At 42.1% G+C, this 124,443-nt stretch overlaps 2 protein-coding genes and 1 long non-coding RNA gene across 11 annotated transcripts; 1 reads left to right on the top strand and 2 right to left on the bottom strand.

Moving 5' to 3' along the window:
• Positions 1-3,205: 3,205 nt before the first annotated feature.
• On the bottom strand, positions 3,206-35,919 carry LINS1 (lines homolog 1). 6 transcript variants are annotated; one of them, XM_005221758.5, is made up of 7 exons: positions 35,491-35,919; positions 9,575-10,074; positions 9,368-9,457; positions 8,390-8,531; positions 7,130-7,720; positions 5,980-6,151; positions 3,206-4,201 (listed from the first exon to the last, which is right to left on the bottom strand). In XM_005221758.5, exons 2-7 carry the CDS (start codon positions 9,971-9,973, stop codon positions 3,319-3,321), a joined length of 2,277 nt encoding a protein of 758 aa, XP_005221815.1. In that variant the 5' UTR covers positions 9,974-10,074; positions 35,491-35,919; the 3' UTR covers positions 3,206-3,318. The 6 variants fall into 6 exon arrangements, with proteins under 6 accessions (XP_005221815.1, XP_005221820.1, XP_005221816.1 ...); XM_005221763.5 differs by having other exon boundaries at positions 3,206-3,898; XM_005221759.5 differs by having other exon boundaries at positions 35,512-35,919.
• A 453-nt stretch (positions 35,920-36,372) lies between these two features.
• ASB7 (ankyrin repeat and SOCS box containing 7) lies at positions 36,373-92,039 on the top strand. 4 transcript variants are annotated; one of them, XM_005221719.5, is made up of 7 exons: positions 36,373-36,784; positions 36,938-37,029; positions 44,620-44,743; positions 46,660-46,928; positions 74,073-74,678; positions 88,213-88,312; positions 88,662-88,748. In XM_005221719.5, exons 4-6 carry the CDS (start codon positions 46,718-46,720, stop codon positions 88,269-88,271), a joined length of 876 nt encoding a protein of 291 aa, XP_005221776.1. In that variant the 5' UTR covers positions 36,373-36,784; positions 36,938-37,029; positions 44,620-44,743; positions 46,660-46,717; the 3' UTR covers positions 88,272-88,312; positions 88,662-88,748. The 4 variants fall into 4 exon arrangements, with proteins under 4 accessions (XP_005221776.1, XP_005221775.1, NP_001179080.1 ...); XM_005221718.5 differs by lacking the exon at positions 88,213-88,312 and having other exon boundaries at positions 36,373-36,731; positions 88,662-92,039; NM_001192151.1 differs by lacking the exon at positions 88,213-88,312 and having other exon boundaries at positions 36,407-36,784; positions 88,662-88,965.
• Positions 92,040-92,383: 344 nt separating this feature from the next.
• Positions 92,384-94,603, bottom strand: LOC112443223 (uncharacterized). Its single transcript, XR_003031542.2, has 2 exons — positions 94,197-94,603; positions 92,384-93,962 (listed from the first exon to the last, which is right to left on the bottom strand). It is a non-coding gene; the product is annotated as an uncharacterized lncRNA (long non-coding RNA).
• Between the last annotated feature and the right edge of the window lie 29,840 nt (positions 94,604-124,443).

Below are 124,443 nucleotides of genomic sequence, written 5' to 3'. Positions count from 1 at the left end.
CACGACTGAAGCGACTTAGCAGCAGCAGCATGTGTGTATTTTGCTGTCTCTATTTTAAGTTAAAACAATAGATTCATAATTTGATTTGTAAATTTAGATTAAATAAATTGTGCTCACTTGAATGCGCGTATGTATTTACTTGGAGAAGAGGTGGAGTTACAGACTAGGAACTCATTGTGTATCACTAGCTTTGTGTTTTCCCTTATAGACTAGCTCAGGACAGCTCTGGATACTCTGAACAGCCAGGAAAGTTATCACACTGCTAGTGCCAGTCATCCTCACTAATACTAGGGCTTCAGTGAGGGCAGGACAAACTGACTTACACCTAAAGGTTAGTTATACATGTAGCATCTCTGAAATCCCAACACTCAGCATACACATGAGATTGCCTTTTTCTCATTTTACATATAACAAGGGGTTGACGGTTCCTTATTAATCTTATAGAGAAACACAGGTAAAAAACACATCTATATAAGCATGGCTTTAGTGCATTTAGCATTTATGTACCCCTAAAAACAAAAGAATCAGGTTTCTTTAAAAAAAGTAATTTTAATTAAAAAAAAGTATTCAGTTAAAAAGTAAAACAAGATATACAATGAGAAGTCAAGCTTTCTATAGACACAGAAAGGCATATATAAATATGTTAAGTGTGTGCATTACTCCTTCCCTGCCTTCTCTCCTTAAACAAATGGGACTCTGGTATATTTACTTTTGTTTTTTATTGTAGGTGCTTCATTTAACATGAATATAGCCCATTCTTTCCATAAGTATATATATAACTTAACATATATACTATGAGTATATATATTTTGACATTTAACCAGGTATTTCTAGTCTTTTGCTTTTATAAGCAGAAGATACATTTTTTCACATAGAAGAAGCCGTCCCAATGTATACCCCCAACTTTGTTACCAAACTTTTTGACCTCTGCATTTCTCTTTGGTTAATATTAGCATCTCATTTTTATAATGATTAGCCATCCTCTATTTAGTTCCACTGATTTTCCTTTTTCTACTTCAATGAGTACTAATCTGTTTTATTAACACAGCCTTTAAAATATATTTTAGGCATTCCTGGTGGCTTAGATGGTGGTGAAACTGCTTGCAATAGACCCTGGATCTATCCCTGGGTTGGGAAGACACCCTGGAGGAGGAAATGGCAAACCACTGCAGTATTCTTGCCTGGAGAATCCCATGGAGAGATGAGCCTGGCAGGCTACAGCCCATGGGGTTGCAAAGAGTCAGATATGACTGAGTGACTAACACTAAAATATATTTTAATGTTTGGTAGGTTCAGTCTCCTTATATTTATCTATAAAAGGGTCATTTAAAAATGTTTTAAGGATAACATTTTAGACTGCCTTAATGACAGACTCACCAGCAGAATACAGTTACACTCTCAGTATACAAATCCCTCACAGGCAGACCTTGGAGATACTCTGGACTCAGTTCCAAATTATCACAGTAAATCAAGTATCACAGTAAGGGGAATCACACGGACTTTTTGGCTTCTCAGTGCATATAAACTAGTTAAGTTTACAGTATACTGTAGTCTAGTAAGTGTGCAATGGCATTATGCCTACATACTATAATAAAGAAATATTTATTGCTAAAAAAATACTAACCATCATCTGAGCCTTCAGCAATGCTGAAAATGTTAAAGCCACTGCTTTATCAACTAAGCTTATAAAATATTTTTAAATCCTTTGTTGTCATTTCAACAATCCTAAGAGAATCTTCAATGGGAGCAGATTTTATCTTAAGAAACCACTTTCTTTGCTCATCCATAAGCAGCAACTCCTTATCTGTTAGAAGTTTTATATTTGTAACAAATATAATAATGAGAAAGTGTGAAATATTGCAATTACCAATATATTGCAATTACCAAAATGTTACAAAGTGAGCAAATATTTTTGGAAAAATGGCACCAAAAGACTTGGATGACACAGGGTTGCCACAAACCTTGAACCTGTAAAAAATGCAGCATCTGCAAAATACAAAGTGAAGCACAATAAAATGAGGCATGCTTGTAATGACATGAAAACTTGAATTTACTGCTTCCTCTCTAAAAGACAGAATTATTCATATCACAACTATTTTAAACAGGAAAAAATTTATTTTTAAAGTATCTTTAAAAAATCTTAAGAATATACTTGTGTTCTCATAGATTACATATATATATATATATATACACACACATGAAGCTAATCACTTCTCTTTAAACAACCACTAAGATTTAAGTTTTTTACATATCACATTACATGTAAACACCTCAAAGGGAAATAATAAATGTACTGGCTTAGTGTCCCTCCCCAAATTTCAGGCCTACCCAGACCTGTGAATGTAACCTTATTTGCAGATAGGGTCCCTGCTGATATAATTAAGCTAAGATGAGCTCATACTGGGGCTTCCCTGGTGGCTCAGCGATAAACACTCCACCTGGCAATGCAGGAGGCTAAGTTGTGACCCCTGGGTTGGGAAGATACCCTGGAGGAGGAAATGGCAACCCACTCCAGGATTCTTGCCTGGAGAACCCCCACGGACAGAGGAGCCTGGCGGGCTACAGTCCATGGAGTCACAAAGAATGGGATATGACTTAGTGACTAAACAACAGACAACAAGAGGTCATACTGGATGAGACTGGGCCCTAATCCAGTGACTGGTATACTTAAAAAGAGGGAAACTGGATACCCATAGACATATAGGGATGGAGAAGGAAATGGCAATCCACTCCAGTGTTCTTGCCTGGAGAATCCCAGGGACTGGGGAGCCTGGTGGGCTGCGTCTATGGGGTTGCACAGAGCTGGACACGACTGAAGCGACTTAGCAGCAGCAGCAGCACCAGCAGACACACAGGGAAAACGTCATGTGATAACAGAGGAGACTGAAGTGAAGGAATACCCAGGATTGACAGCAATGGCCAGAAAGATTCTCCCCTAGAGCCTTAAGAGAAAGTGCAGTCCTGTGGACACCTTGATTTTGAACTTCTAGCCTCCAAAACTGAGAAAGAATAAATCTCTGTTCTTTTAAGCCACCAAGTTTGTCAGAATTTGTTACAGTATCAGTAAGAAATTAATACAGTAACTATCCCAAATTTGAGCAAGTTTGAACCACCATAGATTTCAAATGTTGTACAACTGTATCAAGTGACTTGTTATCTGATATATCTTTTTCAGTCACTAGGCTGCTCCCAAAAGGCAAAAAAGCATGGTTTAGAAAACTCTTTTGAGGTTTATTTATTATTTTTAATACTGTTATCTCATTAAGGCACAACTATATTAAGGGGAAAAACAGTTCCTGGAAATAAAATGTCACTGTTTTACGAAGGGGTCATACTTTTATTATATATTGTCTCAATATGTTTTAATAACTTTAAAAGTGCTGTTGGATTATACGGGAACAGATTTTTCTTCTGCAAACGGTAAATGGCACCTTGTAGCTCTTCAAAGCACTTTACTGTTCTGTAAGATATTCCCACTTCAGAAGCAGTGTTATTTGGGGCTATGTCACAATAAACAGAGAACAGGGTATTAGATTCTTCAGTAACCAGAGGCCTTGACTGAGACTCTGGGCTAAGTTCTTTTTTATCCCCACTTGCTCCAAATGTGTCCTGAGTTTTCTTCATTGCTTCTTGGTGTGAAGACGTTAGTCTGCTGTTTACTAAACACAGGCTTGTGGATCCTTCTTCAGAATCATCAGAGCTGTCATAATCTACCAGACTTTGAGAAGCTCCTGGGGTAGAAAGACAATTAGCCTGGAGCTTGGTGTGGGCCTTCTCCAACGTTACACCATGGTTCAGTGGTTCAGAAGAAGCAGCAGAAGCCCAGGAGACCCAAGAATGAGCATCTGTGTGACTACCAACAACAGCCAAAGGACTAGCTTCTGCTGAGTTGCTGTTTCTACCTTGGACAAGTGAGGAGATACAACAAATATGTATGTTATCTTTAGATTCAGTTACATCAAAATAGTTGCAAATGGTTAAAAAATTATCCCAGTCTTTTTGCAATAATTTTAAGTATCTAACAAAGTATTCAAGAAAACAAGTTTCTGATGAAATCAAAAAATCAAGAAGAACGGTAGGATCAAATCCTATATTTTTTAATAAAAATAAAAAAATACAGTGTGGATTATAGCCATTTTCATGTGTGTGATGGTTCCACATTTCTTTTTCTTGGGTCAAGCTTTCAGTAGCTTCACATTCTCTGAAAATAACAGACACTCCAGATTAATGACTCTTTATAAATATAAGTTTTGACAGATATGATTCACATACCATAAATTCTGCCACATTATTTTTTAATCTATGCATTATTTTAAAAAGAAAAAAATTCAAAACAATCTCTACAAACTCTATACAAACCTGATCCAATAAAATAAATGATATCCTTTGACTTTGGTAGTTCTAGTTTTTATCTGTCCAACAAATGCCCTCCATCTTCCTGTCTATTGACATCAGAGTCTCTTATTCCTACAGGTAACTAATTCCACATGGTAAGGTGGGAATTAACCTCCTTCCTTTCCTTCCACACTTGTCTCAGCACGGGTGGGCAGGCGACCCAGGCTAACTAATCAGAGTACCCATGGTCCTAGCCACCATGATTCCAACATGAATCTGTGACCCATGCAGGTTAATCAGACCTCCTCTGGGATTTCTGCTGGCCTATTAAAGATCTTAACTGTAAGGTTGCTGTAAGTCTGGCACTGCTGGTGGCCCTGCCTGAAAATGAATTCAAAGCTATGAGACAGAAACAAAGAGAAATAATCAGTGACATGATTTAAGTCATGCACAGTTGCACCTGATGCCAACTTGATTCCTTGGAATTCCCAGGAAGTAAATTCCTTTTTTGGCTTAGACTAGTTTATATTGATTTCTATCATTTACAACTAATCTTAACCAATTCAGTTACATTAAAAAATATATATATGACATGAGCACAGGCCTCTGTGATCACACAAAATTCAAGAAAATTAGAAATTCACATGCAAAATGAATTTACTTCAGAAGCTTCCTCTTTCCTGAGGCATAAGAAGTCAGCTTTGAATATGACTATATATTCTTCAAGGCATGTGTATTCAGACTGAATTTGTATTTGACCGTTTCTGAGCCTAATTCAAATCACATGCATGCATTCTGTGTTCTTGATTAGAACCTTTTGAAAATTGGCCCCAAACACTTACAGTCTGAAAGCAGTCATTGCCAGAAGTGTCATAACACAAGTAAGAACTGGCAGCACAACACCACACCGACAACCATTAGTAAGAAATCCCTTTCTCTGAAGCCAGGAAAGAAATGGAAATAAAGCAAATACTTTACGGTTTTAATAAAGCAGAAGCAGAAATACTGTAAAAGGTCATCAGTTATTAACTTCATAACCAATTACAGACATTTGCCATAAGAATGACCCAAGTACAGATCTTTTAATAAACAGAAATAGGATCAGTATAAAATGTCATCAGTAACATAACTTCATAATCAATTTCAGATATCTGCCTCAAGATGATATCAGTACCAATTCAACTGTATATTAAAAGTTCCTTTGATTACTTACAAGTTTGAATTCAGCTTTACAAAGGCAAAAATCACCTTACAGAAGTTCAATACAGACAAGTTAGTCTTAAGGGTGAAAAGAGTTTCAAATGTCAGTTAAAATATGACTTAGACAATGGTATTAACTTATTCTTGATCACACAGGTAAAGCAAAGATGGAGACTCAGCCAGAATCCATATTGTCTAATCTCAGTTTAGTTCTAATTCCTAGATCTGTTTAGCCATTCAAGTTTTCATAATGAGAACTCAATTGTAATCTATTTTCATGTAGGGCAGTGTTAAAGAAATTGGAACTTATAAGGAAACCACAAGATTGTTAGGGATTTTTTCCCCTAATGATGGAAAGTAAATTGTATGTCCAATACATTATTAAAAATGTTTTCTGCTTTCCTGGCCATGTTAGTTAGTATAATTACTTTAAAATATACAAACCTGGTCAACTTCAGGTAGATGCCCAGCAATGCTTTGGCAGCCTCCAGCATGTCATCGTCTTGTTCTATGAAGACCCTAGACAACCACTCACAGAGATTGTGTGATTGCAGAGAGGGCTGAAGGTGAGGCTTTAAGAAGGTCAGTAACTCAGACATGAACCTCTGGTAATCAACTTCAAAAAATGAAAAATTTAAAGAGAAAACAACAGTTTATGAATGCATTTATAATAACTTACCTATTCACATATATTTATAACATCTAGAGCACTTTAAAATGCATTATCATAATTCACACATTCAAAAGTTTGAGTTAGGGATTATCTCTACTCTGTAATATTAGGAAATTGAGCTTCAGAGAAAAAAACAAAAAAGACCCACTTGGTAGGATATAGTTAAAATATATAGCCAGATCATCTATTTGCCACAGTGTCAAATAGGTAGTATCTCTGAGAAATAAAAGTTACATGAGTTCTTGCTAAAAACATAAATGAAGAAACAGTAGAACAGAAATTGCTTCACTGGATGCCACAGTGTTTGTACTAGAGGCAACAATACAACCAAACAAAAATAATTTGCCTTCAAAATACCAGCAGAAAAAGTTCTTGTTTGTTTCAAGTTTTTTAAAGCATTAAAAGAAAGTACTACTATTAAGCACAAAAGTCAAAAAGGTTTTGAGGCATTTTAACTGCAATTTAAAACTCTTGATTTATGTAACCAACGCCATCTAGTGTTGTAAATGACAACTGCACAGGATTACACCCTACATTAGTTTAATTCAACTCCTAATTATCAAAACTCTGTATTAGTAGATATACCAATTTTGTGAAGGAAAATATGAATAATATACCACAAATATCTGAACATGAATTGACTAACATTGCTTACTTTGAAGAGACTCAACAATATTTTTCTTTTAACTACAGTTATTAACTATGCTATGCAAATTCAGTTTAGCACACAAAACTGAAACTTTTAAAAAGACAATTCTAGCTTTTTATCTTTATTGGAAGAAAATTTAATAAATTATAACTAGAATAAGATACAACTTAAGTTAGTGAAATTACAATCCTGAGCTTTGATAATTATGAATAATTTTACTTCAGTAAATAATTATCCATTACTTTACATACAAAAGGCATTCAGAAAGTTACCTTTCATTTCATTTGCTGAAGAACAATTTTGAAACTTGATTTCTAAGGATCTTATGATAAGTAAACTCAATGCTCTAAGAATCACATGATCTGGACCAGGGTCATGCTCATATCCAGCTAGGACTTCACCACCTCCAAAGCAGGAACATTTTCCACGGACAGACAATGTCCTCAACAAGCCCAAATCCACAGCTTGCAGAACAGCACTGGCCAAAGCTAACAGGTCCACATCCAAAGGGTTATCTGGTGGCATGAAGGTAGGGACAGATCCCCGACAAAGGTCTTCACCCACTTTGCAGAGAAGGCACTTTTTGATGAAGATGATCAACTTCCTTTTGACAAAAGCCTGAATAGGCCAGGTAATAACATCAAACACACAAGAAGGTTTCAAAAATAAAATCCTCTGGCAAGTGTAATGTAACTTCAGGTAGATTCTGGAGGCTATAAGAAGTTCAAGCAATTCCAGGAAACATATCAAACTGTTTATTAGTTTAGAAGCATCTTGGTGGTTTTCAAAATGCTGAGAAAGTAAGGACTTGTAAAAGGCTTCAAAAAGAGTGTCAAAAGGAGTCAGGAACTGTTTTAGAATTTCTGCAATTATAAAAATAGTAATTATAAGCAACAGGAAAAACAAAGTTTTCTTAAAACACAATTTTACAATTCAATTTTTAAAATCATCATCACTTCGTAAGGCGAAAAAATGGATTGGATTATTTACCTCTAACACAAACAAATGAAGATAAACATGCCAACAGCTAATAATCACGGCTAATATCCATTTTACAAACATCAGCAACATCAGACTATGCAAAGGACATACAAAAATGAAAAGCTTTAATTTGAATTTTTAATAATAGTGAAAAGAAAGTGAAGTCGCGCAGTCTTGTCCGACTCTTTGCGACCCCATGGACTATAGCTTTCCAGGTTCCTCCCCGTCCATGGGATTTTCCAGGTGAGAATACTGGAGTGGGTTGCCATTTCTTTCTCCAGAAGATATTCCTGACCCAGGGATTGAACCCAGGTCTCCCACATTGTAGGCAGATGCTTTATCGTCTAAGCTACCAGGGAAATCCAGTAATAGTGAAGTTTTACATTTTTCCTTTTAAAAAGGTATCCTCAATCAAACACTATGGGGCATGGTTTTTAGTTTTTCATACTTCAAAACAATTAGAGGTTGTAAAATAAGTTTTACTCATAAAAATATAATGCTCCCTGGGAATAAGACAATGACAATTGTTTATTGGGGAACATAGTTCATACCTGTTTTTTGTGAAGATGTATCTTTAAAGATTTCTTTAATTACAAAGGTAAGTATCCAGAGGCAGTACACTACTTTATTACTTTCAGAATATTCAGAAATATTTTTTTGGCAAAAAGAAATCCAGGAATTACTCAATGTTATCTATAAGTGAGAAAAAAATTTTTAAGTAGTAAGTTGTAATACAACATTTTCTTTGCCATTACAAACTATCTATTAAATACACAATTCTACACAACATTGTTTACTTTGTTCCAAAAAAAGAAGTATAATATTTGCTAAAACAAGGACATAAATATCCCAGTATTCCTTAAGTCAAGAAATTTAATACGCCATAGAAATAGAAAACCAAGAAGGAACATGAAATATTAGCGGTGGTTATTATCTCTGGTGGCTGGAATGATATGAAATTTTAATTTTGGTCTTTATACATTTTCTCTTTTTCCAAATTTTCTATTGTACATACCACCTTTTTGTATTCAGGAAAGAATGTTGTTTTAAGAAAGGAACAAGCAATTATAGCTAAAATAAGTCAGGAAATGTTTAGATATATTTATTGACTAATTCAGAGATAAGAGAAAAATGATTAATTTGTTCATATTTTTTCACTATGCTGAGGACCACTCTTAGAATTTATATTAAACCTATGAAAATGGTCTTAGTCTCAAGCAGGGGCTCCTAAGCCTTGTTTTTGGAAGGGAGGAAGGAGGCCCACCTACTCCTTTGAGAATCTGAACAGTTATGGACTCTCTGACTTGCAGTCTATCTTTTGAGTTAAGAATCTTATCTGTAATGATTTATAATGTATTTAAGACTCTAATCCTTGAAATAAGTCACCAACATATTATTTTATTCTTACATTTTTGTGGATTTACACATTATGTGAGCAAATATTTTATTGATAAAAAAACTGAATGCCAGAGATCAATTTTAAAGAAAATATAAAAGTAATAGTAACATAATTTGACTACTTATCTTACCTTTTCCTTCAGTTGGAAATACAGAATTAGTGCAAGACACTTTGCAGCCATGTGAGATAACAATTTTTCCGAGTTTTGGAACATACAGGTCTATAGGAAAACAAATACATTTACCTACTGTTGCTGACTGTTTTAAAACTTTCATTTAAAAAAAATCTAGATCTTAAAAAACACACACACACACACACACAAAGTAAATGGGCTTACCAATTGAGATTCGATGTCAGATGATTTTAAAAGAATTTTAATTATATCTCTGTATTTCTCCTTTGCATGGAATTCAGTTTCCACAGACAATATTCTGGTTATCATCACTTTGATCACTGTTAACTGAAGGAGCATTATTTCTCGGGTACTGCTCATCTGAGAATGTCTCTGCAAACACATAGGTGCTACAGAAAAGGTAGGTAAACTGACAGAGGATGGCTCCTGCTTGTCCTGAACATCAGGGGCGTTTGAGCAGTCTGAGGAGGTGGTTGTAGAACAATCTTGATCTGAAAATGCTGGGTAGAGATAAAAGATGTAATCATGGCTGTCATTTTCAAGTGTGGCTCCAAGAAGTACCTTCTTGTATAATTGTTCTAAAGCTTCAAAGAAAGTTTCCATTTTGATGGCCAAAATCTTTCTTAGAAGAAGGTCAACAACTCCAATTGTAAATGTTAACCTTGGAAATGCGATCAATCTCTAAGACGTTTCTTCAGTAAAACCTAAAATAGGAAAAGTAATTTTAAAAGTGCAAGTGTTATACACATTACAAAGGAAGGGCACCTGTTTTAATTGGAGGATAATTACTTTACAAGGTTGTGTTGGGTTCTGCTGTACAACAATGTGAATCAGCCATAAGTATACAAATATCCCCTCCCTCTTGAACCTCCTAACCCAGCCACCCTTCTAGGCCATGTTACCTAGCAACTTCCTGCTAGCTGGCTATTTTACATTTGGTAATGTAGGTGTTCCAATGCCACTTTCTCAATTCCTCTCACCCTCTCCTTCTAATGGAAAAGCACCTCTTTCTATTTATTTAGTCTCTCAAGTTAAAGGTAATACTGACTGCATAATTTTTAAATATGGAAAATTGGTAATAACATTATTTTTAATGTATAAAAACAAAATGTATGTTTTTCATGTAGATTTAAGACCATAAAATTATTTTTAGTTTTATCATAGCAAAAACTTCAGCTTTCCTCTAACCTTCTTCAATGGGCTATTAGGGTTTCCCAACATTGGCGTGATTAACAGTAAGAACTGGGTAATTTTGCTTTGGTGGGCTGTCTTATGCATTGTAGGAAGTTTAGCAGCATTTCTGGCCTCTACTGATTAGATGTCAGTAGCAGGCCCTGGGGGTTGGGGGGAGGGCAAAATTGTCTAGGTTGAGAACCACTTGGCCCATAACACAAATTCATTAACTTTCACCTTCAACTTACAGATGAAAATCTAACGTCAGAATGCTATGCTAAGTCACTTCAGTCGTGTCTGACTCTGTGCAACCCCACAGACAGCAGCCCACCAGGCTTCCCCGTCCCTGGGATTCTCCAGGCAAGAACACTGGAGTGGGTTGCCATTTCCTTCTCCAATGCACAAAAGTGAAAAGTGAAAGGAAGTCGCTCAGTCGTGTCCGACTCTTAGCGACCTCATGGATTGCAGCCTAACAGGCTCCTCCATCCATGGGATTTTCCAAGCAAGAGTACTGGAGTGGGGTGCCATTGCCTTCTCTGTAGAATGCTATGTGGCCAAATTATTATGGCTATGTGGCCAAATTATTATGGTTATGCTGATTAACTCCCAACTTAAAATTAATAACATTGTTGTTCAATCTCTAAGTCATGTCTGACTCTTTGGGACCCCAGGATTGCAGTATGCCAGCTTCCCTGTCCTTCACCATCTCTCAGAATTTGCTTAAACTCATATTCATTGAATCAATGATGCCATCCAACCATCTCATCCTCAGTCACCCACTTTTCCTCCTGCCTTCAATCTTTCCCAGCATCAGGGTCTTTTCCAATGAGTTGGCTCTTCTCATCAGGTGGCCAAAATACTGGAACTTCAGCATCAGTCCTTCCTATGAATATTCAGGGTTGATTTCCTTTAGGATTAACTGGTCTGATCGCCTTGCTGTCCAAGGCACTCTCAATATTAATTTTCATAACATTAAGTTACAATATTTTAATGCCATCCCAAGAAAAAGACAGGATATTAAGCAAAAGCAATCCAAACATGAGGAAACTAATTTGTATTTGTAGTTGGTTATAAATTTATATATCCTGGATGTCTCAGGCTCCTCTGACCTGATGGAGACCAGAAAGAAAGGAAAAAATGAGACATGGCTTTTAAGGAGAAAAATGGGTAAACTACTGACAGATGACTATTAGAGAAAGCATGTAGTTACTACAGAGCAGGCACGGCTAGGAAAAACTAAAGACCGTGGTGTGACCAAGAGAGATTACTGAATAGCCTTTCAATGGAATAATGGGGCCGCTGGGAATTACCTGATCCGATGGGGCTTGGTCTTTTCACTGCCTTTGAGCTGTTTTGTTGTTGTTGCTTAGTCGCTAAGACATGTCAGACTCTTCTGTGACCCCATGGACTGCAGCCCACCAGGCTCCTCTGTCCATGGGATCTCCAGAGCAAGAATGTTGGAGTGGGTTGCCATTTCCTTTTCCAGGGTCTCTTGCCAGCTCTGGGATCTAATCTGTGTCTCCTGCATTGGCAGGCATATTCTTTACACTATTTTACACCTTGGTAAATTATAGGTAACTAATAGCAATGCAAATAATTCTTGTTTATGGACATGCCCATAATCGTCTGGTGAAAGGGTAACCCTCCCTGTAGTGGGAAAACCCAGTTTTGCTTTCATCTGTAAACTCATTTTAATATTCCTTCTCTATATAAATTCACAGTTCATCAACTTTTAAAATGGTTGTGACATTTGGCTAGTTCTTTAATTAGTTAAAAAAATTCGTTCCACCTTCATTTTATATGGGTCATGATCTTGTCCTTTTAAAATGCATCCTTTAACAAAACCCATGGAATTCTCTCCTTTAGCCTGGCCCACTGACAAACACCCATCTTTCACCCCTTCCCTCCTCACCAGAAGCAGTCTCGGAGGGAGCGCGGTCTCCTTCACTGGGTCCCACTTTGACCACGGGCCGCTGGCCTGCCCCTGGTCTTCCGCCCTCCCTCTGCAGTGGGTTCTTCCCCTTGCTTTATTTCAAAGGACTTCCAACCCCTGGTCACCCTTATAAGGCAAAGCTGCCCTGTTCTAGTCCTTTAGTGCAGAAATATTAAGAATCCTATAGATTTTAATAAAACAAACTTCTATGGTGCATATATCACACAGTTTATAAACATAAGTATGGTAATAGCAGTAACCTTGTTCCATCCGGCAATGTTAAAATTGACCTGAGCCTTGTGCTTCCAGAAAGCAGTCATGGTTAAGAAGCGCTACACCTTCTGTGTTCCAAGGAAGGGCTGACCACTGGTGATAGGACCCACCTCCACCTTTCCTTACTGACCTCCTACTTTTATAAACTCTGTATTTTCTCCTTCTTCGAGAGGTTCCCATTAATAAACATTCTCCCTGTTGCATCCCATGGACAGAGAAGCCTGGTAGGCTGCAGTCCATGGGGTCACACAGAGTCGGACACGACTGAAGCGACTTGGCGGCGGCAGCTGTTGCATCAGCTTGAACAAAATCATCTCATTAATTGTCTGGTATATTTTGTCTGTCACAAAGCAGAAATTAGTTTTCACATTCTCCTTCAAAGATGAATTCCATTGTGCTTATTTTACTTTTTAGTTTAATTACAACATTTCTTCCCAACAAAACTATTGAGATTTTTATATATATTCTGTGATAATATTTCTATACATCTTAAGTTCTTAAATTTTACAAGTGAGAATAAAACTGCTATTTCAACTATTTTCAACCTATAAAAAGGGCCATTGCGAAAGGTTCATTTCAACACACAAAACTAAAATGTGAATGCCAATAAATTTAGGTAAACAAACACACACTTCCAGGGGTTAGGGGTGAGAGAACTGGCTGTTTTCTATCACAGTGGGACCTAGGACCTTGATAGGAGTGGTTATAAGAAATCAGATTGAAAAATTATAAACTTGAAGATACACAGAGTCAAAATATGCTTTACAGGCAGAAGAAATCACAAAAGCATAAACTAGGGGTCACAAATGGCAGGCAGATAACAAATGAGTGAAGAGAGTAGGTGCTAGGCGGCTTCTACTCTCTCATAAACCTTTCCTGATTTTAGTGTCTTTTAAGACATTAATACTGGCCAAACAAAATTGCATTGAAACAAATGTCTATGGTAGCCCATTGAGAATTGAGAATTGTAGCTGTTTTCAAGCAATTATATCACTAACAGCAAGGAAGGACAAATCCTGAAAAAACAAGCTAGGGGATTAAGCAACCACACTTTTTTTTCTGGAATGGCTGTTACAAGATGGGGACATCTCAAGCTGCATTACCATACTGGTCTGGAGAAAGGCATACCCCTCAAACACCAGGCTCTTCAGAGATTCCAATAAAGCAGGTGTCTGATAAAAGACGCTTAGAATGCTGACAGGCTGTGGATCCAGTTATCCTGGATAAATGACAAGAGATCTGCCTAGTCTTGAAAGGACACAAATGTTAGGAGGGACCTAATTAGGACAAGTGAATGAGTAGTGCTTTTTGGAGTTTTCTCCAGAAAACACCTCGTGGCAGAGGAGCGTGAACTCCCATATTAGGGGGCTAAGGGCATGCCCATTACAAGCACAAAATTTGCTTAAAGTCTCTCTTGTACTGTTTAAATACTATAAACTACTTGAATTTTATACTCAAATCTTAATAGTATTATGCTGGTCTTAATATAAAAAAGACAGTCCCCACAATTTTCAAATAAAAAAGATGGTCCCCACCCATCCTCACACAAAATCAATGATTTAGGGATCAGATCAGACCAGATCAGTCACTCAGTTGTGTCCAACTCTTTGCAACCCCATGAATCACAGCACGCCAGCCAGGCCTCCAGTCCATCACCAACTCCCGGAGTTCACTCAGACTCACGTCCATTGAGTCAGTGATGCCATCCAGCCATCTCATCCTCTGTCGTTCCCTTCTCCTTCTGCCCCCAATCCCTCCCAGCATCAGAGTCTTTTCCAATGAGTCAACTCTTTGCATGAGGTGGCCAAAGTACTGGAGCTTCAGCTTCAGCATCATTCCCTCCAAAGAAATCCCAGGGCTGATCTCCTTCAGAATGGACTGGTTGGATCTCCTTGCAGTCCAAGGGACTCTCAAGAGTCTTCTCCAACACCACAGCTCAAAAGCATCAATTCTTCAGTGCTCAGCTTTCTTCACAGTCCAACTCTCACATCCATACATGACCACAGGAAAAACCATAGCCTTGACTAGACAAACTTTTGTTGGCAAAGTAATGTCTCTGCTTTTCAATATGCTATCTAGGTTGGTCATAACTTTCCTTCCAAGGAGTAAGCGTCTTTTAATTTCATGGCTGCAGTCACCATCTGCAGTGATTTTAGAGCCCCCCAAAATAAAGTCTGACACTGTTTCCACTGTTTCCCCATCTATTTCCCATGAAGTGATGGGACCAGATGCCATGATCTTCGTTTTCTGAATGTTGAGCTTTAAGCCAACTTTTTCACTCTCCACTTTCACCTTCATCAAGAGGCTTTTGAGTTCCTCTTCACTTTCTGCCATAAGGGTGGTGTCATCTGCATATCTGAGGTGATTGATATGTCTCCCAGCAATCTTGATTCCAGCTTGTGTTTCTTCCAGTCCAGCGTTTCTCATGATGTACTCTGCATAGAAGTTAAATAAACAGGGTGACAGTATACAGCCTTGACGTACTCCTTTCTCTATTTGGAACCAGTCTGTTGTTCCATGTCCAGTTCTAACTGTTGCTTCCTGACCTGCATACAAATTTCTCAAGAGGCAGATCAGGTGGTCTGGTATTCCCATCTCTTTCAGAATTTCCCACAGTTTATTGTGATCCACACAGTCAAAGGCTTTGGCATAGTCAATAAAGCAGAAATAGATGTTCTTCTGGAACTCTCTTGCTTTTTCCATGATCCAGCAGATGTTGGAAATTTGATCTCTGGTTCCTCTGCCTTTTCTAAAACCAGCTTGAACATCAGGAAGTTCACGGTTCACATATTGCTGAAGCCTGGCTTGGAGAATTTTGAGCATTACTTTGCTAGCGTGTGAGATGAGTGCAATTGTGCAGTAGTTTGAGCATTCTTTGGCATTGCTTCTCTTTGGGATTGGAATGAAAACTGACCTTTTCCAGTCCTGTGGCCACTGCTGTTTTATCCAAATTTGCTGGCATATTGAGTGCAGCACTTTCACAGCATCATCTTTCAGGATTTGGAATAGCTCAACTGGAATTCTATCACCTCCGCTAGCTTTGTTCATAGTGATGCTTTCTAAGGCCCCCTTGACTTCACATCCCAGGATGTCTGGCTCTAGGTGAGTGATCACACCATCGTGATTATCTGGGTCATGAAGATCTTTTTTGTACATTTCTTCTGTGTATTCTTGCCATCTCTTCTTAATATCTTCTGCTTCTGTTAGGTCCATACCATTTCTGTCCTTTATCGAGCCCATCTTTGCATGAAATGTTCCTTTGGTATCTCTGATTTTCTTGAAGAGATCTCTAGTCTTTCCCATTCTGTTGTTTTCCTCTATTTCTTTGCATTGATTGCTGAAGAAGGCTTTCTTATCTCTTCTTACTATTCTTTGGAACTCTGCATTCAGATGTTTATATCTTTCCTTTTCTCCTTTGCTTTTCGCTTCTCTTCTTTTCACAGCTGTTTGTAAGGCCTCCCCAGTCATTTTGCTTTTTTGCATTTCTTTTCCATGGGGATGGTCTTGATCCCTGTCTCCTGTACAATGTCACGAAACTCAATGCATAGTTCATCAAGCACTCTATCTATCAGATCTAGGCCCTTAAATCTATTTCTCACTTCCACTGTATAAGCATAAGGGATTTGATTTAGGTCATACCTGAATGGTCTACTGGTTTTCCCTACTTTCTTCAATTTAAGTCTGAATTTGGCAATAAGGAGTTCATGATCTGAGCCACAGTCAGCTCCTGGTCTTGTTTTTGCTGACTGTATAGAGCTTCTCCATCTTTGGCTGCAAAGAATATAATCAATCTGATTTCGGGGTTGACCATCTGGTGATGTCCATGTATAGAGTCTTCTCTTGTGTTGTTGGAAAAGGGTGTTTGTTATGACCAGTGCATTTTCTTGGCAAAACTCTATTAGTCTTTGCCCTGCTTCATTCTGTATTCCAAGGCCAAATTTTCCTGTTACTCCAGGTGTTTCTTGACTTCCTACTTTTGCATTCCAGTCCCCTAAAATGAAAAGGACATCTTTTTTGGGTGTTAGTTCTAAAAGGTCTTGTAGGTCTTCATAGAACCATTCAACTTCACCTTCTTCAGTGTTACTGGTTGGGGCATAGACTTGGATTACTGTGATATTGAACGGTTTGCCTTGGAAACGAACAGAGATCATTCTATTGTTTTTGAGATTGCATCCAAGTACTGCATTTCAGACTCTTTTCTTGACCATGATGGCTACTCCATTTCTTCTGAGGGATTCCTGCCCGCAGTAGTAGATATAATGGTCATCTGAGTTAAATTCACCCATTCCAGTCCGTTTCCATTCACTGATTCTCAGAATGTCGACATTCACTCTTGCCATCTCGTTTGACCACTTCCAATTTGCCTTGATTCATGGACCTGACATTCCAAGTTCCTATTCAATATTGCTCTTTATAGCATTGGACCTTGCTTCTATCACCAGTCACATCCACAGCTAGGTATTGTTTTTGCTTTGGTTCCATCCCTTCATTCTTTCTGGAGTTATTTCTCCACTGACCTCCAGTAGCATATTGGGCACCTACTGACCTGGGGAGTTTCTCTTTCAGTATCTTACCATTTTGCCTTTTCATACTGTTCATGGGGTTCTCAAGGCAAGTGGTTTGCCATTCCCTTCTCCAGTGGACCACATTCTGTCAGATCTCTCCACCATGACCCGCCCATCTTGGGTTGCCCCACGGGCATGGCTTAGTTTCATTGAGTTAGACAAGGCTGTGGTCCTAGTGTGATTAGATTGACTAGTTTTCTGTGAGTATGGTTTCAGTGTGTCTACCCTCTGATGCCCTCTTGCAACACCTACCGTCTTACTTGGGTTTCTCTTACCTTGGGCGTGGGATATCTCTTCACGGCTGCTCCAGCAAAGTGCAGCCAATGCTCCTTACCTTAGATGAGGGGTATCTCCTCACCGCTGCCCTTCCTGACCTTCAACATGGGATAGCTCCTCTAGGCCCTCCTGTGCCCCCACAGCCACAGCTGTTAGGTCCATACCATTTCTGTCAATAAAGGACAGAAACGGTATGGGCCTAACAGAAGCAAAATATATTAAGAAGAGATGGCAAGAATACACAGAAGAAATGTACAAAAAAGATCTTCATGACCCAGATAATCACGATGGTGTGATCACTCACCTAGAGCCAGACATCCTGGAATGTGAAGTCAAGTGGGCCTTAGAAAGCATCACTACGAACAAAGCTAGCGGAGGTGATGGAATTCCAGTTGAGCTATTCCAAATCCTGAAAGATGATGCTGTGAAAGTGCTGCACTCAATATGCCAGCAAATTTGGATAAAACAGCAGTGGCCACAGGACTGGAAAAGGTCAGTTTTCATTCCAATCCCAAAGAGAGGCAATGCCAAAGAATGCTCAAACTACTGCACAATTGCACTCATCTCACACGCTAGCAAAGTAATGCTCAAAATTCTCCAAGCCAGGCTTCAGCAATATGTGAACCGTGAACTTCCTGATGTTCAAGCTGGTTTTAGAAAAGGCAGAGGAACCAGAGATCAAATTTCCAACATCTGCTGGATCATGGAAAAAGCAAGAGAGTTCCAGAAGAACATCTATTTCTGCTTTATTGACTATGCCAAAGCCTTTGACTGTGTGGATCACAATAAACTGTGGGAAATTCTGAAAGAGATGGGAATACCAGACCACCTGATCTGCCTCTTGAGAAATTTGTATGCAGGTCAGGAAGCAACAGTTAGAACTGGACATGGAACAACAGACTGGTTCCAAATAGAGAAAGGAGTACGTCAAGGCTGTATACTGTCACCCTGTTTATTTAACTTCTATGCAGAGTACATCATGAGAAACGCTGGACTGGAAGAAACACAAGCTGGAATCAAGATTGCTGGGAGACATATCAATCACCTCAGATATGCAGATGACACCACCCTTATGGCAGAAAGTGAAGAGGAACTCAAAAGCCTCTTGATGAAGGTGAAAGTGGAGAGTGAAAAAGTTGGCTTAAAGCTCAACATTCAGAAAACGAAGATCATGGCATCTGGTCCCATCACTTCATGGGAAATAGATGGGGAAACAGTGGAAACAGTGTCAGACTTTATTTTGGGGGGCTCTAAAATCACTGCAGATGGTGACTGCAGCCATGAAATTAAAAGACGCTTACTCCTTGGAAGGAAAGTTATGACCAACCTAGATAGCATATTGAAAAGCAGAGACATTACTTTGCCAACAAAAGTTTGTCTAGTCAAGGCTATGGTTTTTCCTGTGGTCATGTATGGATGTGAGAGTTGGACTGTGAAGAAAGCTGAGCACTGAAGAATTGATGCTTTTGAGCTGTGGTGTTGGAGAAGACTCTTGAGAGTTCCTTGGACTGCAAGGAGATCCAACCAGTCCATTCTGAAGGAGATCAGCCCTGGGATTTCTTTGGAGGGAATGATGCTGAAGCTGAAACTCCAGTACTTTGGCCACCTCATGCGAAGAGTTGACTCATTGGAAAAGACTCTGATGCTAGGAGGGATTGGGGGCAGGAGGAGAAGGGGACGACAGAGGATGAGATGGCTGGATGGCATCACTGACTCGATGGACGTGAGTCTGTGTGAACTCCGGGAGTTGGTGATGGACAGGGAGGCCTGGCGTGCTGCGATTCATGGGGTCGCAAAGAGTTGGACAAGACTGAGTGACTGATCTGATCTGATCTGAATGAGGGATGCTGATAATGAGGGAGACTATGTATGTGTGCAGGCAGAAGATATACGGGAAACCCCTGTACCTTTCTCCCAATCTTGCTGTGAACCTAAAACTGTTCTAAAACATATACAGTCTTTAAAACAAAACAAAAACTAAGTATGCAACTACCATATGATCCAGTAATGACACACTTGGGCACTTATTCCAGGAAAATAAAGACCTATATTCCCACAAATACCTGTATGTGAAAGTTCATAGTAGGTTTATTCACAGCATAAAACTAGAGACAATCCAGATGCCCTTCAATGGATGAACAGTTAACTATGAATGATGAATAGTTAACTATAAATGGATGAATAAATAACTATGGTATATCCATACTACTCAGTAATAAGAAGGAAAGAACTACAGACACATGCAATGATTTGGATGACCCTTAAGGGGATCATGCTGAGGAAAAAGCCCATGTCAAAAGGCTGCATACTGTACGGTTCAATCTTGAAACGCCCAGAAGTAGAGCACTGGAGAGATCAGTGATTGCCAGAGGACAGGAAGGGTCGTTTTCACTTGGTGAGCAGGGCTGTAAAGGCCCTATGACAACAGCTGATGGGGAACATGCTGATCTATCTGTGTGACAAAACTGCACTGAACTAAATATACACACACAGAAATGAACATGGGCAAAAGGAGAGTCCAATTAGGAGCAGTACACTGGTTGTATCAATATCAATCCTGGTTGTGGTACGGTTCCAATTTTGCAAGACACTACCATTGGAGGGTACACAAGATCTCTCATTATTTCTTACAACTTCAAGTGAATTTACAATGAGCTCAGATTAAAACTAAATTAAAAAAAACATAACTTGGGTATAGACATTAGCCTTCTGATCCTTAGCAACAATATGCATAGGACTTCATTAATATCAAGGAATTAATTAATATAAATACTAAAATATAAACATATTAGGGCTTCCCTGGTGGCTCAGATAGTAAAGAATCCGCCTGCAATGCAGGAGACCTGGTTCTGATCCCTGGGAAGATCCCCGGGAGAAGGGAATGGCTACCCACTCCAGTATTCTTGTTTGGTGAATTCCATGGACAGAGGAGACTGGTGTGTTTTAGTCCATGGGTTGCAAAGAGTCAGACAAGACTGAGCAACTAACACTTTGAGCTTTTCAGGTGGCACTAGTGGTGAAGAACCTGCCTGGCAATGCAAGAGATAACCCAATGGTCTGATCACTCACCTAGAGCCAGACATCCTGGAGACTGAAGTCAAGTGGGCCTTAGGAAGCAAAACTATGAACAAAAACAGTGGAGGTGATGGAATTCCAGCTGAGCTATTTCAAATCCTAAAAGATGATGCTGTGAAAGTGCTGCACTCAATATGCCAGCAAATTTGGAAAACTCAGCAGTGGCCACAGGACTGGAAAAGGTCAGTTTTCATTCCAATCCCAAAGAAAGGTAATGACAAAGAATGTTAAAACTATTGCACAATTGCACTCATTTCACATGCTAGTAATGGGAGAAGGCAATGGCACCCCACTCCAGTACTCTTGCCTGGAAAATCCCATGGACAGAGGAGCCTGGTAGGCTGGAGTCCATGGGGTCACTAAGAATCGGACACGACTGAGCGACTTCACTTTCACTTTTCACTTTCATGCATTGGAGAAGGAAATGGAAACCCACTCCAGTGTTCTTGCCTGGAGAATCCCAGGGACGGGGGAGCCTGGTGGGCTGCCATCTATGGGGTCGCACAGAGTCGGACATGACTGAAGTGACTTAGCAGCAGTAAAGTAATGCTCAAATTCTCCAAGCTAGGCTTCAACAGTATGTGAACGGAGAACTTCCAGATGTTCAAGCTGGTTTTAGAAAAGGCAGAGGAACCAGAGATCAAATTGCCAACATCCACTGGATCATAGAAAAAGCAAGAGAATTCCAGAAAAAACATCTGCTTCATTGACTATGCTAAAGCCTTTGTGTGGATCACAACAAACTATGGAAAATTATTAAAGAGATGGGAATACCAGACCACCTTATCTGCCTCCTGAGATATCTGTATGCAGGTCAAGAAGCAATAGTTAGAACTGAACATGGAACAATAGATTGGTTCAAACTTGGGGAAAGAGTACATCAAGACTGTATATTGTCACCCTGCTTATTTAACTTCTATGCAGAGTACATCATGAGAAATGCTGGGCTGGATGAAGCACAAGCTGGAATCAGATTTCTGAAAGAGATATCAATAACATCAGATATGAAGATGACACCACCCTTACAGCAGAAAGCAAAGAACTAAAGAGCCTCTTGATGAAAGTGAAAGAGGAGAGTGAAAAAGCTGGCTTAAAACTCAACATTCAAAAAACTAAGATCATGCATCTGATTCCATCACTTCATGGTAAATAGATGGGGAAACAAGGGAAATGGTGAGGCTTTATTTTCTTGGGCTCCAAAATCACTTCAGATGGTGACTGAAGCCATGAAATTAAAAGATGCTTGCTCCTTGGAAGAAAAGCTATGACAAACTTGGACAGAGTATTAAAAAGCAGAGACATTATTTTCGTAACAAAGGTCTATACAGTCAAAGCTATGGTTTTTCCAGTAGTCATAAATGGATATAAGAGTTGGACCATAAAGAAGCCCGAGCTTTGAAGAACTGATGCTTTTGAACTGTGGTGCTGGAGAACATTCTTGAGAGTCCCTTGGACTGAAAGATCAAAGCAGTCAATCCTACAGGAAATCAATCCTGAATATTCATTGTAAAGACTGATGTTGAAGCTGAAGCTCCAATACTGTGGCCATCTGATACAAAGAGCTGACTCGTTAGAAAAGACCCTGACGCTGATGCTAAGAAAGATTGAAGGCGGGAGGAGACGGGGACAACAGAGGACCAGATGGTTGGATGGCATCACCAACTCGATGGATGTTAGTCTGAGCAAGCTCTGGGAGCTGATGATAGACAGGGAAGCCTAGCGTGCTGCAGTCCATGGGTTCCCAGTCGGATACGACTGAGAGACTGAACAACAACAGTGCAAGAGATGTGAGAGACATGGGTTTGATCGCGAAGAGTCAGAAAGAACTGAAGCAACTTAGCACGCATGCATGTAAACATATTAGAACTCTGATCTTAATTATTTCCAGATTGAAAACTGAGAATGGTTATTTAAAAATATTTTCTTAAAAAATTCCTAAGAAATAGCACCTTTAAGTGCTGTCTATTTACAACATTCTCCCACAGCTTAATTTTAAAATTATCAAAAAAGAAGCTGTTAGTAATTTACACCTTGTCTTTTAATAAAAAAAAGATGACTATTTCTTTTATAAAGTTTTTATATATAACTGCTACATTAAATTCAGAATACAGGAAAATAACTACTTTCATGATCAATATATTAAGTAAAAAAAACTTTTCTATGAGAAGCTAATAGTTTCCTAAGTGACTGGAATCTCTCAATATGGGGCAACAATATGCCCAACGCAACAGTAGGTTCAAATCTGACCAAAGGCTGACAGCTACTTTCTCTCTCTCTCCATTTACAAGGATGCTATGATTCTTAAAGTAGAAGCTGAGGCACTCTAAACAAAGGCTGCTTCTGAGATTCCAGTCCCTTCCCCCCAACTAACACAGCATTTACTTTGTCCAAAAAAATAAAATGGGTCTGGGTCTGGTTAGACTCTACAGAAAGTTGGGAGGGGGAGGAGACCCTGGGTGGCAGTGCCAAGGTTTGGAAAGGCTGAAAAGGTGGTGAAGGACTGAGAAGGCCCAGAAAATGAAAGGACAGAGGTTCCCATCACCCAAGTCCACTGCCAAGGCAATCACCGCTGGTCAACTCCAATTTCAAGAGCACCTCCCTACCCCAGAGGCAGAAGGAGAGGAAGGGTATGTTCCCACACCGTGTCCTGGGCTAGGCACCTTCCCTTTGTGCTACTGGTTCTACCCTTCCCCTTTCTCCACGCCCATACATGCTGCAGAAGGAGACCTGTGGTGGCGGTGGGTGGGGACAGGCTGTTCTTTCCAGGTTCAGGAACTGTTCCTTCTACCTACCTCCAGGCCGAGAGCACATAGTGACCGGGCCCCAGGGCCCATCATTTCCTTAGAACAAGTTTCAGCTGCCCCAGAATCACTTGCAAGGCACATAAGAGCAGACCATGCCTGGGAGTTCTGGGATGGGGCCCCCCAACTTTTATTTCTAACAAGTTTCCAGGTTACTGCTAAAACACTAAGAACACTTAGACCCTGTCTCATGTTTGTAAATTGACCTCCTATTAAATTCTTATTGGCAGAACTCTGATACAGGTCAGGTGATTTTTTTCTTTTTTTTTTTCGCATAAAGCAAAAGCCTGATAATTAACTTATAAAGACTTAAAATATATTATTAAGTGATTAAAAGTGTTTTTCTCCCAAAGCGCTATACTGGTAAGAGCCTGGAACCTGGGGTCTACAGTCACATGTCTCCACCACATCAGGGTTACCACAGGGCAAGTTACTAAGCCTCATTCTCCTTCCATGTTCCAGGACGTGATGACACTGGAAGGGTTAAGTGTGACTGTCTCCACAGTAATCCCCAGTGCACATCTGTCAGTGTTTCCTGTGCTCCAGCCGGAAACAAGACAACACAGAGTGGGACGGACTCCAGGCCCTGTCCGCCGACTCCTTTCTGTTACAGCCTTTTCACTTCTATTTATGGTGTAAAATGGCTAAAAGAGAATGAACATGACGGGAGGAAAAAACAATGCTCCACCCCCATTTTTAAGGCGGTGGCAAGTTAAGGAAGGCACAAATAGAAGTCACTGTTTACCAGATTCTTTTTTTTTTAATCAAGGTATAATTGATATATAACATTATATTAGTTTCGGGTGTACAACATGACACTCTCATCTATATATTGCAAAATGACTACCATGTTATATCCAGTTAACATCCATCACCAAAATTTCAAAAAAGTTTTGTGTGTGGTGAGAACTTTTTAAGATATGCTCTCTTAGCAACTTTCAAAGGCAATAGTACTGACTATTAACCAAGGTGTACATCAGCAGTCCCCAACCGTTTTGGCACCAGGGACTGGTTTCATGGAAGACAATTTTTCCATAGACTGGGGGCTGAGGGGGGATGGTTTTGGAAGGATTCAAGCTCATTTACTGTGCACTTTATTTCTTTTATTATTACATAATATATAATGAAATAATTACACAACCTACCATAATGCAGGATCAGTGGGAGCCCTGAGCTTGGTTTCTTGCAACTGGACAGTCCCATCTGGGGGTGATGGGAGACAGTGATGCCCGAAGTGTGCTGCCTGTGTCTGTCTACTCCATAATCTCGTCGTGGTTGCTGTCATTGCAGAAAACCCCGCTTTACAAAGAGAGGAGACGCTGGAAATGGAGGCAGGCTTTTTAGTGCTTCTGTGGCAATCTCAGGATATTCTGCCTTGAGTTTAATCCAGAACATACGGAGATCTGAAGTTGTCTCAAACATACTTTTAAGGCCACTGTAATTTGTGATCTCAAGCAGTTGATCCTCTACTTTTTCACCTGGCTTATTCACAAATAGGTCATGGGTCTGTTCCTTCCCAGTTCAGAGGTCTTTTGTGGTTGGGAAGTTATGCTGACTCTTTTGAAAGCTGACACAGGTGATCATGCTCCAGCTGGGAGAAAGAAGACCTCGACTCAGTTTCTTTCAAAATCTCTGCTAATGTTTGAAATATGTCAAAAATCCCAACGTTCACTCATCGACCCATAATTCCAGTTTGGCTTTGAATGCAGCCACTTTTTCTGCCAGCTTGAACACACTGGTCCTTTTCCCTATAGTGATAGATTGAGTTCACTGAGAAGGTTGAATGTGTCACACAAGTAAGCAAGGTTTGCAACCCATTCTGTGTCAGTGAAATGTTTTGCCAGTGGTGACTGTTTTTCTAAAAGAAACCTCTGGAGCAGCTCTTGTAACTCAAAAACTCTGGCCAGTGATCCACCTTTAGAAAACTATCTGTGTATAAGAGAAGACATATAAGCTCTGCGTCCACCTCCTCACACAGCTATGTGAACAGAAGTGAGTTAAGGGCATGTACCTTACTGTGGTTAACAATTTTAATCACATCCTACAAAACACTGTTAAGCTCAGGTGGCATTTTTCGGCTAGCCAGCATTTCTCTATGGATGACACCATGTGAAGACTCAACAGTCAGAGGCGACCTCTTTGACCTGATTAGTGAAGCCAAACAGTTGTCCAGTCACGGCAGCCTCTCCATTCGGGCACATACTGACACAAAATGACCAATTCAGTTTCCCGAGAAGTAGTCAATGACTGGAATAGTTCTGCAGCTGTGGTGTTGGCTGGCAACAAAAGCGCACATAACATTGTTATGCACACCCTCCTGAAAATATTGCATGAAGACAAGCTTTGTTGCCTTGTTGTCAACACCGGTAGACTTGTCAACATGGATTACATGCCACAGCGACTCATTAATCCTCCCTAATAATTGTGCCTCAGGATCCTGTGCTGTTTCATCAGTTCATCTAGTTATGGTGTTAGTCAAAAGAGGAACACGTGTCACCTTTTGAACTGAAGCCTCTCCTAAAAGTTCAGGACAGTGTCCTTAAGCAGCGGGCAGGATCAGCTCTTCACCAACAGGAAAGGGCTTCTTAGCTTTAGAGGTGCTGTCAGCCACTAAGAATGACGCTCTCAGTGCAGACACATTTGATGAAGTGGTGGCCTTCAATAATTGCTTCTGTTTTTCGTATTCATGTATTTTTTCTTTTGGAAAACTCCAAAGACATGTCTTTTAATGCACAGTGCTTGGTCTCCAAGTGGCAAAGCATTTTCGAAAGTTTCATGGCTTGGTTGGATAGCCAGTGTCTCCACATATGATACAAAGCGAGCTTGGAGAATATGAAGCACCTGATGCAATGAACCCATAATTTAAGTGGAACTCAGTTTTTCTTTTATATGCAGCTTTCTTTTCACTGACAGTCTTAAGAGTTTTCTGCTGTCTTATCACTGAATCTTGCCCTCTTTTCAAAGAAACTCTCCAGTGATGTTTGGTTTCCACTCATGTTGGCTAGGGTTAGCATGTGGGTTTACCAAAGCTGTGACTAAGACAAGTGTGTAGAGCAGGAAAGAGGGCACAGACAGAAGTGGCAAATAAAATAATGAGCAGGCCATGCGCAGACTAAAATAAGTATCAGATTCTGACTTAAATCCTGCCACCAGATACAGCTGTGCAGTTGAAGTGCATCAGCTCACTTATCACTAGAAAGCCTACCACCAGATGTAGCTTAATTGTCACTTGCCACTCACTGCTGGGTTTTGATGAGTCTGCAAGCAGTTGACTTATTATGGCTCTGTGCAGTCAAACCTCTCTGCTAATGATAATCTGTATTTGCAGCCCCTTCCCAGTTGTAGGCATCACCACCCCAGCTCTACCTCAGATTGTCAGGCTTACGACTCTCGACTCTCCTAAGCAGTGTGCAACCTAGATCCTTTGCATGCGCAATTCACAGTAGGGTTTGCTCTGTGAGAATCTAAAGCCGCAGGTGATCTAACAGGAAGTGGAGATGAGTGGCAATGTGAGAAATGAGGAGTGGCTGCAAATACAGAAGGAAGACAGAGGAAGCTTCCCTGCTCATCTCCTGCAGTGCAGCCTGGTTCCTAACAGACCACGGCCTGATGACAGTAACGGCTCCTGGCCCAGGCGTTGGGGACCTCTGCTGTACATTACAGCTCCACGTCTTATTTATTTTATAACTGACTGTTTGTAACTTCAGATCCCCTTCGTTCATTTGCCCTCCACCTCCACCCACCCCTCCAATCTCTAACAAACACCAATCTGTTTTCTGCATCCATGAGCTTGGTGTTTTTGTTATTTTCTTTATCCATTCATCCATCAACACACACTTAGTTTCTATAAACCGCACAGCAAAGGAATCAAGTAGTAAAATGCAAAGATAACCCACAAAATGGGAGAAAATATTTGAAAGCCACATATCTGACGAGAGGTTGATATCCAAGACATATAACGAATTCACATAAATTCTATAGCAAAGAATCCTCCCAAGTCAAAAAGCTGATTAAAAAATGGGCAGAGGATCTGAACAGACATTTTTCCAAAGACATACACATGGCCAGCTGGTAATACTAAAAGATGCTCAACATCATTAGTCATCAGGGAAATGCAAGTCAAAACCACAATGAGATATTACCTCATACCTATTATATCGGCTGTTTATAAAAAAGACAAGAACTAACAAGTCTCAGTGAGGATGTGGAGAAAATGGAATCCTTGTGCACTGCTGGCAGGAATATAAGTGAGTGCAGTCTCTATAGAAACCAGTACGGAGGGCCTCAAAAAAATTAAAACTAGAACTATTACATGAAACAGCAGTTTCACTTCTGGCTATTTATCCAATGGAAATAAAAACACTAACTTGAAAAGATATATACTCCCCTATGTTCAATGCAACATTATTCACAATAGTCAAGACATGGAAGCAACCTGAGTGTCTATTAAACAGATTAACGGATAAAGAAAATGTGACTTTTCTATAGACCCAGATATTATTATTCAGTCATTAAAAAAAAAAAAAAAGATGAAATCTTGTCACTTGTGACAACGTGGATGGACCTTGAGGGTAGTATGCTAAGTGAAATAAGTCAGATAAAGAGAAATACCATATGATCTCTTTGACATGTAGAATCTAAATAAATAAAGCTTCCCAGTGGTGCTAGTGGTAAAGAATCCTCTTGCCAATGCAGGAAATCAAGAAAAGTGGGTTGGATCCCTGAGCTGGGAATCCCCTGGAGTAGGAAATGGCTACCCACTCTAGTATTCTTGCCTGGAAAATTCCATAGACACAGGAGCCAGGCAGGCTACAGTCCATAGGGTTGCAAAGAGTAGAAAAAGACTGAGCACACACACATATGAAAACAACAACAAATTCATAGACACAGAGAACAGACTGGTGTTTGCCAGTAACAGGGGGTGGCGTGTGGGCAAAACAGGGGAATGCACAGTACAGTGACTGTACATTCATGGGATGTAACGTACAGTACAATGACTATAGTTAACAATACTGTATTGTACTTTGTTCCCATTGCTAAGGGATAATCTTAAAAGTTCTCATCACACACACAAAAAACCTATGTGAGGACATGCATATTAACTAGACTTATTGGGATGATCATTTTACAGTATATACAAATCTTGAATCATTATGTTGCTCACCTGAAACTAATATGGGCTTCCCTACTAGCTCAGGTGGTAAAGAATCAACCTGTAATGCAGGAGACCCAGTTTGATTCCTGGGTCGGGAAGATTCCCGTTACCCACTCCAGTATTCTTGGGCTTCCCTGGTGGTTCAGATGGTAAAGAATCTGCCTGCAATGCAGGAGACCTGAGTTTGATCCCTGGATTGGGAAGATCCCCTGGAGAAGGGCATGGCAACCCACTCCAGTATTCTTGCCTGGAGAATCCCATGGACAGAGGAGCCTGGTGGGCTACAGTCCATCATGGGGTCACAAAGAGTCAGACACAACTGAGTGACTAAGCATAGCTCAGCTTCAAATATGACTTTCTCCAGCAAGGTTAAGTCCTCCTGAGATACCTAGACTCAGTCTTCTAGAATTACTGTCCTCTTACAGAATATGTCACAATTGTACTTTAAATGATCTGTGCAATGATTTCTAAGACTCCTGCTTTAAAGAGGAGTCTAGTTCATCACTTCTTCCCCAGCTCCTAGCACAATGCCAGGTACACAGTAGGCATTAAGTATTTATTGAATGTTTTGATGGCTGAATACTGTTTCAGTCAAGTTCTCAGAGATCTATTAACTTCATTCATTTGGTGTTCATTAGTAATATGTATCTCTGAAATAATCCTAAAATCAGCTACAAAGTTCATTTTAGTACTATTTTGATCTCAAAAAAACTTTCAACTGCTGTGTAACTTTTAACTTCTGAATTTTAAAATACAATAAAACTTTCATGTCAAAAAATAAATGTTATACATAGCAGTACTATCCATAGTAGGGCTTGAGTTCTGAGCTGATTCAATCTTTACTATGTTACCTAACAGTGTGCTCAATGTGCTGGAGCTGCACACATTGAGTCACAATAAGGGGTGAATTAAAACTACCCTGAAGGGAAAAAAAAGTCTGATCAGGGCTATAAGGAAGCTCGAGAGCCAGCAGTTAGCTTCCTTCCTTTCAGCATTTTTTTCTTGGGACTGTAAGGTCAAAGTCTAAAAAGAGGAATTTTTATATCCAGCCCCTTCCTCCTTTCCTGCCAAGTACTGCTGAACAAAGTTATGCTGGAAAGCAGATGACAGACTGTCTGGTGGCCGTATTAACAACATGTAGGTCTCAATTTCCCTGTAGTCACAAAAATGGTATCTGCTGTCATTCACGGCATAACCTGCTCTCTCTCTGTATTATCAACACCGCCTGATTTAAGGGCTGAGAGACAGTCTCCTGGGCAGTGGTTCTAGACTTCAGTCACTGAGTGAACTCACTGGGGCATGAGGAAAAATGCCTGAACCCTGGGCACCAAGTAAGTCAGAGTTGCTGCAGTGGGGCTGGAACATTTTTCCAGTGATCAAGTACTCTTCTATACAGGGTAGAAACTCAATTAAGACTGAGTCAGGGTTTTATGGGGGCTTCCCTAGTACCTCAGCTGGTAAAGAATCTGCCTGCAACGCAGGAGACCCTGGTTTGATCCCTGGGCTGGGAAGATCCCCTGAAGGAAGGCATGGCAACAAACTCCAGTGTTCTTGCCTGGAGAATCCCCATGGACAGAGGGGCCTAGCCTAGCAGGATCAAAGGGTTGCGAAGAGTCGAACACGACTGAGCGACTAAGCACAGCAGGGTTTTATGAACTAAAACATCATAAACGCTGATCTGGAATTACTTCATTTATCTGTTGTAAAATTAGTGTTTCCATTTGTGTGAATTTGATATCACCTAATGCAAAGTAAAGTATGTCTGGTGAAATCTAATCAAGTTTAATTTGCTAAAAATATTATGCAATCTAAACTGCTAAATCAGTGAAAAGTTATAGTTTAAGAATTATCAAATTTGACATCACCAACACAATAAATCAATTTAGAATTATCTAGTAGCACATTCTCTATGCCATGTTCCCTGGTTGTGATATAATTACCTCGGTAATCTCGCAAACTGTTACAACCTGAACAAAGGATTTCAAATGACCAGAGAAAAGGAAAAGCTAGGACACAACTCAGATACCAACTTCTGTTAAGCTAGCAGACCTTCATGTCTTGGTTGAAGCAACATTTAGCAACACACTGAGCTGCATGGGGCTGACGATGCTGTGAGACTGAACATTTCCTCCACAACTTCACAGATTTATTCGTTTATTTTATTCTTTTTGGAATTCAAAACTGCCTGATTCTTTAGTCAGTAAACTTTATAAAACTGAACTTACAATTTACATTCATACTGGTAAAATACCCGTCAACAGTTTTTTTTTTTTTTTTCACACTGGAGTCCCATTGCTAAGAAACCTGAAAATCACTGGCCCAGATAACTCATAAAGCCTCTCTGCAATTCCAGAACCCAAGAGTGCTAGTGGACATCAGGTAGCAATCTGGGTTTCCAAGAAGGAGGCAGCAATTATTTAGGCAAAATGTACCAATAAAGTCTCATAACACAAGTTTTTTTATTTTGGCCATGCCATATGGATCATGGGATTTTAGTTCTCCGACCAGAGAATGTATAGTCCAAACCCCTTGACTGCCATGGAATCCCCCAGGGCACATGTATTGTGGAAAGTGTATGAAATGTCTGAAGACAAAAAAAAAGAGTATGCAAAAATAAAGTTGGTAGTTGTATTGAAGTTTAGGTATTATAAGCTGTTGTCCAAACTTTCTGTGATGTTATTTGTTTTTATAATAAATCAGGAAGAAATCATGAGAGAATTGAAAGATCAGAAGTTGCTAATGTATCATACCACTTAATATGTCTGAATATAACTGGTTTCTAGTTAAAATTCAGTTACGTATTTTAAGGATAAAGAGAAATTAAATTTTTTTTAATTGGAAATTATACATACAAAAATATGTAGTAGCCTTCACAGTAGTTTTTTTAGGAAGAGTAATTCCAAGTAAAGTACCATTGTTCCACACTCCTGTTGAAATTCCTTTGGAAACTGCTTGCAGTCCTGCACATATTCCTTTGAATATACAGTTAGATACTACACTTCCTGGGTGGGTTTGGTTTAAAAAAAAACAGAAGTTTTTAAAAACTTATCCTGTATAATTTTCAGCCTGGCTCTTAGTAGTATAAAACTTCTATTTTTTTCTAATTTAAGCAAATGTTTAGTAAGAATGTTCTTCTAAGAATTTGTATTTTCTAAAAAGCCTTACACAGAACAAGAGAAAGAAGTCTTTAGGGCTACCAATGTGACTATTAACACTGATCCACCCTATTTCAGTGCCTTCTCTATCATACATGATGGTTCTCAATTTATAATACATCTTTTCACTCTCCTACCCCTGCCAAGTCTTTAAGGCTTTTTCCTAAAGGGAGTTTCTGACTACAACATCATCAGAACTGCTGGCCAAAGGGGTATATTCTTTAAAGGAAAAATAGGCACATGTTCACATAGATAATAATTGTGTAGTCCCTCCATTAAAAAATATTTTGCTTTGGGATTTCTCTGGTGGGCCAGGGGTTAAGAGTGTGAGTTCCCACTGAAGGGGGCATAAGTTTGATTGCTGGTCTGGGAACTAAGATCCCACGTGGCGTTCGGTGCCGCTAAAACAATAAATAAATAAATAAATTTGCCTTTTTCTGAACACAGGGAAGCCTGGCATGCTGCATTCACGTGGTTGCAAAGAGTTGGACACGACTTAGCAACTGAACACCACCACCACACACACACAAATTCCTGACAAGTCAGTCTCTCTTGGAGCCCCTTCTCCCTCTCTGGAGATTCCCTCTCAGACATCCTTGCTCAGTTCTTCTCCTGCTACAGTCATTTCTGGGTAGAAACTGGTTCTAGGACCCCTCACAGGTACCAAAATCGGTAGATGCTGAAGTCCCTTATTTGCATATAATCCAGGCACATCCAACATTTGTTGGATCAGAGAGAAAACAAGGGAATTTCAGAAAAACACCTACTTCTGCTTCACTGACTACTCAAAGCCTTTGACTGTGGAAAATTCTTAAAGGGATGCCAATACCAGACCATCTTACCTGTCTCCTGAGAAACTTGTATGCAGGTCAAGAAGCAACAGTTAGAACTGGACATGGAACAACAGTCTGGTTCAATATTGGGGAAAGGAGTATGTCAAGGCTGTATATTGTCACTCTGCTTATTTAACTTATATGCAGAGCACATCATTCAAAATGCCAGGATGGATGAAGCATAGGCTGCAATCAAGATTGCCAAGGGAAATGTCAACAACCTCGAATATGCAGATGACACCACTCTAATGGCAGAAAGAGAAGAGGAATTAAGGAGTCTCTTGATGAGGGTGAAAGAGGAGAGTGAAAAAGCTGGCTTAAAATTCAACACTGAAAAAAGCTAAGATCATGGCATCCGGTCCCATCACTTCATGGCACACAGAAAGGGAAAAAGTGGAAGCAGTGACAAACTTTATTTTCTTGGGATCCAAAATCACTGCAGATGGTAACTGCAGGCATGAATGTAAAAGACACTTGCTCCATGGAAGAAAAGCTATGACAAACCTAGACAGAGTATTAAAATGCAGAGACTTCACTTTGCCAACAAAGGTCCATCTAGTCAAAGCTATGGTTTTTCCAGTAGTCATGTATGGATGTGAGAATTGGACCATAAAGGCTGGGCTTCGAAGAATTGATGCTTTTGAACTGTGGTGCTGGAGAAGACTCTTCAGAGTCCCTTGGACTACAAGGAAATCAAACCAGTTAATCCTAAAGGAAATCAATCCTGAATATTCATTGGAAGGACTGATACTGAAGCTAAAGCTTCAAGACTTTGGCTGCTTGATGCAAAGAGCTGACTCATTTGAAAGGATCCTGATGATGGGAAAGATGGAAGGCAAAAGAAGAGGGAGGCAGAGGATGAGATGGTTAGATAGCATCACTGACCCAATGGACATGTATTTGAGCAAACTCTGGGAAATAGTGAAAGACATGGAAGCCTGGTGCGTTGCAGTCCGTGGGGTCTCAAAGAGTCGGACACAACTTAGCGACTGAAGAACAACAGTAACAACAATGCACATCCTCTCCTATACTTTAAATCACCTCTGGCTTACTTAGAATATATTATACAACATAAATGCTATGTAAATAGTTGCTAAGCTGGTGGCAAGTTCAAGTTTTGCTTTTTGTAACTTCCTGGAACTTTTTTCTTTTTACAAATATTTTTGACTGGAGGTTGGCTGAAACTACAGAAGCAGAACCCATGAATACAACAGAGAGCTGATTGTAGTCTCCTTAATGTTTCACAGTCTCTCAATATCTTGAATTAACATCTCCACACTAACAACTCCAGAATCCACAGTTAGGTTTAGCTCTCTTCTAGGGTCCACTCTCAAATATCTAAATGCCAGTGGAGAACTCCACTTGGAATTTCCACAGCACCTTCAGCAGAAACTCAACTCACTCTATGGTCTCTCAAAGTTGCCATCTCAGTATATGGCACCTGTATCGCCTAGTCACCCAAGCAAGAAACCTGGCTATCTTTCCAGACCCTCTCTCACCTCACTTCTTTCCACCCTTATGGCCACTGTTACAGTACACCACTCCTACCCTGGACAACCACAACATAGTCCTTGCTAAGTAGTTGTTTCCTGACACGCACTTCCTTCTGAAAAACATCTCCACTTTGATTCAGATAAAGTACAAATTCCTTAACATGGCTTAGCATGCCCTTCAAGATCTGACTGTTGGGGTCTTGTTAGGTCTGTGCCCCACAAATTTAGCTCCAGGTTTTCTCTGAGGGCCTCAGAAACTCTGTGCACTTTAAGGACTACTTTTCTTGGCCCATTCTCCCTAAAATCATACTCAGCCTTTCCCCTCCCACTCTCAACCTTCAAGGAGGAAACCTCCAGTCTTGGGGAGCCTACCACATACCCAAGTCAGGATTAAGGGCCTTGGCCAAGTGCTCCCTCAGGCTATATATAGTATTTGTCTCACTGAATTGTCTGCAATAATTTTCTAATTTGGTTTCCCCACACTTGACTATGAGCTTCCCTGGGTAGGCCTGAGCCCAGTTTTCCTACCTAAGCCAATAAACAGCTCATGTAGAAGGCAGAAAAATGAATATTCTTGATAAATGAATGATAATGTACAATAAAATAGCAGGATATCAATTTGAAATGTTTGCAGTGACCCCCATCTGCCACAAAACATATTATTTTATTACATAAAAGTAGTTGATATGTTGAAATACAAACTTTCTTTATACAATTAGATAGGCGTTTCTTGAGGACACTGGTGGTAGCCAAACGTCTGCTGTACTGGGTGACTAAGTTTAAGATAATGTCAACTCTTGCCTGGACTACCACAACAGTCTTTCACATCTGCAGTAACCTCACTCTCAGCTACAGCCTTCTCCACTGAGCAGCCAGTGATCTTTTCAAAACATAAATAGATCTTCCCGACCACCTGCTACAGGGTCCTGCAAGATCTGCAGCCTGTCGTACACCCTCCACTCCCACAACCAACTTCATTATCAATCAGTTTCCCTGCTTGACTAGCTGGCCTTCTTTCTTGCAGTTCCTAGCAACGGCAAAGATTATTCCAGTCAGAGACTTTGGACTTTGATGTCTCTGCCTGCAAAATTCCCCCCCGCCCCCGCCCCCGCCCCTCGCCTCCCCCCCTCCCCCCGCCCCTTGATCTTAGCATGGCTGTGTTCCTCACTCAGATGGCGAGTCAAATATCACTTCCTCAGAGACCCTTACTAGCTAAAAGAGCCATCACGTCCAAGCCAAGCTCGACCCCATCCCTATCTAGTAAATAATTTCGTATCTGTCAGTCTCTTTGCTAAAGCGTAAAGCTCCACGAGGGCAAAGGATTACATATATCTTGTTCGCTTTTGTCTCCCTGACGGCTAGGACACTGACCAGCTTAAAGTAAATACCTGGTAAGTGAAAAAACGCACTTAATAAACACGGCCATCTCCCACATTTTCCACTCTTTTCCCTTTCATTCGCAGGAATTCTCAAGGGCCGCTGTCCTCGCAGGAAAGCCCTTGAAGCGTCACCGCCAAGGCACAGTGTCCTCTTCTGAGTGAGGCGAGGCGCGCCCAGCCGGGAGCTAACGGCGCCTCAGGCCCTGGAGCGCAGCCTAGGAGCCGGCGCTCGCGACTGAAAAGCACCGAGGGCGGCGGGACGAGGAGCGCCTCTCCTCGCTTCCTGGGGACTGACACCTCCTCAGTCCTAAGCCTCGAAACAGCCTCTCATCGGCCGCACAGCCGCTTCCCCCGTCGCCGAGCGTAGCGACCTCTTCCAGTTACCTGCTGGAGACCTGCCTCAAGCCACGCCGCCGCCGCATTGCCGTTCGAGCAAGCGCCGGCCCCTTCCGGGCCACCGTAGTTCACAGAACGTACAGGGCGCTGCCTCCACCCGCTTGCGCAGAGGTCCTGTTCGGCATATAGTGTTTCTTAGCAACCGCGTGGAGTCCCTCCGCCAGGGGCGGAGCGTCGGGAGCCGCGAGGTGCGGGGGGTAGTGGGGGAGTGAATGTGGCCAATCAGAGGCGACTCCTAGCCTCGCTCGGCACGCCTCCTCTAACTGTCGCGAATACGCAGGCCGCTTTACGGCAGGCAAGGGGTGGGGGCCGCTGGGGTAAGGAGGAGAGAAGGAAGCAACCAACCAACCAAGTCCCCCTCACCCCCTACCCCCCCACCCACCTCAGACCTGGTTTACGGCTCCGGGCTCCGGCTCCAGTGCGGCCGCTGATTGGCTGCTGAGGGTTTGGTCCCATCCCAGTGACCCCAAAGTGCTGGAGGGAGGGGGCGGGGGTGGCCCGGTGCAAAGTGCATCCCGAAAGCCCCCTGCCTGGCGCCCCGGCGGCCGGCACTCCGGGCTCCGTGAGAGCCAGGCCCTCGCCGCCCCGAGCCCTCCCGGGCCCCTCAGTGGCCGGGCGCCCCCGGCCAGGAGCGCGGCAGCCCCCTGCCCCGAGCGCTCGGACCGGGGCTGCCCCCCGCCCGCGCCGGGACTTCCTCCCTGCACCCCTGCCCCAGGACGCTCGGCGGCCACTGCCGCCGCCTCCGCCCGGCCGGGCCATCTGGATGCTGGCAGGCTGGGGCCGGGAGGCGCCGCGGAGGAGCAGGGACAGCCGGGTCCGGCCCTGCCCGGGCTGTTTCCTCAATGGAGAAGTTGGTGAGTGTGGAGGCGGCTGGAAGAAGGAAGGGAGGCAGCAGCTGAGGAGACAGGTAAAAGTCGGTTACCCCCGCTGAGGGGAAGGGGCCGGTCCGGGACGGAGGGGAAGCCTGCCGCTTCCTGCCGGCCCGCCCCGCTCTCTGCCCCGGGGCCCCCTCCGCCCCGGCCCCAGGGCTCTGCCCCGCTCACGGGTCTCTGATTTTCAGGTGTGAGCTGGCTGGGGGGCGAGCGACGGCAGGAGAGGGTCTACCCACCCGCCCGAGCAGCCGCGGAGCTCTGACCAGCTTCCACCGTCAAGGTAACGAGCCAGCCCTCCCCTCCCCCATTGTTTATTCCTGGCCCCTACCTCATTAATCGGTGCTTTCTTTTCTGGATAGTTACCTGGCAATGCACCCCTTTCCTGGCTTCTAGCTTTCCAGCAAAAACAAAAACGCTGCCCGTGCCCCAGTCTTTAACATTTTAATAACTTCTCTTTCCCAGGACCTTATTTTCCGCCTTTCCCTCTGAACAGTGTGTTTCCATGTGTTGCATTTGTCTTTTGGTACACTCCACCATTTACCCTGCTCGGAGACTTTGAGACCTTTTTGTAGCTCCCCCAGCCCCTCTTATTCTCATAGGAATTCCCCAATTCCTTATTAGTTGCTTGTTAATTCTGGATGACTCTGCTTTTTAATTAAACCACAATTTTCTGTTTTCCCCTCTTCTTTGCTATCATTCCTCTACCTCCATCAGAATATCTTTTGAGTTACCTCACAAGAGTTCGTGAAGGAAGGTTCAGTAATAGCTTGAAATTTGTGAGTTTCAGAAAATAATGTGATTTTTTTTTTCCTATAGCAAAAAGTGAATCTGTGTACCTTAATAATGTGAATGATATGAAAGCAATACTCTCCTGAAGCACTTATGTATAATTAACTCTGGGCTTTTGTGTGTTTCTGTGTGACAGATGTGTAAAGGCTATGAAACTCTTATAAAAAGATAAATCATATTTGTTATATCTCAGATTTTCTAGTACTTATAAAACTTTATGCAATATTTTGTTAATCATTTGACGCTCAAGAATTTAAAAGCAAAAGAATATTTTGGTGTGTTTAGAACGTAGGGTTTTATTTTGGCACTTTTCATAAGATTTCTCATTTTGAAACCCTTGTAGAGAATTTGTTAGATTGAAATTTAAGCATCTGTATTTTGTTGCCACCTTTTAAAATGCACTAAAGGTAAGTTTAGGGCATTCATGTAAGTCCTAAAGAGGGGATATAAATAGGGAAATCATGTAAGAGTTAATTCAGAAATGAGCCAAGTAATAACTTCTCTAACATCCAATAACAGGAGTATAAAGTCTCTTGTTAATCTCAGAGTTATTTTAATATCACAGATTTTTTAGGGAATTTTACATGCAAGGAAGTGCTTATAATAGCAAAAGTTGTTAGGAAATCTTTGACTTGTTCTCTTCCTCTGGACTTTCTGTCTTCCGGATAAAGAAATGAATCTCTTACCTGATTCTTCTAATTGTCAAGGTGCAGCTAAAGATACTTTTAAAGGGCTTTGAGGGTTTGCGTATTCTTGAGACCTGGAACTGGATACCAAAATGAGAACGTATGCTACTGAATGGGGTTTAGAATCAGTATTGACTAATGACTATTCCACAGTGAACATTTAGGGCACCTTTTGTATGTACACGTAGAGTGCATGTATGGTCAGCCATGTCCGGCTCATTGTGACATGATTGACTGCAGCCCACCAGGCTCCTCTGTCCATGAAATTTTCCATGCAAGAATACTGGAGTGGATTGCCATTTCCTCCTCAAGGGGATCTTCCCCACCCAGGGATCAAGCCCACATTTCTTGTGTGTCCCGTATTGGCAAGCAGATTCTTCACTAACTGGGAACCTGGGAAGTTCCCTCTGTACATGTAGGGTTCACTGCATTTCAGTAAAAGCTAGGTAGAAGGCAATTTTCATTATTTAAATATGTGAATCGCCAGAGAAATGCCTAATGATTACTTTAGACCTTTTAAAAAATTGCTAAAATACTTGAAGCATGTTTTTAGGGTAAAGATGAATTACATGTATTTTCTATTCAGGCCTTCTCAGTTAAATATTTTTCTGCTTTAGATTGAACTCTAGCATGTTTTCATTTCTGAGGGGTTTTATCACCTGTGCTGAGTCAAGTATGTAAGGTAAAGAGAGAACACTACTTTCCTCTCTGTTCTTTCTAATTTCTTAACTATTTCATTGATCCTCTCAGCTTTTAGTGGTTTTTCTAAGATTATGGAGTATATATAAATTGTCAACATCTGTTCCTAATGTTAGCATGATTGAGAGTATTTGGTCTAGATTATGCCAAACATTTAGTGTGAATACTGTATTACCAAAAAAGCCTGTTGACTGATTTATATTCTTCAGTCTGGTAGTTAACTTTGTGTTAATTCTATTGTCAGTCACATGGTTTTGAAAAGAAAAAAGATAAACACCCAGCTTTTTTGGTAACCAAGTAAGATTTATGACCCCATAGGGAGAATCACTGATTTTAATTGAAGTGATGCATTTTGAGTATGCTGTGGCCAGTACTGACTGTCTTCATACCTAAAGTGATGCCATTCACAATTATATTATGACACATACAAATACCGCTTTATTTTGTTCACATTTAACTTTGATAATATAGAAGTACATATGATTCCTAAAAAGTCTGTAAAATCAGGTCATTTCTGTAAGCATATCTAATACCTGACTTTCAGCCTTTTCACTTCATCTTCAACAGAAAGTATGCCCTACGTAGAAGACTTATCTCCTTTCTCATAAACTTAGGTACTGATATGAGGCTGCTAAGATGGTAAGGCCAGACATAGGTTAAAAAGGTAAGGTTGACAAGATTTCATCATTTATAATACTTGTGATTTACACTTTAAATTGAGTTGAAGTAAGTGAACTACAAAATTTCCTCTGTTGCCTTGTCCACATTGCATGAAAATTGTTGGTCTTTCTGTCAGAACTTAGGAAGCTTGTAGAAAAGTTGTACATGATAATAAATATTTGTTATATGGAGGCCCAGTAATTTGGAGGAAATATGAATACCCTCACTTGTTTTAGAACAGAAACACTGTGGTACTCAGCCGAGTGATACTAAAATAACACTTCTACTTCATTTTGGGTTCCAGGCTCTTGGTTATATGAGTCGACCTCATCAACATCCATCTCAGCCATGTTACATGCTTTGGGCATTGTAGTGTTTCTGCATCTATCTTCCCTCTTGGGATTTGTGAGCTATTCATGTTTTTTGGTTTTTTTTTTTTTCCCCTTAGATCTAGTATCCTTGGAGTTACTGATTTTATTTCCTTACAGCCTGTATCTCTGTTTATTCTGCAAAGAAACGCTTATTTCTTTTTTTGAGTAGCAAGCTGTTACCTTGTTTCCAGTTCGTGTGAAATCTGAAAGCACAGTTCTAATTTGTGTCCCTTAATCAAAAAATGTGTGGCCTTTCAGTGAAAGTAATATGCAAAAGCTATTAATGACTAATCATTTATGCCAAAGGAAATTGGGGACATGTGGGCAAATTTGGTGCAAGTTACATAATTTTAGACAGATCTTAAATATATTTTGCTTTATAGCTATTTTATTCTTTATTCTATGAATATAGATTTCTTTTAATTATATGAAGCAAGAAGCTTTGGTTTTAACTTAATGAGGTTAACTTGATATCTGTATGGAAATTAGATGGCATGTAATTCCTAAATTTGTAGTTTCTAATATGGTCAACATTGTGAAAGCTCGGAGGCCTAGATTGTTTTCTTTTTTAAGAAAAGTGTAAAGTAGAAAAGATGAATTTGTAAAATTTAAACACTATTAACATTGGGCAGTAAAATCTTTTATAAAAGTGATATACATTGGGAAGCAGTTCATTTTGATACATAATTCTGAAGTCTTCCTTGTTAGTGTGTTTTTTTTTCCTTTTCTGACTGAAACCTAGAATGGAATTTCTAAAGATTGCATCCTCAGAGTTTTAGTCATTCTGAGTCAACTTGCATTGTACATATGTTTACTTAGAAAATTGACTCCTTCACCATTTTCTTTTATATGTGACTCCATGAGCTATCAGATTTTCAGACTTGCACTTTTTGAGGGGAAATAGATTTTTTTCTGTCTTATCTCTGGACTTCCTCTGTAGTTTTTAATGGTAACTTTACCACTGAATATTACGTTAACTTTCTAAGTTCAGTAGCCTTTTTCCCTTTACTTACACATACATGGATGGTTATACTCTATTAAATGCAAACTTTCATAAAATTACACCACGATGAAATTAAGTTGCTTGATGCTTTGGACTATTAGGATATTTTGGTAATAAGTCTTTGGCCTTCATAATTTAAGAGGACAGGAGTCGTGTGTGCATGGTATGTGTGTGTGTGTGTTTTCACATAAAGACTGAAGCACAAAGTGCTTTTTTTGCTTTAAACCTGTGTTTTTTATTTCTAGAGCTTGGTATGGTCAGAATAAAGAAAAATGATCCTAACCATTCTACAAGTATTTGATTCATTTGAAGTATGCGAAAACTCTGTAAGTTCTCTCCAGGGATAATACCAGTGGCCAAAGACTCATAGTATGCCAGGCACTATAGGGTACTCAGTAGACTTTCGTTTGTCTGATTGGAGTAGATGGTGTGGGATTATCACGAGTTGTTTGTGCATCTTGCATATAGAGAGGAATAATTGAGTCACTTTGACCTTTAACACAAAACCTTTCTTGATATTATTAATAAATTAATGCCATTTAATATTCTCTTCAACCTCCACCTCACTTGCCATCCCCCACCATTTCTGCTGCCTTCGTGGAAGTGGTGATGGATGTATGGAAGGCAATGATGACAAAAACAAGGACTCTTAAAGGCTCAAGACTGTGAAAAGTCATCTTCACTTTTCTTAGGAGGACAGGGGTTACCGAGGAAATACTTAGAAGTAAGGCATCCGGTGGTGTTCATTCTTGAAATGGAGGTGTGGATCACATGGAGAATAATGACATATTCTGTGTGGAAATGCTGCAGGCTCATCATTGAAGACATTAGTTTGCATTTTTTATTTTAGTACAGTTTTATAGATGTGCAGAAAAATGTTGATACAGAATTCCCATGTATTACACACTCACCTTCCCCTAACGTCTTACATTAATAGACACATTTCTCACAATTATTGAAACAGTATTGAATAGTTTTATTAACTAAAATCCATACTCTGTTCTGATTTCTTTAGCTTTTACCTAATAACTGTTCTCTGTTCTAGGATCCCATCCAGGATACCACATTCCATTTTAGTTGTCCTGTCTCTTTAGGTTCCTCTTGACTGTGACAGTTTCTCAGATTTCTTTGTTTCCTTGTGTTTGATGATCTTGACATTTTGAAGAGTTTCAGATATTTTGTAGATAGCCCCTCAGTTGGAATTAGTCTGGTATTTTCCTCATGATTAGACTGCGGCTGTGGGTTTTGGGGAGAAAGAGCACAGGTAAATCGCCATTCTCATCATATCATGCTAACAACATGATTTTGATGGTGCTCTTGATATTGGCCGTAATTATCTAGCTGAGGCACTGTCTTTCAGGTTTCCCACTGAAAAGTTCATCCTCTTTGAAAAGAGGTTCATCCTCTTTGAAAGGAAGTCACACTTAAGGAGAAAGGGGAGTTGTGTTCCACCTCCTTAAGGGTGAAGGGAGGGGGTGAATCTACACACATTATTCGGAATTTTGAACAGGAGATTTATTTCTTCTCTCCCTTTTAAAGTCAATAAGTTGTTCATTATCAATACAGACTTACTGATACTTAGGTGTAGTTTGGGTTAGTATCTAGTAGTACTTTGATTATCTTGTTTGATTTGTTCCACCATGGCTATTGAGAGCTCTTCTAGTTGGCTCCTGTATCTCCTTGACATCTTTGCGTTTTTCTTGGAGTGCTTCCTTCTCTTTTGGCACTGTAAGATGCTCTAGGCTCATCTTCTGTATTTCCTGCCCAGTTCCAGCATCAACCATTTCTGTAAGGATTGTTGTTCTGTTGCTGCTGCTGCTAAGTCGCTTCAGTCGTGTCCGACTCTGTGCGACCCCATAGACAGTAGCCCACCAGGCTCCCCCGTCCCTGGAATTCTCCAGGCAAGAACACTGGAGTGGGCTGCCATTTCCTTCTCCAGTGCATGAAAGTGAAAAGTAAAAGGAAAGTCTCTCAGTCATGTCCGACCCTCAGCAACCCCATGGACTGCAGCCTACCAGGCTCCTCCATCCGTGGGATTCTCCAGGCAAGAGGACTGGAGTGGGGTGCCATCACCTTCTCCTGTTCTGTTGCTAAATTGTGTCTATTTGTGACCCCATGGACTGCAGCACGCCAGGCTCCTCTGTCCTCCGCCGTCTCCCAGAGTATGCTCAGATTCATGGCCACTGAGTCGGTGATGCTGTCTAACCGTCTCATCCTCTGCCACCCTCTTCTCCTTTTACCTTCCATCTTTCCCAGCATTAGGGTCTTTTGCAGTAAGTTGGCTCTTTGCATCAGGTGGCCAAAGTATTAGAACTTCAGCATCAGTCCTTCCAATGAATATTCAGAGTTGATTTCTTTTAGGATTGACTGGTTTGATTTCCTTGCAATCCAAGGGACTCTCAAGAGCCTTCTCTAGCACCCCAGTTCGAAAGCATCAGTTCTTCGGTGCTCAGCCTTCTTTATGGTCCAACTCTCACATCCATACAAGTTGTTGTTCAATCTCTAAGTTGTGTCCGACTCTTTGCGACCCCCTGGACTGCAACATGCCAGGCTTCCCTGTCCTTCACTATCTCCTGGGCTTTGCAGTTTTTATAGCTTGCTGTGTAGGAGTCCTGAACATGCCTAGTTTGTTTATTTAAAAGTGTTAGGCAGTTTTAAGCCAAATATTATTTATTTCCAAGTGCATGTTTGCAGAGTCTTTGGCTTCCTTGAAGAAATTTGACAAGGAAAAATAGATTGTGAAAAGAGATAAGGGTCAAAGTAGTCTGCACTAATTTGGGTTGGTTGAAAATTCTGGTCTGCAGCCGCCGCCACCTGTGACGGCCACTTTTCCCCATAGCTCATCCAGGTGCTGGGCAGTGTGAACTTTCCTTGTTTAAGTGACAGAGGGCTTGGCTCACCCACCCCACTAGAATGGGATGGCAGTTCTCCCAATGAGTAATTCCTGGACGGTTTCTAGTGTAATGTGTGGAAGTCACTTTGCATGTGTTCTTAAGCCTAATGGAATTCATAGATCTAGGATTTAATGGATGTGTAGAAAGATCCCTTTTCTTTTAGTTGTAGAGAATTTTTTCAGGATTCATATGGAGAAGCCAGCAAGACTGTTGTTAATCTTTTGCCTAGTTTGGTGTATGCATAATGGCATAACAGTTTCAGTAACATGATGTCTTTTGCATATACAGAAAAAAAGCATTTAAAGACAACCTCCTTTTAGTTGTCATAGATCCCATTTTGACCCTGGCTACCTACTGTATTGAGTGTACATGTATTTTCATTGTTTAGAAAGAGCAAGAAACTAATGATGTCACTTAAAAAGTAATTCAGTTCTGAAAATATATTCTGAATAGACCCCCCAAAAAATTTGTGTTTGCATCCAAATTCCAAGTATGAGATTTATTATTTTCTTTATTAAAAAAACAAACAAACTACCTTTTTAGAAAAAAAAAAATTCCGCCCGATAAATCATATCCTATACCACGTTGGAGATTAGTGTAGATGTTGAGATAATTTCTTCTAAGAATTGATTTGAGTTCATTCCTTGCTCTGTAAGTTGTTGTAATGTGCTGAAATGCTAGCTCGTCAAAAGGTAGACTATTTAGGTAGCTATGGTTCTTTATTATTTTTAGAAAATTTTCCATGATTATTATTTCATTTGTTTTCAGGTTCAGAAAGAGTTCATTAACACCAGAATCTGGAGACACTCTAAGCCCCCACTCAACAATGCTGTATGTGCACAATGATTATTAGGCAATCCACATATCAGGAAAAGGGGCATTCTTTCATAAGGTAAGTGACTGAGTGACATAGGTTGTCTGTGCTGTTCTAGGGGAAAATCCATTTAGTTTTATTTCTCATTCAGATTATCTAATGTATACTAAACACAACACTTGCTGAAAGAAAATCTGGGTTTGTTTTGATATTGTTTAAATCTTTTTCCTTGTATAGATTGCCTTAAGTGCCAAGGTAATCATCCCAGTTTAAAAAAAAAAAAATCTGTTAAAGGAGACTGTTTTGAGTATATGGTGGTAGTTTCTGTGAATTTCTTCTAATTGTCTTTACCTTCCCTTACAATGCTAAAAATAAGCAAAAACCTAGTCCAGAAGGATTCTTGGTTTTAAAATTTCTAAGGCAAGAGACTTAATTTTAATGTCAGTTGAAAAAATAATTAAGTGGAAAGATAAGGGGAAATCATGTTTCTTAAGAAAACAAATTGTCAGAAAGTTTCTCATTTTCCAGTTTTTCTTGAGGAAACAGTTCTTTGTAGCAGTGGTTTGATATTTTTTAAATTACATTACTTTGTAACGATACTTAGGAGTTTGTATCAATAATAACCATTTTCTGTGTATAAACAAGGGAGGATATTTGATTATACCATTGAGCGGTGATAACATGACCAAAGTTATGACTTAAGTTACCTTAAATTGACCTTTGTACCATCTACAGGGATAAGTCTTCCAAGGTAAATTATTATTGGTAACAAGATTGTCCCGAGATGTCTAACCTACGTATGAGACCAGAATGTCTTTAAGGGACTTTCACATAATTTTTTTTTTTTTTTAGAAATGGAAGCTACTCATTAGGCGGTGAGTCTAATCTAGTCCTTAAAGTTAGCCCAGGTGGAATGGCTTCTTAGAATTATGTTAGTTTAAGTTTCTGTGTATATTTAAAAACTTAGAAATACACTAAAAAAAGTTTTTGTATGCACACATGTAGGATATAACTTTTCATCAATTCAATTTGAACTTTTCCAATTTGCATGAAGGAAAGCTCATTTTGTATTGAGTTTGAGTACGCACCTCTTTTGACCTATTAGAAAGTGTAGAAATTCAATATACTGCTTTTTACTTTTTTCATGTGGTTAATCAGCAGATTGTTTAGACTTCTTTTAAAACATTTTTTATGACATTGCTACTTTGAATATTTGTAGAATAAAACTTCTGGAAAATGGAAATTAGAGAAGTGCCAAAGAAATATGGCAAGGAGTAGTAAATCTTGTTTCCTAAAGTGGAAAGGATAGATAGAGAAACAGAAATGAAAGGAATGTAAATATAATCTGCACATTTTTTTCCCTCTAATTTGCTTAACCCCACCTACTTCCCCTTCCCCTCCCTCCAGCTTTCCACTCTTTCTGGGGCTAAAAGTAAAATATTACTGAAATATTTTTGGGAGACCAGCCTAAAGGTCTTCGCCTTTTAAATGTTAAACTGCTTCTCATAGTTGAAGGTCTTTAGTCTTCCTAGTCTATGAATTGCCATTTGATACTCAGTGTTTACTTATTGATGTGTGATAGATTTCTTGAATAGTTTATAACTTAAATTTTCCATGTGCTTTAGGTAAATGTGAAATCCTAAAACAAGTGCTCATTTGCTTCCTCTGTTGTATCCATCTTCAGCTGCCCAGCATCACCTTCCCTTTTATGTTGTATTCACTGATATTTGCTCTGAGTTTACAAAAGGCTGTAAGAGGAAATTTCCTGTTTCAGCATTTTAGGACTATGCCTTGCTTTCTTTTTGAAATCTTTTATAATCTTAGGGAAATTACTGAAAGTTCTGGTCAAAACAGATACATGTTAATTTGTTATGGTATGAATTGTCATCACTGAGGCTTACATGAGTTAGCAATGGAAAATTCTGGGGTATTTAATGAACACACTGTCAGGTGTCAGGTATTCTAAATTTTATGTATTGTGCCTACCCTTCAAGGCTGATCCCTGTGACCTAATGAATCCTTTGTAAAAAAAAAAAAGTGGACTCAGCTAGGATGTTACACCACCATTGTCGAAGGAACCCTGAACTCCAGGAAGAGTTGCAGATTCAAGCTGCAGTGGCTGCTGGGGATGTTCACACAGTGCGGAAGATGTTAGAGCAAGGCTACTCTCCAAATGGCCGGGATGCTAATGGCTGGACCCTGCTTCATTTCTCAGCAGCAAGAGGAAAGGAAAGATGTGTTCGAGTATTTCTAGAGCATGGAGGTGAGTTTACTGGGAGTAAACCTTTTTTCCCCAAGAAGAAACAAATGAAATTCTGTTTAAAGTAATGTGTGCATGTGCATATAATTTCTAATGCTTCTTTTTTCTAATACTCGACTTCTTCTTCTCTCCTTTGTAAAGATATTATGCTGAGTTTTGTTTAAAACCAGATTGTCTAAAAAATTGGTTTGTTGAATGTGCTTTTTTCCCCCCTTATAACTCTAGTTTCTATATAGCCAGATTTCCCCAGATTATTTCAACTAAAAGCAACCCTTCTTCAGGTTGTCCACTTGCTTTGTTTCAGAAGCAGAAGTGGCTGTGGTCCCAACAACTAAGAATTGCTCAAGTTCCCCCTGTTGAGAATTGCTCAAGCAGATACCATAGGCCCCTATAAATACCATGGCCTTCATGATACCCTATCTTTTGAATTTACCTCTTCTAAAAGCATTTTTGGATGCTTTTATTACTGTTTTAGCTCTTGCCTTTTCTAGAATTGTACATAGTTTCTAGGTATCCTACAAGATTACCTGAGGTCTAATTTTATATGCAGTTGGAAGCTACATTTACCATTTTATGTTTTTGCTTTGAAAAACTGTCCATTCCCATAATTAGTAATAATTGTCTTAAACTCACTTTTTTGCCCATTAGATTTCCACTTAGTTTATTTTCCTAGATTTACACTTGTACAAGTGTACAAGATGAACAAATGTATTTTTTTGTACTCATATTATTTTCATAAATTATGATGTAAAGCAGCTCAGTTGGAACTCAGGATTTATTATGTACTACTCTAGGGCCTGGATTGCCTAACAATCATTTAGTTCCATTTCTGTGTTGTACTTTGACTAGTCAAACTTGGAAACGATTTTGAAGTACGGAAAATGTTAGAAGTCGCACAGCTGTCATTAGGATCTTGTGAATTATGTGAAGATAAGAATATGAAGGCTGTGAGCGTGGACTATCTGCAGGGCACTGCTAAACTGAGACTAGGAATCATCACATGTCTTAGTGGCTCTGAAACAAGAATTATGTCCCCAAAATAGTTGGCCGTTCACAGGACCCCACCGTTCGCTGGCCTGGGCCTCTTTTGTGGCTGTCCTCTGCCCCTCCCTGTGGCCCTTGCTCATGCCTCATTTCACCTTCAAACTTGAAAACCTCAGCACAGAAGGCCGTGAAGGATTACTGTATGAGGAATGCCAGAAGAAAGGTCTGGAAACACTAAGAAGTGGGTGTAGAATCAGAATAGTTAAAATTCTGGTACTGCTTAGTAAAATGAAGGAACCGATCTCAGATTTTTAAATTCTACCTAGTTGTGTTCCTTTCTGCGTCTGTTAGCCTTGCTTTAAAAAACTAATTAAAAAAGAAAGGTCAATTACTCAGGTAATATATGAACTTGTTTCCTTAAAACAAATAAAACACAATTTCAAATAAATTATAAATAAAGCCAAAGTCCCCTTTGGTCAGCTCCCAACCCGTGTCTGCCCACCCCTGCCCAGAAGTAACTCATGGCTCTAAGTTTGGTTTGGTCCTTATTTTTCTAGATCATTTCCTAACATACTTCTAGAAAATACATCTTATTGTGTTGTGTGTGGTTTTAGAATATAAATGATATACTGACTGTATTATAATTCTGCAACTGTTATTTTTTGCTCAGCTATATGTAACTTAAGAATTTTTTAAATGTTAGGTTGGCAGACTTTTTCTGAAAAAGGCCAGATAGTAAATATTTTGGGCTTTTCAAGCCCTCCTTTTTCTCTTGTTAGCTGCTTAACTCTGCCTTTGTGGCATGAAAGCTGTCATATACAGTGTGAAAGTATGAATGTAGCTGTGTGCTGGTTGAACTTTATGTATAAAAACCAGTGGTGTTCTAGATTTGGCCTCTGGGTCCAGTTTGCTGAGCTCTATTTCTCCCCCCAACCCTGCCTCTCTGTTTGTATGTATGTGTGTATATAGATATTTTTTTAACAGCTTTTATTGAGATAGAATTCACAAACCTTACAATTTGCCCTTTTCAAGTGTACAATTGAGTAGATTTTAATGTATTCATAGAGTTGGACATCTTTCACCACGACCAACTTTGAAACATTTCCATTACCCCGAAAAGAAGTCTTGTCCCCAAAAAGAAGTCTTGTACCTATCCCATAGTAATACATACAGGTTTGTGTGTGTGTTTAGTCACTCAGTTACATCCAACTCGTTGTGACACCATGGACTGTAGCCTGCCAGGCTCCTCTCTCTGTCCATGGAAGTCTTCAGGCAAGAATACTGGAGTGGGTTGCCATTTCCTCCTCCAGGGATCTTCCCGGCCCAGGGATCAAACCCACATCTCTTGTTTCTCCTGCATCGTCGGCAGATTCTTTAACACTGTGCCACCTGGAAAGTACATATAGGTTTACTCTGTTATTTTCAACTTCTCAGTTCAGTTCAGTTCAGTCGCTCAGTCGTGTCCAACTCTTCGTGACCCCATGAATCACAGCACGCCAGGCCTCCCTGTCCATCACCAACTCCCGGAGTTCACCTAAACTCATGTGCCTTGAGTCGGTGATGCCATCCAGCCATCTCAACCTCTGTCGTCCCCTTCTCCTCCTGCCCCCAATCTCTCCCAGCATCAGGGTCTTTTCCAGTGAGTCAGCTCTTTGCATGAGGTGGCCAAAGTATTGGAGTTTCAGCCTCAGCATCAGTCCTTCCAATGAACACCCGGGACTGATCTCCTTTAGAATGGGCTGGTTGGATCTCCTTGCACTCCAAGGGACCCTCAAGAGTCTTCTCCAACACCACAGTTCAAAAGCATCAATTCTTCAGTGCTCAGCTTTCTTCACAGTCCAACTCTCACATCCATACATGACCACTGGAAAAACCATAGCCTTGACTAGACAGACCTTTGTTGGCAAAGTAATGTCTCTGCTTTTCAATGTGCTATCTAGGTTGGTCATAACTTTCCTCCCAAGGAGTAAGCGTCTTTTAATTTCATGGCTGCAGTCACCATCTGCAGTGATTTTGGAGTCCCCCAAAATAAAATCTGACACTGTTTCCCCATCTGTTTCCCATGAAGTGATGGGACCAGATGCCATGATCTTCGTTTTCTGAATGTTGAGCTTTAAGCCAACTTTTTCACTCTTCTCTTTCACTTTCATCAAGAGGCTTTTGAGTTCCTCTTCACTTTCTGCCATAAGGGTGGTGTCATCTGCATATCTGAGGTTATTGATATTTCTCCCAACAGTCTTGATTCCAGCTTGTGCTTCTTCCAGCCCAGTGTTTCTCGTGATGTACTCTGCATATAAGTTAAATAAGCAGGGTGACCGTATGCAGCCTTGACGTACTCCTTTTCCCATTTGGAACCAGTCTGTTGTTCCATGTCCAGTTCTAACTGTTGCTTCCTGACCAGCATAGAGGTTTCTCAAGAGGTAGGTCAGGTGGTCTGGTATTCCCATCTCTTTCAGAATTTTCCAGTTTATTGTGGTCCACACAGTCAAAGGCTTTGGCATAGTCAATAGAGCAGAAATAGATGTTTTTCTGGAACTCTCTTGCTTTCTTGATGATTCAACGGATGTTGGCAATTTGATCTCTGGTTCCTCTGCCCTTTCTAAAACCAGCTTGAATGTCTAGAAGTTCACGGTTCATGCATTGCTGAAGCCTGGCTTGGAGAATTTTGAGCATTACTTTACTAGCATGTGAGATGAGTGCAATTGTGTGGTACTTTGAGCATTCTTTGGCATTGCCTTTCTTTGGGATTGGAATGAAAACTGACCTTTTCCAGTCCTGTGGCCACTGCTGAGTTTTCCAAATTTACTGGCATATTGAGTGCAGCACTTTCACAGCATCATCTTTTAGGATTTGAAATAGCTCAACTGGAATTCCATCACCTCCACTAGCTTTGTTCGTAGTGATACTTTCTAAGGCCCACTTGACTTCACGTTCCAGGATGTCTGGCTCTAGGTGAGTAATCACGCCATCGTGATTATCTGGGTCATGAAGCTCTTTTTTCTATAGTTCTTCTGTGTATTCTTGCCATCTCTTCTTAATATCTTCTGCTTCTGTTAGGTCCATACTATTTCTGTCCTTTATCGAGCCCATCTTTGCATGAAATGTTCCCTTGGTATCTCTGATTTTCTTGAAGAGATCTCTAGTCTTCCCCATTCTGTTGTTTTCCTCTATTTCTTTGCATTGATTGCTGAGGAAGGCTTTCTGTTCTCTTCTTGCTGTTCTTTGGAACTCTGCATTCAGATGCTTATATCTTTCCTTTTCTCCTTTGCTTTTCGCTTCTCTTCTTTTCACATCTATTTGTAAGGCCTCCTCGGACAGCCATTTTGCTTTTTTGCATTTCTTTTCCATGGGGATGGTCTTGATCCCTGTTTCCTGTACCATGTCACGAACCTCCGTCCATAGTTCATCAGGCACTCTATCAAATCTAGTCCCTTAAATCTATTTCTCACTTCCACTGTATAATCATAAGGGATTTGATTTAGGTCATACCTGAATGGTCTAGTGGTGTTCCCTACTTTCTTCAATTTAAGTCTGAATTTGGCAGTAAGGAGTTCATGATCTGAGCCACAGTCAGCTCCCGGTCTTGTTTTTGCTGACTGTATAGAGCTGCTCCATCTTTGACTGCAAAGAATATAATCAGTCTGATTTCGGTGTTGACCATCTGGTCATGTCCATGTGTAGAGTCTTCTCTTGTGTTGTTGGAAGAGGGTGCTTGCTATGGCCAGTGTGTTCTCTTGTTAAAACTCTGCCTTTGCCCTGCTTCATTCCATACTGCAAGGCCAAATTTGCCTGTTACTTTGCCTGTTTCTTGACTTCCTACTTTTGCATTCCAGTTACCTATAATGAAAAGGACATCTTTTTTGGGTGTTAGTTCTAAAAGGCCTTGTAGGTCTTCATAGAACCGTTCAACTTCAGCTCCTTCAGTGTTACTGGTTGGGGCATAGACTTGGATTACCGTGATATTGAATGGTTTGCCTTGGAAACAAACTGTCATTCTGTCGTTTTTGAGATTGCATGGAAGTACTGCATTTCGACTCTCTTGTTGACCATGATGGCTACTCCATTTCTTCTGAGGGATTCCTGCCCGCAGTAGTAGATATGATGGTCATCTGAGTTACATTCACCCATTCCAGTCCATTGTAGTTTGCTGATTCCTAGAATATCAACGTTCACTCTTGGCATCCTCTCTTTCAACTGCTAGGTAGTGTTTATTAGTATGGATATACTATCATTTGTTTAAATCAACCTTTTTTATTTTTTGAGAGAGGCTGAAAGTTTCTCGGTAGGACATTTTATTTGTTGAGAAGGTAACACATGCATCCATATACATGGTTAACATCTAAAGGAAAGGTGTAACGAACAGACTGTTGAGAGGGAAACGTCTGCCCCTCAGCCCTGATCTCCCTCTGCTGCCCAGAGGCACGCTTACTGAATTCTTTGGTGTCCCTGAGATAGTCTGTGCATCTGTGTGTGCATATTTTTCCACTGGCCACCTTCTCGCCTGCTTCCCTTTTATTAATCGTTGGTTCTGCATCTTGATTTTTTCATAAAACGTTTCACTAAGTGATTGTTCCCTTGTCACTGATTCCATTGTATGGATGTAATTTCTTTGAACTTATTCCCTATTTTGGACATTCTAATTTTTCATTTTTCTTCTTCTAGGAACAGTATTACAGAGAATGTCCTTGACTAATCTTTTTACATGTGTGAGTTTATCTCTTGGGTAATTCCTAGAAGTACAATCAAAGGAATGTTAGTTAGTTAGTTTGTTTTAATGGATATTGACAAATTGTCCTCCAAGGAAGGTTGTTAATGGCTGTCCCTAGCAGGTGTGAGAGGGCCCAGGCCCCTGCCTTTGCCAGGAGTATGTTGCTAGGTGGTTTGCTCTTCTGTGCAACGTGCTCGCTTCTTCCCCTGCCCCTTGCAAACGTGACATGAGTAGCAAAGCCTTTGCTGGACTGGGCTCTTTGCGGGTCTCTTTCTGACTGCTTGCAGGAGTTGTTTATATATTCTCTGCTGGTAGTTACATGTTGTAACAGTCTTCTCCCAGTTGGTAGCTTTTTCGCTTTCTTGCTATGCTTGTTTTTATTGGGCAGAAGTTTACATTTTAAGTAAATTGTGTTTTCTTTTGGCTTATGAGTTGTGCTTTCTGTGTCTTGTACATCATACCACAGGGTCATTATTTGCCTATATTTTTTTCAAAAAAGTTTCATGATGTTTAGGACCTTAATCTATCCAGAATTGGTTTTGGTGTATCACACGGTTACAATTTCACACGGTTACAATTTCACACATAAAGGAAGCCTCCATCATCGCTTCTTTCTCATTGTTGTGCCCTACCAACATGCACGGTTCCATTAATTCTGTTGTCAGTATGTCCCTAGGTGAGTATGATACTGTTGTAAATTGTTCTCTAGTAAGTTTTAGTATCTGGGAGAGCAGATCTCCTCTCCCTCTTTAGGAATGTCTCGCTACTCTTTGTTATTGTTGTCTCAGTTGCTACATTGTATTTGACTCTTTGTGACCCCCATGGACTACACCCTGCCAGGCTCCTCTGTCCCTGGGATTTCCCAGGCAAGAGTGGGTTTTCATTTCCTTCTGCAGGGGATCTTCCCGACCCAGGGATTGAACCCACATTTCCTGCATTGGCAGGCAGATTCTTTACCACTGAGCCACCTGGGAAGCCCTGTCTAATCTTATCACTTTGCATTTCCATATAAAATTTTAAAACAACAAAATTACATACTTTGCAGAAATCCCTCACTTATTCTTGTATAGCACCTTTTACTTCCTCCTTTTTCACGTTTCCTTAGTAGAATAAGAACTTTATGGAGTAGTTTTTTTTTTTTTTTAATCATAAATGCATTTTTATTTGAAAACAACTTAAATTTTTAGACAAATGATTTTAGTATATAAATTTGATTTTGTTTTTATACAGAATATAAAGATTTCCCTCATTGATCTTCCATGTGAAGGGTATTACAAGCCTGCATGGAGTAGTTTTTAAGAGCACGTTATGTGTCCGTTGGGGAACATAAATAGGAATGGAGCCCTCCTCCTGCTCTCCGCTCGCCTTGGCCCCGTGTGATGTTAGACACGCTCTGTATTTCGTCTTGGCCTGGCTTCTGATCACCAGACCAGTGCTGCCTGTTCAGCGTCTCCACACTCATGGCTCACAGTTCAGCATGAGCTGCTCCTTGACCGTGTTCTTCTGTAGTAAATGGCACCAAAGCTATGCCAGAAACCTAGAAACTATCCTTCTAAATAGTTGTCAGATCATTTCACTTCCTTTCATTGGAGGCACTGTCCTACCTCTGGGTAAGGAAACCTTATTCTCACCAGAACTCTTAAATGTCTCTTTCATCCCTGCTTCCAGTCAGCGCCCTCCCAGCCAGTCTCCAAATGGAGTGACCTCTTAAAAATGACAGTTAAAGTATGTCTTCTTAAAATCCATCAGTGGCCTCCCCCTTCTCTCTGGGCAGTTCTGAGTCCCTAATGTGACCTCGTGGCCCTGCAGCGTCTGCTCGTCTGCAGCGTCTCCTAGTTTGTCTCTGAGCCGCCCCTTCCCCTGGCCCATGCTGCCTCACTCACCTCTCCCCACGCTTCTCAGGGAAACCTTTCCTCACCATCCGGACTTGGTCAGATCTCTCTGTGATATGGTACTGCTAGGCTCTGTACCTTTGTATTGTAGCTCCTGTCACAAGCAATGAAATAATAATTTATTTTATTAATAATATAATAAAATAAATTATTTTTGTAGTATTCTATTTAGTTCTGTTCTAGTTTGAGGCTTCGTGAGGACAGAACCCGTGTCTGTATTGTTCTCAGTGAGAGAGAGAAAGAAGAAATAAGCACCAGTTACCTAAGATAATTGTTCCCCAACTTTACAGAGACAAGGCTGATCCTTTTTTTTTAAATTACTATTAAAAAATACTGATTGAAATGGGCCAGTCTTCTGGTAGGATTAGAAAAGTGCCTGAATTCTTCATATCTGCTCTTTTCCTTAAACCACAGTTTCTTTAAGAGCTTTTAAACTTAGAGTTAGGTTGGCCCCATCCTGTTAATAAGCTTATTTTGTGCTGGACATTAGGATGAAATGAAGTCAAAAATTCAAATGTGGGGCAGGGAGAAATACACAGAAACAAGGGTTCGCTTTCCTCTCTCCCTCCTCCCTTCCCAACCTCTGCACAGAGAGAGAGAATTCGCACAGATAGAGGAGGGGGAGGCGGCCAGTTGGCCACTTGTTCAGGTATTGATTCAGCAGGTATTTATTGAGTGCCTGACATATGCTAGGCTCTGGCCAGGCCCTGAGATGTGGACCTAATCATTATGTTCCACTTCTGATACTCCACAGTCTACTGGGGGGATGGATTTATAGCCAGCATTTGTTGAACATTTAGATTCTGCACAACTGTTCATGAGGTTAAATAAGTAAGAAGTGTTTTTTCCACTGAGAAAACTGAGCCACAGAATGGTAAGTAATGTGTTCACCGTCAATTCACCTCATAAATTGATCTGTATGATCTATAAGAAGACAATGCAGTCCCGAGAGACTGAACTGAGCACTGTTTATAAACCACCACCCACTGTTGTTGGGGTGGAGGTGGCGGGAGGGGCAGGGAAGGCCTGCTGGAGCAAGCGTGGTTTGGTTGCGGTCTTGAAAAGTGAGGCCATGTAGGGTCCTGGAAGGGTGGAGTTGTGGAGTTACTCCAAACTCAGAGGACACTGATGAAGGGTTGAAGGAAAAAGGGAGCATGTTTGGTTTTAGGAGCTGAGATTCAGCGTGATTGGAGCGCATCCAGTCATTTATTCTGGGGACAGTGGTGAGCCGTGTGACAGAGAGGAATGGGTGAAACAGATGTGTGCTGTGGAAAAGCTCACTGGTTGTAGCATTGTGAATTAGTGAAAGGGCGCTGCTGCCTGATCAGGACTGCAGCCTCATCTCCCTGAACCCCACACGTGTTTCCTGAGCACCTGCTTTGTGCCAGGCACTGTTCCGAGGGCTGGGACTACAGTAACAAAGGAAAGTCTCTACTGTCCCAACACTTACGTTTCAGTAACTGACAGTATACAGTATCGAATCGTGAAGAGAAAAGAATCAGAGAAGGGGTAAAGAGGGACAGACTGCTGTTTAAATTAGGTATTCATGGAAGGCCTCTAATGTGACATGTCAGCCGAGGCCTGAAAGAAATGAAGACCAAACCATGTAGGTATCTGGGAGAAAAGTGTTAAGTAAAACTCTAGGTTGGGAACATCTTAGCACTTTCAAGAAGAAGCCAGGAAGATGGTGGCTGGAGCAGAATGATGGGAGAGGGAACCAAACAGGGCTCAAGAGAGTCAGCCAACATGTTCTCTAGCTCCTAGACCTTTAACTTTGCTCTGAATGAGAAGGGAGGGGTGCCATTGACCACTTCTCAACTGAGGAATGATATGAACTTCCTGAAAGACTCACTCTGGCTGCTCTGAGAAAGACAGATTGTAGACGAGCAGGGGAAACATCAGAAAACCTCTCCAGTACTTTAAAATAGTTCAGGTGAGAGAGATCTGTGGCTTGGGCTACATGATAGCAGTGGGTGTATTGAGAAGTGAGTGGTCAGATTCTGGATATATTTTGAAAATGGAGACAACACGATGTGATGATAGATTGACTGTGAGGTGAGAGGAAAAGAAACCAAGAATAACTAAGGTTTGGGGGCTGAGGGTTTGGAAGAAAAGAGTTGTCATTTACTGAATGAGCCGGAGAAAGTTAGAGCAATTGGGAGGAGTTGGGGGTGGGGAAGACATAGATGTTTAATTTAAGCCTTTCACCCTACCAGAAATGTTTAATCTCAAGTGCATTAAAGGATTGGATCTTGCAGGTAAATCTGTACACCTGCACAGTGAAACTGCCAGTGAGTGAGCACACAGATCTATCAAAACTCAGAGCTCAGAAGTTGCCCTCTCTGTGCTGTGGTGACAGCGATGTGACTGCAGAAGGCAGCCTGGCTGGGGAACAGCTGTGTGACGTGTGCTTATGAGCAAGTTTGTATTACTAATACTGTCTGTATTCCAAAAGGGGGAAAAAGTAATAAGAGGCTGTCTTTAGTCTAAACCTGTGCTGTCTACAGCATGTGTAGCAGCAGGCATACCTCAGAGATACTGAGGGTTCAATCCCAGACCATCACAGTGAAACGAATGTTGCACTAGGGGGAGTCACACGAATTTTCTGGTTTCCCAGTGTATATAAAAGTTATGTTTATACTATACTGTAGTCTGGGGACTGTCGAAAGAAAGAATGTGCATACTTGAGTTAAAAAATGCTTTATTGCTAAAAAATTGCTAGCCATCATCTGAGCCTTCAGTGAGTTATAATCCTTTTGCCAGTGGAGGGTCTTGCCTCATGTTGATGGCTACTGACTCATCAAGGTGGAGACTGCTGAAGGCTGGAGTGGCTGTGGCAGTTTCTTAAAATATGACAGAAATGAAGTTTGACCATCAATTAACTCTTCCTTTCACAAATTACTTCCCTATAGCCTGCACAAATGTTTGATAGCATTTTATTCACAGCAGAACTACTTTCAAAATTAGAGTTAATTCTGTCAAACCCTATTGCTGTTTTATCAACTAAGTTTATGTAATATTCTGAAGTCTTTGTTGTGATTTCAACAACCTCCACAGCATCTTCACTTGAGCTTCCATCTTAAGAAATCACTTTCATTACTTGTCCCTGAGAAGCAACTCCTCATCTGTTAAAATTTCATCATGAGATTGCAGCAATTCAGTCACTCACGTCTTTAGGCTCCACTTCTATTTCTAATTCTCTTGCTAAGTAATCTGCAGTTCCTTCCTGCACTGGTCTTGACCCTCTCAGCGTCATCTGTGAGAGTTGGAATCAACATCTTCAAAACTCTTAATATTGATATTTTGTCCCCTTCCTATGAATCATGAATGTTCTAAATGGCATCTAGAATGGTGAATTCTTTCTAAAAAATTTTCAATTTACTTTTCCCCCATCCATCAGAGGAATCACTGTCTATGGCATCTGTAGCCTTAGGAAATGCATTTCTTCAGTAATAAAATTTCATAGTCGAAATTACACCTTAACCCATGAACTGCAGAATGGATATTATGTTAGGCATGAAAACAACATTAATCTTACTTATAGCTCTATCATAGCTTTTGGATGACTAGGTGCATTGTCAATGAGCAGTAATATTTTGAAAGGAATCTTTATTTCTGAGCAGTAGTTCTGGGCTTTGAGCTTTATACATTCAGTAAACTGTATTATACACAGATGTACTGTCATCCAGGCTCTGTTGTTCCATTTATAGAGCATAGGCAGGGTAGTTTGATACAATTCCTAAGTGCCCTCGGATTTTGGAATGGTAAATGAGCACTGGCTTCAACTTAAAGTCACCAGCTGCTTTAACAAGAGTCAGCCTGTCCTTTGACGCTTTGAAGCCAGGCTTTCACTTCTCTAACTATGAAAGTCCTAGGTAGCCTCTTACTCCAATACCATTGAATCACTGTTGTTTAGTGTGGCCATCTTCATTAATTATTTTCCAGAGAATTTGCAGCAACTTTTCCATCAGCACGTGCTGCTTCGTCTTACATTGTGATGTATGGAGATAGCCTCTTTCCTGGAACTTCATGAATCAACCTCTGCTAGCTTCAGACTTTTTTTTGTTTTTGAAGTTTCCTCACCTCTTGCAGCCTTCATATAACTGAAGCGAGTTAGGGCCTTCTCCAAATTAGGCTTTGGCTAAATTAGGGCATGTTGTGGCTATTTTGATCTTCTGTTTGGCCCACTCAGACTTTCTCCACATGATAAAAAAGGCTGCTCCACTTTTTTATTATTCCTGTGTTCACTGGAGTAGCCCTTTTAATTTCCTTCAAGAATGTTTCCTTTGCATTCACATCTTAGCTAACTGTTTTGCACAAGAAGCTAGCTTTTGGCTTGTCTCAGTTTTCAACATCTTCCTCACTAAGCCTAATCATTTCTAGCTTTTGATTTAAAGTGAGAGACATGTGACTCTTCATTTTCAACAGTTAAAGGCCTGATCATTTGTGTCCCAGGAGATAGGGAGGCCTGAAGAGAGAGAGAGACTGGGGTTGGTGGAGCAGTCAGGACAGATACAACATTCATTAAGTTGACTGTCGTCTTATGGGTGTGTTTTGTGGCAACCCTAAATAATTGACATAGTCACATCTAAGATAATTGATCACCATAACAAATATAATAATGATGAAAAAGTTCGAAATATTTCAAGAATTATCCTAATATGATACAGGGAGACAAAATGAGCAAATACTGTTGGAAAATGGCACTGATTGACTTGCTGTAGGTGATGTTGCCAACTTACAATTTTTAAAAAACATAGTCGATATCTCTAACTGCAGTAAAGTGTAGTGCAGTAAAATATATGCCTGTATTTACAGTTAAGTTAAAAACTTCAGTTCCTCAGTCACACTATCCCTGTTTAAAGTGCTCAGTAGCCACATGTGACTAGTAGAACATAAAACGTTGGCCTGTGCATATAAGTAAGTGATATTTTGCTGTTTTACTTTCAAACATCCTGCTTCAAAATGATGAACACTTAGGATTTTATAAAGTCCAAAAATATCAGTGTTTCCAACCACAAATGTGATGCATATGGTAGTATCTTTGTCCTCATCCTGGTGGTCTTTCTGATGAGGTTAGTGTGCTGTTTGAATTATGGGGAAGAGTTTACCATAAGAGTGCAAATTTTTAAGAAACCCGTATTGTATTCATTTTCCCATTTTGAATCTTTCTAAAAATTCTAATACTACATTGAACATTTCAAGAGTGTAACAGTAAGAGACCCTATATTAGCCGGTGTGTGTGTGTTTATCTTCAGATTTAGTGTTTATGCAAACAGACCTGGAGGGCAGTCAGCTGAAGCTCTAGAAGTTAATTTCATAAAGCAGATCCCCAGAGTAAACTGAGAAAAGTGTCTCAGGTCTCCTCTTGGTACAGTAGGTAAAATCCTCTTGGTGAAACATAAGAAAATAAATGGGAGATAAGGGATTGGTCAAAGAAATTCATAGCATGATCATGAGAAGTTATTTTTGTTTTTCAAAAATGAAAGGTCTTACAAATGGTAATCCCAAATGTGATGAAATGGGGACATTGATGGTAGACATTTAGGAAAGCATTTGTGGAAAGAAGTTTAGTAGTATGTGTTAGATCCTGAGACTACTTTTATTTATTTATTCCAAGGAAGCAGCTTAAATGCAAGAATTTTTTCCTGTATGAAAATTTTACCCTTTATTATATGTAATTTTAAAAATGGAGGCATTTTCAGTGCCTAAATATAGAGGGAAAAATGATTAGACTATGATTACAGTTATATATATATTTTAAATGTATAGAAGGAAAGCTGAAAGCAGTCTGCTGTCACTGTGGACAGTAGTTATTGAGGAATGCTGTTTTTGCTTTGCTGCTTTTCTAAATTTTCAGTTTTTCATTAGCAAAAAAGTAATGTTTCTTGGGGAAATCCGTTTGGGAACATTACACCACCTGACTTTCTAGTTCTTTGTTCTGTGGTGAATTATTAGTCAAGTTTTAAGGATTTGTTTAGATTTTTTTCCTCCATCACTGTGCTTTTTTTCCTATAATGACACTCATGGCACATTGCATAGCTGTTTGTAGACCTTGAAGCAGTGTCTGTTCTTGTGCCACTTAGCTTTGCAGTTGGTACTTTTAAAACTTTTACGAAGAGTAATCACATAAATAGCAAATTAAGGTGTGATGCCTATACATATATTTTGTAAAAACTAAGTTTCCCACTTTTAGAATTTTATAATGTCCAAAAGTATTTGAGCTTTTAAACACAGATGGGAAGCATATAATAACCTCTGTAAATATTCTGGTAATGTTTTTGACCAAATTAGTATATATATTTTAATCCTTAGAGCTACCAGTTTAAAAAAAAACAAAAGATAATGCAAAGAAGTATAGCTAGAACATCAATGGAGAAATTAAAATGGAATGCTAAAAATTGTTCTGATAATATTTAAAAAAAGGTATAAAGGAAAGAAGAGAGACTAGGAGACAAATGGAAATAAAAACGGTAAGTTAAATCAATATATCAATAATTACATTAAACATTAATGGACAGAACACTCTGATGAAAATCTAGAAATTATCAGAAAGGTAAGTAGACAAAACTCAATTATATGCTGTTTACAAAGATATGCTTTAAAGGTACAGGCAGGTTGAAAGTAGGTAGATGGATGGTGTATGTCCTGGAAATACACCATGCAAACAGCAAGCACGTGAAAGCCTGAGAGGCCACATTAGTGGTATATGAAATAGATTCCAAGACATAGACCACTATCAGAACTAAACAGAGACATTTCATAGTGACAAGTGGGCACTTCACTAGGAGGAATAACACTCATAAAATGTGCCCGAAAAGGGAACTTCAAAATACATGAGGCAAAAAATTGACAATGAAAGGGAGAAATGGACAGTTTCACAATCTTGAATATTCTAACATTTCTCAGCAATTGATAGAACTAGATTTAAAATATCAATATCTAGAGAAAATCTTAAAAACATCATCAAACACATTGACATACTATTTTTGAAAATAGCATCCAACACCTTCAGAATGTACATTCTTTTTGTGTGCATGTTATGGACACTGGGATAAACCATATGCTGCCAGTAAAGTGTCAGTAAAGGTTAAAAGGCTGAAATCTTAAGGGTATATTCCCTAACTGCAGTGGAGTTCTATTAGAAATCAACAACAACAATATATCTAGGACAGCCTCAGACGTTTGGAAGTCAAATTTTGAGCTGAATGATAGAGAAAGCACAGCATACCAGAATTTGTGGGATATACTAGAGCAGTGCTTAGAGAGGAATTTATAGCTTTAAATGTTTGAATAGGAAAGACAAACCATCTTAAATCAGTTATTTTTTAACTTAAACTTGAAAAAGAAGAAGTTGAGCCCAAAGTGGCTATTCCCATTTTACTCTCTCTGCTCTCCACCAGGCTCTGTGTCACAGTATCATGAGAGCTGGAATCCTGCTTGATGGTGGAAGGGACTGACCTGATTTTGGAGCCCACGGAAATGCCCCATGCCTGGACTGCTGTTGAAAATAACCCTGGTCTTGATCTAGGTGGTAAACAAACTGCAAGCTTGTTTGACTTGCAGCGCAGCTACTTGACTGAGGCTCTAATACCAGTTGGGGCAAGCAACAGAGAAGACTCACATTTAACAAGAGACCTGACAAATGAGATAGCCATGTGGGCTTTGATAAGCTGCTGTGTATTCCTGGGAATTTGGAAGGCTGATGCATGTTTAAGAAAGACCAGAGAGGACCCCAGTTATTGACTCCTCTCTCATTGAACTTGAAGCCAGAAAATGAAAGCTGTGACATATTTGTAAATTGTCTGATTATTAAATGTGTGTATCAGCCTACACACAGACCTCCTTGGTAAAGGATGGAAGCTTTACTGGTTCAAATTGCTTAAGCACAATCTCTAACCAGTTACTGGTCAAATATAAGTTATTCCTAGGAGCAGCCCCTAGAAGCCCTGCTTTGATAGTAACAACTGAGCAGAGACACTGTATACTCTTAAGGAAGACAAACTATGTAGAATTAGTTTAGGCAATTCATTAAAACTAATAGTGACAGCAGCCAACCTAGAAGAGGTAAGGATCAAAATCCAAGGATGCTGTGATAGTCTAAGATGGTCAGTTTTCAGTAAAATCAAGAGACTTGCTAAGAAACCGGAATGTATTGCTCATGCATAGGAAATGAAACTAGCTAATACAAAATGTCTCTGAAGAGGCAGATGCTACATTTAACAAAATTTCAGGATAGCTATTATAAAGGTGTTCAAAGAACTAAGGAAGCCATGTTCAAAGAATGAAATGACAACATGTGACCATGACTCATCAAATAGAGATGATCAATAAAGAAATTGAAGCCCCAATATTGTGGCCACCTGATGTGCAGGGCTGACTCATTAGAAAAGACCCTGATGCTGGGAAAGATTGAAGACAGGAGGAGAAGGGGACGACAGAGGACGAAATGGTTGGATGGCATCCCCAATTCAATGGACATGAGTTTGAGCAAACTCTAGGAGATGGTGAAGGATAGGGAGGCCTGGCGTCCTGCAGTCCATGGGATTGTAAAGAGTCAGACAAGACTAAGCAACTGAACAACAACAACAATATATATACGGGAGTGTGTGTGTGTATATATATATATATATATAATGTTTATATAAATTCTAGAATCAAAAGTACAATAACAAATGAATTCATTAGAGTGATTAGCAGAGATTTGAGCTGGCTCAAGAAGGAATTTGTGACTTTGAAAATTGATCAATAAACATTATCCAGTCTGAGGAACACACATAAAAAAGAATTTTGAAAAAGACAATAAGATATTTAAGATAGCTTATGATCAAAATAACTTATGTTTGACCAGTAACTGGTCAGAGGTTGTGCTTAAGCAATTTGAGGCAGTAAAACTTTTACTTTGCCAATGAGATCTGTATATTAGGTTTAGTAGACACAATCAGTAATCAGATAATTTACAGGTATGCCCCAACTTTCATTTTCTGGCCTCATGTTTAACCAGAGATGAGTAGATAACTGGGGTCCTCTCTGGTCTTTCTTAAGCATGCATCAGCCTTCCACGTTTCCAGGAATATGTGGCAGCTTATCGAAGCCCATATAGCTGTCTTATTTGCCAGGTCTCCTGTTACATGTGAGGTGATTCTCTCACTTGCTGTAAGCAGTGTCAGAGCCTCACTCAACGACCCTGCAGACCTGTGGAACATTATTAAGCATACCAACACATGCAAAGAAAGAAGTCCTTTTAGCTGAAAGAAAAGTACCATGTGTAATCCAAATTCACAGGACAAATAAAAATCACTGGTATAGGTAACTATGCATGTAAAAAACAGTGTGTTCATTCCTATTGCTATTATTACCTCCCAGTTTTAAGGTGTTGGCCAGACCGTTCTCATCTGTAGGCTTAACGGGGGAAGAATTTGCTTCTAAGCTCACTCAGGTTGTCATCAGATTAATTCCCTTGGTTGTATAGGACTGAGGGTCATAGCTGAAGGTTGCCAGTAGTTCTTAGAGGTAAACTGCAGATTCTTGTCCTGTGGGCTTTCCCAGCAAGACCCCTTAGTTCATGAAGGCAGCACGGAGAGTTGCAGTGAGTCTGCCAGCAAGATGGAGCCTCGTGTATCATAACATACGAAGTTGTGGCATTCCGTCACCTTTGCTAGGTTGTTTGGGTTAGAGGAAGTCCAGGTCCTGCTCATATGCGTGGGAAGAGATTTACACAAGGGCATGAGCATCAAGAGGCAGGGATTATGGGAGGGGCCCCCTTAGGAGGGTGCTGCCATAGACAATGTAAATATGTTTCCCCCTTTTCATCTCTTAAAAGACAATTATAAAACGGTTGTTGGGCTTATATAAAGATGTAATATATATGACAGTAACAGCGCAAAGGAAGGGAGAGGAAAGGTGGCTCTCAGGTTACAGTTTCTCTGTATTGCTAGAATTACATTCAAAGTAAGAATAGGAATGAAATAAACAGAAGAAAAGAAATCAGTGGAATTGAAAATAGACAAATCATGGAGAAAATTGATGAAACCAAGAAAAAGCTGGTTCTTCGAAAAGATCAATAAAATTGATAAACCTAAAGGTAGACTGATGAAGAAAACAAAAAAGCACATAACCAAAAACAAGTATTAGGTTTTCACTACAGATCCTGTAGATACTAAAATGATAATAAGGAATATAATGAGCACCCTTCTGCCATTTAGAAGAAATGGACAGTTTACTTGAAATACACAAATAGCCAGAACCGACCCAAGGGAAAAACATAATAATTTAATCAGTTTACAACAAAGAAACTTAGTTCATAACTAAAACTACACTAAAAACCTTAGACCCGGCTGCCTTTTCTGTTGAATTATTTCAAATAATAAAGGCATAAACATTAACAAACAATGAGGAAATGATCCCAAACTTAAATTGTATAAGGTGTGTAGTACCCTGAAACCAAGTAAAGATATTTCAGGGAATGAAAACAACAGACCACTATCTGTTATGACAACAGATAGAAATACCCTTAACAAAGTACTATCAAGTCTCATTCACCATTATATAAAAAAGAATATATCACAGCTAAAGAGTGTTTATCCCAGGAATGCAAACTTTCCTTAGTATCTGAAAACGTACTGAGTAATTTACCCTGTTAATAGAATAAAAGTAAATACCAAATGATCATTCCAATAGATGCAGAAAATGGAATTGACAATATGTTTTTCAGTTGCTAACTTGTGTCTGATTCTTTACGACTCCATGGACTGTAACCTGCCAGGTTCTTCTGTCCATGGAATTTCCCAGGCAAGAATAGTGGTGTGGGTAGTCATTCCCTTTTCCAGGGGATCTTCCTGACCCTGGAATTGAACTTGGATCTCCTGCATTGCAGGCAGATTCTTGATCATCTGAGCCATCAGGGAAGTGCTTCCCCAATTTTGAACCAGTCAGTTGTTCCATGTCTGGTTCTAACTGTTAAACACCCTTGAACTGCAAGGGTGCTCATTATATTCCTTATTGTCCTTTTAGTGTCTATAGGATCTGTAGTGAAAACCTGATACTTGTTGTTATTGGCTATGTGCTTTTTTTGTTTTCTTGACCCTATGGATTCTTGGGAGACAGGTAAAGTGGCCTGGTATTCCTGTCTCTTGAAGAATTTTCCAGTTTATTGTTAGCCACACAGTCAAAGGCTTTAGCATAGTCAATGAAGCAAAAGTTTTTCTGGAGTTCCCTTGCTTTCTCAATGATTCAGCAAATGTTGACAGTTTGATCTCTGGTTCCTCTGCCTTTTCTAAACCCAGCTTGTACCTCTGGAAGTTCTTGGTTCACATACTACTGAAGCCTAGCTTGAAGGATTTCAAGCATAACCTTGCTAGCATGTGAAATGAGCACAATTATATGGTAGTTGGAACATTCTTTGGCATTGCCCTTCTTTGGGATTGGGATGAAAACTGACCTTTTCCGCAGCAGTCCTGTGGCCACTGCTGAGTTTTCCAAATTTGCTGGCATATTGAGTGCAGCACTTTAACAGCATCATCTTGGAGGATTTGAAATAGCTCTGCAGGAATTCCATCACCTCCACTAGCTTTGTTCATAGTTATGCTTTCTAAGGCCCACTTGACTTCATACTCCAGGATGTCTGGCTCTAGGTGAGTGACCACACCTAGAGCCAGACCACACCATGAGGTTATCCAGGTAGTTAAGACCTTATATAGTTCTTTGCAATCTTGCCACCTCTTCTTAAACTCTTCTACTTGTGTTAGGTCCTTAGTGTTTCTGTCCTTTATCGTGCCCGTCCTTGCATGAAATGTTCGCTTGGTATCTCTAGTTTTCTTGTAGAGAAAACTAGCAGCTTTTTGTAGCTGCTACTGCTGCTGCTAAGTCGCTTCAGTCGTGTCCGACTCTACGCGACCCCATAGATGGCAGCCCACCAGGCTCCCCTGTCCCTGGGATTCACCAGGCAAGAACACTGGAGTGGGTTGCCACTTCCTTCTCCAATGCATGAAAGTGAAGTCGCTCAGTCGTGTCCAACTCTTTACGACTCCATGGACTGCAGCCCACCAGGCTCCTCCGTCCATGGGATTTTCCAGGCAAGAGTACTGGAGTGGGGTGCCATTGCCTTCTCTGAGAGATCTCTAGTCTTTCCCATTCTGTTGTTTTCCTCAATTTCTTGGCATTGTTCATTTAACAAGGCTTTCTTATCTCTCCTTGCTGTTCTTTGAAACTCTCCATTCAGCTGGGTATATTTTTCTCTTCTTTCCTCAGCTATTTGTAAAGCCTTCTCAGACAACCACTTCTTTTTCTTTGGGATGGTTTTGGTCACTGCCTCCTGAACAGTGTTATGAACTTACATCCATAATTCTTCAGGCATTCTGTCTACCATATCCAATCCTTGAATCTATTCATCACCTCCACAGTGTAATCATAAGGGATTTGATTTAGGTCATATCTGAATGGTCTAGAGGTTTTCTCTACTTTGTTCAATTTACCCTAAATTTTGCGATAAAGAGCTCATTATATGAACCACAGTCAGCTCCAGTTGTTTTTACTGACTGTATAGAGCTTCTCAATATTTGGCTGCAAAGAACATAAATCTGATTTTGGTGTTGACTCTGGTGATGTCCATGTGTAGTGTTGTCTCTCGTGTTGTTGGAAAAAAGTGTTTTTTATGACCACTGTGTTTTCTTGGCTCTGTTAATCTTTGCCTTGCTTCATTTTGTACTCTGAGGCCCAACTTGCCTGTTGTTTCAGGTACCTTTTGACTTCCTACTTTTGCATTCCAGTCTCCTGCGATGAAAAGGGCATCTTTTTTTCGTGTTAGTTCTAGAAGGTGTTGTAGGTCTTCACAGAAACAGTCTACTTCAGCTTCTTTGGCATCAGTGGTTGGGGCATAGACTTGGATTACTGTGAAGTTGGATGTGAAATGAACACATTTCCTTGAAAATGAACCAAGATCATTCTGTCATTTTTGAGATTGTACCCAAGTACTGTGTTTCAGATTCATTTGTTGACTGTGAGGGCTGTTCTGTTTCTTCTAAGGGATTCTTGCTCACAGTAGTAGATGTAATGGTCATCTGAATTAAATTCTCCCATTCCCATCCATTTTAGTTTACTTATTCCTGAGATGTCAGTGTTCTGTTTGGCCATCTCTTGCATGACCACATCCAATTTACCTTAACAGTGGACCTAACATTCCGGGTTACTGTGCAATACTGTTCTTTACTGTATCAGACTTTGCTTTCACCACCAGATACGGCCACAACTGTGTGTCATTTCCACTTTGGGCCAGGTGCTTCATTCTTTCTGGAGCTGTTAGTAATCGCCCTCCACTCTTCCCCAGTAGGATACTGGACACCTTCCAGCCTGGGGGGTTCGTCTTCTAGTGTCATCTCGTTTTGCCTTTCATACTGTAGATGGGGTTCTCCAGGCAAGAATATTGGAGTCGGTTGCCACTTCTCTGGTTGACTACGTTTTGTCAGAACTCTATACAATGATCTGTCTGTCCTGGGTAGCCCTGCACGGCATGGCTCATAGCTTCATTGAGTTATGCAAGTGTCTTCACCACAACAAGGCTGTGATCCATGAAGGGGTTGACAGTATAGTATACCCATTAATCATAACACTCTTAGCAAGCCAAAAGCAGAACATAACTTCCAAACCCTAAAGAGAGGCACTTGTGGAAAGCTACAAGTTTTCTGAAGACTACAGAATTACATCATAGTAAATGAACTGCTGAATGCTTTCCCTCTAAGATCAGGAGCAAGGCAAGTGTACATGTGTTTACTACATTTATTCAACATTTTGTTATTCAAATAAAAGTCCTGGAATTGGAAAGGAAGAAGTAAAGCTGTCTTTATTTGCAGAGAACATAATTGTGTATTTAGCAAATTGTAAGAAATCTACAAAGATGTCTAGAACTAAAAAGTGAATTTAGCTAGATTACAGAGTATACAGGTCAATACATAAAAATCAGTTTTACTTCTCTCTACCAGCAAATAACATTTAGAGAATAAAATGTAAAACAATTCATTATAATAGCAACAAAGTTTAGTAATAAATGTATTGAAAGATGTGCAATACTTAATACACTGAAAAGTACAAAACATTGCTGAGGGAAATTAAAGAAGACCTGAATATTCAGAAAGGTGTTCTGTATTCACAGTTTAGAACAATAAATAGTATTTAGATAATTTGGAACAGGTTTACATTTTTGAAATATTTAGCATATTCCAATCAATATTTTTACAGGCCTGTTTGAAGAAATTGATGGGTTGGTTCTAAAATTTATTGGCCAAAAGAGTTTTAAAGAAAGTTTGAGGATGTTACCTGCTATCAAAACTTACTATAAAGCTCCAGTGTCAAGATAATCATGTATTGGTATGTGGATACAGTTTTAGATTGGTGAAACAGAATAGAGTTCAGAAATACATCCACACTTTATGGTAAACTGTTTTGTGGCAAAGGCACCAGGACAAATTTGTTTGTTGTTCAGTTGCTAAGTTGTGTCTGACTCTTTGCAACCGCATAAACTATAGTGCCCCAGGTTTCCCTTTCCTTCACTATCTCCTGGAGTCTGCTCAAACTCAGGTCCATTGAGTCAGTGATGCCATCCAACCATCTCATCCTCTGATGCCCCCTTCTTCTCCTGTCCACTATCTTTCCCAGCATCAGGGTATTGGAGCTTCAGCATCAGTCCTCCCAGTGAATATTCAGGGTTGATTTCCTTTAGGATTGACTAGTTTGATCTCCTTGCTGTCCAAGGGACGCTCAAGAGTCTTCTCCAACACCACAATTCAAAACCATCAATTCTTCAGCATTCAACCTTCCTTGTGGTCCAACTCTCACATCTGTACATGACAACTGGAAAAGCCATAGCTTTGACTGTGTAAACCTTTGTCAACAAAGTGATGTCTCTGCTTTTTAATATACTGTCTAGTTTTATCATAGAAATGAGCAAGCATCTTTTAATTTCATGGCTGCAGTCACTGTCCGCAGTGAGTTTTTAGCCCAAGAAAATAAAATCTGTCACTGTTTCCACTTTTTCCCCTTCCATTTGCCATAAAGTGATGGGACCAGATGCCATGATCTTTTGTTTTTTCAGTGTTGAGTTTTAAGCCAGCTTTTTCACTCTCCTCTTTCACCCTCATCAAGAAGCTCTTTAGTTCACTACTTCCTCTTCACTTTCTGCCATTAGAGTGGTATCATCTGCATATCTGAGGCTGTTGATATTTCTCCCAACATCTTGATTCCAGCTTGTGATTCATCCAGCCTGGCATTTTGCATGATATATTCTATATAGAAGTTAAATAAGCAGGGTTACAGTGTATAGCCTTGACGTGTTCCTTTCCCAGTTTTGAATCAGTCTGTTGTTCCATGACTGGTTCTAACTGTTGCTTCTTGACCTGCTACAGGTTCTCAATAGACAGGTAAGATGGTCTGGTATTCCCATCTCTTGAAGCATTTTCCTCAGTTTATTGTGATCCACACAGTCAAAGGCTTTAGTGTAGTCAATAAGCAGAAGTAGGTAAATGTTTTTCTGGAATTCTCTTGCTTTTTCTGATACAGCAGATGTTGGCAATTTGATATCTTGTTACTCTGCTTTTTCTAAATTCAACTTGTACATCTGAAAGTTCTTGCTTCATGTAAACAAATGGTGCTTGAACAAATAGACACTTATATGGAAAATAATGAACCTTGATCTGATGTTACACTCTGCGCCAAAACCAGTTAGCAGTGGATCATTGCTCTAAATATAAATGTTAAAGTTATGAAACTTCTAGAAGAAAACACAAAATCTGTGATTTTGTGTTAGGCAAAGATTTCTTAAACAGGACACAAAATGCACAAGCCGTCAAAGAAAACAAATAATATAGACTTCATCAAAATTTAAAATTTTTTCTCTTCCAAAGACACATTATGTAAAGTGAAAAGGCAAGCAGTAGACTAGGAGAAAATACAAGACAAAAGGGCTTGTATCCAGAATATGTACACAGTTGAGTTTTAAACTCAGTCATGAGTAAAAGTACATAATAAAAATGGGTAAATGATTTCAAGGACACTCCACAAAAAGAAAGTATATAAATAAGCCCAATATCACTAGTCATTGGGGAAATGTATGTTAAAATCCCAGTAAGTTACCACCTTATACTCAACAGAACTGGTAAAATTAACATTGCTAATAATGCCAAGTATTAGTGAAGATGTAGAACATTCGGAATTCTCATACATTGCTAGAGGGACTGTAATATTGTGTAGTCATTTAGAAAAAGTTTGGTGCCGTTTTTAGGTTAAATTTACATTTAGGGATTCTTAAGGGGCTCAGTGGTAAAAAAAAAAAAAAAAAGATCCTTCTGCCAGTGCAGGAGATGTGGGAGACGCAAGTTCGATGCCTGAGTCAGGAAGGTCCCTTGGAGGAGGAAGTGGCAACCCACTCCAGTATTCTTGCTTGGAGAATTCCATGAACAGAGAAGCCTGGTGGGCTACATTACAGTCAGTGGGGTCTCAAAGAATTGGACACAAGTGAGCTACTAGTTGCTCAGTCGTGTCTGATTATGTGACCCCATGGACCAGCCTGCCAGGCTCCCCTGTCCGTGGAATCCTGCAAATGTACATTTAACATGTGACCCTGCACATCTCTCCTAGGTAGTTTCCCAAATGAAATGAAAACATAGCCACAAACAGACTATGTGAATGTTCACAGTAGTGTTGCTTATTATAGCCTAGGAATAACCTATTTGTCCATTTGCTAATGATTGTATAAATGAACTGTATATCCATAGTATGGAATATTGTTCAGCAGTACAAAGGGATGAACTTTTGATGAGCAACAACAACATGGGGATGAATTTCAAAAACATCACAATGAATGAAGTAAGTCAAATGCAAAAGCCTAATACTCTAGGAAATTCTAGAAAGGCAAAGCATTAGTAGTTGCCTGGGGCCTAGAGTCTGGGCAGGGAATTGACTATAAGGGGCAGGAAGGAGCGTTTTAAGAGGATGGGAATATTGTGGTTGTGGTGGTAGTTACATGACTATATAATTCATCAGTTTATCAACCTGTATACTTGAAATGTCTCAGTTTTATTTTACTGCAGTAAAGCTGTTGGAAAGAAATCATTGGTAGGGAATGTTTCTCTGCTTTTATTTATGTATATTGCTAAACTTTTCAATAGGTTTAAATGGGTTTTTTGAGACTTCTGGAATTTGTATTAAATACGTGCACGTGAGGGGAGAAAGCTTGCTGAAGTGAACACAGTTATAAGGTTGATGGGGCTGCTGTGTTTGGTGTTCAGGGAAAGCTTTTCTGATGAACAAACATTTGAACAGACACCGATGAAGTGAATTCAGTTAAGTCAAAGAAAGTCTTGCCTGTTTCTTATAGAATTTTATGTTTTGTAGTTTCTACTACTCCATTTAAGATTTTTTCTTATTGCATTGGCTAATAATAATTTTTGTTTTCATCTTTGTCTTATATTTTCCATGTTAATTTCTTGAGAAAAGTAACTGTACAGATTTTACGTGTTGTTAACCTACAGTCTTCATTCTATGCTTTGTTTCCAGTATGTGCTCAAATCATGCATTTTTATGGTTTTTACTTAGAATAAACAGATCATTGCTGTATTTGTTAATATTTGTTTTTCTTAGCTCAGTATAGCACTGAGTTATAAGTAGAACCAAAAAGAAAAAAAAAAAAAAACCCTAAAGTGAAAAACCAAAGATGAAAGTGCAGGTTCATGTAACATAATTTTAATTTTACTGTAAAATAACACATGAGACTATTTGCTGGCACCTTTAAAGGTGCCCATGGTAGATGAAAGGTGGGAGAAGTCAAAGTATTCTTGAATTTCACTAACAGGAGACAATATTTGGAAGTAGTTGATTGGTTGGGTATAGATTAAGAAATGACTGTCTTGGCAAGATTTACGGTTTTGTTTGAATAATAGAGGTTCTTTTAGATTTCATGCCTGTCCTCACTTACTCTAGATAAGTAAGGTATCTGAAAAAAAAACTTGAGGGCATCATCTGTCAAAATGGAAACATTAGGAGCCCCTGTTCACATCTTACCAGTAGATGGCAGCAATGTGCTTTGTTTAAATGTTCTTGCTTTTATTTTTTTTTTAAGTCGCAACTTGAATATATACTATATAGTTTTCTTTTAGTGAAGAGCAGGGCAGATACGATACCCTTTTTTTCTTTAAACACATAAAAGTCTTATTACTGTTGTGTAATATCAGTTTATATGAAATAATTTTAGAAATTCAACTGATATAACTTAGCTAAAAAGTGCTAACATTGTATAGCTTTTGTTGTAACTATTTCTTAATTGAAATTTGTATTTTCCATAGTATTATTACTATTTTACGTATACTTTTCTGCCTCATAAGTTTTTCTAAGAGCCCAAACTGTCATAAAATGTTATAGAACTAAAAAATATTTTTACTAAACAATACATGAGTGTTTAATCATGTAACTGTGGAGGCTTTTTATTTGTTTGTTTGAAAAACACTTGTGAATTTTTCTCTTTCATGAACAAACGAAGAATTAAGAGTGACTTTTATAAGAAGAAAGCATTTTACTCTTAGACAGTTAGGTCCAATCAGCTATCTTCGCATGGACTTGCCAGCCTCCAGGAAGCAAGTGACCTGCCTGCAGTGAATAAAGGTTCTTTCCCCTCTTCTGCCCCCTGCCCAGCAAGGCCAGTGGGATGAGAGCGGTGCAGAACTGACTCTCAGCTTTAGGAAGGATTGGGGACAGGGGACAGAAGTCTCTGGCTTGAGGAGTCACATAGCTGATAAGTCATTTTAGTTTCTGTCTTCTCTTTTATTTCTTTCTTCCAGAAATCTGTTGATTTAGAAGAGAGGTTTGGAACTGTTTTAGAAAATAATATTTACACAGTGCTGAAGTTTCTCCCAATTTTTCACACAATGTGTGCTGCCTAATTCTTAAAAACTCCAGAGTTCTTGTAAAACAAAGAATTCAGAATAGACTTATATCTTATAGAAACATGATTTATCAAGATCTCTTAACATATACCTTACATACTTTGGAATTTTTATAGACCACAAATAACTTTTTTTTTTTTTTTACCTAATATACCCTAAAATAACACAGTCTGCCAGACCACAGTACATCCCTAATTTAGAGCAGCAGATGTTGCTACACATGCTTCTTTTTAAGACCAAGAAGGAGCACAAGAGAAAATAAAACAAAAAGTTCAAAACAGAAGAGAAACATGAAACAGTGCAGAGATGAGGGAGTTGGGAGGCCAAGGGTGGCTGGTTAGATTAGCAAAGAGAAGGGATGTGGTGATCAGAGCTCTTTGTTTGCTGTATTTATCTTTTAAATGCTTTGTAAGTCATTTGCTCATCCTGTTAATCCAGGTTTGATGGCTTTCTACTAAAATTTATTTTCCATTAAAACTACTTCAATTAAGCTGAAGCAAGAAGGACTTGATACTCATTATGTGTTTAATCATTCCACATTTTATGTGAGAATTGGCTAAGATGTGCTGTGCCATGGCAGAGTTGTTGCTTTTTCTCCCAGAGTCTGCTAATATTTTCATTTTGGTTTTAACTCTAGCTGATCCCACAGTTAAGGACTTAATCGGAGGCTTCACTGCTCTTCATTATGCAGCCATGCATGGCCGGGCCCGGATTGCACGCCTGATGTTAGAATCTGAATACAGGAGCGACATTATTAATGCCAAAAGCAATGATGGCTGGACTCCCCTTCATGTGGCCGCTCACTATGGTAGGGACTCATTTGTCCGACTCCTACTGGAGTTCAAGGCTGAGGTTGACCCGCTCAGTGATAAAGGTACAACGCCGCTTCAGCTCGCCATTATCCGAGAGCGGTCAAGCTGTGTGAAAATCCTCCTGGACCACAACGCCAACATCGACATTCAGAACGGTTTCCTGTTGAGATACGCTGTGATTAAAAGCAATCACTCTTATTGCCGAATGTTCCTCCAGAGAGGAGCAGACACAAACTTGGGTCGCTTAGAAGACGGACAGACTCCTTTACATTTGTCTGCCCTTAGGGACGATGTGCTCTGTGCACGGATGTTATATAATTACGGAGCGGACACGAACACAAGGAACTATGAAGGACAGACCCCATTGGCTGTTTCAATAAGCATTTCTGGAAGTAGTCGGCCGTGTTTGGATTTCTTACAAGAAGTCACAAGTATGTAATTTAATTATTGCTATTATTACATTTAAAAAAATTTTTTTGCATCTTCTGAGGAGCTTAAGGTGTTTTTACAACTTAAAATGACCAGATGTTAATGATTCTTGTTAGCCCTGCTCATTCCACTCGTCTGAAATGAAAAAGAAAGCTCTGTATCACAAGATTTCATAAAAATAATCGTGTTACTAAAAGTAAATAGGCATAGATAGGATGAGAGAAAAATTGGCCAAAAGAATGCAGAGAGAAGAATTTTTTAAATTAACCGAGATCAATACTAGAACAGGGCATTTCCTACCAGTCATAAACATAGTCTTTCCAGGCTTTATGAAATTGAGAATGAGGAATTAGAAGGAGAATTTTGGATCTTAGCATCCTTCGCTATGGAAGTGTCTTAGAATGTGTGCTTTATTCCTAAGCTGTGCTCGTGTTTTATCATTCCGTTTCTGCTTCTTTACAGTGTGAACACACATGGAATGGAATAGCAGTGTTATTTGTTAGGCATCCTAGGAGTGTAGATTAAGGATGCTAGAAATTAGAAATGGTTGTAAGGAAAAGTTTGTTCCCAGTAGGAGATTTGGTGCCACTGTCCCTGGCCCACACAGGACCGTGTAACCGGCCTGTTTTCCTGTAGGCGCTTTTTTTTTAGCCAAGAAGTGTGTGGCCCGCTGCGTTAATGGTGCGTGTGTGTTGTTTTTCGGATGGAGGAATTGGTTTGTGTGGAGCAGCCACCCTCTCCTCTCTGACTTCCTCGTGGGTACTCTCAGAGCTTCATATTCAACATGAAGCTATCGTCTGTAAACGCAGCCTTTGTCTACCATACTTTTTAATGAATTCCCCTTTCCTCAACTAATCTTTATGTTTCATTCATTGTTATAGAAGAAGAAAGATGTTCTAGGTCCCAAGTAGTAGAGGATTAGGAACTTACCTGACCTACTTGTAAATAATCCACTGTCCTCCTTGGAACTGAATTTGGGAGTAGAAAATTTATGAAGAAATGAGGTATAATTTGGATTTTGTTTATTCATAATAAAGACAGGATGAAATTATTACCAGTGAGTATATTCAGACTCAAGCATAAAAAAAAAAAAATGACACTTAGGATCTAACCCGTGCTGTCCACAGAACGTTCAGTGATGACGTTCTGTGCTGGCCACTGTGGTAGCCACTGGCCCCATGTGGCTGTTGAGCACTCATTTTGTGGCAAGTGCCACACAGGAAATGGATTTTATTGTATTTATAAATTATTTAAATATCCGCAAGTGTTGACTTCTTCAGCACAGATGTGCCTGCCTTGGAGGAGGTATTTTGGGCTGTCTGGTAGGTGAGCCCTTGCAGAACGCTTTTGAGACACAGTGATGTACTCAGGGACAGGAGGTGTGTGTGCTGATTGCTCCCCGCTGGCTTCAGATCCAGGCCATATTTTAGGAAAAGACTGCAGCAAAAGTTCACTGCTGATTCTTTCAGCAAATATTCCAGTAGTTTTCATTTACAGACTGATAGGGGTGTTGGTGTTGTGAAAGATACAATTACTCTTGGACTTGAGGTTAGAATTCTGTCCTGGTGTATAGCCTGTACAGTGTATCTTACACATAGATTCTGAGTGTCGTCTTGTTGTTGTTGCTTTAACTTTGATACTAGATTACTTGGCTGCCTTCGGGAAGGCATGTTACAGGCATAAATGCTGCAGCCTGGTAAATACTTTGATCAGTGGTTAATGGCGTAGACCAGGACTCAACTGACTAGACTTCGCTCCAGCCCTAACTCTACCACGGACTACTTGTGGCCTTGGGTGTGTTTGCTGACTGCTCTGTGCCTCAGTGTCCTTATCTTAAAATTAGGGTAATCATATCTGTCTTATAGGCTTGTTGTGAGGATTGAATGAGTTAATACGTATAAAGCACTTAAAACAATACTTGGCACATTATAAGTGCTGTGTGTTTTTTTTTTTTTTTTAAATAAAGTATTAAATGAAGGTGGATGCAGGGCCTGACTTGCTACCTACAGATCGAATCCCTTAGATTCTTATTCTACCTTGCCTGTTTTCAGCTCTTTAAACTGTGGTGCGGTCTGCATGTGGAGACAGGCAGGCCAGAGGGGATGGGAGGAGCCGGCCCTTTGGAGCTGCTCAGCTCCACCATGGAGTGCTGCTGGAGAGCAAGTGATGAGTTAAAAAGAGATTCACACGTACCTTTAAAATTAGGGCGGATAGAAAAATTGACAGGCCTGCCTCTTTGTGTTTGAGTTCTCCGCTGCACCTGGAGCAAAGCCGTGCACCTAGAAGGTCTGCAGAAAAGGTAGATTGGCTGACTGCAACCATAAGGATGGTGGCTTAGCAAACTTGGGATGCTTTTCAGAAGCAAAGGAACACCTGTCCTTGGAAGGCTGCAGTTAGCCTCTGTCTTCAGATGCTGCGACATAATTCATTACCTCTTGACTTTGCCATCAGTGGTGTTTTCTGCCAAAAGCAAATGAAGTGTTTCTGCTTCACCTGTGCATTATTTATGAGGTTTTCTTTTTCCTAGTGTGCTGGAAGGACCGACTGTAACTGATGGCTCACTGGAGCTCTGTACTGGCTCTCTTGAAAACCAGAGTGAAAGATGGTTGGGTGGTTCAGGGAGCATCAGGTTAAATCCCTGAGTTCCTTCCCACCTGTGCTGCTGCCGACCCCCTGCTCCCTCAGCCCCACCTCCTCAGCCTCTGATCTGAAAACTCAGACTCCTGAGGTGTAAGAACAGCGAAGGCATTTGGTGGTCTTTGTTTGGGGCCTTATTAGTTTTCATTGTTCCATTTTGACTACAGAGCACATTATTTAAATCGGAAGAGCTCAGAACAGTCATAATCTTAGAATCTAAAAGCTGTTGTGGCTTTTTAGAAAAATTGCCATAAAACCTCTGATACACACTCCATAAAAACAGGGCAGGTCAAGTGGCTTAGTTACAGAGTAGTATCTGCAGGTGCCTTGTTGATCACAGTAGAGGGAGAAGCCACAAAAAGCTGCTATTACTCTACAGACAGACTTCCAGAAACCTCTGCCTTCTTGAATGTCCGGAACTCATTGTGGTCTCCTCCAGAAAGCCAGTCGACTGAAGGAGCAGCTTGTTTGTGCCCGGGAATAATGAATACCAAAAAGAGCCAAAGATCATACCTAGAGCATGAGCATCACCTTGCTGAGGGAAAGCTGTTTCCTCCTTAGAGAAGCTAGTTTTTGGTCTCTTAGTTCTTTTACTAGGAAAAAAAGAAAACGCAGAGAGAGTGAAGCAAAAACTAAAGACACAGTAAGTGAGATCAGTGAAGATGTGACCGGTGACAGGAAGAAGTGGCGGTGATGACAGGCAGCAGCAGGCATCCTGCTGGAGACCCTTACAGAGGCCTGCTGAGAACACTCATTCTGAGGGCCGTGCCAGTGCATGCCGTTAATTAGAGTAATTTGTATGTGTAGTTTGCACAAACACCATTTAGAGCTAAGAGGATCATGGAAATTCTGGCATATAGGAAGGGGCAGAAATTCTCTAGCTGAAGAGCAGAGATTGTAGGAATGTTTGTCCAATTCAAAAGAAAAAAATTAACATTTATGCACAAGAAATGGCAAGCACAAGAAACTGTTAAAGGAGGTACAAGACCAAAACTTCAAGAAAGATTGCTTTGTAAGGAAAACTTCCCTTGAGGAAATGGTTTAATAGTAATGAAAACCTCCCAGAGCAATTGGATTGGAAGCTGGTGCTCTTTTCCCCTTGTCAGCTCCCTGCCCTACAGTGTAAATTTCCCTAGTCAAAGAGGTGTTCAGAATATGAAAGTCTTTTAGGAAAGAGAGAGAAAGTCCATGAGAAAAGTGTTGTCCTTTCCGCTGTTTCCTGCCTTATCCCCCCAAATACCCACACTTTGGTGAGAGGACCGTGGTGGGGGGAATCAGAGAAATGTTTATTCTCCGGGTGGGCTAGGACTCTGGTGAGGTCTCTCCCTTGGTGAGCAAACGTTTGTTGTGAAGTTTCCTGAGTGTCCATCAGGCCAGTGTTCACACCCTCCTCCTGCCAGAGCCACCAGGGGTCTCTCCCTGTGAAAAGGGGTCCCTGAAAGGACCCCTCAGAACACGTGAGCGGTTCCTAAGACTGTGGCTCTCCCTCCCAGGCTGGGCCACACACAGAGCTTGGCCGCTTGTCTAAAGGACCATTTAAGTGTTCCTCTAGTTTGTGGCTCCAGTAGCTTCTGCCCTAAGTGCACCGATTTCAGCTCTGATTCTAGATCTGTCTCTTTCTCCAGATTCTATGGTGGAGGTTTGCCCTATATATCCATTTACTGATGGGTCCTAGATACGCCCTTGATGAGTTTGTTCAGCTTTTTCTTCTTGTAGGGACTGGAGTGATTATGATTACTTCAAGTTCTCTTTTATGTTGGAGCTGAAACCAGAAGAAGTCTGTTCATTGTTTTTATCATTTTTCACTTACATTGTGAACGCAGTCCCTAGGCCTGAGCAGCGTTTGCCCTCTTGGGTTCAGCGGCCTGTGTCTCCCTCACGGCACCCCGCGGATTCTCAGCGGGGCCTGTGTCTGGTTGCTGTTGCGTCAGCTGCGTCCTGTGGCGGGGAGAGCAGACAGTGGGCTCTTGCCCTAGCATCTGACTTACCTGATGCGCTTGGGCAGGCCGCCTGGCCTCCCACCCTCCCCACGGATCTGTGGCCTCCTCTGAAAATTGGGGGAATCAGAGTCTGTGGGGTCCCTCCTTTTAAAAATTCTTGCCAATAACCACTCTTAAAGGGAATGATATCCTGCTGCTTGTGGTTTTATTTTGTTTTTGGATTCATACAGAACAGTGTGGACTCTTGGGGGCCCTCAAGACATGAGATCAAAACTAATTTCATAACAGTACTAAGATATTATTGGCTTCTTTGACTGCACTGATGTGTAAGAGCGGTGGTGGCTGAAACAGTAGGCACCTGAGCGTTCATGAAGGCAGTGGCCCCAGAGGCTGCTAGCAGTCGTGTTCTTCACCACAGGCAGCCTGAGGAGAGTGTTCCAGATCCATTTAGGAATGTCTTTGATTTAATTTTAATAAATCCTATCCATTTGAGGATGTACCTTTTTTAATATTCTATGGGATGGAAATTGAAAGTGTTCTTACTCTGTAACAAAGTGGGATTGAATTAAGGGAAAGTACGTCTGTGATTTGTTTGATCTGGACCAGCAACTTTTTTTTGATGGAATACCGTATTTACCTAAAATATGAGATGGACAGCCAAGCTGGTTAGGCTTTGGTATTTGGTAGACGTTTTCTTGAAAATGAATAAAGTTCACTTGTCACCTTAAGGAGAACAACTGAAAGTATTTATGATGAGCAACAAATTTTGAGCTTTCAAGTGAAAGTTAGAATTTTGAAAAGCTTATATTTGCCAGTAGGACACTGACAGTTTACCAATATGTACAAACTTTTCAAAATCAGTAGAGCTATTAACAAAAGTCATTTTTTGCTATCATGCAGTGAATTGGGTCACCATTGGAAAGATCTGCGTAACTCAGGTAATCAGTGTTTTCCAAACGACTAGTGCATGGTGTTACACAATCATGCATTGGGTAAAAGATCCCTTCAAAGGGCGAAACAGACCAGTGGATTTTAATATGAAAGGGTATAAAAAAGTTCACTGGTTTGGTGTCAGATTCCATTTTGCATCTAACCTTCAAAAAACACATCTTGTTGAGTTTTGGTGTAGTATCAAAGAACCATGATTTATCTGTAAAGGCCATTAAGTATTCCTTCCTTTTCCTACTACCAGTGTGTCTGGATTTTCTTCATTTACTTCAATCAAGACAGCATATTATTTACAACAGATGGTATGCAGAAGCAGGTCTCTGATTCCAGCTGTCTTCTCTGAAGCCCTACCTAAGAGATAATTTGCAAAGATGTAAAACAGCACCACTCTTTTCATGAAATCTTTCTTGTTTTGGAAAGCAGCTTTTTTTTTTTTTTTTCCATAAAAATTTATTTCAACAGATAATGAATTTTATCACTCTTATTTTAAGAAATCAGTATTTTAAAAATTTCTAGATTTGGTAAATACAGATAGATACAACACACGTAATGGAGAAGGAAATGGCAACCAATTCCAGAGTCCTTGCCTGGTGGGCGACAGCCCATGGAGTTGCAAAGAGCCAGACACAACTTAGCAGTTCAACAACAACACACATAAATGAAAATTCTTTGTGGTCATCCAACTTTAAGAGTGCACAGAGGTCCTCAAACTAAAAAAGTTGAGATCTAGCAACGTTCAATTTCTACATTCAAAATTTTAAGGACACCCTGGTAACCTAGTGTTTCAGGATTTAATGATCTTCTAGCATATTTCCAGTTGCAGTTACAATCTGTGAATAAGATGGAATGTTTTAAATTACTGCTTGGTCGATGCCAGCATACTTATTAGGATCTGTAGAGAGAGATCAGTGATCATTCCATCAGATGCTCTGGGGGTAAAACAGGTTCATTATTTGTCAGTTTAAAAGACTAGTACCCTGAATTGTAGATAGCAGTTTCAGTGATTCACCATGCACAGAAGCATATCAAAGGTGCCAAGGAGTCCTTGAGTAAGTTAACCACTTAACTGGTTTTTAAACACCTTGTTTACCTATCTATTTATTTTACATAGCATGGCAGGTTCTTGCATAAATTATTCTTAAGGCAGAGAATATGCCAGTTGGATTTGTGTTTAATATTCAGAAGAGTCAAAGGTAATGTAATGATCTGTGTTTCTAGTAATTGCTGTTCCAGTACTTGAAGCAGCCACTCAATATGCTTTAGTGGTTTGTAAAAGGTAGTGCTGGGTTGTATTTTGATTTGTATGTTTTAAAGAATTAATAAAAGGAATTATTTATTTAAATTTTAAATAATTTTAATGTATTTGATAATTTAAGTACTTCATAATTTTAAAATATTTTTATTTAAATAAGAATAATGATTACACTGATCGGAAGGAATTTGAAAAATAAAGGGCTCATGTTTCTGAGAGAAAAACAATTAGGTAAATGGGAATGAGTTGGATAAATTGTTTTGCAATGACAATCTGTCAAGTACTTCTTTAAGTAATTTGAATTTACTTTTTAAAGGAATTCTAAGAAAGTGAAATTTAGGCCGTGACTTTCTCAGCTAAGTCCAGTACAGCAACAGGTGTGTAAGCAGGCTCTCATGACAGCTCCTCTGCACCGGGGGCCCTTACTCCTGTGTTCCTTTCAGATGCTTCTGTTACCAATTTCTTTGACTTTTTTTGTTGTTGTTTTTTTAGTACGACTTACCAAAATAGTGATAACTTAGTATAGCTCTTTGGAGAAATAATTTATGTAACACATTGTAACTAAGATTATTTTTGATTATTGATTTTTCTTCTAATTGGGGATTTTGCTGCACTTCTGCATTGTAGTCTTCCTAGGTTATTTTAGTTCAGTTCAGTCGCTCAGCCGTGTCCAACTCTTTGCGACCCCATGTATCGCAGCATGCCAGGCCTCCCTGTCTGTCACCAACTCCCGGAGTTCACTCAGACTCACGTCCATCGAGTCAGTAGTGCCATCCAGCTATCTCATCCTCTGTCATCCCCTTCTCCTCCTGCCCCCAATCCCTCCCAGCATCAGAGTCTTTTCCAACGAGTCAGCTCTTCGCATGAGGTGGCCAAAGTACTGGAGTTTCAGCTTTAGCATCATTCCTTCCAAAGAAATCCCAGGGCTGATCTCCTTCAGAATGGACTGGTTGGATCTCCTTGAAGTCTTTTCCAACACCACAGTTCCAAAGCATCAATTCTTCGGCGCTCAGCCTTCTTCACAGTCCAACTCTCGCATCCATACATGACCACTGGAAAAACCATAGCCTTGACTAGACGGACCTTTGTTGGCAAAGTTATTTAGTCTCAATTATTAAAATTACTTTTAGAAATAAATAGTACACTGCATTTATAATGGGCTAACCTTTATACTTAGCACTTTTCATCTTGGGTCAACATCTGCAATGGTCTCCCAGTACCTCCGTTTTATCTGTTTCCCTTTTAAGATCCTACCATGAGCACGTTTTATTCTTTTGCTCTTGTCCCTGAACCCCCATCACAGGGCTTAGTATGAAATGTGTTAAAATCTTATTTTATAGGACAAAGGTAGTTGCTAGCTCACCTCAAAATAAGAATCATGGTATTGAAAAGTAAAAGGCTACGTTGATTTGACTCTTGGATGCAATCCAGAATTACACAGCATCAGCTTGGATGATGCAGTGCACAGTTCTAAGTCAGATTACACTACGTTTTAAGGTTCTTTGATATAGAAAGTATGACCTTATTCTGTACCATTTCTGTCATATTTGTATTACTGTCTGTTTCTTGTGTAGCCTTCTAAGGATTTCTGTTATTTGTTACAAAGCAATATGTGCTTTTCTTTGGCTTAAGGCACATGCAGAGGTGGTCATGTCAAAAGGAGATATTTAATGCTTTAGGGTGTTTAATTTTTGAAATTATGCCGCAGCCCTGGTTTTGTAATTTGTTCTAGACGAGACCCTTCAAAACCTGATTTCCTATTTTATACCAGCCCAATTATTACTAATGATGGGCTTCTTTACCAAGTGGAAAGACTAAACCCTTTGAAGTATTATGTAATCCCATTGTAATTCATTAGTATGAATAATAGTTGGTAGTGTCTCTGCATCCCCCATAGCGTTTATAGTTCCTTAAATTATACTTTTTGTGTCTGTGTGTGTATGAGATGTCTCCCCCAGGTCCACCCTCTTGTAATGTGTGTGTGTGAGAGAGATGTCTCCCCCAGGTCCACCCTATTGTAGTGTGTGTGTGTGTGTGTGAGTGTGTGTGAGTGTGAGAGAGAGATGTCTCCCCCAGGTCCACCCTCTTGTAATGTGTGTGTGTGTGTGTGTGTGTGAGAGATGTCTCCCCCAGGTCCACCCTATTGTAGTGTGTGTGTGTGTGTGTGAGTGTGTGTGAGTGTGAGAGAGAGATGTCTCCCCCAGGTCCACCCTCTTGTAATGTGTGTGTGTGTGTGAGAGATGTCTCCCCCAGGTCCACCCTCTTGTAGTGTGTGTGTGTGTGTGTTTGTGTGTGTATGTGTGAGATATCTCCCCCAGATCCACCCTGTTGTAATCCCATGAACACGGCAGCTGCTATTTAACAGCACAGGAGTGAGGCACCTAGTAACCACTGTGTCATGTACTGATTTTTGTTGTTGTCCCCTTTATTCTCTTTCTCTGCCTTCTTTTCCTCTGTCTCCTTCTTTCCTTTGCCCCTTTAATCTTTGGGACAGTGCACTCTTAAGTACACAGTAGGTGCTCAGTAAGTACTTCTGAGTGATGTGTTGCCAAGAAAGTACAGGCACACCTTGGAGATGTTGCCGGTTCTGTTCCAGGCCACTGCAGTACAGGGAGTTAGGCAAATTGTTTGGTTTCCCAACTCATAGAAGAGTTATGTTTACACTATATTGTAGTGTACCCAGTGTGCAATAGCATTTTGTCTTAAAAAAAAAAAAAAAGTAATGATAACGTGCTCACCTTAACTTAAAAAATACTTTATTACTAGAAGATGCCAATCATTATCTGAGCCTTTAGCCAGTGGTAGTAACTTCAAAAAAAAAGATTACTGATCACAGATAACATGATAATAAAATAATAATCAAGAGATAATAGTACAATAATACTGAAAATATTTGAAATACTGTAAGGATTACCAAAATGTGATGCAAAAACATGAAGTCAGCAAATGCTGTTGGAAAAATGGCATTGATAGACTTGCTCAACTTAGAGTTGCCACAAGCCTTCAGTTTGTAAAAATGCAGTATCTACAAAGTGCAATAAAATGAGGTATGCCTGTACTTCTTTCTTCAGTCACAATCTTCTATTCCTAGAATGATTTTCCTGGGAGAAAATGGCTCCTTAAATAGTCTTGGAAATGGCAGTCATTACAGTGAGTAGTCTTTATTACTTGCTATCATGTAGCCTGCTTTTCATCCAGTGCTACTGCCTGCCAAGGTGAGGAAATAGCTGTGTATTTGTGGACACCCCGCACTTCATCACTGCACAGCTTCTTCTACAAGGTTCCCCCATCTCTGCCTAATCCAAGTCATGTAGTGATTTCCAGAATATAGTTTCCATCAGTTTGCCCAGAACTGGCATCATGCTGCTTTACTATTAAACTGTCAACTCATTTTCTTACCATCTTAGCAGCAGGAAAACAGAGCTCCTTCCAAGAAGGAGCCCTCTACTTTTTTGAGAAGGAGAAGCAAAACTATATCCTTCCAGTATTTAAAATTACTGTTTAACATATACCAAATACTCTATAACTCTTACTATATGCCTGGTCCTGTTGTAAGCACTTTACCAAAACTAATTCTTATGCTTATAAGGCCTATTGTGTAGGTCATCCTCAGTTCGTAGATGTGGAAACCAAAGCAGAAGGCTAAGTAACTCACCCAAGAGCTACTGGGTCTAACAGTTGATGGTTTAACTGTGGCTTTTCCCATTCAAGGTATTTCTGCAGACAAGAGTTACATATGGTCAAGAAATCTTCAAAAGATTAGATTCCCCCCAAATATTGAGACTGCTATAACACACTGCTTAAGAAGAAGAGAATTCAGTAGCAAATTGAGTAAAGCTTTCTGATATTTAGGCATAGGAAGCACATTTTCCCCTGGAAAGGCTCACGCACCGGTAGCTCCTGCAGATGGTGGCTTTTCTGTAGCTGCGTCCCTTGAATTCAGCTTGCTGGCTCATCTTGGCCCTCTTGGAATTTATCACAGCCAATGAGGAGAGCCAGTGGCACTTGTAATATTAGGCCTGGGAAATTTTCTTACCTAGATTGTTAGGGCATTTCCAGTTTTCCCCTTACCCCAGGTGACATGTTGCCAAACTATATCTTCCCTTTCCTCCAGCTTCTAGTAACATTTTTAAAACTTTTAGCCCTTACCATCAGCCTCGTCAAAGCTCTTCCCCCTGCTGGGTCCCAATAACAAAGCTACCTAATTTATATATATTTTTTAAATGGTAACACCCTACTTCCACATTCCAGAATCTCAGTTATCTAATGCTGCAAAATTGAGTGACTTAAAATGATAATAGTTGATTATTTTATTTCTCTGTGCCAAGCATTGTCATCTTGCTGGGGCCACTCCACTTGACTGGGGCCTTTAAACCTTCAAAATGTCTCACTCTGATGGCTGGCTAGTTGTGCAGGCAGTTGGCTGGGAGTTCAGCCTGGACTATTGGGTGGTGACCTCAGCTCCTTTTTGTAGACTTAATGGCCTGGTGGTAGTTGTGTGCCAAGAGTGAATGTCTCAAGAGCCAGTTGGGAGCTCTGATTTATGAGTTTCACCATAGTCAGGAGCCCACCCAGTTTCTAGGAGAGGGAGCCCAGATACCATCTCTTAACACTGGTGTATCCAGTCACGTTGTTAAAGAAGAGCGTGAGGTCTTTGGAGATACTGTCGTCATCTTTGGAGAGTGTAATCTTCCACAAAAGAAGACCTTTTGTCTCCATTTTTCCTACCTTAGCTAAGCAAATTCCAATAATATAATAATATAATTTTTCCACATTGTTAGATGATATGTTTTCATTTAAGTATACATGTATATTTATATATGTCAATTTATCTCATCTGTTTCGCCTTGAATACATTGTGGTGGTTCTTTTCATTAATATTGTACTTCAAAAGACCTGCCATCTTTTAGGAAAATCAAATTCTTTAAAAAAAGATTCAAATATGATTCATACTCTGGTTTGCATTTGTAGATCAAATAGTTTAAGCATTTGTTGAAAAATGACTGATAATTTATTCTCTTCCTAAAGGTAGCCCGTGAATGGTGATGAAAAATATTTCAAAACAGATTAAGAAATGATTTGCTGTTGACATGGGTGTGTTTTGCAGTGAGTTAGTTGACTGTTTTATACTCTTAGGAAAAGCCTATTAAGTATTCATTTGTCCAGCTAGTATTTGTTGAGTATTGATTGTGTCAGGCGTTGGCAGCCAGAAATCATCTTAACCTCATGGAACATGTAAGGAAGAAGATGGGCATTAATGGGTAATCACCGAATAAATGTGAAATCATAGCCACGTTCAGCACTCCAGAGAAACGGAACTCAGAAAGTATCTGATAGGGAACCTGACCTCGTCTGCTCTAATGAAGTGGCCTTTTTAGCAGAGATCTGGATGGTGAGGAGGATATAGCCTCACCAAGAGAGTCACGAGTGCACACAGCAGCCTGGCACAGATCCTCAGGCAGACATCCATGGAGATACATGTGGCTGGCTTACAGCCGTTCTTAGGAAAGCAGTAGCTTCAGCTGTGATTCTGTTAAGAGACCATGTATTTAGTGCTTCTTGGAAAGGGCATGATCATACAGGCCCTACAGTGCAGAAGTCTGAGTTTTAAGGACCCTTTTTCAGTTATAATTTTGAATGATGGTGATCCGTGTAAACAGGTACAATCCAAGTAATAAGTACTAAGTATAGCAGTAGTCCTCCACGTATGGCCTGGGGACTCCTGGAATTAACCAGACCCTTTCAGGATATCGAGATCAAAATGATTTTCCTTGTGATACTAAGACATTATTTGTGTTTTCCACATTCCTTCCTTTATGAGAGTAAGTGAACTTCCCCAGAGACTGGATGATGTGGTTTCATCACAGCAGATTGGATATGAGAGCGTACATGAGACTTCAGCTACCGTCCATTCATCCAGACCTTTACAAACTTGCAGAAATGGAAAGAATGCCATTCTTCTCATTTATTTTTGAAAATATTGTTACTTTCATAACAATGTTATTTATGTTAACATGTAATAGGCTTATCTTTATTATTTGTAAATGAATTAGTATGTATTTCTGAACTTTGTGTTTTAACTTCTTACATGGTAATTAAAGTGTAAAGAGGTTTTGAGACCAAAAAGTTTGAGAACTGCTGAAGTATGGCATTGTTCTTGACTTTAAGCATGTTATTTAATGTTGGAGATGCAAGCAGTCTGTAAAACGGGGGTGATGATCAAAGTACTTCCCTTGTAAAAGGATAAAAACAAGTTAGTGTATGTCAGGAGCCTATGAGACTACATGGCACAGAGTACACATTGAACCATGTTGATTTGTATCATTATTGCCATTGAATATGAAAGTAGACATTTATGTGAATCCGAACACTGAGGCTCTGTGGCAAAGAATTTTTGCTCTTGTTTGTGGTCATCTTTATTGTTTTGGTGAAACACAGTATTCAAAGATGAAAGAAATTGCAATGTGTAATTTTTTTTTTTCTTTTTTGAGTTCAGTCATAGCATAGGTTTATATTGGCAGATGGTCAGGATGGCTTGTTTGAAGACATGGAAATTCAGGATAGCTTGCTGTGCCTCTTCTACCTCCCTGCCCTCCCTCCCAGTCTGCTCCCTTTTCCCCACAGCAGGGTTCTGCTTCTGCTGTGTCTGGAATCATGGGGAACAGAGGGGCACACCTCATCTGAGAGAGCTCCCTGGGGTTGGGTTCCGTGCCCTGGACAGGGAGCTGATAGGAGGAACTCAGTTCCCTCACTTTTCAGGTGGAGACACTGAGGCCCAGAAGAGGGATTTGCTCACACAGGTTCAACCCGCATATTAGAGGCCTACCTGGGACAAGAACTGACATTCCGATTTGTAATGGTAAGAATACCAGGCTGAGAATCAGAAGAACTGTTTAAGTCTGAGTCTCAAACACTTCAGTTGGTCGTCTGATGTTGAGCAGTTGACTAAAATCACTGATCCTTAGTGTCCCTATTTGTAAAATGGAAGTGAAACTACCCACCATCCAGGGCTGTGAAAAGGATCAGTGAGATGCCATGTAATGGAACCCAGGACGCATCCTCCTAGCTCGTCTCTCTGCTCCTTTGCATGTAAAGTCCGCAGAGAGGTACTTCCCAGTGAAATAAAATACTCCTCTCAGAACCTTAAAGCCCTCCTTAAATGTTATGTTTTGCAGCTTTGTAACATTTTCTTTTTTCTGTCTTTTTAGGACAGCCCAGAAACTTGCAGGACCTGTGCCGAATTAAAATTCGACAGTGTATAGGCCTTCAAAACCTAAAACTACTTGATGAACTACCAATTGCCAAGGTCATGAAAGACTACTTAAAACACAAATTTGATGATATCTGATACACAGAGAACTGTGAGCAAGATTAAGAGTTATATTCCAGATACTTAAAAGGCTTTTTGCCTTGCACAAAGTATATCCTATGCAATTTCTGATTTGCTGTGAAGTCAGAAAGCAGGTATACACTTACAGGTTTTTTTTTGTTTGTTTGGTTGGTTTTCATTGTAGGGGGGAGATTTTTTTATACACACACACACACACAGACACACACACACCACATGCTTGAAGGTCTTAATTTGGTTTCTTGGTCCAAGTTTAAGAGGTCCAAGCTTTCTATACAATATTGCATTTAAAACAGTTGTTTTTCCAAAATGACACAAGCAGGTTTGGAGTGGAGAATTGACCCTTTCCAAATTTACAGTTTCATTGGCGTGCACAATATTATAAACCAGCAGAGCACTTGTTACAGTTTGGAGGCACAGTTTCACCCAGGGCATCCAGGGTTCTACTGGAAAATGCCCTAAGAAATTTTTTAAGTAATGCTGTCACCTCATTCATTTTAATGAGTACAAATTGGCTGTTTCAAACTGTTCTTTTTCTAATTAACGTAGCTTTGGATGACTTAAACCCAGTCCCTCTGCTTTTTGTTGGTGTGCTCGTTTCTAACTTACTTTTTTAACAGCTGTAGTACACTACCTGGAGACGTTGAGTCTCAACTTCTGTCTCTAGTTGAATTGTGCTTTTAAAACAATTAATGGGAAAGAAAATAACTTTATAAAGCCCGTGTATTCTGTTTTTAAAATAGTGCCTCCAGTGCAATACTCTTTCTGGTGTATTTTATCCATTATTTCACTTGATGTTCCTCATTCCACAGCTGGCTTTGACATGCCTGTGAGAACAGGAACTGCCACTTTAATTTTAATTGCAGAACATAGAGTCAGTTGCAATTTCCATTTTAAGCTTTGTCTTTTACTTCAGTTTAAGCAGAAAATTTCATGTCCTGGTGGTAGAGTATTCCTTAAAAATAGCCAAAATACTGTTAAATCATTTGGCTTTAATGGATAAATAATTTGGGATGGTTTCATGGTGTTTATTTCTTCCCAGTTGAAATAAAATGTCTAAAGGGTAAAATTTATAATGGGTGCACATTTGTAAGTCTGGTTAATTTCTAATATGCTAATTAAGCATTTCCTATCTATTTTAAAGTTATACACAGAGACGCTCTTCAGAACAGTTATTTTCTGGGTTGATCGGCATATGTTTGCAGTATACACATAACTATGATAAAGTGTCAGTAAGAGTGGTTCCGGAGGTGTTAGGAATCTGTGGTGATGCCCTTGGGAATGAGCCCTGTGCTTGATGTGACATTGTATTAGTTCCAGAAGCAGCTTTAAAACTATCCCGGTATTGTTCTTAGTGCTTTGGGAAATTTCAGAATATTTACACACCAGTAATAAATTTATTATCAGAAGTGTACAAAATAAAGGGCTTCTCTTGTCTGAGTTTCTAGTTTTAAGTCATCAAGTATAAAGTTATTTCACCTGAAAAGTATAACTAAGTAGAATTAGGAATCTCCTCTGGCTTTATCCTTTTTCAGAGCCGACAGTGATATTTCCTCAAGCACAAAATTTATTCTCTTGGATGTGGAGTAGCTCTGGCATCAGATGCCTGCTCTGCTGGGCCTGGGCTGGGAGCAGGTTTCTGAACAGTGGGGAGCTTCGGGGAGAGGGTGATGTGAGGGATCACGGATGGGGTACGTAGCCTCTTCCGCAGGGAACCACTCAGAGTGTGGCCAGTTTTGCAACCATCCAAAAACTGTACTGGGATGTGATAGATAGAAATGGGTGTTCTGACTTTTTTCCCATAAAAAATATCTCCAAAAAGTCATCTTCTGAGAGAACGTCCTTGTGAAGCTAGGAGCTGAGCTGTGTCCTCTGGAAACCGATAACCAGGTCAGAGCTAAGACACACTTTTGGCATCGGGGACCTGGCATGGCCGGAAGTGGATGGCGTTGCTGCTCCCTGAACCCGGGCCAGGGAGGCAAGGACATGGGAAGGCAGGCAGAATCCTGTACTTTGAGCAGTGATGTTACTGTTATGTCTGCACAGGGCTCATCTCCTCATGTGTCTATTAATTTATTCAGTTAGTTTAAAATGATTTTCTTTCCCCAGCCATTCAGAGATCTCCAAAACTAAGTTCACCACTGAGTTAGAGTCAGGAAATTCCAAGTAAAAAGATCAGATGAAGGTAAATTCTTTGTTCTATATTGCTGCTTAGACTTCAGGAAAAAAAAAAAAAATTATGAGAGTTCTTCCTGGAATCAGAATTTCTATTTAATGAAGAAGTGTATAATTCCATTATTTGTTTGAGGTTTGATTTTTCTGGAAACTTGAAAAGAATGTTTTATTTTTGTTGTTACTAGAATCCCAATCACATATCATCTTTAACAATAACTAAAATGTCTCAAAGTCGGTAACTGGTGGAATACAGGGATGAATGTGCAGGTCTGCTCTCCAGTTTGATTGGCAGAGAAGCACTCTGTAGTAACATGAGAACAAATGTTTTCAGAAAATCAACTGGTTTTTCCAGAATCTTGACTGAAATGTTCAGAATAGTATCAAATTTGTCACTGATCCTTCTATGTTCCTTTTGAAATTTATTATTTAAGCCTGTTACTAAACCTTTATAAAAATATATTTGGCAAGTACACCAAAGACACCAGCTCATAAAAGATTATGATCATTAATGAACTGCAAACCTCATCTTTTGCAAACAGAAGATTTTTTTTGTGTGTGTAAATATTTGTGTTTATAAATGTACAGCAGAGTAAGGGTGTTTTTTAGATTATTTAATTTCCATATTTCTAAACTATTTACTACAGAATAATCCACACTTGTTAGTTTGGAGGACTTGACAATTTTGTTTTTTTAATTCATTATCAGTCATGCTTGGAGCAGCATTTCCGCTAGAGAATTCAGTGTTCTGGCAGTAGCAAGAGTACACATCTGGAGCGTGAGGGAGTCTAGCTTGATTTGTCAGATACACACCCTACGAGACGAGAATGTGTAGTTTAATTACCACAGTGGACCATACAAAAACTGAGGTTCTAACTTTGGTGCAGAATTGCTCATCAGCCCAGAGTGTCATTGGGATGAGGCCCTTGGCCCACAGATTAGCTCTCATGTAACTCCTAGTGTGTTATATCATAATGTATTTTGTTCTTCCTTTGTAATGTAAGTTTTGCTTTGGGTCAGTTTGAATTAAAAAAAAAAAAAACACTTAAATCTGGTTTAAAACATATTGGAACTGTGTTTTATTTCTAGTCTGCCTTAACTTTTTAACACTTCCAGCTATTTGGTCAAAAGAAAGTGAACTCTGTCTTTTATTCCTCAGCATTTTAGATAATTAAGAATTGGGTAAGAATGTAATACAGGAAACAGCACTGTTTCAGATCGTTTAAGAATCCCCCCACCCCTGCCCTGCCTTTTAACACATTCTTCAAATACCCTCCAACAAAAGACTGTCTATCCCTTCTGCGTGTTGATCCGGCACTGAGCCTTTTGGGGCCAGATTCACCTCTGCCTCTTCTGACTGAGGACAGAGTTTAGACCACAGCGTCTCTAAGCACAGAACAGTATATTCAGTTAAACAATGAATTTGAAGTAGTTTATTAGCTTGCAAGAGATATGACAAAACGACTTTGATTTCATACTTCCTCTGTATCCCATAGCACAGCTTGACTTAGGAGAGGCCTCAGACTAATGAGTGACGGTGTGCTAAGAAGGGAGGGCAGACGACTTAGCACCTCGTGCAGAAACGCAGTGTTTTCAGCCATGGCCTTGTTACAGACTTGTCCAGGATTTGGCACAAATGGAAGCCAAGAATGGGACATTTGAAACTATTCCTAATGATCAGCAGGGGAGTTCAGATGTGAAAAATAGCTGTGTTGCTTGGAAATCTTGAGGTCATTCCTTTTCCAATATGATGTAAGTAGTGTATTGTTTTTTCAGCTGAAAGACAATTTACAAAAATAGCTTACTAGCTATTGATAAAACAGATTATCTAGTTGATATAAAAAAAAATTTCCATGTCCCATGTAGTTGGGTTTCAAAGATAAAAGAAAGTGGACTTGTATCACTTTGTATTTATGTAACAATGTGGCTTTGTGTTCTCATGACACATCTTACAAATTTTGATGTTAGAATTTATATTAGCTTCAATACCAGTAAAGATTTTAAATATCCACTGCCAGATACTGTTATTTAGGTTAATGTAGACTCCTGAGATACAAAGATAGTTTGTCTTTATTTTATCATTATTTTGTCATTACCTGTAAGGTTTATAGTAAGGTCTCTTAATTCTTAGATAAAAAGCAAAAAGGTCAACCAGCATATGGCTCTGCTGATATATAGTGATCAAAGTCTTAAATTTCTCTAAGAGCATGGTACATTTTGTAGATATTTATCTTCCAGAAAAACTGATGTTTGAGTGACAGTTAAAATGCTCAATCCACTTGATAAGACTGAAGTCCTGTGAGAGATCGTCATCGTGTGAATAAAACCCAGAAGTGGCGGTGGTGTTGCAGTGCGTGAAGCCCTCCTGTGAGTGCCTTCCACCAAGGGCTGCTGCTTCCATTTCTTACTCGCCTGTGCCCAGAGTGTCTTGAGCTGCGTTTCAGTTGTGCATCCACGGGCTAAGTGCTTTATCAATTCTGAAGATCCATAAACCATTAGAAGTAAAGGATCAGATTAAAGCAAAATATTTCTCCTCTGTTGCAGATGCGGCCTCAAAAACAATCATGTAATCATGTGTAGTCATTATATTTTATATTAAATCTTGGTTTGTTCCAGCATCTTAAAAATCACACTCGGAACCTTTTTTTATGTTTCCTTGTAATTAGGAAATTGTTTTAAATGCATAAAAGTAATTTATGTTACATTATGTAGTCATTAAGTGACTCACTTGCTGTGAAATAGTGTTTTATGAATCAGAAGTGAGATGGCTGCATTTGGACAAGGGGATCAGTTGAAGCTGAGCAGCTCAGTTATGTGATGAGTAGACTGACGCTTTGTGACCGACACAGAGGGAATCCAGCTGCAGATACTTCCTATTTTATCTGGCAAACAGACTCAGATTTTTCTTGCTTCTCAGTCTTGAACTAATGCTGCTTTTCTTCCTCTGATAGTTCTGGGTCAGGTCACCACTCAATTTTCTTTTTCTTTACTGAAAAAAAAAAAACAAAACACTTGTGGGGTGGACTTACTGTACATGACCATTTTATATTTCTCTAGAGGTTTTCTAAGTTTTCCTCTCTTGCTTCTGTCCCCTTAACCCTTTAGTGAAGCACACACGTGCACAAGGCATGGCCTCACCCCGTTGCATTTTTTAAGTTTTTGAGTTCTCTCCTTACATGGATGGGAATGCAGTTTAATATCATTAGGAAATATAGTGCAATACCATTTAAGAAGACTAATAAGTCTGGGCTACATCCGTTTTCCATCTTGGGTAGCACCAGAGAGAACAAATTGCGTTTCTTCCTTGTTTATTACCGACGTTCTTTTTTTTTTTTTTTTTTTACCACCGATGTTCTGAAGAAGTCCTTTTCTTTAAGTCCGTTGCTCGGCGACCTCCTTAAGGACAGATCCTGGGCCTCATTTGCCTGGATCTCACACAGTATTTGCTGGAAGAGCCATAGGTACATGTGGCAGTTGGTCATCAGCCAGTTACTTTATTTCCTCGAGCCTCCAAGGAGCCCAGGGCCCTGTGGACGGCAGCATCAGCGTTTCTCGGCTCCAGATCTCGGGCACCTCCTGCCAGGACTGTGTTTTCCTTCCTCTCCTGCGCCCCCACCTTTCAGCCCTCTCCTCCCCTCCCCTCCCCTCGGTGACGTGGTCCCTGAGCCGTGGACCCCCGTGATTGTGACATGCGGGCACCAGGGTGGCAGACTTCCAAACAAGCCCCGGTACTCTGGTCATGAGACATTCTTCCCGCCGGGAGTCCCCCCTCCCGGGGCCCCCACAGTGCGCTGAGCCACTGAAGGCTCCCCTGCCTCCCCTTGCAAGTCCAGCGCGCTGAGGTGTCTCCACGGGTCACGGCTGCACCCCGTCGTGTCCCCGGGCGGCCCTGTGGGGACTGAGGTGCAGCTCCCGGCCCGTCACCCCGGGTGTGCCCTCGCCCTCTCCCATGGGCGGCGTGGATGCCCTCCCTGTCTGGGGAGCGGAGGAGCCCTGCTGGCTACGGCGGCTCACCGTTGGTCCTTTCTGCTGTGCTTGCCTGGTGCTCTCACGTAGTGGGCGCTCAGTCAGTATTCTTCACGTGAGTTAATCCAGTCCAAACCCTTTTTTTTATAGGCAGGGGAGCCCTTCTCTTACGGGTGGAGGACTGAGGTGGCTGGGAGCTGTGGCCCTGCCCCAGTGGCGGGCGGTGAAGGCTCGGCTCCAGCTCCCCAGCCCCGGGGTCCTCGCGATCCTGGTCTGCCGGCGGCTCAGCCCTCACTCACGTCAGGTGTTTCTGTGGAACGGAACTCGGTCACTTGTTAACAGCAGTGATGGAATTAGATACGTTTTGGCGAGAGTTGGCAGGGCTCATGACTTTATACCTTCTGGATTTAAAGCCCATGCATCCACAAGACTTAATTTCCTACAAAACACTTGCTGAGAGTTCCATCTTGGGCTTCACTATGCCTTTTTGAATAATCTTGACTGTAAGGAATTAGGTTTGCGGGGTACCCTTAGGAACAGCATTGCCAGCCTCTGGTTCTGATTCATTCTGTGTTTACAAGGCAGGTTGAGTAACTGCGTGGATGAGGCTGCACAGAGATGCCAGAGGTGTTTATACTCAGCTTGTTTGTTTGTTTCAGTTTTCATTACAGGCAGCTAAGAGATTGATCCACCACCATCTTTTCATCATATATTATGATCCCTCACATTCACAGTGTATTTTTCTGTTGAGAGAGGAGTAGAGAGAGGAACTTGGGCGTTTTGACTTAGAATTAAGTGGAACTGAAATAAATAATATCCTTGTGTTACATAGCAGTTGTGTACACTTCGAAATAGGTGTTTCTTACCTAGAGGCCTCAGCTGAAATTCCTGTAAGAAGCTGATTGATCAATTTATCTGTCAGATAATGATCTCCAGCAAATAGAAAGTAAGACTTGTTTGTTTAGATGTGGTGAGCTAAGTGGACCTGCCGACGGAGGACGTCATTTGTTAGTTTACCCTGACTTAGCAGTCCTTGAGGCTGAGGTAACTGATTCAAATATACTATCCATAGAACATTCTGAGGTCTTATGGTTAACATTACAGTGGCTACATCAGTATCAAGGTAGTCATTTCTCTTCCAGCTTCCTGTTGAACCCAGGCAAAGTCACCATACATCCCCACCCCTGGCAGGGGTTTCTAGAGCGTGAGGTGGAGGGGGTTAGGGCCTCCACCCTCGGATGTGATACCAGTGATGGAGACATGCAAGTCCCTTGCCTCCTGCCTCTCTGTGTGGGTAGAGCGGGCCCCTCAGGAGGAATGTACCAGGTCCATGGCCACAGTCTGATGACAGACAAGGTGCGCCAGGAGCCTGATTCTGAGCCAGGCGGAACTGGTAGCAGCCTTGCCTTGGGCCCTTTAAAAACTACGGGACACTGCCTTGCCTGAGCCTGCACAGCTTTGCTACCGTGTCCTAACCCAGCGTGGCCTAGGAAGCAGCAACTTTGCTGGAGCCTGTTCAGAACATTTGTCTTTTGTCCTGATTCCTGTTAAGTCCGTCCTTAGGTATATCTGCTCCATAACATGTAAATAACAGGTGTGTGATGCCATCTAGCCCAGAGAGATGTGTGTGTGGCTTAGAAAGAATGCCTGAGATTGGCAGTATGAGGTTCTGATGAAAGAAATGTGTTAGAGAGGAGAGTATGGCTCTTTCTTCCCTAGGGAGGAGTATGGGCCTGTGGCCCCTCTGCAGAGAGGTCAGCTGTAGCAGGGCTTCTGTGTTGAGGGCCACCTGTGGACTTAAAATAACTTGGGCTGGTCACATCCGGAGGGGATGGGAAGCTAAGGAGGTGATGGAGGGGGCACCAGGTGTGAGTACCTGGAAGCTGGTAGTCCTGTGGTTGGTGGGAGCAGAGGAGGGGTTCCACCCTGCTGGGCATTCAGCCTATCCCAAGCTGGTGTCCCTTGGGGCGGCTTCTCCAAGACATTCCTGTCCCAGCTGTGAGGATGCCCTTCCCTTCCAGTCCTAGTTGAAGGGGTCACCCTGCAGTTCTTTCTAGGGGAGAACATAGTCTGCGTGTCCATCTGCCACACCAGAAGTGTCTGGAAGGCAGGGATCTGGCCTTGCCTTAGGCTTTGTGGCCCAGCAGGACCAAGACCTGTGAGGAGGCAGGCAGTGGTTCCCAGATGTTTGGGGAGTAAGGAGGCAGGTAGATAGCCCCTTCACAGCCCTGGGGCCAGGTAAGAAAGCTGGAAGGGAACCGACGCTCGACTTGTTGCATGGGCTCTGCTGCTCTGCACTTACTCTCGCTCAGTTCTCACCTCCCCTCTGCTCTGTGGGTGTCTTAGTCGTTTTCACAGTGAGGAGGCTGACCTGGAGTCCTCCCACTCTGGTCTTCCCCCCAGCTCTGCTGGGCCCAGGTTTTCATGTCTCCTCGCTACAGGAGCTTCCCTGAGCCTCCCAACAGGAGGCTCCCCTTCCCCAGACTCCCTGCCTCTCTCATCACAGCTACCAGCTGCTGTTTTTCCTCTGTGCCTCTGCTCCTCAAGTTCTTCATGCAGAACTAGGAAACCCCCTTCAGGGTGTGCAGATGTGTGTGTGCATACACGACTTTTCTGGGGAGGAGGGTCTGGGCCGGCGTGTCCTCAGAAGGATATGTAGCTCCCTAGTGTCAGAACCAGCACACAGGCTGACCCCTGGAGCAGTTCTGAGCATCTGTCTACCTGCCAGCCCAGTGCCAAGGGCAGCTCACCCACCACCTTGGGGTCCTGCCCGAGGGCCACACTGAGGTCAGTGACAAGCGTAGTGCAGACCTCCTGCCTCCAGGGTGCAGAGTCCCTCTCGGGCCCTGACGGCTAGGGCTTGGGGGCTGCTCCCTGGGCGCCCTTCTCCCCCACCTTGTCATTTCCTTGCTTAACTGTTTCCATATCGGTCCTGGACCAGGGTTTGCCTGCAGTGAGAAGGAGGGGCAGAGAGACCTGTGAAGCTGGAGGGGACCTGGAGGTCCCATGCCACAGACCCGGGAGGAGAGGCTGCCAGCCTTGTCTGCGGCCTGGCAGCAGGGGTGTGGGCTGGGCCAGCCTCCGGTCACCACGCCCTCAGTCCTCTGCGGGCTCCCATGTTGTCTCAGGGCTGGGGTGGGAACAGGAGCAACCTGGAGGGTCCTGGGGTGAGCCTTGATGTTACTCATCTGCCTGAGGCCACCCAGAGGGTCCCTGTTGCCAGCATGGGCCCTGCAGGGGCCCACGGCAAGCAGGACCAGGGGATGGCAACTCGGTTCCCACTGTTGAGCAGGTTGAGTCCCCGAAGTATGTAACCCCTTGTTCTTGACACTTCCGTGCATTAAGATAAAAGGGCAAGTACACAGGCTCCAGTATGGAACATCTAAACCATATATTATTCTGTAGAAGCACTTACGCATAAAGCCTATAATTAACTGCCTAGTTTCATGGAAATGCTTGATGTTTAGGAAGTTATTAGCAGGTTCCAGAAAAAAAAAAAAAAAAAACTGATCTGACCTGAGGTTAACTAATACCATTACTACCTTCTTCATCTAAAGTTTTTATAAATTAAAATGTTCTTCAATCACCTGTTTCAGTGGATTCAATGGACAGAAATAAAATGCCTGGTTAGTAGAAGCTCATCATTACATGATAGATAAGTTGAGCTGTTCCACCAGTCAGAGTGGACCCTGGTAACGGTAATAAAGCTCCTGAGAGCAATTCTTTGGTCTTCCTGACGCAGCCGAACTCCAGCCTAGTGCTGCTGGGAGGTTCCTGACACAACCTTCACAGACTCCACCCTCGTGTTCTTTACTGAGATGTTTACAAAGTCAGGTGAAGTTTGGAAATGATCAGTGGAGGACTGCTTCCCCATTCAACACATATTTTTGGATCATCTGAAAGGGGCCAGCATCATGCCAGCACCAGAGCCAGCCAGCATGGGAGCCCAGATGATGAGGAGTGTGCCTGGGAGCAGAAGTGGGGCTGCGGTGGGAAGCCCAGGTGTGTGGAGACTGGGTAGGGCTGTGCGTGACTGAGGACCTCCACGTTCTAAATTCAAAATGTGTACAATTCCCGGGGTGTGGAATTCTGGTGCGCCACTGTGTGCATTACTGGGTGTGGGGCTCAAACTTGAGTGGGCATCAGAATTCCCTGGAGGACTAGTTAAAATATTGCTGAGCCTTCCACAGTTTCTGATGCCTTAGGGCTGGGATGGAGCCTGAGAATCTGCGATTCTAATACAGATAATGTACATACTGCTGGTTTGGAGACTCCCTTAGAATCAGTGCATTTGAGTATTAAATCTAAGCTCTTCCATGGCAAATAGGAGAGAATGAGAAAAATCCAACAGTTAATATGAGATGTTACAGAAACCGCCTACCTACTTGTCCATGGTTGTGTGTATAGAAGTTCTAGTGATTGTTAGAAGCCACATGTGAAATGAGTCCCCTTGTTTTATAGGCTTCAGCAGTACGTGGACTGAGAACTTCCAGATGTACAAGCTGGGTTTAGAAAAGGCAGAGAAACCAGAGATCAAACTGTCAACCTCCACTGGATCATGGAGAAAGCAAGGGAATTCTGCTTCATTGACTCCACTAAAGCCTTTGACTATGTGGATCACAACAAACGGGGGGAAATTAAAGAGATGGGAATTCCAGAGCATCTGACCTGCCTCTTGAGAAACCTGTAGCAGGTCAAGAAGCTACAGTTAGAACCAGACATGGAACAACTGACTGGCTCAAAACTGGGAAAAGAGAACAATAAGACTGGATATTGTCACCCTGCTTATTTAACTTATATGCAGAGTACATCATGCTAAAGGCTAGACTGGATGATTCACAAGCTGGAATCAAGATTGCCGGGAGAAATAGCAACAACCTCAGATAGGCAGAGGATACCACTTTAATGGCAGAAAGTGGAGAGGAACTAAAGAGCCTCTTGATGAGGGTGAAGAGAGTGAAAAAGCTGGCTTAAAACTCAAAACCTAAGGTCATGGCATCTGGTCCCATCACTTCACGGGAAGTAGATGGGGAAACAGTGGAGACAGTGAGAGACTTTATTTTCTTGGCTCCAGAATCACGCAGATAGTGACCACAGCCATGAAATTAAAAGATGCGTGCTCCTTGGTAGGAAAGCTATGACCAACCTAGACAGCATATTAAGAGGCAGAGATATCACTCTGCCAACAAAGGTTTGTCTAGTCAAAGCTATGGTTTTTCCAGTAGTCATGTATGGATGTAAGAATGTTGGACTATAAAGAGGGCTGAGCACCAAAGAATTGATGCTTTCAAACTGGTGTTGGAGAAGACTCTTGAGAGTCCCTTGGACTGCAAGGAGATCAAACCAGTCAATCCTAAAGGAAATCAACCCTGAATATTCATTGGAAGGACTGATGCTGAAGCTGAAACTCCAATACTTTGGCTACTTGATGTGAAGAGCTGAATCATTGGAAAAGACCCTGATGCTGGAAAGATTGAAGGCAGGAGGAGAAGGGGGCAGCAGAGGATGAGATAACATTATTGACTCAATGGATGAACAAAATTCTTAAAGAGATGGGAGTACCAGACCACCTTACCTGTCTCCTAAGAAACCTGTATGTGGGTCAAGAAGCAACAATTAAAACTGGACATGGAACAACAATGGACAATGAACATGAATTTGAGCAAACTCTGGGAGATAGTGGAGGACAGAGGAGCCTGGTGTGCTACAGTCCATGGGGTCAGAAAGAGTCAGACATAACTTAGCGACTGAACAACAAGCAAGTTTATGGGTAGCCTTGAATAGCTCTCTATGTGTTATGTGATCAAAGATTACACATCTTTCCTACCACATGACAAGCTGACTGTATGTCTAGGCCTTTATGTCTCTAATTATCTTTTGCAACTGCCTAATTTAAGTTGGGCACAGACAAAACCAGTAGCCTGTAGTTCTATTATCCTGCTGTTATTATTCTTCAACCTAGTTTAGCAGCTTGTAGATAATATGTCTGCCAAACATTAATCATGACAGCCCTGGCCTGCTCGGTGGTGGGGGACACTGACTCTGGCTGCTCCAGCCAGCATGTGCCTCAGCACTGCCTACAAGGCAGGCGGCCAACGGTGCGTCCCACAGATGTGAGAAGGACAAGCAGCATTTTCCGAAGTGCTGATGGCAGGTGGTCAGGCTGGGTGCAGCCTGAGGTCCCAGGGTGGCCTGAGGGAAACCCAGCACCCGTGAACCCTTACCCAGCCCGTGGATGCAGCCTGGGCTTCTTGGGGCTAAGCTGTCATTCCCTACTTTAAAAAAGGAAATCAAACGAATCAGCTAGGAGATGAGTGTAGGTTTGCACCCATTGCGGCTGCTCCCGGCCCAGGAGCCACTCTGAGAGCCACCAACATGGAGTCATCCTGGGATGTCCTCTGCCCGCTAAAAAGAAGAATCAGTTACGTTTAAAAAAAAAAAAAGTTTTAACGAGGTGTAATTATTATAGAGAACTTGCACATTTTATTGTTTACAACATGATAGGTTTGATTGTTACCACTGGAAAGTGGAAAAACAGAAACTTGAAGAAAAGGAAATATCCCAAGTGCCTCCTACAGACAGGTAAGGAGCGGCCCAGGTTACAGTCCTGAGGAGAGGACGGCCGTCGTGGGGAGAGACAGGTTGGAACCGACGAGGCAAGGACAGTGCAGAGTGGCATCCCAGTGAGGACCTCCCCGAGGGGATCTCAGCCCACTCCATGCTCCGAACCCTGGCTGGGCAGGTCTTGGAATGGTGACTGCAGGCAGCCTGTGCCCTGCCAGGCACGTGGACTTCTAAGGAGGGTACAGTGGCTGAGGCAGAGTTAGAGGGCCAGATCCTTTACCAGGTGAAGAGGCTTCATGAAATATATAGGGCCTTTGAATTCTTGGAAGGATTTTACCAGTCCTATTCTCCAACCCCTGTATCTCCCAATATGTCTAATCTAGTCTTTTCCTCAGAGAAGGCAATGGCACCCCACTCCAGTACTCTTGCCTGGAAAATCCCATGGACGGAGGAGCCTGGTGGGCTGCAGTCCATGGGGTCGCTAGGAGTCGGACACGACTGAGCGACTTCACTTTCACTTTTCACTTTCATGCATTGGAGAAGGCAATGGCAACCCACTCCAGTGTTCTTGCCTGGAGAATCCCAGGGACGGGGGAGCCTGGTGGGCTGCCGTCTCTGGCGTCGCACAGAGTCGGACATGACTGAAGCAACTTAGCAGCAGCAGCAGCAGCAGCAGCAGTCTTTTCCTAAAGGATGATGCAGGGGAATCCCCAGCCTGGTGGTCCAGAGTCACAAAGACCCTGGCCTGCTGTGATATTGGTTTTATGTATTTGGGATCTGGCTTGGGGAGAGGCCACATGAATATGACAAAAATCTAGATGTCTAGGTCATGAGTTCATGGGTGTTTGTGCTATTTTTCTCTGAGCTTTCATTTAACATTTTACCAAATAATCAAAAAGAAAAGTCATTTTCTTGCCCCCTTGATGGTAGATTCTTTGCAGACTGGGTCTGTTTTGTCCTCAGTTTTTGGATTCCCACACAGAGACTGGCTCGTTGCTAACGACCACTTGTTAGGTAGAAGTTTGGTCCATTGAGTTGAGGAAAGTGCCTCCTAAAATTCTTCAGTTGTTAGTGTGGAGAGGCGTCTCTCTTGACACACAGTCACTTGGACCTGGTGCCTCCTACCGCTGCAGTCAGCCCTCTGGTGATCGAAGCGGGAGGGGTCGGGAAGCTGCCTTCCCAATGTTTAAAGCTCTGGGGAGAAGAGGGAAATGCAAGTGACCAGTGCAGTGAGAAAGCAGGGAGGCCACAGGAAAGCCCCAGACAGAGCTCTGCGGAGGAGCACTGCTGGTTTCAGCTCCCGAGATGCTGCTGCCCTTTCTTTCTGATTAGCTTGCCGGAGACAGAAAAGGTCTGTGACTTGGGCGGCACACGGCCCAGGTTTAACTGGCTTTGCTGGTAACTGGTTGTATGACGCTGGGCAAGTTGTTTGCCAAAGATAGAGGAACCGAGCTGAGAGCTCCTTCACCTGCCACGACCGTCTGATTCTAAAATGGCAGAGAAGACAGGACGGGGGAGAATAGGCACCCGGGCCACGGGCCCGGCCACGGGCTGCAGCCTGCGGTGGGTGTTCCTTTCCTCGTCCCCACCCAGACTGTTACTGCAGCTTCTTAGAGGTGCTTTCTGAAAACACTGGAATCCATGCTCGGGTCCAAACCGCTCTGGCGAAGGGTTTAACACCATAAAACTCACTTTGTAAAAGTGCAACAGCTGTGATAAATAAGCTTAAGCCTCAGTAATCACTTTTTCACTTTTACCAATTACGCTAGGCTGCTTTGTGACAGAAGTTAATACCAAGGAAGAATTTTAAAGAAGCCTCATTTTCCTTGTCTAATTAAATTAAATACTTGAAAGGTGATTCACATGTTGATTCCCCCCTCCATTAGTCAACTGAAAATTACAGGATCTTTTAGGAGCTGGAGCCCCGTGACTGCCCTGCTCAGCCTCCAGGGTCAGGGAGCCCTCACCCCTGGACACTCTCCTGCCTGCATCCCAGCCACCTGTTTTTGTGTGCAGCTGTCCGTGGTGGGGCTCTTGGGCCACCACTGCACAGGAGAATTTACGGAGCGCATGCTTGTTAGTTTTTAATCCTTCCACAAAAAGGCACGAGATGCCTTTGTTTCCAGGTGTTTAATATTCCTACCACACGGCAGGTCTCTCTATACCGAGAAACCAGGACAGCCTCGTCCTTGCCGTCTGTCTGTGTTGTAAACTCGTAAGAGAATTCACCTGGATTGAGAGTTCCTCAAGTCAAAGTCTCTAGTCTTCCTTCAAGGTGACAATCTGGATAATTTAAATACAGTAGATCCTGGCAGTTTATTTCAACAGTGCCACCCAGATGCTGTACTTTGAAACTTGAAATGGTTTTCTTTATTTTCTAGTTTTACACTGTGCTTCCTGCTCCTTTTTTCTGAGATAGCACATATGCATGTGTAGAAAGTGTAGCATGCTCCACACTGGTATTTTCTTGAACACATAATGGGCCCTGGGGCATCAGGGAGCCTGGCTGGTGGCATTGAGTGTGGGTGAGCTTGCTTACCCAAAAGTTTGAAGAGTCCTCACCGGTAAAGTGACTATCTGGTGTAAGTTTTCATGATTGGATCAAATTACCAGTTTTCATGCTACATTTCCAGGTTGTCTCTCCTGATGTATACAATAATTTTGTGTGTGTTTCAAAAAGTCCTTGGTATTTCAAAATGAGTGTACACCCTTAAAATGTAAACAATAAATATGTATTAAGTAAGAACTGGAAGTCCTTTCTCTTTTCCTCCCAGTGGTAACTATGCAGTATGAATTCTAACAGGTCTTTCCCTATGAATTTAGTTTTACAAAAATGATCTCTCTGCAGTTTATCTCTACTCATAGAGACCCTTTCATGTTACCATGTTTGGATGTATAGATGTACCTAATTCTTGTTAATGGCTTAATAACATTCTGCATTCAATTTTTTTCCTTTTATGTATATTAAGCACCTTCCATGTGCCAGGTGCTTCTCCAGGGACTGGGGTTATAGCAGAAACTATTTTGTATTGTCTGTTTCTTGCTAACTTCTTTCTAGAATCCAAAGTATCCAATCTGCTTCTCAATCACTATATCATCAAGAGCTTTTGTTTTCTGAAATTTGCTTAATGTGTGTTTTAATTGTCTACATTAAACTGTGAACCCCATGAAATCAATGGCATTGCCTATCTTATTCACTGATACAGCCCCAGCACTAAAAACAGTATTTGACAAATACTAGCAGCTCGAAGGCACCCCACTCCAGTACTCTTGCCTGGAAAATCCCACGGACGGAGGAGCCTGGTGGGCTGCAGTCCATGGGGTCGCTAAGGGTCGGACACGACTGAGCGACTTCTCTTTCACTTTCATGCATTGGAGAAGGAAATGGCAACTCACTCCAGTGTTCTTGCCTGGAGAATCCCAGGGATGGGGGAGCCTGGTGGGCTGCGTCTATGGGGTCGCACAGAGTCGGACATGACTGAAGTGATTTAGCAGCAGCAGCAGCAGCTCAAAACCTATTGAGTCTCTGCCTAGCTGAATGGACATGTTGATGGACACATAGGTAAATAGACGATTCTTGTGTTTCCCACGAATAAGGAACCACAGGAAGAAGTAGAACTGCTCACTGATCCCTTTCTTGGGCTTCCTTAAACTTCCAGAATAGTCCTAGTTACTTTAGACAGAGATGAGATTTAGTCTTATTTCTATTTATTATATTTTTATACAGGTGTGTATTTACCCATTCTTTTATCTCCATAGCCTTTGATTTATGCAGACCCTCATGAAATGGCAACCCACTCCAGTATTCTTACTTGGAGAACTCCATGGACAGAGGAGCCTGACAGGTTACAGTCTATGGGATTGCAAAGGAGTAGGACACAACTTAGTGACTAAACAACAGCAACTCAGTAAATGTATATCAAGTATTTGTATATATTACCTACATAATACAATATACCTAGAATATAGCAGACAGTAATTTATATATTTGAGTTTGAGTGAACTCCGGGAGTTGGTAATGGACAGGGAGGCCTGGCGTGCTGCAATTCATGGGATCGCAAACAGTCAGACATGACTGAGTGACTGAACTGAACTGAATATAAATTAGCAGTAATTTATATATGTATATGTATAATACATGCTATCAGTTCAGTTCAGTTGTTCAGTGGTGTCCAACTCTTTGCAACCCCATGAACTGCAGCATGCCAGACTTCCCTGTCCATCACCAACTCCCAGAGCTTGCTCAAACTCTGAGTTTGTCCATTGAGTCTGTGATGCCATCCAACCATCTCATCCTCTGTCATCCCCTTCTCCTCCTGCTTTTAATTTTTCCCACCATCAGGGTCTTTTCCAGCGAGTCAGTTCTTCGCATTAGTTGTCCAAAGTATTGGAATTTCAGCTTTAGCATCAGACTTCCAGTGAATATTCCGGGCTGATCTCCTTCAGAATGGACTGGTTGGATCCCCTTGCAGTCCAAGGGCCTCTCAAGAATCTTCTCCAACACCACAGTTCAAAAGCATCAATTGTTTGGCACTCAGCTTTCTTTATAGTCCAACTCTCATATCCATACATGACTCCTGGAAAAACCACAGCTTTGACTAGATGGACCTTTGTTGGCAAAGTAATGTCTCTGCTTTTTAAAATGCTGTCTAGGTTGGTCATAGCTTTTCTTCCAAGAAGCAAGTGTCTTTTAATTTCATGGCTGTGGTCACCATCTGCAGTGATTTTGGAGCCCAAAAAGTAAAGTCTCTCAGTGTTTCCATTGTTTCCCCATCTATTTGCCATGAAGTGATGGGACCAGATGCCATGATCTTTGTTTTTTGAATGTTGGATTTTAAGCCAGCTTTTTCACTCTCCTCTTTTACTTTCATCAAGAGGCTCTTTAGTTCTTACTAAATACTATAATACATATTATACACCTGGAATATAGCAGACCCTTAGTAAATATTTGTAGACTGAATAAATAAGTGAAATGTTTCTATTTATTATTATACTCACTGAGTATAATAACAATGTTTCTATTTATTATTATACTCAAATAATGAGTATAGTAGCTTGTTTCAGTGTCCAGAGGACTGAACTCCTACATGAGAACATTTTCACATAACCAAGTACAGGAACTGGGCAATATTTGATTTCACTTGGTATTTGAGCTACCATCTTTGGTTTGTGCCTGGCCCATTTTATGTATGCATTTATTAATAAATACTAGCCTCCACACAACCGAAGAACTAGAACACCAATAATAGCATTCATTGACATCTGTGCCCGTCCCTCATCCTCAGAAGTCACCTCTGACCTGCCCTGGGATTTTATAACACTGCTCTTTCCTGTTTCACTAGTACAGTTGGCCCTCTGTATCCTCAGATTCCAAATCTTCAGATTCAACCAATCATGGGTGGAAAACAGTTGGAAGAAAAAAATTCCAGAAAGTTTCAAAAATCAATACTTGAATTTGCTACTCACCAGCAATTTTGTACATAGCATTGACACTGTCCTGATGACTATGTACCTAGTATCTACATTGTATTAGATATTATAAATAAAGTATAGAGAAAGATGTGCAGTCAGTGATATGCAAATACTATGCCATTTTATACAAAGGATGTGAGCATTCCTGAATTTTGCTTTCTTCTGAGTCTTGGAACCAGTCACCCACAGATACTGAGAGATAACTGCTGTAGTGAAATCCTGTATATGTGCTTGCAGAAATTCTTTCTCCACTGTTTTTCAGAAGGGAAGTAGTGGAATGTGTCTTCTAATTACAGCCAGTTCGCCATCCTTTTAAAAACATTTTAGTTTAAAAATATTTTACCTTTTATTTATTTTTATTCTCTTGGTTTTCTCTGTATTTTTATTTTGCTTATTTTCCCACCAGCTTTTTAACATCAATGTCTTCACTTAAAAAAGTAGAAAAAATTCTATGGTGAATACATCCATGTATACCCAACAACTGTGAAGATTGTAACATCATTGCTTTATCCCTATGTGTATACACATATCATTTAAAAGTTGTGGACATCATAACAATTCACCTCTAAATACTCTACCCTGCAAGAATAAAGACATTATTCAATATAAACATATGCCAACAACATTCCTAAGAAAATAATGGTGATCCGTATTCTAATGTCATATCCATGTGATCTTTTTGGTTAGTTTTCTGTCACTGTGGTTTTCCTTCTGTCTGCCCTCATGAGAGACTTGTGCAAGCTTCCTGATGGGAGGGGCTGACTGTGGGAAAAACTGAGTCTTACTCTGGTGGGCAAGGCCATGCTCAGTAAATCCTTAATCCAATTTTCTGCTGATGGGTGGGGCTGTGTTCCTTCCCAGTCTCAGCCAGAGACTCCCAAACACAGGCAGGTCTACCTCAGTCTCTTGTGCGGTCACTGCTCCTTTCCCCTGGGTCCTGGTGCATACAAGGTTGTTGTTTTTTTTCCCTTCTGTCCCCTCCAAGAGTCTCTATTACCCCAGTCCTGTGGAAGGTCTGTAATCAAATCCCACTGACTTCAAAGTCAGATTCCCTAAGGATTCTCAGTCCCCTTTCCCAGACCCCCAGGTTGGGAAGTCTGTTGTGGATCCCAGAACTTTCTTAACAGTGCTAGAATACTGTATGGATCACAACAAACTGGAAAATTCTTAAAGAGATGGGAATACCAGACCATCTTACCTGCCTCCTGAGAAACCTGTATACAGGTCAAGAAGCAACAGTTAGAACCAGACATGGAATAATGGACTGGTTCAAAGTTGCAAAAGGAGTACATCAAGGCTGTATATTGTCACCCTGCTTATTTAACTTCTATGCAGAGTACATCATGTGAAATGCCAAGCTTGATGAAGCTCAAGCTGAAATCAAAATTGTTGGAAGAAATATCAATAACCTCAGATATGCAGATGATGCCACCCTTATGGCAGCAAGGGAAGAGGAACTAAAGAGCCTCTTGATGAAGGTGAAAGAGGAGAGTGAAAAAACTGGCGTAAAACTCAACATTCAAAAATGAAGATCATGGCATCTGGTCCCATGACTTCATGGCAAATAGATGAAAAACAATGGAAACAGGAAAAAATAAAACAGATTTTATTTTCTTGGTCTCCAAAATCACTGCAGACAGTGGCTGCAACCATGAAATTAAAAGAAGCTTGCTCCTTGAAAGAAAAGCAATGACAAACCTAGTTCAGTTCACTTGCTCAGTCATGTCCAACTCTGTGACCCCATGGACTGCAGCATGCCAGGCCTCCCTGTCCATCACCAGCTCCAAGAGGTTGCTCAAACTCATGTCTATTGAGTCGGTGATGCCATCCAACCATCTCATTCTCTGTCATCCCCTACTCCTCTTGCCTTCAATCTTTGCCAGCATCAGGATCAGGTTGGAGAAGACTCTTTTTTTTTTTTTTTTTTTTGGAGAAGACTCTTGAGAGTCCCTTGAACTGCAAGGAGATCAAACCAGTCAATCCTAAAGGAAATCAGTCCAGAATATTCATTGGAAGGACTGAAGCTGAAGCTACAACACTTTGGCCACCTGATGCAAAGAACTGACTCACTGGACAAGACCCCTGATGCTGAGGAAGACAAACCTAGAGAGCCTGTTAAAAGGCAGAGATGTCACTTTGCTGACAAAGGTCCATAGAGTTAAATCTGTTGTTTTTTCAGTAGTCATGTATGAATATGAGAGTTGGACCATAAAGAAGGCTGAGCACCAAAGAATTGATACTTTCAAACTGTGGTGCTAGAGAAGACTCTGAGTGTCCTTGGACTGCAAGGAGATCAAACCAGTCAATCCTAAAAGAAATTAACCCTGAAAGTCATTGGAAGAACTGATGCTGAAGCTCCAATACTTTGGCCACCCAATGTGAAGCACCAGCTCATTAGAAAAGACCCTGATGCCAGAGAAGATTGAGGGCAGGAGGAGAAGGGGACGACAGAGGATGAGATGGCTGGATGGTGTTACTGATTCAATGGAGATGAGTTTGAGCAAATTCTGGGAGATAGTGAAGGACAGGGAAGCCTGGCGTGCTGCAGTCCATGGAGTTGCAGAGAGTCAGACACAACTAAGCGACTGAACAATAGCAAATGTAATATCTAGACCATATTCTGATTTCCTCAATTACCACAAGAATGTCTGTTGTAACTATTTTGATATTTTTAATCAGAATTTAATCTATGCATTAAACTGTTTATGCATCACATTTAACTATGTCTCTTTTAGTCTAGAACACTACCTTATCTATTATTGATTTTTAGTTTCCTGAGATTGAGTAAAGAGTCTAGAAGAGTTGCCTTAGAGAATGCTTCATAATCTGGATTTGTGTGACTATTTATTGTTTATGTCATTTAGCTTGTTCATCATCTACTGTTGATATTTCCTGTAAGCTGGAGGTCAGTCTGACAGCTAGGCTGGAGTCAGGGTAAATATTTCATAGACGATGCTGTGTACCAGAAGACATTTTAAGAGTTTTGTCTCTAAAGGCAATTGAAAGTAGACAGCTCCTAGGCCTCACAGAAAGCCAACTAATCTTGCATTTAACAGGCAAGGATCATTTCTACCCTAGGAAAGTCTTAATGAGGAAAACATCTGGCCACTTAGCGGAGGCTGGGAATGGCTTGTGTCCCTTCCAGGAACTAGATAGTATTTGGGGATGCTCAGCACTGCACCCGACTCGCATTTCCTTTCCCAACTTGTTTATTCTGAGCTGGAGTGAGGTGAGGCAGCAGGCCAGCCTGTGGAGGGACGGCCTGGCCAGGCCTGTTTGTTTGGGTTTGGAGGGAGGGTTTGTTCCTCATTGCTTTAAACATGGTGGTTTTTTCTCCCACTCCCCGACCCGCCACTGCCTCTGTTTCTCTAATCATGTGTTTCATCTCTTAGGCCAAACACTGAATAAAAAAGTGAATGGATGACTGAAGCTGGTTGGTCCCATAGAGGTAGAGCTGAGGAGACTTACCTGAAAATTCTCTTCCTTAGGTTTTAAATTCTGTGACTCAGACTTGCTTGTGTTTAAACACACACACACACACACACACACACACACACACACACACGTCCACCCAGAAATGTACTGCCCTGCATTTGGTCTATCTGAGCCCTTGGCTGACATCCCCCGGGGGCATTTCTAACGATTCACCCAGAACTTGGATGACATGCTACCACTGGTTGGGTTTTGATGGAAGCCACCTGAGCACAGTTCACAGTGAATGGTGTTCTCCACTCAGACGAAGGCCACTGAGGCTTTTGGACATTCTGTGCTGCTCATTGGAGGAGGCAATGGCACCCCACTCCGGTACTCTTGCCTGGAAAAAATCCCATGGACAGAGGAGCCTGGTGGGCTGAAGTCCATGGGGTCGTGAAGAGTCGGACATGACTGAGCGACTTAACTTTCACTTTTCACTTTCATGCATTGGAGAAGGAAATGGCAACCCACTCCAGTGTTCTTGCCTAGAGAATCCCAGGCACGGGAAAGCCTGGTGGGCTGCCATCTATGGGGTCGTACAGAGTCGGACACGACTGATGTGACTTAGCAGCAGCAGCAGCAGTGCTGTGCATGTTGCCAGGGCATTGGGTTCCTTCTCAGCCCATCTGGAGAAGGACAGTCAAGTATGTCCTTACCTAAGCCAAGTAGCACCACCCAACCAAAACCCATAGCGGTCTGGCTTGAGAAACTTAATGGTGCATAAAAGCCGCACCCCTCCCCCATCCCCCTAGAAAACCAGAGGTTGGTTTTACTAGAATTACCCTAACTTGTCACTGTGGTGCATTGAGTCACAGCAGTGGGGTTGAGACCCGCTGAAGCACAGACAGGCAGTGACGGACAACATGGAGCCTGTCAGCAGACGCCATAGACTGTGAGAGCACGACCTGGCAGCTCAAGCTGGTAGCATCACTGTCAGAGCACGCTGGCTCTCTCTGACAGGGCTTCCAGCCTTCTGCTGAGAAGAGTCAGTGGTCTGTGGGCCCCACAAGGACTTGCTAGGCCTCCCTCAGGGTGGGCCCAGCCCTGACACCGTCCTGTGTGTGGAGAGCAGGAGGAACATGTTGCTCCCCTTCTGGGCAAAGCCAGTCCTGACAAGGCAGGCTTATATCAGTGGTGTTTGTATTTTCTGAACCCTAAATCAAGATGTATGGTCCCTTAGTGGGGTTTTGATGCTTTAAAGGAATCTGGGAGGCAGAGCTTGAGAAAGAATATTTTCTAACTGAAATGTGAAGTTCTGCAACATTTTAGCAGCTTATGAGGTTTCAGGTTCAGAACATTTGGAATTGCAACTTTTCTGAAGAATCCTGGATGTTGGTCACTGTGTGAGTTTACACAGACTGGGTGCATAAACAATAGAAATGTACTGTCTTCCAGTTCTGGAGGCCAGAAGTCTGAGATCCAGGTGTCAGGAGGGTTGGTTCCTTCTGGAGTCTGTGAAGAGCATCTTTCCAGGCTGCTCGCAGCTTCAGGTGGTTTGCTGGCCATCCTGGCAGTCCTTCTCTGGCTGAAACACTGCTCTGATTTCCACTCTTATCTTCTCATGGTGTCCTCCTTTGAATGTGTGTTTTTCTGCATCCGAGTTTTCCCATTGCATAAGGACACCAGTCATACTGGATTAGAGCCCACCCTAATGACCTCCTCTTGGTTCAATCTGCAAAGCCCCTGTTTCCTGATAAGTTACATTCTGGGGAGTACTGGGGGTTAGAACCTCAACATAGGGATTTGAGCGGGACATGCAACTCAGCCTATAACTCTCACCATGTTAAGCCGCCTGCCTGGGGTCTCCTTTGTCGAGGTGAGCTCCCCGTGTCTTTGGACACTGGATTGAGACAGGAAAGGTGAGTTCTCACCTTTCAACGTTTGCCCAGCAAAGTGACGGGAGGCTGTGAAACAGTGGAGCTGCAATGCCTGAGCTTCCGTGCGGTGAGGAGAGGATGGGAGGGGGGACGCACAAGCTGCTGCCTAAGAAGAGTCAGCTCCGCTCCCCAGCACCCTCTTCTAGCATCCCAGGCTGGGCTTGGCACAAGGCCACGCTTGTGTGGCTCGGAGAGGACGCACCCCAAAGGCCTCCTAAGAGCAGCTGGAATTGCCCGACCCCCATCAGTGCCCCGTGCTGCATCCCCAGCAGCCCTGCCCCCCAGCAGTCAGAAGAGAAGACTGGGGGTCGGGGAGGCAAAGGCTAAGTTGGCGCAGGCCGCTCTGGAGGGACTGGCAGACTCTGTGGCTTCCCCCGGCCTCGCCTAGTCAAGTAAGGGAGGTGGACACTGATAATCACCCTGGAGTCCAGGCCGCCCAAGAGAGGGGCCAAGTTCAGGACTGCCCAACTGGCCGCTGGCTGAGGTCCCCAACGGGCATGGCATGGAACAAGCAGACTGCTGCCCACCTGACCTAGACACTGGCACCCGTTTCTTTTTTTTTTTTTTTTTGGCACCCATTTCTGTCTGAGGTTCATGTGAGGATTTGAGGGATCACACCGGGCTGGGGAGAAGGTGGGGGCCCCCCTACCCAACTCCAGGTCCTTGCATCAGACAGAAGTGTTCCCAACACCACCCTGATGGGCCCCAGGCCCTAGCCTGCAGGGGTGAAAAGAGATTGCTCCTGAGCCCTCTGCCTCCAGGCGGAGAAGTGCTGGACACACAAGGCTGACCTTTCTGCGTGGACCTCACTACCTTCCGGAAGGGGCAGAAAGCGAGGAGGCCTGCCAAGGGGGCGTTCCCAGCAATGAGCTGGGGGCAGAGACGGAGAGAAGGCAGACAGGCCTGCGAGCTGACCCTCGCCCGGGGACCCACTTGACACAGACATACTCTGCAGCAGGGAGGTGAATCGTACAAGCCAGTTTCTCTCGGGAAGAGGATTAAGGAAAGCTGATTTGCACTGTGGGTTAAATCACCGAGGACACTGTGTGCCCTTGGGATCTCTGTGCTTCTGCATGATTATATGCTTCTGCCTTCAAGCCTCTGTGGTGTCAGGCAGACCCCTCAGTCCCCAAGACTCAGGCTCCACAACCAAGCAGGAGTCGTGGGACTACTGTGATGATTACAAGCTGCTGTGTGTCACACAGCACCATCAAATGTCCAGCAGCAAGTGGAGCAGACTGCAGCTGGTCAAATGCCCAGCTTTGCTTTGCTGTGGTCATTTCTCTGCAAAAGCTGGACTATTTGGTGTGGGTGCAAAAGGCATGCTCTAAAATATCTGGGATTCTAATTCCTGTAACCATCCAGATATTCCTCAGTTGTTTTCCTCAGTTGTTTTCTTTTTAACAGGAATTACCCAAGATAAGCTGAAACTTGTTTATAAGTAGCTCCCATGCACATTTACAAAAAGGAGAGACGAGCTGGAGACAGCAGTATTTAAAAAGAAAAACAAGCATGAATGCCTTATTTTATTTATTTTTTTAGTAAATCACAGTCCGCACAGCATAATCTGTTAGGCCTGTGGATTACCAAATATTCTAGTCTAAGGCTGGGTTGTAAATGACTATAAGATACACCGTCAGCTTAACAGCTTTTCAGGGAGAAAAACACCATCACCTTCAATGTCTACATTGATTGTTCGAGGCACTGTGATTTTGAAACATTTGCTGTATGTTTCAGGAAACTCAAACAGGGGCTCTGTATCACCCTAGAGGGGTGGGTTGAGGAGGGAGATGGGAAGGAAGTTCAGAAGGGAGGGGACATATGTATACCTATGGCTGATTCATGTTGAGGTTTGACAGAAAACAGCAAAATTCTGTAAAGCAATTATCCTTCAATAAAAAATAAATAAAAATTTAAAAATGTGGGTAAAATGCAAGCAGGGACTATCAGTGGTGCTGAGCATTGAGGGGAGCCGCCACATCACAGTCAGGGGGGTGGGGGCAGATGGTGCAGGGGAGATTTTCGGGGTGCTGTGGATTGGGGGAGAAAGGCAGCTCTGTGGTGGGGGTGGAGCCCCCTCAGGAAGCCCATGGGCTCTCTTTGTCCTCAAAACCCTCTTGTGGATACTTTCTGGACTTAAAAAAAGTTGTCAGGCTCTGAGACTTACACTTCTCATCTTGGAATATGTACAGCATTTTACACTTCAGCATTTCTGAGATGGCTTTAAATTGATGGCATCTGGGAGTTAGTGACATCCATAGCTGACCCAGCAACACTCGAATGCCAGGTGTGCATCCTGACTTTGCCCTTGGGGTGACATTCAAACTCCCACTGACCAGTGCTGAGTTCTCCCGGTGCATCCAGGTCACCTCCTGGGGTGCAGCACTCAATCTCCCTAACCCTCTCTGGGTCCAGTGTTGCTGCGGTCTTGCGTGGCCTGGACCCCCTCCCACTTCACACTCTCTGCCCCTGGTCCACACCAGACCCCCCTCCCCACTTCACACTCTCTGCCCCTGGTCCACACCAGACCCCCCTCCCCACTTCACATTCTCTCCCCCTGGTCCACACCTGGCCCCTCCCCACTTCACACTCTCTGCCCCTGGTCCTCGCCTGGGCATCCTGCCGGCCTAAGCCTGAAGCCTTCTTTGACCCCCAGAGTAGGTGGGGTCCCTTTGGTCCCTATCTGCTCTTTAGTTCCTGCTTGTGGGACTCTCCAACTTCATACCGTAACCCTCATGGACACGGGCCCTTGTGCCTTATTTATGCAGTACTTGGCACTTAACACAGTTTTAAGACAATGAATGCTCAGTAACCATCTGTTACAACAATTGAAGAGACAGTGATTAAAATGTTGCAAAGGCAATTCCTGACATACAGTCCATCCTCTAGAAGCCTCCAGACATCATCCTCTGATGAGGGGGAAAGAGACAAAAAGATTGTCCAGGAGGCAAGGGTGAGGATGCAGTCCTAGGATCAAGGCTTGCAAGGCAATTTCCTCCAAACTACCATGCGTCACACCATGTGTGCTCAGTGCTACCCTCCTTCCAGGCTCTTTCACAAACCCTGCGGCATGTCCTTTCAGAGTGTCCTCTCTGTGTCATTTGCAACTTGAGAAACTGGAGGCATAAAGTCAAACCTTGCACACAAGAACAGTCATCCAGGGTGTGAATTCCTGCTCCTAACTGGGGACATCTCAGAAAGAAACGGTGTTTCTGCTGATGAGCTCCACGGTGTCACAACCTAACCAGCTTTCCTCCAAATGGAGCTTTTCTCGGCTAATATTCAGAAGTTCAGGGTTTAATGCAGGGTAGAGGTCCTGCATTATCAGGACCTCTGTCCCTGATCCCATTCTTTAAAAAATTTCATGGCTGTGTTTTGCTGAGAGCCTACCTTCTGGAGGAGTGGGAGGGCTTCTGGAAAGCATCGTTCAGGTGGAAAGATTTCCATAAAGGCCAGCACCTTGGAACGATGACAGGTGACAAGCACCCGGGCCTGGGTCCCGGCGGGTGTTCTTGCTGAGTTCAGGGTGTGAGAGAGGGCTGCCCGGGGCACAGGAGGCATGGAGGGTGAGGCCGGAGAGGGGACAGCTGGGTCCAGAGAACCGAGAGCTGGACCCTGGCTGGGGAGGCAGGCAACAGGTTCCCTTAGCACAGCTGTGGGGAAGTGGCGGTAGGTTTCCAGAGCTGAGGCTCAGACCGCATGGAGACAAGGAAAGGGGCGATGCTGATTCTGCATCTGGGCCGGAGGCAGCCACAGCCCTGCAGGGCTGGGCGCCGAGCCCTGGAAATCTTCCTCCTGTCACCAGGAAGCCCAGATGTGGTGCCAGGGGCTCCCAGGCTCCACGCAGCACCTGTGGCCCCTTCCGGGACTCCTGGTGGGGCTGAGAGCTTGATGAGCCTGGATGGTCTTCCTGACAAGTCCCAGTCCCCTGCCCTTCCTGGAACTTGCTGGGCTCCCTAACCAGGACAGCACAGCAGGAGATGACTTGCCTGGTCTGGCTTGGCTAGCTTGGGGTTTTAGGCGGGGTTGACCCCTTTGCTTCTCCAGGTGATTTTCAAGCAGACAGCGTAAGTTTTGTGTGTGAATTTCTTCCTCAGGGAGGGGAGTGGGCAGCAGGTGGGATAGAGTCAAGGCTTCCCAGGCCCTCACTCTGCTCCCAGTACTTTGGAGGGACTTGGACCTTGAAAGCCTCACAGTTTCCCTGTGGGTTAGAGGCTGTTACCTTGTTTAGCAGGTGTGAGAACTGAAACAGAGGCAGGCTGGGCCCGCCTCACCATGCTATGGAAGCACCCTGCATATCTCTGTGGGGACAGAGAACTGGCTGGAAAGAGTCCTCAAGGGACAGGAGCGGTCCCTTGGCCAGAAGATTTGGAGGTTCTGGACTGCCTATGTGACTGGCCCTTGGGGCACTGGTGTCAACCATTGTGGGAAGCTGGCCCCACGGGAGAGTGGGTGGCAGCTCCAGAGAGGCCACAGATGGGGGAGGGGTGGGAACACTGGCTGCTGTAACATAGGATCCACCACTTGGTGCTGGGTTTCCAAAGCAGACTTCATGTCTCAGTGCCTAACAGTTCCATTGTTGGAACTGGGCAACGTTTCCCCCATGTGTTTTGCCAGGGGCCAGTACGCTTCCATCTTGTATCTTAAAAAGTCTTAATGAACTAGATGCCCGTGATGGCATGGTCACTCACCTAGAGTCAGACATCCTGGCGTGTGAAGTCAAGTGGGCCTTAGGAAGGATCACAATGAACAAAGCTAGTGGAGGTGATGGAATTCCAGCTGAACTATTTAAAATCCTAAAAGATGATGCTATTAAAGTGCTACACTCAACATATCAGCAACTTTGGAAAACTCAGCAGGGGCCACAGGACTGGAAAAAGTGAGCTTCCGTTCCAATCCCAAAGAAGGGCAATGTCAAAGAATGCTCAGACTACCACACAATGTGCTCATTTCACATGCTAGCAAGATTATGCTCAAAATCCTTCAAGTTAGGCCTCAGTAGTACATGAACCAAGAAACTCCAGATGTTCAAGCTGGGTTTAGAAAAGACAGAGGATCCAGAGATCAAATTGTCAACATCTGCTGGATTATAGAAAAGGCAACAGAGTTCCAGAAAAACATCCACTTCTGCTTTATTGACTCTGCCAAAGCCTTTGACTGTGTGAATCACAACAAACTGTGGAAAATTCTTAAAGAGATGGGAATACCAGACCACCTTTCCTGTATCCTGAGAAACCTGTATGCAGGTCAAGAAGCAACAGTTAGAACTGGACTGATTCCAAATTGGGAAAGCAATACGTCAAGGCTGTATATTGTCACCCTGCTTATTTAACTTGTACACAGAGTACATCATGTGACATCCTGGGCTGGATGAAGTACACGCTGAAATCAAGATTGCTGGGAGAAATATCAAGAACCTCTAATATGCAGATGATACAATGATACAACTCTAAAGGCAGATAGTGAAGAGGAACTAAAGAGCCCCTTGATGAAAGTGGAAGAGGAAAGTAAAAAAGCTGGCTTAAAACTCAACATCCAAAAAGTGAAGGTCAAGGCATCTGGTCCATCACTTCATGGCAAATAGAAAGGGAAAAAATGGTAACTGACAGATTTTATTTTCTTGGGCTCCAAAATCACTGTGGACAGTGACTGTAGCCATGAAATTAACAGACACTTGCTCCTTGGAAGGAAAGCTATGACAAACATGGACAGCCTATTAAGAAGCAGAGACATCACTTTGCTGACAAAGATCTATATGGTCAAAGCTATGGTTTTTCCAGTAGTTGTGTATGAATGTGAGAGTTGGGCCATAAAGTAGTCTGAGGGCCAAAGAATTGATGCTTTCAAACTGTGGTGCTGGAAAAGACTCTTGAGAGTCACTTGGACTGCAAGGAGATCAAACCAGTCCATCCTAAACGAAGTCAACCCTGAATATTCATTGGAAGGACTGATGCTGAAGCTGAAGCTCCAATACTTTGGCCACCTGATGCGAAGAGCTGACTCATTGGAAAAGACCCTGATTCTGGGAAAGATTGAAGGCAAAAGGCAAAGAGGGCAGCAGAGGATGGGATGGTTAGATTAGTATCCCTGATTCAACTGACATGCTGATGCTGCTGTTGCTAAGTCACTTCAGTCGTGTCCAACTCTGTGTAACCCCATAGATGACAGCCAACCAGGCTCCCCCGTCCCTGGGATTCTCAAGACAAGAACACTGGAGTGGGTTGCCATTTCCTTCTCCAATACATGAAAGTGAAAAGTGGAAGTGAAGTTGCTCAGTCATGTCCGACTCTTAGCGACCCCATGGACTGTAGCCCACCAGGCTCCTCCGTCCATGGGATTTTCCAGGCAAGAGTACTGGAGTGGGTTGCCATTGCCTTCTCCGCAATTGACATGAATCTGAACAAACTGCCAGACAGTGAAGGATAGGCAAGTCTGGTGTATTGCACTCCAAGGGGTCACAGAGTTGGACATGAACTAGTGACTGAACAATAACAACAAAGCCCTAGATTTGCTCTTTGTCCAACCAGCAGATGGAGAGGAGGACAGGCAAGTAACATCTGCTCCTTAAGAACCTAACCTAGAGGTGAGCACATAGCATGGCTGCACACATGCCACTGGCACAAGACCCAGTCACAAGGCCTCACCTGGATGCCAGGGAGACAGGAAATGTGGTCCTCTGGGGCTGGAGCCCCCTCCCAGGGACCTCCAGGCTCCTCTGTCCAAGGGATTCTCCAGGCAAGAATACTGGAGTGGGTTACCATGCCCTCCTTCCATAGGTTCTTCCCAATGAGGGGATCGAACCTGTATCTCTTACGTCTCCTGCATTGGCAGGTGGGTTCTTTACCACTAGCGCCACCTGAGGACCACTTAATAGAGCAGAACGAGAAGAGAAAACCGTCAGGATCCCAGACATGGGAGACATGTCAACCACATCGGCAACAGCATTGGCCCTCGGCACTGTGGACTGTGTCCTGGCTGCTGCCTTCTGGACTGGCACCTACATCCTGTGGAGCAAACTTACAACAGGGGGCCCTGGTGAGGATTAAGGTTGCTCAGTCATGTCCGACTCTTTGTAACCACATGGATGTACACAGTCCATGGAATTCTCCAGGCCAGAATGCTGGAGTGGGTAGCCTTTCCAAGATCTCCAGGGGACCTTCCCAGCCCAGGGATCAAACCCAGGTCTCCCACCTTGCAGGCGAAGTCTTTACCAGCTGAGCCACAAGGGAAGCCCAAGAACACTGGAGTAGGTAGCCTATCCCTTCTCCAGGGGAGCTTCCCGACCCAGGAATCGAGCTGGTGTCTCCTGCATTGCTGGCAAATTTTTTACCAACTGAGCTATTGTGAGGATTGGTGGTGAGCAAAATAAAAAGGGGTGTGTTAGGTTACAGCAGAATCAAATATGGGGGTCCTTTCAGAACAGGGTACCCCAAAGGCAAGAAAAGTCCTGGGAGGCAGCAGCACAGATCCTCCTCTGGCCCATCGTTCTCAAGGAGAGTCAGCCACAGCTCCCCATCGTCTCCCCTGCCAGCGGCTTGGAAACAGTCGACGGAAATGCAAATACACCAAAGAAAGGAAGGCGTCTGTAACAGGTGAAGTTGATTTGAATTACAGGAATAAGTGGGACTATGGAAACTTTGGAAATCTGGACAAGCGAGTTGGACTTTAATCCTTCACCATGTTTCACAAGTGAGTAAAGCAGATGACTAATATTTTACTTTCCAGAGCTGAGATTCAATCTTTCTTCTCTCTGTCTGGTTTCTGGGATATTCAAAAGACATCATTTTAGACTAGTGGTGAAACAAAAACTATTTATAACCCCAGTAGGAAGTGATTGAGTGTGAGTAAGACTTGAGGAGGGCAGAAACAATAGAAGGGACTTTTTGAGGGAAACAAAAGAAAATTGATTTCAAGAAAGGAATATTTGCTTAGTGCCATGGGTAGCTCTTAGATAGTTGTCCTTGGGAGAAAATGAACGTTTAAGTACACAGCATGATAATCAAGAAGAACAAATTATATCTTTTTACCCTTCCATGTACCAACCCCCCCTCCCCCCCGCCTCCCAGTTAGGTACACTCAGCCAAAAATGATATAATACATAAAACCAAAAATTTGAGTGGGAGAGAAACTTAATAATGATAATTAAATGGATAAACATATGTTCTGCCAAAAGTCTAGCAATGTTGTAATCAGCTGAGTGAGTTTCTCAGAGATTCTCAAGATGAAGCTTCCTGGTTTGTAAGGAAACACAGTGAACTTTCGGTCAGAGAAGGCTGAGCCAGAATACGCTGCCTTGATTTGATTCAGAAAGTCTCAGGGTAGACCAAGAGGGTGATGGAAAAAGAGAAATGGAAGGACAGTCCAACAAAATGGAACATTCTGGTGGGCCTCAGGCTTCCACACGGCCTGCCAAAGAAATCCTTGTAGGAAGCAGCGGACACAGAGGCATTCATTACATCACCCGGCCAAGGGCTGCAAGAGCGGGAAGAGCAAATTACAGGAAAACTGGGCTCTGCAGCTTCTCAATGCTGATGCAAGTGAAAAATGTGGCCCTGTTACCGACAGAAGATTCCAGCTTCTCCCCGCAGGCCGGGCTGTCTGTGGGAATGATCTACCCTGCCAGCCAGATTCCCAGGGCAGTTATCACAGCAGCAGCAAGGGAGGGAAAGATAGGATTCAGAGAAATAAGGGGGTGCCCCTGAGAGAGGGAGGCATTCAGGCTCTCTGACTGTAAAGCACAAGCTGGAATCAAGATTGCCGGGAGAAACAGCGACAACCTCAGACACGCAGATGACACCACCCTTATGGCAGAAAGTGAAGAGGAGCTCAAAAGCCTCTTGATGAAAGTGAAAGAGGAGAGTGAAACAATTGGCTTAAAATTGAACATTAACGAAACTAAGATTATGACATCTGGTTCCATCACTTCATGACAAATAGATGGGGAAACAATAGAAACAGTGACAGACTTTATTTTCCTGGGCTCCAAAATCACTGCAGATGGTGACTGCAGCCATGAAATTAAAAGATGCTTGCTCCTTGGAAGAAAAGCTATGACCAATCTAGACAGGATTTTAAAAAGCAGGGACAATACTTTCCAACAAAGGTCCATCTAGTCAAAGCTGTGGTTTTTCTAGAAGTCATGTATGGATGTGAGAGTTGGACCATAAAGAAGGCTGAGCACCAAAGAACGGATGCTTTTGAATTGTGGTGTTGGAGAAGACTCTTGAGTCCCTTGGACTGCAAGGAGCTCCAACCAGTCCATCCTAAAGGAAATCAGTCCTGAATATTCATTGGAAGGACTGATGCTGAAGCTGAAACTCCAATACTTTGGCAAAGAACTGACTCACTAGAAAAGACCCTGATGCTGGGAAAGATTGAAGGCAGGAGGAGAATGGGATGACAGAGGATGAGATGGTTGGATGGCATCACCAACTTGATGGACGTGACTTTGAGCAAACTCTGGGAGTTGGTGATGGACAGGGAGGCCTGACGTGCTGCAGTCACAGGGTCACAAAGAGTTGGACAGAACTGAGTGGCTGAAGAACAACAGAATAAGTCAAGCAAGGCCTGAACCAGGGGTGAGGGAGAGGCAGCCGGCCCCATGAAACTGGGCCAGAGGCTCAGCTCCAAACGCATCTTAGCTAGTGTTTCAGGCTCCCTCCCAGGGCCCCAGCTCGCCACTGCACAGGCCTCAGGAGCTGCTGTGAGGTGTGCTCGTGCCCAGACACTGCCTTGGGAACAGCCCCGGCTCTACTCTTCTACCCAGAGCAGGAGCTGCGCCATGCCGGCCTGCTCCCCTGCTGCGGGCAGGGTGTCAGTGTGGAAGTCGACAAACCTCAAATCTAAAGTCAGCCTCCCTTCCCCACCCATGACCACCTCTCTGCCCTTCTAATGCCTCCCAGGAAGCCACAGGGAAGGCACCCTGTGCCCTTTGCCCCCTGGCAGGAGCAGCCTGGGACGGAAGGAAGATGTGCACCATGCACCCCAGTGACGCTGAACGTTCAGAACCCGAGCGTGTGTTGTAGCCGGAATGTTTGTTTCCTCCCTAAGGCCACAGGCTCGGCCCTGACCTCCAATGTGATGGCGTTAGGGGTGGGCCTTTGGGAGGTGATTGGGTTAAGTTGAGATCAGGAAGGTGAGACCCTCAAGATGGTATTAGAGCTCTTAGAAGGAGAGAAAGAGACCCCAGCACTCTTGCTGTCTCCACTGTGTGAGGACATGGTGGGAAGGCAGCTGTGTGCAAGCCAGGAATGGGCTCCCAGTGGGAACCAAATCTGCTGGCACCTTGAGCTTGGGCTTCCGGCCCTCCAGAACTGCAAGAAATAACTGCCTAGTGTTTGAGCCCCCGGTGTGTGGTATTCCATCATGGCAGCCCGAGCTGATTGAGACCTTGCACCGTGAGCCTCGAGGCTGCAAGGTGACTCCAGGGGCAGGAGTTGCTGTGGTGTGTTGCCAAATCAAATGTCAGAAATGTCAAGAAAACCCACCTATCTGATGGCCAGTGTTCTAAGACCTGAAAGGCACCAGGCAAAGGCATGTTGTTGATGTGCCTGCTCCCAGGCGAAGGTGGGGTAGGGGCCCCCCAGCCTGCAGAGAGCTGCCAGTGCCCCCCAAGCGCACTGGGCAGAGCAAGGGCCTGCCGTGTCTACCATCCCCTCCACACCTCCCTCCCGCTGACTGGAGCTCAGAGGCCAAGTACACAGAGCCAGGCTTGAAGCCCGGCCAAGCCCTCTTCACCAGTGACCCTGAGTGTGTCCATCTACCCGGTGTATGCAGGAGCCTCCCAGGCTTGTCTGGACCCAGATCTCTGCTCTCTCAGACCACATGGAGGCTTCATTTTTCTCCCTCCTTAGGCAGGGCCAGAGGACTCCTCTGAGCCCAAGGGTTATGAGGGAAGTGACATGAATCACTTCTGAGTCAAATCATTGAGTTGTTCATTCTGTTGGTCTTTTTCACAATTTATTTGATAAATGCTCTAAAGTAAGGAATTGGTCCAGGTGTAAACCTATGCCTAGATGAACCCAACTGGCCACTGAGGCTGCCTGAGGTTGCTATATGTGTGCCAGTGCACACACCCACATGTGTACACTGACATTGCCAGAGGTTGTCATGTGTGCACCAGTGCACACACCCACACGTGTACACTGACACTGCCTGAGGTTGCCATGTGTGCACCAGGGCACACACCCACACATGTACACTGAGACTACCTGAGGTTGCCATGTGTGTGCCAGTGCACACACCCATACGTGTACACTGAGACTACCTGAGGTTGCCATGTGTGCACCAGTGCACACACCTACACGTGTACAGAGAATGCCTGAGGTTGCCATGTCTTCACCAGTGCACACACCCACATGTGTACACTGACACTGCCTGAGATTGCCATGTGTGCACCAGGGCACACACCCACACGTGTACACTGAGACTACCTGAGGTTGCCATGTGTGTGCCAGTGCACACACCCATACGTGTACACTGAGACTACCTGAGGTTGCCATGTGTGTGCCAGTGCACACACCCATACGTGTACACTGAGACTACCTGAGGTTGCCATGTGTGCACCAGTGCACACACCTACACGTGTACAGAGAATGCCTGAGGTTGCCATATGTGCACCAGTGCACACACCCACACGTGTACACTGACACTGCCTGAGATTGCCATGTGTGCACCAGGGCACACACCCACACGTGTACACTGAGACTACCTGAGGTTGCCATGTGTGTGCCAGTGCACACACCCATACGTGTACACTGAGACTACCTGAGGTTGCCATGTGTGTGCCAGTGCACACACCCATACGTGTACACTGAGACTACCTGAGGTTGCCATGTGTGCACCAGTGCACACACCTACACGTGTACAGAGAATGCCTGAGGTTGCCATATGTGCACCAGTGCACACACCCACACGTGTACACTGACACTGCCTGAGATTGCCATGTGTGCACCAGGGCACACACCCACACGTGTACACTGAGACTACCTGAGGTTGCCATGTGTGTGCCAGTGCACACACCCATACGTGTACACTGAGACTACCTGAGGTTGCCATGTATGCACCAGTGCACACACCCACACGTGTACACTGACACTGCCTGAGATTGCCATGTGT

Source organism: Bos taurus, chromosome 21 (genome assembly GCF_002263795.3).
Source record: "Bos taurus isolate L1 Dominette 01449 registration number 42190680 breed Hereford chromosome 21, ARS-UCD2.0, whole genome shotgun sequence".
Taxonomy (NCBI): Eukaryota; Metazoa; Chordata; class Mammalia; order Artiodactyla; family Bovidae; genus Bos; species Bos taurus.
This window is presented reverse-complemented; position numbering and strand designations above follow the sequence as displayed.

What these genes read in the sequence shown, in the direction of transcription:
- ASB7 (XM_005221718.5), top strand. Translation starts at nt 46,718, where the DNA reads ATGTTACACCACCATTGTCGAAGGAACCCTGAACTCCAGGAAGAGTTG. An exon ending in AGTATTTCTAGAGCATGGAG is followed by an intron (nt 46,929 to 74,072) that starts GTGAGTTTACTG and finishes TTTTAACTCTAG; the next exon opens with CTGATCCCACAGTTAAGGAC. An exon ending in TTTCTTACAAGAAGTCACAA is followed by an intron (nt 74,679 to 88,661) that starts GTATGTAATTTA and finishes CTGTCTTTTTAG; the next exon opens with GACAGCCCAGAAACTTGCAG.
- LINS1 (XM_005221758.5), bottom strand. Translation starts at nt 9,973, where the DNA reads ATGGAAACTTTCTTTGAAGCTTTAGAACAATTATACAAGAAGGTACTT. An exon ending in ATTTCCAACTGAAGGAAAAG is followed by an intron (nt 8,532 to 9,367) that starts GTAAGATAAGTA and finishes TCTCACTTATAG; the next exon opens with ATAACATTGAGTAATTCCTG. An exon ending in ATCTACCTGAAGTTGACCAG is followed by an intron (nt 4,202 to 5,979) that starts GTTTGTATATTT and finishes TGTTATTTTCAG; the next exon opens with AGAATGTGAAGCTACTGAAA.